Below are 144,179 nucleotides of genomic sequence, written 5' to 3'. Positions count from 1 at the left end.
TCTTGTTGAAGCCTCACCATGAGTGGGAGGTGAGTGGGGGGGCAGCGTGTGGCCCCAATAGGCTTGTAGGGATCCGCCTGCCTCTTGGCTTTCAGAGCCGAGCCAGTCGTGTCCAGCCTATTAGGAACTGAAGAGGGGTGTGTCCCACGACAGGGCTGCTACCACATCAAGGGCTGCAAGAAGGAACCCAAAACAGCTGTCAAACATCCATGAGTATAGCACTACTGAAAAAATATCTGGGATCCAAAGTTGCAGCTGACTGTGGCCTCAGAGCCCTTTAGCCACGAGACTGCTGGACACTTCTGTGGGTCCAGGGCTGACTCAGTATCAAAATCGAGGCAGGCAAAGGAACTGGAGTGACTGGAACCCCCTCAAATGGGGCAGGGGGACTTGGGTGACTTTCATCCAGGCTGCCCAGGACTGTCCCAATTTTAACATTGAAAACCCAACAAACCCAGGAAACCCTTCGGTCTCAGACAAACCGGAGAGCTGGTCACCCTGATTCCTGGCAGATTCCCTGAAAGCCAGTGGCCAGGCCGAAAGACTTCTGAAAGTCTACAAGAATTGGCTTTCGCGATCCTTCTGCTCTAATGTCCACAATGACTGAAACAACTCCTGGAGAAGGGAGGGCACAGGGTCTTGCTAGAAGGCTGACGACCCATTTTCCAGAAACAGAAAACAACAAGAAGCCAGACCCAAGTGTGGCCACTCCCAAGTCCTCTGGGACCCAGCAGGCACCTGCCTCCCTCAGCTTCCACCCTCACCCTTGAAGGGTTAAACTGTCACTGATTGTGATGCTTAGTTTTACATGTCAACTTGACTGGACCACAGGGTGCCCAGATATTTGATTAAATATTATTCTGGGTGTGTCTGTGAGGATGTTTCTAGGTGAGAATTGGTAGACTGAGTAAAGGGGATTGCCCTCTCGAATGTGGGTGGGCTTCATCTAATCAGGTGCAGGCCTAAGTAGCCCTGAAAGGCTGACCCTCCCCTGACTTAGAGAGAGTTCTTGCTGCTTGACAGCCTTCAAACTGAAGCATCAGCTCTTCCTGGGCTTCAAGCCTGCCAGTCTTTGGACAGGAAGTACACCATCGACTCTTCTGGTTCTTAGGCTTTTGGACACGGATGGCAACTAAACCATCAGTTCTCCTGGGCTTGTCAACTCAGCTGCAGATTTTGGGACCTGCTCATCTCCATACTCAAGCAAGCCAATTCTGTATAATCTCTCTCTCTCTCTCTCTTGTTGGTTCGTTTTTGGAAGAACCCCAATATACTGACGAGTTTAGCTCTCTCCCTCCACTAATCGGCTAACAGTTTTCTTCCTTTCTTCCTCCTTCCTTTCTTTCTTTCTCTTTCTTTCTTTCTTTCTTTCTTTCTTTCTTTCTTTCTTTCTTTCTTCTTTCTTTTTTCTTTCTTTCTTTCTTTTTTTTGAGAGACTCCCTCCACTAATCCCCTAACACCTCCCTCCCTTCCTTCCTCCTCCCTCTCTTTCTTTCTCTTTCTCTCTTTCTTTCTTTCTCTTTCTTTCTTTCTTTCTTTCTTTCTTTCTTTCTAAAGATTTTTATTTATTTATTTGAGAGAGAGAAAGAGAGAGAACAAGTGTGGGGAGGGTCTGAGGGAGACAGAGAGAGAAGCAGCCTCACCGCTGAGCAGGGAGCCCAACACAGGGCTCGATTCCAGGACCCTGGGATCATGACCTGAGCTGAAGGCAGACGCTTAACAGACTGAGGCACCCAGGAGCCCCTCAGCTGACAGCTTGCAAGGGAAGATGTTGCTTTGGGGTAGTTTTGAAAGACTCAGGCTGGTGATGTTTTCAACGTCAAAGAAAGGAAGTGGTCAGTTTTGTTAGTGGCTTGTATTGTGCCAATCTAGCGAATTTATGAATGGTGTCACCTGTTTGGGGAACGGGTACTCATAGCACTCCCCGTCCTGTGTGGCATGTCAGAAATACAGGCATTACTGTGTCAGTTTTGTTCTCAGCCACATGTACGTTCTCAGACATGTCAAGACATGTCAAGACATCAAGACATGGAGCTGGTAACATAAACTCTAAGGTCTCGTGTGGTCCTGACATACTGTGATCTCTAGGCACGAACCCCACACATCTACGTAGCATCACTCACCAACTTGCTCTGAAATGGGAAAGAGCACTGTGTTCTGACCCCGTGCCGTCTTTCCTACCCAACTACAGAAATGCTTCTTGGCCTGAACTCTCACTTCAGCTGTGGGCCTGAGGCTTTATTTTTAAAGGACTCCAGAGGCACCTGGGTGGCTCAGATGGTTAAGCGGCTTCCTTTGCTCAGGTCATGATCTCAGGGTCCTGGGATCGAGCCCCGCATCAGGTTCCCTGCTCAGCAGGGAGTCTGCTTCTCCCTCTCCCTCTGCAGTTCTCCCTGTTCCCCCTGCTTGTGCTCTCTCGCTGTCTCTGTCAAATAAATAAATAAAATCTATAAAAATAAAAAAAATAAAAAATGAAAATAAAGGACTCCAGATACCTCCTTGGTGTTGCCCCAGATGCTGGGAGCAAACGTCTTCAGGACACAAAGCTGAGCCCTTAACTCCAGGAAGAGGAGGAAAAGCACAATCTCTGAACTAGTTGAGCTGTTCTGGGGGTTGTTCACCGACTGCGGTCAACTGAGAAGGGAGCTGATCAAATATAAATATGCTCCAGTCTGCGTCCTTTGTTCTCTGTCTTGTAAGAGCCGCTGGAAGAAAAGCCACCAAACCCAACGGTGTTCACCCAAGAGCGCACGCAAGTACCGACACCGACCATTAGGTGTCACTGTTGCACACAACATGTACTGACCCGGGCCCAGACCGTTGACGGCGCTCCAACGTGATCCGCCTTTGGCTTTCTGCATCATCGTGGGTTCCCAAAAGTTGAGCAGCGCCCATCCTGAGGCCAGTAACCAGCCAACCGTTGACGATGATTATAAAATATAGGGAACACTTACCAATACTTTGCACCGTGGCAGGTACAGCTCTTTGTGATGAAAGATGTAAAAGAGCTGGTATTTGGAGCAACTGGAAGGGCAAATAAAATATATTTTTTATGCTGTATTTTTAAATTCATAGTGAACTATGTCCAATGTGCAGGAAAATGACAGAGAATATTATAACAAACACCTGAATTGCTATCTTTGCTTCAGTGTTCCGCTTTGTTTCAAAGAAATGAAACATTGCAGATAGGGTTGTATCCCCATTCCTTGCTCTCCAGGGACAGTCGTTATTTTGAATTTGGTGTGTATCATTCCTGTGCTTATTTGAATGCCATCACTATATTTATATGTATTCATAAACATTATACAGCATCGTTCTATATGTTTTCAAATCTTATGTAAATATTTCCATTTCTATTATATCACCTCGCAAGTTGCTTTTACCACCCCAGCCATTATTTTTCATTTTGGAGGTTTATTCCTGTCCCTGTAGGTATCTCTGATTTATTTATTTGAGCCACTGTATTGTATTCAACCGAATCTCTACGACAATCAATTTATAAAACTATTGGCTGTTTTCAATGTTGTTATCATGCAGATAAGGCTGACATGACAATTGAAAAACAACTTTATTTAGGGATAACCCACATGCCATATAGTTTATCCCCTTTAAAGTATACAATTCAATGATTTTTTAGTAAATTTACAAAGTTGTGCAATCATTCCCACAGTCAAGTTTCAAACATTTCTCTCACTCCATTAAGACCCTGGTGCCCATTTACAGTAAATTTCCAGCCCAGGCTAGGCAACTAAAACCCACTTTCTGTGCAAAGACTATTCTTACACAGGTCTCTGTGCTCGTGGGCTAGAGTCTGTCCCCCTGAGAAGGCAATTGCAAAGGCCATGGGAACACGCATTTCAGTTCTCAGTTTCTGCCTCATTGTGTGCGTGTGGTTGAATCAATTGCAACTCTTTTTTTTTTTAAAGATTTTATTTATTTATTTGACAGGGATAGAGACAGCCAGCGAGAGAGGGAACACAAGCAGGGGGAGTGGGAGAGGAAGAAGCAGGCTCCCAGCGGAGGAGCCTGATGTGGGGCTCGATCCCACAACACCGGGATCATGCCCTGAGCCGAAGGCAGGCGCTTAACCGCTGTGCCACCCAGGCGCCCCCAATTACAACTCTTAACCAGTGGTGCGTGCCCTTCTTCTTTGGCCACACTATTAACATATTTCTTTTGTCCTTTTCTTTAGTTCTGTTCTTTTCCTTGCCAATCTGATGTTAACCATATCACTGTTTAGATTTGCATTTTCCTAATTTCTATCTTTGGTGTTTGTTGGGGTTTTGAGTTTCCTCTTCTGTGAATTGCCTATTCCTATCCTTCACTCATCTTCAAATATATTACCTTTTTCCTATTGATTTGTAGCAGTCTCTTATATATACTGGGTAATAATTTTTTTTCAGTTATATGCTTTGGAAATATCTTCTCCCAGTCTGTGGCTTATTTAAACTCTAGGGACTTCTGTTCAACAGAAGTGGTCTATTTTTACGTAGCCCAATAATCAACAATTTCTTCGTGGATTGTGCTTTTCATGTCTCATAAGAAGTATTTCCCTATCCCGAGGTTACAAAGATGTTCTTCTGTATTTTCTTCTAAAACTTTTAAAGTCTTAAATTTCGCGTTAGGTGTTTAATCTACCCATAAAGGGTTTTCACGTGTGGTGAGAAATTGTTTTCTCCACGTGGACAGGTATTCCTCTATCAGACCCCACCCTGTGTCAAGCTCTTGTTTCTGGTCTCCCTATTCTGTCCATCTGTGTCCGTGCTGACATCTCCATTATCACAGCTTTAGAGTGAGTCTTGGTATTTGAATGTGACCATGCCCTGTGAGGGCAGGAATTGCTGACTGTTTTGTTAATGACTATGTTTCCAGCCCTTCAAGCTAGAGTATACAGTGGGTGCTCAGTATTTGCCCAATGACTACATGAACGGATGAATGATGGGGCAGGTGTCTCCTCTCTTTTTTTGGTCTTTACAGAATGTCTTGCTATACTTGGTCCTTAGTTGTTCTGGATAATGTCAGGGTCAGTTGGCCAAGTTCTCTGAAACACGTCACTGGAAATTTTATTCTAATTTATTTGAGTTTATAGACTAACCCGTGGAGGATTGACATCTTGGTAACACTGAATCTTCCCATCTAGGAACGTGGCATGTCTCTAGATTTATTTAGGTTGTCTTTATTTTCTGTAGTAGTGATTTGTCATTTTCTCTACAAAGGTATGCGTGCATATATTATTCAAATTATTCCTGGGTACCTTGTAGCTTTATTGTTATTACGAATTGGTTCTTTTTTCTTTATTATTGGTGTTATTTATGTTTGTAGGAACAAATCTTGAATTCCCTGAATGTTTTGTCTACATCTGTTACATTTTCCCCTTTAATCTGTTCATGTGCACTTCTAATTTTTTAATGTTGAACCATCTTTGCATGTGGGAAAAGCCAGTTACGTTTCTCCATTAGTGCTGACAATAGAAGTTTCTGTGATGACGGAAATGTTCTGCTCTGTCCAAGAGAGTAGTCATTACACGTATGTGGCTACTGAGCATTTGAAATGTGGCTGCTGTGACTGAGGAATCCAACTTGAAATTTTACTTAGTTTAATGATAAATCTGAATAGCCACACGTGGGTCAGTCCGACTGTGCGTGTGCTGCCGGCTGGGATGGAGCTTTGGCCGTATGTCCCCTGTTTTCACTGGAATGGGCTCGTCATGGAACGTGATGAACGATGCAAGACTATCGTTTTCCCTAGGGAAATATAAAAAAAGCAACTAAAGCTGAACCCAAATCATGATGCAGTGAAAAAGTCACATGATGGCCAGGACAGCCACCACCCCAGACTCTCCCGCCCGGTGCTCCTTCTCAGAAGCAGGGCATAGTGCCCTATCTCACCAGACCCGCACATGCACGCCTCCACGGAACACCCTTAACGTTGATTTTTCTTTGGAAAACAATGTGCATGTGCATTGCATTATTAAAGAAATACATACCCATTATAGAAAGCATAGGAAATACAGGAAAATGACAAGGAACAAAATCAACTGCTTAACGTTTTGGTGTATTTCCTTCTGATATGCTTTCAATATAGAAATTTTTGTTGTGGTTGGTTTGCAGATGTGTAGTTGAGATCATTCTCCAGAGATCATTTAAAATTCTGGGTTTCTTCTCCTTGTAAAATTTTAACATGAGCGTTTCCTCAGCTTATTACAAACTTTGTAAACATCGTCCGTTAGAACTATATAATATCTTTCACAGTGGAGAGACTACAATTTACTTCATTTCCTGAACATTATTTATTTCTTTTTTGCTATTAGACATATGAATATCTTTGGCTTAAAGCGCTTTCACTGTTTCAGAATTTACCCACAGTGGAATTACAAGACGCAAGCAAAGTAATTGACATTTTAAGGACTCTGATGCCTATTGCCAAATTGTTTTCCAAAAGGACATGCAAATTTCCACCCTCCCCAGGAATGCACGAGGGCCTGACTTAATGACCGTNAGAATTCATTAGAAGCGAAACCCCCAACCACCACCAGCAGCACCACACCAGCAACCTGACGGGAGAGCAGCTTAAACTCCTCATCTTCGTTTAACACGTTCGTTTCCTCTTTGGTGAACCGTCTGTTCACACAATTCACTCACTTGGTCAGCAAGGTCTTCGTGCTTTTTGATAGAGAGGGCATTAAATCTGTAGATAGCTTTACGTAGTATAGACATTTTCACAATATTTGTTCTCCCAATCCACGAGCGTGGAATGTTTTCCCCTTTCTTGTGTCATCTTGGATGTCTTTCATCAGTGTTTTATAGTTTCAGAGTACAAGTCTTTGACATTTTTGGTTAAGTTTATTCCTAGGTATTTTTTTATATTTGGCGCAATTGTAATTGGGGTTGTTTTCTTAATTTCTCTTTCTGATGCTTCATTATTAGTGTGTAGAAATGCAACAGATTTCTGTGTATGGATTGTGTATCCTGCGACTTCACTGTACTCATTTGTCAGCTCTAGCGGTTTTTTGGTGGAATCTCTACATATAGTATCATGTCATTTGCAAATAGTGAAAGCTTTACTTCTTCCTTACCAATTTATATGCCTTTTTATTTCTTTTTGTTGTCTGATTGCTATGGCTAAGACTTCCAGTACCATGTTAAAAAAAAGCAGAGAGAGTAGACATCCTTATCTTGTTTCTTGGTATTGACCTTAGGGGAAAGCTCTCAGTTTTTCCTCATTGGGTATGAATTAGCTGGGGTTTTTCATATAAGGCCTTTATCATCTTTAGGTATGTTCCCTCTAAACCAACTTTGTTGGTTTACCTTGTCTGAGAATTGCCTGTTTGTGACCTTTGCCCAGCAAGAGCCTCTTACCCCTCTAATTCATTCTTTACACTTGGCGCCAGAGCAAGCTTCTAGAAAAGGTGGTTCTGAGCAGACATGCGCTCTGTTTAGCACCCCTTGGGCCTCTCTAAGCCCCAAACTCATGACGTGGCCTCAGACCTGCACATCCAGTCAGTACATCCCACTGTGACCTTCATGCCGGCCACACTCCCTTCCTTTCTCTGGACCCCAGACTGCCTGGACTTCTGTCAGTTCTTCAGATATGTCAGGTTTTTCCTGCCACAGGCCCTTTGCATCACTTTTCTCTGCTCGTGCTCCACCTCCCCTCCAAACTCCTGAGATTCTCCAAGCCCACACCGGCATGGAGCTTTAGGGACCCTTCACCGGTCACTGCCCTCCTGGCAGCCTCCCCCTCCCGGATCTTCACACCCCACCCTGCGAATCTGAATCCCAGGAGTCTGCTTGTCTTGTTTAGGGCAGGCAAGGCCCTGGCCCACTGGTGCTAGATCTCTCCCCTCCTCGTTGCCCTCACTAAACAGGTGCCAATCCACCCCATCTCCTCAAGCCCTTGCTGGATACAAGTGGGTCAGAGTTGGGGAGAAAAGATATCATTTCTAAATGCATCACTGCTGTAGGCTGTCAGGAGATGTAAAAATACACCTAATGATGAATATTCGCCCCAAAGCTGTCTGAGGTGCCGGACTACTTACCATCCTCTTTCGGGCTAATGAGGACAACTTTCTCAGAATGTTGTTGGATCTCTTCTAGGCTGGGCTTCACAGCAGCAAGACCACATCACGGTGCTGCGTGCCTGACACTAGCCCAGGACAGCCTGAGAAGGCGCAGCTTTGCGACCTGCTCGACTCCCCCCGCCGGCCTTCCTGAGATATTAGAACATTGTGTGAGTTTAAGGTACGCAGTGTGCCTTTCTCCTCTATAGTGTGAAATGATAGCCGTAGTAGGGCTCGGGGTCACCCCTCCTCCTCACATAGTTACCCTATTTTGTTGTGTGTGGTGAAAACACGGAAGATTTACTGTTTGAGCAACTGCCAAGCGTGCCACACAGTCTCGTAAACTGGAGTCACCATGCTGTGCATCGATCCCAGAGCTTATTTCGTCTCATAGCTGGAAGTTCATGCCCTTTGGCCAGCATCTCCCCAGGTCCCCCACTCCCCTCCCTGGCTCAGTTTCCCCACTTGGCTTTTTTCAATTCCACATGTAAGTGAGACCATTGGGTGTTTGCCTCTGTCTGACTTATCTCGCTTAGACGGGCTCCGTGTTGAATCACCTTGCTCGCCACGGAGCCCCTCCTGCGGGAGCTGTCGAAACCTGGTCCTTGAGAGCCAACAGTGGAGGTGGGAGGGGGCTTTGGCTGTGACAGCCAGAGAAATGCACCCTCAGATCTCTCACTGAGGGAAGCACAGATGACTGACAGCCCCAGCTGCTCCCCTCTGGGTCCACCGCTGTGTCTGTGCCAAGGCCCCTTTTCCGACGAGCTGCTCCCAGCCAGGACGACAGGAGCACTCATTCAGCCCCTTTCCTGAGAGACAGATCTCCTCTGCTCCACAACTTTCCTTGCAAGACTCTGAGCAAATAGTGAGCCCGGCTCAGCCCCCCCTCCTGCCCCTCTCTCCTTCAGGGGGCGAGGTCTGCATTGCCCTCCGGAGGTTCTCCTGTGCTCCCCTGCTTCTTCCTTCATTGTCCTTCCCAGTTCGGCCCCCTCCCCTATTTCTCACACATCTCACCCATCTCAGCGCCTCCTTCTCAGAGGACCTGAAGCAACCCAAGTGTTGCCAGGAGAGGCCCAGGGAGACGGGAGGCGGTTAAGGACTAGATGGCTCCCTCCCCGGAGGGCGAAGAGGTCACCATGCTGAGTGGCATGAGGGAAGACAGTCCCTGGTACATGGTGGCAGCCCAGTGGCTAAAGATCCCACCAGTGGTGACGTGAGAGAAGGTCCCGGTGGTCAACCCGTCCTGCAGATGCGGAGACGGAGACCGAGGTCGGCAGGGGCGCAGCGTCAGCGGGCAACGGCTGCATCACGTCGAGGCCTTGCAGAGAGACCGTGAGGACTAGGGGCTCTTGACGAGCAGACAGAGGCTGGGTGTGAGAGCCAGAGCACCTTTCTACAAAGAGGCCTTTGTCTCCCGCAGACGAAGAACTGACACGGCCGAACCGTGAACGCAGGACCTGACAGTCACAGAAGTTCAGAGATGTTTGAGTACTTGGTCCGGGCAGGTCTGTCCTGCAGCCAAGATCATTGCTCTGGCTGGAGAACCTGGCCCACAGGCATGGGGTGCTGGCTTTGCAGAGGTGGCCAGCTCTCCCCGAGTGGGAGAAGAGCTTTCCCCGTGCTGAAGACCCTGCAGAGGACTCTGTCCTAAGAGCCGCCCTCCACCCTTCTCCCCCTGCAGCCTGAGAACTACGGTTCGATCCCAGCGGAATCCGGTGGTCTACAGGCCACACTTCACCAGGGAGGAAGATGATTGTATCCCAGAGGAGCTGCAAGAATCAGGAGATAGGGAGGCTCCCTGGCATTGGATTTTGAGGGGTTTGATGAAGGGAGCAAGAATTTAAGATTGGACCAGCAGAATTTATTGATTGGGGGGCCTTACTGGACACAGGATTTAATACCCTAGCAAGGCCTCCAGAGGAGGGGGCAAAGTCCTGCGGAGTGGCTGTTAGGAGCCTGGAAGTGTGGGGGCCAACACAGAGTGAAGGGAAAATGCCTGAGTTGCCCCACATGGTAAAGGAAGGAAGAAAGAGACAGAGGGGATTGGTCATGCTGGAAAGTTCCCACCTCCCATCCTATGTGAGACCGGAAGATGCGCCAGAGAAGATGTTCCAGGGAGGGCTCTGGGGAAGGCCATCAGGAATGCACTGGTGACAGGGACCCAGCATGACGAGGAAGGTCGGTGGTGGCTTTCCTCTGTAGACCAGGGTTGGTGGTGAAAGGGATGACCACAGAGCTGGGCTCATTCATATTCATTTTCCACCCCCCTGAAGTAAGAAGGCCAACGACAGCACTTACCCACCACAGGCTGGGAGGTTGCAATGACTACAGTGACCAGCAAGAAGGAAGGGGTGGCCATGGGGACTTGGCCAGCGAGGAATCATGGAGATGCCTGGTAGAGCGCAGTGACCCTAGAGCCTACAGGGTTGCTGTTCAACACCTATAAGAGAAAAAGTCTAGAATGGAAGAGCAGAAAGCTTAGAGAAGTTGTCTCAATAAAGCCATGGCCCCTTCTTCAGTTCCTGGAACAGTCTATTTTCAGATTGTCAACCATTAGCTGAAGAAGTGGCCATGTCCCTAGGAAGAAGAAGGTCCCTCTACAACCAGGACAAATACATACAGTCGTATTCCCCAGTCCTTCCCCACAGGGACCTGTAGCCATTTACTCAGGTGACTGTCTACTGGGAAAGGACAATATCTAGACATTTTGGGAACTATGGACACAGGGTCTGGGTTGACTTTAATACGCATAATCTGAAGTGTCACTGTGACCCTCTGTTAAAGATGTGACTCGCTGAGGTCGGATAATCAGTGAATCCCTGGCTAAAGTCTGGTCCACGGACCTATCCAGGGACCATTTCCCCAGGCCCTGAGTATATAATTGGAATTGATACAGTTGGTGGTTGAAGTCACCACCATATCGGGTCCTTGGCCTGTGGGACTTTCCCCTCTCATCCTCGCCACCTCCAGTCCCTGCCAGGAAAGCAAATAAAACACGATATTGCATCCTGGGGGAAATGGTGGAGATTAGTAAAGCCATTAAAGACGTAGAGTGCGGAGAGGTGGTCCCCACCACAGCTGCATTTACTGAGCAGTCTGGTTCCTGCAGAAACTGGCTGGATCCTGGAGCCTCACTGGAGACGACTGGAGGCTCAACCGAGTACTAGTCCTGATTTCCCCTTGTGCCACATACGATACCTTGCCATATAATACAGGTTAATAAGGTCTCAAGGACACGGTATGCGCTCATTGAGCTGACAAATGCTTTCTTTCCTATTCCAATTAGGAAAGAGGATGCGATACAATTTGTAGTCATGTTGGGTGAAAAATATTTATTTACAGTGTTGCCTCAAGGCTGTGTGAGCTCTCCTGCCTTCTGTCATGATTCAATCTCAAGGCATCTGAGCTGCTTGGAATGTCCCCAGAGCAGCACGCTGATCCGTTACATTGATGACATCATGCTGATCAGAGGGGACAAGCAGGAGGTGACCAGTACGCAGGAGCCTCGGGAAGACACGCTCACCAGAGGTGGTCAATAAGCCCTGTGACGTTACAGGGACTTGCCACTTCAGTGAAGGTTTTCGTACTGGCCAGGGGCACTCTCGGAGGTCTCCTTCAAAACAGAGGACAACCTGCTGTATCCTACATCATCCGTCACAAAGCAAACACAGTGCCTGAGGGGCTTCTTTGGGTTTTGAAGGCAACATGTGCCACACAAAGACTCCCCCCGGTCCGTACACCAGGTGACATGAAAGGCTGTCAGCTTGACTCGGGTTAGGAGCGGGAAAGGGCTTTGTAGCAGGCCTAGGAGGCAATGTAAGCAACCCCACTGCCTGGACCATAGATCTACGAGACCCTGTGGTGTCGAAGGTGTCAGTGGTGGAACGGGATGCAAGGTAGAGCTGACGGCAAGCCCCAGGGGGAGACTCACAACACAGACCGCCCAGAGTTTGGAGCAAGGCTATGCTAGCCACAGCAGAGAATCATACCTCTTATGAGAAATAGCTTCTGGTATGTTACTGGGCCTTGGTTATGGGGTGGCAACTGACCATGCATCTAGAACTGTCATAAGCTGGGTCTGTCAGATCCATCAAATCATAAAATCGAATGGGCCCACCCTCAGTCCACTTTTAGGTGGAAGCAATCTATCCAGGATCAAGGCCAAGCAGGACCAGAGGGCATGTGTCAGCTAATGAGCAGGGAGCCAGGCCCCATGACACCACCAGGAGCCCTTCCCCAGCTAACATTTAGGGCCTTAAATGGGGAGGAGGGTCCTATGTGATCAGCAAAGGAGGAAGAAAAAGCCCAAGCTTGTTTATGAATGGGGTTGGTTTGGTATGTGGGCATGAGCTGAAAAGGCAGGGTGGCCGCCTTACGGTCGCACTCAGGGTGACCTTGGAAGACAGTAGAGATGGAAAATCCTCCAGTGTGTGTGACAGTGGGCAGGGCAGCTGGCCATCCACTTTGACTGGAAGGAGACTCATGCTGATCCCCGGGCAGTAGCCAATGGCCTGGCTGTCTGATCAGGTGCTTGGAAAAAAAAGGACTGGACGATGGGAGAGAAGGTCTGGGATAGAGGCATGTGATGGCTCTATGGGAGGGGGCATGACATAAGATTTTTGCATTGCGCATTATGTCCACTGGAAAGCAACACTATGGAAGAGGCATTGAACGACCAAGGAGACAAAATGACTTAGCCAGCTGACATTGGTCAGATTTTGTTATGGACCCCTTGCAACTGGCATGAGGGGCACACGAATGGGGTGGCTATGGGGGCAATGATGGAGGGTATGCACATGGCCAGCAGAGAAACTGTCACTTACCAAGGCTAATCCAGTTACTGACTGCCTCTTTCTAACCTGTCAGTGCTGGAGGCCAATGTGGAGCCCCTGATGTGGTCTGGTCCTTTTCCTTAAGGACAAACCAACCGCTTGGTAGCAAGTCAACTACGTCTGGCACATTCTGTCATGGAGGGGCCAGCGGTCGTTCTTCATAGCTCTTGGTGTGGGTTTGCCCTTCCTTCCTGCCCACAGAGCTTCAGCCAGCATCACTGCTGGGGGCTTCCTCAATGCCTTACCCATGAGCTCAGATTCCCACACGGCAAACATAAGACAAGGGGATCCTCTTCCCAGAGCGAGGGGTGCAGGAGCGGTGCCGGAGCAGGAGCTCCGCAGGTCGGCCCGTGCTGCCCCATGCGGAAGCAGGTGGCTTGGGAGAGGCCTGCGACCGGCCCCCCGCCAGCCCCGCGGACACACTGGCGAAGCAAGGAGCATTCGGAAGGGACAGGGGCCACCCTTGGGAAGCAGCTCGGGCATTAAGTCAGAAACCTCGACCGCCAGTGTCCCCAGCAAGAGCACCTGGGGCTAGGAAACAAGGGGGCGGGGGACACAAGTGGCTCCACTCGCCACCACCACCCGTGACCCACCGGGAGACGGTGTGCTCCTCTTCCCCCAACATTGGGCCCTTCGGGGTTGCAGGTCCTAGCAGGTCCCACTGAACCGCAAGTACTGTCCTGGCAGGGCACTCTGACCCTGGCCTCCGGCCACCAGCAGGTGAGGGGACACCATCCCGATCAGCGGGGGGAAGAGGGGACCAGGGAGCTCGTGGGTGTGGAGCCCGGATGATCCCCGCGGCCGCCTCCAGGCCCCCTCCCGCCGTCCGCGGGCAGGGCCGCTAGGGAGAGGAGCTGCGGGCCGCGCCTCCGGGGCCACCCTGACGACCTGCTGGACGGCGGGGGAGGGAGGGGACAGCAGGGCCGGGCGCCGACCTCGTGCTCGGGAAGGGCGGGCGGGCGCGCGCGCGAGCGAGGGGACGCGGGGGCGCGCGCGAGCGAGGGGACGGGGAGCGCGGCGCGCAGGGCCGGACGGTGACCGCGGCAGGCGCCCCGGCCCCTCTGCGCCCCGCGCCCCCCGCCGCCGCCCCCGGCTCCTCAGAACCAGCCCACCCGGGCGCGGGGCTCCTCGGACGCTCCTCCAGCGGCGGCGGCGGCCTCCCCGCTGCCCCGCCTGGAACGCGGGCAGGGCCCCTCCCGGCGCCCCCGGCCCCGGCCCTCCCGCAGCGCCCCTACCCCTACCCCTACCCCCGGCCTCCCGCAGCCGCCCCGGCCTCCCCGCGCCTGGGAGGCTGCGGGCTAATGGACGCTCCGGGCTGGGAAATCTCTCCTCTCAAGGGGCTGTCGGTGTATAAAGAAGTTGATGAATGTTGGAACAACAAGCAGACTTTGAACCGAAATCATGCAAATTCAGCACATTGTTCTCGTCTTTTCTTCTGTGCGCCGATCCCTGAAAGAGTCGGGCATGGCCTGGAGCTTGTCATCTGGGAGCCACAGGCATAAAAGTCACCCCGCTGGGCTGTCCAGAGGGCCGTGCGCCGCGGCTGCTCCTGGGCGGGACCGGGCCTCGGCTGGGTCTTTGCCGCAGTGCAGTTCGCGAGGACGGTGGGGAGGGGGCGGCCTCAAGTTTAAGGCCCCAGAACCGCGAACGGAGGTGGTCGGTGGATGCCCCCCCCCGGAAGCCCCCTTAGGATAGTGTTGAGTGGGGCCGCTGTGGGGGGGATGCTGAGGGCTCCCCTGGGGCCCAGGACCCCCGACCGGCCGAACCCGTGGCTTCCTCCGCGTGGCATTCGTGGCCTGTGATCAACATCAGGGGCTTCGGAGCCCACCAGACCGTGTCTGTGCCGTCTTCTGGCAAATTAATCAAAACTTGAATCGTCTGCTCTACTAGATTCTTTTGAACGATGGAACGATCAGCCCTGTAAGAGAATCGTTCTGAAGGGACAACTGAAAACAGCTTAAACTTCTCTCTGTAAAGTTTTTTCCGGATGAGCAATGTTTTCAACTTAAAAATGTTCCCTTGTAATTATGCCTCTGTGTGTATTCGTGCTTTTCTTTTGCTTGACTTCCCTTCTGTTTATTCAGCAGTTAGGAACGGTGCCACATAGGGCTCAGCTGATGAAAGACGCCCTCATGATGTGCTTAGAAAGCAGGAACGCGGAGTCCAAGGAGAGAAACCGCACGTGTGGTTTCCCCAGTGCGGCAGTAGGTGGGGACGAATCCACTTTTTGAGATAAACCCTCCATACTCCCTTCCTTATTAAAGAGAACATTGATTGAAAGACAGCAAGAAAGAAAAAAAACCAAACCTGATGTCAGAGTTAGGAATCCATCCAACTTAAAGAAAAGAAAATCAGATGCGGCTCAGCATACCCCACACGCAAGAGACGAAGAGTGCAGTATTAGAGCCAAACGAACCAGCCTTCAGGGAGCTGTACCGTCAGCGCCGCGGGCTTGCCTCTTTCCTTTTCCCTCCCGCCTCACCAGTATCTCCACTAAAACCAGTTCGGAAGCGATTAAAAGCTGATGTTCTGGGCATTTAGTAACATCCCTTGTCTGATGAGGTCTCTCCTATATCAGCAGAAGCCAGAGAGCATTCAAGTGTGTAGTTTTCAATAAAGGTGATGTTTGCTCACTTACAGAAATTCTTCTGAATCTGAGCATATGCTATTTAAGAGGGACTCTGAAAACAAACTATAACAAGACCACTCTCAAAGCAGTTAGGTACCAAATAGAGAAGGGACATCATGAGGCAGATGGCAGGACAGTCCAGAGCCTTGGGAGGTCCCAAGGGTAACACTGGGTCTTGTTCACTGTTGCATTACCAAAACCCAGTACGTTTGGCACATAAGACTGCATTTTTTGAATGAATAAAAAAGAAATTAAATGTCTAAATCAAGGTTTAACTCGAGAAAGTAGGAACATCTCGTTTGGGATGTGTCAGCATAAAATGCTGCATAGTGAGTGTGAGCAGAGACATTACTTTTACATCTAAGAGAATTACTAGAATTAAACATATATTTTAATGAAGACACACTTAGGACTGGGAAAAGTAAAGGTGGGTCGCTCCCTGGGGATTCTGTTTGTACTGCAGAATTCAAGCTAGCCCAAGTCCAGAGGCCGCGTCTCCAGCGTGTCCATTCCTGATGCAGGTGAGTCTTTACGGCCCATCAGGTGGCGGCTGTAAGAACTAGCGTGGTGCTGATCGTGGAGTGCACACTGCACGGGTCCCTCGGCCTCTTCACCGTGTACAAGTGTGCACCGATGTCACACTGAGCTCCCTAGAAGAACAAGATGACAACACAATGCTCCTAAACACAGATCGACCTCATGCAGGGATCTCAAGTCAATAGTGGTACCGTGTGAGGAGAAAACCCACCAGATAGACTCGTCACCAGATACACAGCGGTGACAGAGACAAACTGGTTTATAGACTAACTAACAGGATGTTGTAAATCAAATACAAGTTAGCAACAGTGTGGATAACGGAAATTCCCCGGTAGCATGATGTCTGGGAGCCTTTAGCTTTAGATATGATAAGGTTTCACCTCATGACTGATAATTACTAAAGGAGCATCTAGTTGGTAATTGGTTCTGTGTTTCTGCTTTTCCACTTCCTTGCCTTTCTCATGGGTGTTTGATCATCAGAATGGGGAAAGGTATGGAAATATTTATCAGACGCTTCCCCTCCTAAAGCTTCTTTTAAAACAAATTTATTATTTTAATTTATATACAATAAAATACACTCAAATTGCATAATTTTTATGTAACAAATGCATCCTTTTATTTTTTTTTAATTTAAATTTTGGTAGTTACAATATAGTGCAATATTAGTTTCCGGAATGGAATTCAGTGATTCATCACTTACATACAACACCCAGTGCTCATCATAACAAGTGCCCTCCTTACTCCCCATCTCCCATCTAGCCCATCCCCCTGCCACCTCCCTCCAGCAACCCTCAGTTTGTTCTCTATCATTGACACTTATGGCTTGTTTCCCTCTCTCCTTTTTTTCTTTTCCCCCTTCCCATATGTTCATCTGTTTCCTTCCTCCCTCCCTCCTTCCTTCCTTCCTCCCTCCCTCGTTCTTCCCTCCCTCCTTCCTCCCTCCCTCTTTCTTTCTTTCTTTCTTTTCTTTCTTTCTTTCTTTCTTTCTTTCTTTCTTTCTTTCTTTCCTTCCTTCCTTCCTTCCTTCCTTCCTTCCTTCTTTCTTTTCTTTTCTTTTCTTTTCTTTTCTTTTCTTTTCTTTTCTTTTCTTTTCTTTCTTCTTTCTTTTTAAACATTTATCCATTTCAGAGAGACGGAGTGCGAGTGGGGGGGAGGTAGACTCCCCGCCGAGTGCGGAGCCCCATGCGTCTAGATCCGAGAAACCCAAGATTATGAGCCAAAATCAAGAGTCAGATGCTTAACTGACTGAGACACCCAGGAACCCCATCTGTTTTCTTTCTTAAATTCCACTTATGAGTGAGATCATATGGTATTTGTCTTTCTCTGACTTATTTCACTTAGCATAATACATTCTAGTTCCATCCATGTCAGTGCAAATGGCAAGATTTCATTCTTTCTGATGGCTGAGTAATATTCCATTGTATATATTATACCACATCTTCTTTATCCATTCATCGGTTGATGGACATTTGGGCTCTCTCCATAGTTGGGCTATTGTTGATAATGCTGCTATAAACATTGGGGTGCATGTGCCCCTTCGAATCAGTATTTTTGTATTTTTTGGATAAACACCTAGTAGTGCAATTGCTGGGTCATAGGGTAGCTCTATTTTTAACTTTTTGAGGAGCCTCCATACTGTTCTCCAGAGTGGCAAAATGCATCCACTTCTAAAAATAAATTTATTTATTTATTTATTGGGAGAACAAGAGTGACTGAGAGCAGGGGATGGGGGGGCAGAGGGAGAGGGAGGGAAATCCTAAGCAGGCTCCACGCCCAGCACAGAGCCCGACCCAGGGTTTGATCTCACGACCCTGAGATCATGATCTGAGCCGAAATCAAGAGTGGGACGCTTAACCGACTGAGCCACCCAAGTGCCCCCAAATGCATCCATTTTTCAATGTTTTGACAAATGCGGACACCCATGGAGGCTTGCCATCATCAAGATGTAGAACTTATGCATCACCCCAAGAAAGTACCCATGTGCCCCTTTTCAGGGACTCCTATCCCACTGTTTCTGCTGGCACTACAGTTTTGCCCATCCTATGTTATAACCATGAAGTCATGCAGAGGTACCCCTGTGTCTGGCTTCTCTCACTCAGCATAAGGCGTTGAGATTCACTGATGTCATTGCACAGTATTTGTTGCTTTTTACTGTTGAGTATCCCCAACAGAAAGGCCATGATCTGTTTACCCTTTCACCTATTCCTGGATAGGTGGGTTGTCTCTGCTTTTTGGCTACTTTGAATATAGCCGCTATCAACATTCACGGACTTACATTTCCAATTCTCTTAGGCCGGTTACCCAAATTATTTCCATGGCTCTTTTTACTTATCTAATAAAGGACACTCTTCATCTTGCGTCAAATGATGACGGTTCGAACGAGCTTTCCCTCCTGTACTCCCCTTTCACCTGCGGATCTCCGTGGAGCCCCTGTGGGATCTGGGCTCTGCCAGGGCTCACTCCGTTTTCTGCACTGTGGGGCATGTTCTCTCCTCTGTCAATTCTCACCCACCCTTTGAGACCCCTCTCAAATGCCTCGCTTTCGTAGATTGTCCAGACTCAACCGTCAGAAGTCATCTCTCACTCCACGGAGCTCCTGCCCTCCGGGTTCAGCCCTTGCCTTCTGTTTTTTAAGTCCTATAAAGTCCTACGGAGTCATCACAGTGAAAAATGCCCAGATATGTAGAGAAGGATTAACTGTGGATGGATTGTTAGCACTGAAAGAGAAATTAAAGTTTCATCTAAAACATCAGAAAAAAATGCTTCTATAAAAACAGTGTAAAGGCAACAGTCAGGAGGTAAAAGCACTGATGGGTGGAAAGCAGACAAGAGTGCAGAGCAGAGGGAGTGACTGGAAAGTACCATCCCGAGGCCAGCAAGGGTCCACGGAATCACTGCGAGCCCGCAGGCATCATGCTGTGCAGGCCACCCCTGGAGGAACCAGCCGATGTGCCCCTAACACATACACGAAAGCACACGACACGCAAGTGCCAGGACACAAGCAGACGAGGCTGAGGCCCGTCCCCTACGTGAGTCAGGACGCCGAAGGCCCCATGTCCCACCGTAATTCATAAAACATGGTTAGAGGCTGCTCGCCGCTCCGTGAACATGTATGAGGACCACGAGGAACGACTATTCTATCTAGAGAAGACGAAGCCAGCATGTCACCAAGTTGCATTTTTGAGGACAGGGAATTTCTCAGTATCCTGCCTGTAGGAAACGGAGCGCGTAGAATCCGTGAGACTCATGACGGTAACAAAATCCTTTTACTTGTGGATGGATGAGTCTGTCAAAATGCTATGAAAATGGAAGCCTTGTGCCCCTCCGAGGGGGTCTCAAGATCTCTGTACTGCGGCAAATGTAGATTCCACAGCACAGGTGCTCAGAGGGAGAACATGACAGTTGGTCTCAAGTTTTCAGCGAGTCCTGTTCATTCTTTATTTCAGTTGCCTTAGAATGTGGGGGCCATTTGTTTCATGTAATGTGAACCCATTGCCTTTAACTGTAGGTCATTAATGGTTATGAACGGTAGGAGTGATTGTGCTCGAGAGAGAAATACAAGGGGCAAGTTTCAGAAACTTTGCTGTATTTTTTTGCCATTTGATGTTAAATATAACTACCCTTTGGATACTTGGCAATGGTCTCGAAGAACACCTATTAGCATTCACTGCAATGACGTGGCACGCCTTGCTTCTCATTCAGTCACTTAGTAGAGCTTGGTTCCTTGGGGTAGTGGCCTTCTAAGATGTGTAGACTGTTCTATGATAAGTATCTGGTTCTTCAGCATATGGGCTTGTGAAATAATTCTATGAAAAGCCAAAAAGGTAGTCATCATTAGGCTCCAAGCCAATCTGTATAAAATGTACGCTTGTTTCATGGCGTGCGTCATACAGGCAGTCTCGGTCCTACACACCCAATTCACAAATACACTCTCTGCTATTATTCCTTTAGTCGGAAGGCTGCCTTCTCACCTTTCTTGGGAATGGGGAGAGGAGAGGGTTATTACACCATTTGCATTTAATTTTCTTTTTTCCTTCTTCTCTTGACCAGTTTTCTCAGGAAAAAATAATCTCCCATGGCTCTCTGCTTCAATTGTGAGATTGAAAAAACAATTGAGAGGTGCCTGGCTGGCTCAGTCAGTGAAGCGTCTGCCTTCGGCTCAGGTCAGGACCTCAGGGTCCTGGGATGGAGCCCCCTGTTGGGCTCCTTGCTTAGTAGGAGGGAGTCTGCTTCTCCCTCTGGTCCTTTCCCTCACTCATGCTCTCTCTAATAAAGTCTTAATTTTTTTTTTGATCTTCATATCTAAGAACAAGAAGCCACTCAAAGATCCGTATCCAAGAAAGGCAAAATTTAAGCTTTGAAGTAAAATTGGATATAGCAGAATCAGGAGCCTCAATTTCAAATGCCAATTCTGTATTTCCCAGAATATCCACAAAGGTCTCTACTTCTCCATACTCTTACAGAACCACACAGAGATAACTGAAACATCCCATTAATTAGTTACATTTACATACCCCAATAGTCTTGTGCCATATCCCAGGATTTCAAATGCAAAGCATTCCTGTGAATTACTGGGCTGGCCTGAGAATCTTCAACTTTTAATATTGGTCCAATGGGAAAATATATACCAAATTCAAAACGATGGCTCTACCCGTCGACTAACTTGGAATTAAATGTTAGAAATGGCCCTCAAGAATCATCATCACCATCGACAATGACTGACTTCTTACTACGCATGAGGTTATTTATTGTGGAGACACAAAGGGCTATGTCTTAATACCTACCCTGTCAGTATATGAACGGACAGGCTCAAAGCAGCAATAAATGCCACGTGGGCACAAAATCTAGCAAGTGCCACAAGTTCGAGAAGGCCTCATAGCCTCGACCTATGACCTGATCCTTGAAGGTTTAAACTTAAGTAGACAGAAGAAATGGGATGGACACAAGTACATTGGTGGGGCTGTGCGGGGTTAACAGAAGTGAACAGGCCAATGTAGTTGGAAGAGTATCCTGTTGGAAAGCAACAAACCACCCTGAAGAGGTAGGCGATAGCATCTTACAATTAAGCCCGGTCAGCAACGGGAACCAATAAAGATCAGGATCAGCAGGAGAGCTCGGGCATGGTGCTCTCTCTAATCCTAGCTGCACCGTGCCAGGTGAGAGTAAGAAACGGGGTGGGGAGGGTTGGGAGAACCGATTAGAGCAGTGTGAAAAGGGCGCTGAGCTACCACGAAATGATGGGTCGGCTCACAGGTGGGAGTGAAAGTCTGTTTTTCCCTTTAAAAATCTCTGGAAAGCATTTCCACAGTGAAAATACTATAGTATTTGTTCACTGCGTTATGAGGATCAATAAACATTTTTCGAATGTAGTTGGGGTCACAGGAAGGATGTATTCCTGCCCTGCGGGGGGGGGGGGGAGGTTAAAAGAAGGGGAGTGGTAAAGAGAGAGGCTAGAATAAAGTGTACCTTGGGCCAATTTTAGGCTTAGAAGAAATATGCAAATGTGGGGCGCCTGGGTGGCACAGCGGTTAAGCGTCTGCCTTTGGCTCAGGGCGTGATCCCGGCGTTATGGGATCGAGCCCATCAGGCTCCTCCGCTGGGAGCCTGCTTCTTCCTCTCCCACTCCCCCTGCTGTGTTCCCTCTCTCGCTGGCTGTCTCTATCTCTGTCAAATAAATAAATAAAATCTTAAAAAAAAAAAAAAAGAAATATGCAAATGCGCAAACATTGGAGTAAGTCCTTTGAAGAAATTAATTTTCCTGGAGAAATAATTTGTCATATACTTCATCATAAGATGTACATTCTTTAGATAGCTGGACATACAACAGAAATATAAACACACCTGATCTGCAGGTCAGCCTTTGGTAATTTTATGATCTTTGCAAGGCAACTAAACTTTTGACATTAAAAGGCAAGAATTTAATCGCAGTGACTGAAATACCAAATTCTGGTCCACTGAGATGTCCCTAGACCAATTCAGAGAAGTAACAGCAGACTTACCGTTTCATTCACTGACACTGTTGAGAAAAATGCATCAAACTCCATTCATTCAAAAGCGTGACCCAGTTTAAGGACAATGGAATTCCTGGTGAGAAGGGGTTGGCTCAGCTAGTTTCACATTCAGTACCCCAGTGAGGCGGGTTGAACATAATTAATATAATTATCTTCATTTAACAAGGCCAAGAAATAAAAGCAAAGAACTAGCCTAGGGTTACAGGGTAAATCTAGGGAGATGCCCGAATTGGACTTCAACTGTCCTGATTCTTAAGATTTGAGTGGTCTATCTAGGGAACAAGGTGCCAGAGTTAAAAATGCAAACCCACTGAGTATAGAATTGGTGAATCACTATATTATACATCTGAAACTAATCGAACACTGTATGTTAACTCCACTGGAATTTAAAAAACTAATTAAATAATGCAAGTGCTTTCATGAACTTTCTAAATGACTAGGCAAGCTGGTGAACAGTTACAATGCAACATGGCAGTTCTATTTTTGAACCCATAATATAGGAAAAAATTTTTAGTTGCAAAGACAATGCATTACCAAGCATTTTTGTATGATTACACTTCCTTAAAAAAAAAAAAAAAAACAACAAAACCACCACCACCAAAACGTACTGGTGGGGTGGGAATCCCACTTTAACAAATATAAAGCTACAAAATTCTGTTTTCTTTGAAAGTCTTTTCTCTCAAGTTGCCTATTTTCAGATGGAAGTAATAAAAATTAAAATGCAGCCCTAAACTGTTTCATCTTCAAATAATATGGATATAATAATTGCAGCTTCTAAAAACTGGAGCCAAAAATATGTTCATTTGTCACAGAGAAGTAGAAGTATTTTGTGATATTATGAGGGAAACTATGCTAATCCCCAGCATGAAGATATTAAGTCTGGAATGGCCCTTGATGCCACTACAGATCTAACAGTATTTTCTAAGGCAATACACGTCGGTTACTCACGGACTGGACATTATTACACCTTACGCCATTCACTTCTTAAACCCATCAGTGCTCACTGGACTGTCCCATCAACATTCAACTGGGATAGAGGTAATTGGTGAAATGTCAGTGAAGTCTGCTATTTATAATGCTTTGATTGCAATGTGTTTGAAGTTGACCGCTAATACAGTTTTGATTTTCTGCACAATTTCAATTCTCCAATATAACGTCAATTAATATTAGGCTGCAGATTGATCTAGACCAGTCATTTAAAAAAGTAAATGGAAATTTTAAAAGAAAAATTTTCATATTTCCCACAAAAATCTGCAATAAACACGCATCTTTGCATGACGTATTAATTATAACAGCACATACTGGCCACTGTTCTGGTAATACCAAAGTTTTCCTGAGAAGTCCAGGTTACATGAACTGCTAATTGCCCGCCTCGCCTTTAAAGAGAATGTCAGCACCCAAAGATAGTGATGAGAAACAGAAGTCCACCGTTCCATCTGAGGTTCTTCGTACCTGTAATTCTATTTTAGTGCAGTAATTCCTGAAGGCGATCTCCAGACCACCGGCCTCATATTCCTTGGCAAACAGTATTTCTGTCCCACTAAGTTTAGAAGACCAGTGGAGGCAGAGCAGGGCTTTCTACAGTTATGACCAAGAGATCGGCGAATGCTACTTTGCCTTTTTCCAGCTCAGAAAAGCCGAGTGATGTTTTTTGAAAACTCTTAATATAAAGGTTCTCTCCAAGAGAAGAACCACTGGGATCCCCAGCACCTAAACATTATGGAATTACATAGATGTTAACTGAATGACTCCTCAGGCCAAACTGACCCAAGATACCCTGTCTTCAATGAGGTAAACTTTAACCCCCTCTCCCCCGAAAAAACTAAAGGAAAAGCAGTAACAATGAAAAAGCAATATTCCTTTTTTTTTTTTTTTTGGGCTCAGTTGAAACGTGGTTGCTCTCTTCCATTAGTTAAAAATCTTGGGGGAACTGAGAAAAATAATCCAAGAAATGCAGCTGAATGCCATGATGTCACGAGAAGACTCTAGAGAATGAGTTTTCTCTGATTTCAATTAGCTATCAAATGTTCTGCTGGCGTATAAATTGTCTTCCATGCCACAAACTTTAAAAACAAGTCACAAAATCCACATTAGAATATAAGTTTTTTAATTTTTATAAATAACTTATCTGTTACACAAAGATAGTTTACCCAGCTAAATCACAAAACCATCAACTCAAGATATCCAAATTACGTTTTATTAATAAAACAAGTAAAAACTGATTTATCAATCTTCACATAGAACTGCAGATGAAGCTGAAAAACAAGGCCTAGTTTTAAAACAAAATGCATCAAATGTAAGGGCTTTGGGTCTACGGTCTAATTAGCTATGATTGTCGTATTTCTTCCCCTATACGAGATGCAGAGCCTGGAGTCAAGGCTTTGACATCCATATAGACCACCTGTAACAATCCTGCTTGTTTCAGAAATATCCATTTGCAGACATTTACAATGGGTGACAGTGAACATTATCTCCTACCTTTTGCTACATTTCAGCACTTCCCTTAGCCCCATTCTAAGCACTGATATATAATTTCATAATTCTGTTTTTTAAATGCATACTGTTATTTCTTTTTCTTGATTTCATTTAGTTATATACATTCCCGATCATCTGAATATTTATTTTCCTTATAAAAATATATCATCAAAATAAAGAGATGCTTGAGGTTGCTTCAGTGTTCAAGTTTGCTTGTTTTTCTTTTTTCCAGCTTTCCTTCAGTTGTCCTAAATATGACTAGCCTAGTTTTATAAATAGACATGATACTGCCACCAAGTCAGGTTTAGAAACGGACTGCCCCAACAGTAAAGCATTTCAACTTCTCCCCAAACCAGGGCTGTCGGTACTGCTGCTGTTGCTGGTTTTGGACACTGTACTTTGCCCATAGTAATCTCTTGTGGAAGTTCTGTGGGACACCAGGCAGATGAAGCAAGCTGAACCGTGTTGCTCTGTCAGTGGGTTTAAAAATACCTTTCGTTTTAAGCTTCCCTGGGGAAGGTCAGTGTGCCGTGCGACCCCCCGCTGATGCCGGCGGGCACGCGGTGACTCAGAGAGACGTGAGCCTTGTCGTACTTCCTGCGAGTCAGCGGGCAGCATCTGCGTGGCTTCACAGAACTCGGCGCTCGGGAGGGCCAAGTACAGAGGAAGGAGAGGAAAGTTATTTTGTGCACAGTTTCATTTCATTAATGCTTTTTTATTTTAAGGCATTGCTTCTCTCAGGTAAGGCTTAAAAAGGGACATGATCGTGCTTAATCACTAAAAGGAAAAAAGAAAATTAGTTAACAAAAGACTATTACACTATACATATAGAAATATAAGAAAATAATAAAGAAAAGAAATCACTTAAAGCAGACTCGAGCGATCTGTACAGTAGGAAAGGCTGTGGGGTACTTCACGGCATGTCTGTACAGACAGCGCCTGCCGCTTTCCTTTCCATCTTTAGACCCCAGATGCTGGCTTCACAGAGTGGAGATGTTTTCAGGGAAGACAAAGACGAGGCCAAGAGTACCACAGATTCATGAAGTTCTTCCCCTATTCATTGGCACCACGCGGCAGCAAACAGTTTTTAAATAGTTAAACCTTGCTCCTTTTCTTCATGTTTGTAGTGTTTCACCGAAAGCTTTAAAAAAAAAAGCCATCGCTCTATTCCTTCCTCCTGTCAAAATTCAGTAGTGACATGAGGGGGGAAAAGGTACTGGGCACACCTAGGCACTACTAGAGTGAGAATTATCCACAATGGGCTACTGGTAACACTGTACATGGTTAGGCAGCGGGCAACCGAGTCTCTCAGCAGCCTCCCTTTCATGTGATGAATTTCAACTGCCCATGACATTAGACTGAGGTATTATTAGCTCTGGGGGCTGACATTTAACATTAGCACAACACCATCTCATCACACCTTCAATCTGACAATATCCTATGTAGCAGTGAAACTTCTCCCCGATGACAGACTAGTTTCTTGAACTTCCGATGTGGTTTTGGAGCTACAGGGCCTTTTGGCTCAGAAATGCCTGGGCATCTCACACTGTTCACAGCGGATTAAGGCTGGATGGTTCAAAAAAGTACAGGCAGTACAATTCCACTGAGCCCCCTCATCATCTTCTGTGTCTTGAGTCTTTGGTGTTTTGATGGTGGACCTTTGATCTGTAAAGAAGCAAAAGAATTGTTTTAGAAGCAAAACACCGCAAAGTCGTAAATTACTGGCAACTTTAAGCACCATCTGGACTGCACAGCACAGAGCAGCTGCTTAACCAAATGAAGCACCGAGCTGATTCTGACATGCTCGGTTCTCACCCGCCTCTAGCAAGCTGGCGCTTCTCTGCTGGGGAACACCAACGCCGGCAGGATGGGGTCACCTCACTATCTCCTTCAGGGGAAAAAGAGCATCATTTTCTCCAACTTACAGCAGGAGAAAAGGGAAATCAATTTATATGGGAACCAACAGCAAAGATTCCCATCATCGCACCTTGGACTGTGAAAAGGTGTCCTGCTACCATACTGACAGTGACTCTATGTCTCATTAAAGTCAGATTTTCGCTCCCTACTGAAGAAGTACTTCTATTTCTGTTTTCTACCAGGAATGGACTTTTTGTTAAATGTTCTCTATTTGCTAAAAATGTAAGCTGTGAACAACACAAATAAAAACAGAAAGACGAGCTAATTTCTAAAATCTTAACTATATATTAACAGTAATTTGGAGAAGCAAATCAGTGTAAAAATTCTACCATACTTTATTCCTCGGTTTATTTTAAAATCATATTTATTACAGAACAGTAGAAACAATACTAGATTGAGGGCTGTGAGAATGGAGTTCTGCTCCTGGCTCTGCTCCTCACTCATGACTTCTCTATTCTGTGATCGTAGATAAACCACACACCCTTCAGGTCTAACCTTTCTAATAAAGTGAAGCCACTGTAGCTTTATGAGGCCAATGTTCTAGAGTGTTTGAAGGGATTAACATTTAAGGAGTTTTTACTTAAACTCCTTAAATTTAAGGAGTAATTACATTCCTCTAAGGTTGTGTCTAAGATGAAACTGCATTTGTGAAACTCTTTTTTTTGAGGGGGGGGAATCCCATTAGAAATGTAGGATAATATTCCTACAAATTAGTTTGGGGAGGTTTAAAGTAAAAGGAGCACACATTGTTGGAGCTCTCCCATCAAGGTTTACAATGTAAAGATTCAAACTATGTTAAAACACTGTATTTAACAAATTTCTAATTTGCAAATTCCACCTATTCCACTGAGTTGGTATCTAAATGATATCTTCTCTGATAATTTAAAAGATAGACTTACTGTATTTAGTAGGCAAAATAGAGGAAGTCAACCTTTTATAACATACCTAAAATAGTTAAGTGATGTTTGGTATTCTGTCCCCCTTTACTTATTTTTTAAAATATGTATATTTTAAAGATTTTATTTGAGAGAGAGAGAGAACACATGTGCACAGGCGAGGGGCGGGGTAGAGGTAGAGAGAGTTGCAGACTCCCTGCTGAGCAGGAAAGACTTGGGGCTCGATCCCAGGACCCAGAGATCAATGACCCGAGCTGAAGGCAGACACTTAACCGACTGAGCCACCCAGCTGTCCTTTAGCGGCATCTTATTTACTGATTAGTCTTAAGGAACACTTTATTGCAAAACTGTCAACTTCAGGCATTGGTCACAATTTTTAGGCATCATGACTCTTTTTGCAACATTCAAGAGCAACTTGACACTGTTATTTATAGAATAATTTTCTTTAAATCGAGTAATTTAAAAATATCTAATTAAGGCTTATCTAAGTAAAAATATTTGAAAAATTGAGGGTCTGATAATACTAGTTAATATTTCTTAAACCACATTAAAATAAATAAAGTTTTGTTTTAACTTTTTACCATAAAAATTTTTACACTTCATACTTGGGAAACATTTTATCGAATGGTTGTTTTAATCTGGGGCTCCATCCTACTTAACAGAATTTTGGTCTTACTTCGGTGTTAGAAAACATTCCCACCTGGCACATTTAAAAAACTGTCCTAAAAACAATGGTTTTTAGGAAGGTGGATTATTTGTATTAACACTTTAATCTATTATTAAATACCAGCACCTTCTTCATTATTTAAGTAATATCTAAGGTATTTAATAGGAGACCTATACATTTTTTTTTAAATGAAAAATCTCCAATGTTTTCTTGTATCTGCACAATCTCATTTGGTACTTAAACTTGCAGAGGGAGGGGGAGAAGCAGGCTCTCTGCTGTGCAGGGAGCCCGATGCAGGGCTTGATCCCATGATCTCTGGGATCATGACCTAAGCCAAAGGCAGAGGCTCAACTGACTGAGCCACCCAGGTGCCCCTAGAAATCTTTTTATTAGAGGTATTTGGAAACCAGAATTTAAAGAGGAAGTTAGACTGCAAAGGATGACTTGTGATTTCCACACTAATTTTAGCTGTTTAAAAAGCAAAACACTGCAGTGTAAAGCAGAACTGCAAAATCAGTTCCAACTAAATAAACCTTTATAAATGAAACTAATAATTTTCTATTTTAGCCTGAAGGTAAAAATGTTTGATTCTATATTTCTCCAAAATAGCAGACAAGCTTCTGTCTTTTGTAAAAAAGCTTTTAATAGATTTTTTCTTTTTTCTCTTTTTTGGGTAATAATTGCCGTATTTCATCATATTTGGCATGTTATAAACTTTTAAAATTGCAGTATAGTTGACATACAATGTTATAGTAGTTTCAGGTGAAGAGCATAGTGATTCAACAACTTTATACATTACACAATGCTCATCATGATGTTACCATCTGTCACCATACAAAGCTACTACCATATTATTGACCATATTCCCTATTCTGTACTTTTCACCCCTGAGACTTATCTATTTTATACCTGGAAGTTTGTACCACTTAATCCCCTTCACCTATTTTGCTCATCTCTCCCCACCCCAGTGATCATTAGTTTGTTCTCTGTATTTATTAGTCTGCCTCTGTTTTGTTGTTGTTGGTTTTTTTCGATTCCACAAATAAGTGAAATGATATGGTATATTATATTTGTCTTATTTCACTAGCTTGAAAAGACACATGCATGCCTATGCTTACTGCAGCATTATTTACAATAACCAAATATGGAAGCAACCTAAGTGTCCACTGATAGATGAATGAATAAAGAAGGTGTGTGTATGTGTGTGTACACAAGGGAATATTATTCAGCCACAAAGAAGGAAATCTTGCCATTCACAACAGCATGGATGAACCTAAACAGTATTATGCCAAGTGAATTACTGGACTGTGTGGGATTTCTAATTTTTGAGGAATTTCCATACTGTTTTCCATAGAAGCTATTATAAATTTAAATTCCCACCAACAGTACACAAGGGTTCCCCTTTTCTCCACATCCTCATCAATACTTGTTATTTCTTGTCCTTCAAGTTTTAAATTTTTAGTTGTCTTTGATACTAGTCACTCCTGACTGGTGTGAGGGGTTATCTCATTGTAGTTTTGACTGGCATTTCCCTCATGATGAGTGATACTGAGCATCTTTTCATGTGTCTGTTGGCTATCCGCATGTCTTTGTTGGAAAAATGTCTATTCAGGTCCTTTGCCCATTTTAAAATTGGATTATTTGGGGTTTTTTTGGGTGGTGAGTTGTATGAATGCTTTATATATTTTAAATATTAATCTCTTATCAGGTATATTGTTTGTGAGTATCTTCTCCCACTCAGTAGTTGCCTGTTCATTTTGTTGATGATTTCCTTGCTGTGCAAAAGCTTTTTCGTTTGATAATGGCTTTTGTTTCGCTTGCCTGAGGAGACATGTCTGGAAAACTGTAGCTAAGGCCAATGTCAAAGAGATTACTGCCTATGTTTTAAGAATTTTATGGTTTCAGGCCTTACATTTAGGTTAATGTAATTAATGGTTAATCCATTTTGAGCTTAGTTTTGTGTATGAGTGGTCCAGTTTCATTCTCCATTGTAAATTCTTGCCTCCTTTGTTGTAGATTAATTGATGATGTACGTGTGGGTTTATTTCTGGGTACTCTATTCTGTTTCATTGGTCTGTGTGTCTATTTTTGTGCCAGTACATTTTTTTTTAAAGATTTTATTTATTTATTTATTTGACAGAGAGAGAGAGAGAGACAGCCAGTGAGAGAGGGAACACAAGCAGGGGGAGTGGGAGAGGAAGAAGCAGGCTCCGAGCGGAGATGCCTGATGTGGGGCTCGATCCCAGAACGCTGGGATCACGCCCTGAGCCGAAGGCAGACGCTTAGCGACTGCGCCACCCAGGCGCCCCCAGTACCATATATTGAAACTGGGATTGTGAGACTTCCAGCTTTGTTCTTTCTCAAGATAGCTTTGGCTATTTGGGGTCTTTGGGTTCCATACAAATTTTCGGCTTATTTATTCTAGTTCTGTGAAAAATACCATTGGTATTTTGGTAGGGACTGCATCGAATCTCAATGTAGATTGCTCTGGTAGTAAAGACATTTAGCAGTATCAATTCTTCCAATTCATGAGCATGGTATATCTTTCCATTTGTTTGTGTTGTCTTCAATTTCCTTCATCAATGTCTTAGTTTTTAGAGTACAGGTATTTGTATTTTAGTTTTCTTTGATGCAACTAAGAGTGGGGTTGTTCTCTTAATTTCTCTTCTGCTACATTGTTGTTAGTGTATAGAAATGTAACAAATTTCTGCATATTAATTTTGTGTCCTACAACTTTACTGAATTCATTTATTAATTCTAATAGTTTTTTTGGTGAAGTCTTCAGTGTTATCTATATATAGTATATCATCTGCAAATAGTGACAGTTTTATTTCTTCCTTATCAATTTGGATACTTTTCTTTTTCTTATATGATTGCTGCAGCTAGGAACTTCTAGTTGAATAAATGTTGAATAAAAATGGCAAAAGTGGGCATCCTTGTCTTGTTCCTGATCTTAGAGGAACAACTTCTAGTTTTTCACAAATGATTATAATGTTAGCTATGGGTCTGCCATATAAGGCCTTTATTTTGTTGAGGTATGTTCCCTCCAAACCCACTTTGTTGAGTTTTTATCATGAAGAGATGTTGAGTTTTGTCAGATGCTTTTTCTACATCACTTTATTAATGTGGTGTATCATGCTGATTGATCTGTACATATTAAACCATCCTTGCATCCCTGGAATAAATCCTACCTGACTGTGGCGAATGATCCTTTTAGTGTATTGTTGAATTGCATTTGCTAATATTTTGTTGAGTGTTTTTTGCATCTATGTTCATCTGGGATACTGGCCTGTAATTTTCTTTTTTTGTAGTGTCTTTGTCTGGTTTTGTTTATCAGGGTAATGCTGGCCTTGTAGAATAAATTTGGAAGTTTTCCTTCCTCTTTTACTTTTTGGAATAGTTTGAGAAGGACAGATACTAACTCTTCCTTAAATGCTTGGCAGAATTCACCTATGAAGCCGTCTGATCCTGGACTTTTGTTTGTTGAGAGTTTTTTGATTCCAGACTCAGTTTTGTTACTAGTAATCAGTCTGTTCACATTTTCTGTTTCTTCCTGATTCAGTCCCAGAATAGTGTTTATTTATAGGAATTTATCCATTTCTTCTAGGTTGTTGAAATCTTGGCATAAAACTTTTCATAGTAATCCTTTATAATCCTTTGTATTTCTGTAGTGTTGGTTGTTACTTCTCCTCTTTCATTTTTTATTTTATTTATTTGAGCCCTCTCTTTTCCCTGATGTGTCTGGTTAAAGGTTTATCAATTTTGCTTATGTTTTTAAAGAACTAGATCTTGGTTTCATTGATCTTTTCTATTTTTCTTAGACTCTATTTTGTTTATTTCCACTCTGATCTTTAATATTTCCTTCCTTTTACTAACTTTGGGCTTTGTTTGTTCTTTTTCTAATTCCTCTAAGTATAGAGTTAGATTATCTGAGATTTTTTTTTTTGTTTCTTGAGGTAGGTCTCTATCACCATAAACTTCTCTCTTAGAGCTGCTTTTGCTGCATTCCAGAGAATTTGAACCTGTGCTTTCATTTTCATTTGTCTCCAAGTATTTTTTTATTTCCTGTGATTTCTTCATTGATGCATTGGTTGTTTAAAATGTTGTTCAGCCTCCACATATTTGTGGTTTTTTCCCAATTGTTCCCTTGTAATTGACTTCTAGTTTTATAGCATTGTGGTTGGAAAGATGCTTGACATGACTTCAGTCTTAAGTTCATTGAGACTTGTTTTGTGGCCTAACATATGTGATCTATCCTGGAGACTGTTCGATGTGTACTTCATGATATGTATTCTGCTGTTTTTGGATGAAATGTTCTCTATCTATCTCTTAAGTCCATGTGTTCTAATGGGTTGTTCATAAGCCACTGTTTCCTTATTTTCTGTCTGGAAGATCTCTCCACTGATATAAGTGCACTGTTAAAGTTCCCTACTATTATTGTATTACTGTCAATTTCTCTCTTTATATCTGTTAATATTTGCTTCATATGTTTAGGTGCTCCTCTGTTGGGTGTATAGATATGTACAATTGTAATATCCTTTTGTTGATCTCTTTACATTGCACAATCCCTTTTTTTGTCTCTTGTTGCAGTCTTTGTTTTAAAGTCTGCTTTGTCTGATGTAAGTACGGCTACCCCAGTTTGTTTGTTTGCTTCTATATGCAAGGAGCATCTTTTTTCCATCCCTTTCCTTTCAGTCAGTATCTTTAGGTCTGAAGTGAGTCTCTTGTAGGGAGCATACAGATGGGCCTTGTTATTTTACCATCCAGTCACCCTATATCTTTTGACTGGAGGATTCAGACCATTTACATTCAAAGTAATTACTGATAGACATACTTATTACCATTTTGTGGTTTTCTGGTTGTTTCTGTAGTTCCTCTACGTTCCTTTCTTCTTTTGTATTATGTTATGTTTGGATTCCTTTCTCTTTATTTTTTGTGTATCTATTACAGGTTTTTGATCGGTGGTTACCATGAAGTTCATATGTAACAACCTAAGTATATAGCAGTCCATATGAAGTTGATGATCCCTATAGCTCAAACACATTCTAAAAGCACTGTTTTTACTTTCTCCTCTATGTTTTATGTATATGTCATATTTTATGTCTTTTTATTTTGTGAGTCCCTTAACTAATTTTTTTTTAGATATAGTTGATTTTACTACTTTTGTCTTTCAACCTTCAAACTAAGTTTTATAAGTAATTGATCAACTATCTTTACCATATGTTTGCTCTCACCCGGGAAATTTTTTCATTTCATTATTTTCTTATTTCTAGTTATGGCCTTTTCTTGTCCCTTTAACTTTTCTTATGAGGCTGGATTAGTGGTGATGAACTCTAACTTTTGTTTGTCTGGGAAACTCTAGCTCTCCAATTCTAAATGATAATTCTGCCGAGCAGTATCCTGGTTATAAGTTTTTTCCTTTCAGCACTTTGAATATATCATGCCACTCCCTTCTGGCTGCAGTTTCTGTTGCAAAATTAGCTGATAGTCTCATGGGGTTTTTCCTTATATATAAATAGTTCCTGTTCTCTTACTGCTTTTAAGATTCTCTATCTTTAATCTTTGACATTTTCATTATGTGTCTTGGTGTAGATCTCTTTGGGCTCATCTTATTTGGGACTGTCTGTGCTTCCTGAACCTGGATGTATGTTTCCTTCCCCAGGTTAGTAAAGTTTTCAACTATAATCTCTTAAAGTAAGTTTTCTGTCCTTTTCTCCCTTTCTCCTCCTTCTGGGACCTCTATAATGTGAATGTTATTATTCCTGATGTTCCAGAGAGGTCCCTTAACCTAGCCTCATTTTTTTTTTTTTAAAGATTTTATTTATTTATTTGACAGAGATAGAGACAGCCAGTGAGAGAGGGAACACAAGCAGGGGGAGTGGGAGAGGAAGAAGCAGGCTCATAGCAGAGGAGCCTGATGTGGGGCTCGATCCCAGAACGCCGGGATCACGCCCTGAGCTGAAGACAGATGCTTAACCGCTGTGCCACCCAGGCGCCCCAAACCTAGCCTCATTTTTTAACATGCTTTTTTCTTTTTGCTGTTCAGCTTGGGTGCTTTCCATCACCCTGGCTCTAGATGGTTGATCCATTCTTCTGCATCCTCTAATCTGCTGCTGAGTCCCTCTAGTGTATTTTTCATTTCATTAATTGTATTCTTCAGCTCTATTTTTATATTTTATATCTCTTTGTTGAAGGTCTCACTGAACTCATCCACTCTCCTCTCAAGTATGATGAGCATCTTTATGACCATTACTTTGAATTCTTTATCAAGCAGATTGTTTATTTCTGTTTCATTTAGTTCCTTTTCTGAATTTTCGTTTGTTTGTTTGGAGCACATTCCAGTCTCATTTTGACTTCCTGCGTTTGTTTCTATGACTTAGGGAACAGAGCTACCTCTCCCAATCATGAAGGAAAGGCTCCGTGTAGGAATGTCCCTATACAGACTGCATGTGCCTGGCAGCTTTGGCTGGCTGGCAGTAGCTGTGGTGGGTACAGGCTGAGGGGCACTGGTGTGCACTGCACCGTGGGCCACCTTGGTGGCATGGCTGGAGCTCAGGTGGGCACAGGTGGAGGGGGCTATTTTGGAAGGATGGCTGGAGCTGATGGGGGAAGAGGTGCAAGTATTGCTGAGAGGGAAGGCTGGCTAGAGTGGCTAGACTCTGCTCCCATTTATGCTATCAAGGAGGTGGAAGAGGGTAAACTTAGTGCTTGCTTGCACTTCTGACCCCAGAGAGAGTCCCAGCAGTTCTCCCACCACTTGGCAGATGCTCTAGGGTTGGTATATGGGTTTTCTTCACTTTATTCTAGGTGCCCTTTATTTTTATTTATTTGAGGGAGAGCGAGCACATGAAGGGGAGGGGGGAGAGGGAGAGCAAGAAGACGACTCCTCATTGAGCAGGGAGCCTGAGCAGGGCTCGATCCCAGGACCGCAGGACCATGACTAAACTGAAGGCATATGCTTAACCGACTGAGCCACCCAGGCATCCCTCTAAATCACAGCTTTTTTGGGGGGCCAGGGTGGGCAAATCTGTGCATGGGTCCCTCAGTGCCCTCTCTCCCCTCTGCAGTTCACAGTGTAGGGGGTGGGGTTCCCATGGTTACAGTGTCTCCATCTTTCCTTCCAATCTCTATGTGGTCCTTCTATCCTTTGCTGTGCAGAAGCTGTTCAATCAGCTCAGTTCTTCAGGAGGAACTGCTCTATATGTAGGTGTAGATATGGTACGTCCACAAGAAGAGGTGGGTTTAGGGTCTTCCTATGACAACATCTTGGACCCCTCCCCTTAACATATTATACATTTAAGGAAACGCTTCCATCTGTGCTTTCTACTATTCTACCTTTCCTTACTTTTTATCTCCATGAAAAATTTCAAACATATATAGAAACAGGATAGTAAAATAAACCCTCATGTTCTTATCCTGCTTCAAATTGTCAAGACCAGTCTTATTAATCTATTTCCCATCTATCCTCCATCTACATACTCCCTCTTGCACTCAATGCATAAGTACTGGTTGATGTTGAAGCAAAACAGGAATCTTTTTATAAAAAAAATTCTAGTTTTTGAGAGAGTGAAAAGATTATATTAAAGCAACTCGTTCAGAGTCTGGGAATACCCACTTTGCTTATTTTAAGGAGCTAGGCTATGCCACTGTTTTCTTTATTCCTTTATTCAGTTAACATCTAAACGGCATCTTGTATTTTAACCACTGCTTACTGTGACAAATGCCCTAATCTCACTTTTGCTCTTCTATAATAATAGTTCATTGCATTCCAGCTAACTATGTTTAGAAACATTTAAATTAAAAAACAAAACAAAACAAAACACGAAGATACAGCTAGTTCTAATCAAATTATATTTAAACAAAAATGAGGGAGTGGAGAGAACAGGATACCTAGTGAGACTATGAAAAGTCTTTGTTACAAACCAAAGAGCTAATAACGTACCTATTCTTTCTTGTTCTCATTTCTCTCTATATTTTAAGTCCTAGAGTAAAAAAATCCACACACATATTTTGACATACCCTTGTTTCGTGTGCACACAAATCTGATTATCAATGATGTAAAATGACAGTAGGTAATAGTTTTCAAAAATCATTCGTCTGAAATTCAGAGTATTGTGATTATACAGAATTATGCATAAATTAAACAGAATACTCATGAAAAATAAACTTCCCTAAGCTGTCTTTCTCATCAGTTATCAAAAATTTTAAAGAGAACAAATTTTTGCACCTGATTATCTTTTCCCCCAGACTTGCTATTTTAGGAGTATATATGAATCCTAAGGACATGCATATATTACTTTTAAGGAATGAAGTACATTACACTTTTGCATCCTCCCCCGTCCCCAGCATGTAAGTGAAAAGAAGCAACTATCTTCCTAATGAATTCATCCACGAATGCCACAGTCTGAAGCACTTCTAAAGTGGAAGGTTGCTAAAAACAAATTTTCTAAAATCTTGCTTTTCAGAATGTAATGGTTTTCACATTAATGAATACACTAACCTTTGGGTTTTGGTGGCACAGGACCTACAAATCCAATATTGTCATAAAAGTTATGAATAGCGCTGGGATTAAAATGTGGTCCTGAAATATATAAAAAGTAAATATATCAATGTTTATAGCTCAAAAATATTTAATTTTATTTTTTAAAAAGCAAATATTTTCTTTCTAAAAAAGATCACAGTATAAATAGAAGAAATGCTTTTCATTTATTTTGCACCTCTAATCTCAAATTACATGTAAGGATGTCAAAACAGCTGAGGTAGGTATAATACAGTACTCACAACAGAAGCCTAAGTGGTAAATGGGGGGACAGGTCAAATTAAACTATAGTAAGACAGTAACAGAATTAGAACTACACCACTGTTCTATGTGACAAGTTAAAATAACTTAAAATTGAACAATTTAAAATATAATTTCAAATGATCGAACAAACAGCTTGGCCCCAAGTAAGTATTAAAAACCTTGCACTAATTTAATGTAACGGTTCAGAGGACAAAAAGAACAAGCTCAAGAACTATAGCTGCTAGACCAGCACTAACTTCCTTTTTCCCTCTTTAAAGTTAAACTATGGCATCTTCAGTGAATGTTTCAAGATACACGACTTATTAAGGTTTTTAAAAGAAAATACATTATCATCTTTCAGTTTGATGGATTTTCAGCACACCCTTAAGAGAGTAATTAAGGATTTCTTTTTTGTTGGCTTCCTTCTCTTATCCTGTCTTTTCCATTTCATTTATTTCTATTATTTCCCTAACTTCAGAATTAGGTTTAAGTTATACAATTTCCTTTTAGTTGTCTATGGAACTGAATTAAATTGTCAAGATTTTTTGCTATAATAACAAAGTATTGCTTATCACTAATAGCTCAAGTTTTCATAATAAGCTTTCACTGTTCTAAAAAATGTATAAGCCATGTTTTTATTCTCTTCTCTGTTTTATCAATTAAGATAGTGCCATTAGGGTGGGGATGCCTTTTTAATTAGGTTCTTAAAGCATGATTCTTGAAAAGTAAAAGGAAAAAAGGAAAACAGGAAAAAGACATGAGTACCTATATTTTAACCTTAGTATTGTAAAAAATATGATATTATACATTCTACTAATATATAACAGTAATACTTTTGACAATACAGCCAGACATACTAATCACTGTCTTCCCTTAACATGAGACAAAAGCAGCTTTGAATAATACAAATTTTATCAAATTATTCATATACCAAATACATAATTTCTTCTGGAAGGGGGGGCAGAGAGAAAAACCCAATAGTTTTTTAGTACTATCTGGCTCCAAAGTCAAATCTGAGACAATAAGATTATAACTGATAACTTTGTTTTCAGTCACAGGAAAAGAGTTGATAAATTAATACAATGAGTGTCAGTTGAATATGCACTGAACTTTACCTCGGGCTTGAAAAAGATCAATTTCTTTGGTTAAGCAGTCAATGTCAATCTGGAGTTGTCTATTACAACTTCTCAACTGCTGCATTTCTTCGAGCTGAAAAATAATTCCGTGTGAGAAGGATCTATGGTGGATTCTCTCGTCATTAGTTAACAAAGAGTGGAGTTTGGCAGGGGAGGGTAAGGGCAAAGAAACAAGAGCATTTCTAGAAAACTAGATCAACCTTTTACACTTATAACAGATTGCCTATTCTCAAGTTCAAGCACAGAGGTCATAAGAGTTATATAAAGACTTACTGAAGGTATTTGGGATATGGAATTTGATCTTTTCAGGCGCCTTCTAGTTAGATTATTTTCCATTTCATTGACCTCAGATTTTAGTTTATCCAGCTTTTTCTTTTGAATCTCAAGTTCTCTTTGAAGTCGTTCCATTCTGGCCTTCTGGTGTACCAACAGAGCTGCAACACATATTCGTAAACATGAGGACCCACCCACTTTAGTCAATTAACCTTTAAGTAGCCTTGGGAAAACAAAGCAAGTGAATATTTCTGTGACAAACAAGAGTATGCCAAGATACCTTAAAACAAATTATTCTGAGTTTAAATGTTTAAAATTTCAAAATTTTTAACTTGAAAATTATTTTAATTATTTAAGAAGAAAAATGTTGCTACTTTTTAAAAATATTTTTTAGAAAGTGTTTGGATAAACCCACTTTATGGCTAAGGACAGTATTTTTAGTAGCCTATTACCTCTCTAAAGGCTCCAGTCTAGTCAACTAATCTACTAACTACTATTTAATTCACATCTGACCCTCTGAAAGGATAACACCTTCTAAGAAGCCTCCTGTGTTTGGACTTTGCATAAGGTATTCTAATATGAACACTTTATAGACATTTTAAAAGGGAATATGGGTTAAGCTAAATCCATTTTCTTGTATGCAACAAATAAAACAGAATGATTTTAATCCATACGAATGTTAACATTAAATTGTTAATTTTTTTTTTAAAGAGAGAGAGTGCAACCATGTGAGCAGGGGTGGGAAGGGGAGGGGGGCAGAGGGAGAGGGAGAATCTTAAATAGGCTCCACGTTCAGTGCAGAGCCCGATATGGGGCTCAATCTCAAGACCTCAAGATCATGACCCTAGTCAAAACCAACAGTTAGACACTTAACAAACTGAGCTACCCAGGTACTCTAAAATGTGAAACATTAGTATTAAATTGTTCAAATCACAAAGTAAAAATGATACCACTTAAAGAAATCACTTATATTTGTGGAGATATTTTCCCAAGATTTTTTTTGTTTGCATTTGTGTTTTTGTTTTTTTAGAGAAGGAGATAGAGAGAGAGCGCATAGGGCAGGGAGGGGCAAAGGGAGAGGGAGAGAGAGAATCTTAAGCAGGCTCCATGCTCAGCACAGTGCATGACATGGGGCTCGATCTCACAACCCTGAGGATCATGATCCGAGCCAAAATCGAGAGTTGGATGCTTAACCCAGGTGCCCTTATTTTCCTAAGATTTTTAAAGAAAGAAATTATGCAGTTAATCCTGTAGCATGAATGATAAACTGCTTGGGAAACCTTATTAAGCCATAACAATCAGCATATGTTCTTGTGATTAATCCTTGGACAATGTAGGCCTCTTTTTTAGGATACTGGACTGGGAGTGAAGATACCTGTATCTACTTCTATAAAACGTCAGCTCAGGATGATTCTACCATGAGAAAACAGGCAGATTTAGAAAAGTACAATTAACCTTTAAAAATGAAAACTAGCTATTAAAATGAAAAACTCAAGTAGATTAAACAGTTAATGCTGAACAGTCATCTTCAACTAATCTGAAATTTCTATGAATCTAAAAAATAAGAAAAAGGCTCTGGCATATTAAGGTATATTTGGGCCATTCACTCTAGCAGTATATTCTAGAACCAGAACTAGGGTATGGAGTGGGGGAGGCCGTTAAGCTCAAGTACTTCAAATAGTTGATAATTTTTCCCAACAAAATCTGACACTGTTATAATCTGTAGATGCTTCCCTCTGTAATTCTTTCTTATTTATTGGAAGAAATAAAAACGAGGGCATAATGTTTCAAGTTTTAAAAACTATGGCTGATTCTTTTTGATAAACACTAAAACCCTGTTAAACTTTCTCCCATTTTAATATATATTCTGTCACTGCAGGGAGGTGTTTTTGGAGATAAACATGTTCCTGGTTGAAAACTTGCTGTGTCTTTGTTACTTTCCTATCAAGTTTTTTTTTTTTTTTTAAGATTTTATTTATTTATTTTGACAGAGAGAGCACCAGCAAGAGAGGGAACACAAGCAGGGGGAGTGGGAGAGGAAGAAGCAGGCTCCCAGCAGAGCAGGGAGCCCGATGCGGGACTCGATCCCAGGACCCTGGGATCAGGCCCTGAGCCGAAGGCAGACGCTTAACGACTGAACTACCCAGGCGCCCCCCTATCAAGCCTGTTTTGTCAGGCTTCTATCAATTTGACTTATTTATCTGAACTGCAGTTTTATCCATTTCCAAAATATACGAATTCTACATTAGGGTTTGTTCATTCTCCTAAAAGAAGATGAGGATGTGGGCTGTTATTTTTTGAGTGGGACAAAAAGAGAAGAAAAGCTGGCAGCAGGACTGCAGTAAGAATGAAGGACAAGGCAGAGGAAGATGTGGAATAATATACTTTCCTTCATTTCTAAACTCCAACCATCTTGCCAACAATGTGTCTCAAGTGGCATTACTTAGAAATTTGTTCAAATTTGTGATTATTTTATTTAAAAGTATCATTTCTTAAAATTAATACTCAAGATGTTCTCCCTAATGACTAAATCCTTCAATATTCTCTAAAAACCAAACAATGGTTTATATTTATGCTGAAATGATAAAACATGATATACATTTGTGGTACTATTTATTGTGAAGCAGGGATGAGAACAGATTTCCTGAGAAACTGAAACCCAACTTATATCACATATGAGTGATCAAAATTTATACTGTAAGAGCAGAGAGAGAACCTCAGGGTGAGAAATTATTATGACAATTATCCCCAGGCTAGTGATTTCCTTGGAGGCCCTGGCAGAAGCAAATGCAACCCACTTCCACTACCAGGGAGCTATTACTATGGGATCCATATGGAAAAACCCTCAATGAAGAGAAGCTCTCAACAGAAAACCATGACCAAACAAGAAAGTGATCTACCATGAGAATCAATGGTCCAGAAAGAGCCCCCAAACTTAAACTAAAAGGCAGCTTACAGAATAGGAAAATATATTTGCAAATGATGTATCTGATAAAGGGTTAGTGTCCAAAATCTACAAATAACTTATAAAACTCAACACCCAAAAAACAAATAATCCATCCAGTAAAGAAATGGGTTGAAGACATGAACAGACATTTTTCCAAAGAAGACATCCAGATGGCTAACGGACACATGAAAAGATGCTCAACATCACTCATCATCAGGGAAATACAAATCAAAACCACAAGGAGATACCACCCCACACCTGTCAAAATGGCTAAAATTAACACAGGAAACAACAGAAGTTGGGGAAGATGCAAAGAAAGGGGAACCCTCTTACACTGTTGGTGAGAATGCAAACTGGTGCAGTCACTCTGGAAAACAGTATGGAATTTCGTCAAAAAGGTTAAAAATAGAACTACCCTACAATCCAGCAAATTGCACTATTAGGTATTTACCCAAAGGATACAAATACAAATTCAAAGGGGGTACATGCAGCCTGATGTTTAAAGCAGCGTTATCAACAATAGCCAAACCACGGAAAGAGCCCAAGTGTCCACCGACTAACGAATGGATGAAGAAGCCGTAGATATAGCATTTAGTGTATGCATATATATGTATGTACACACACAGTGGGATACTATTCAGCCATCAAAAAGAATGAAATCTTGCCTTCTGCAATGATGTGGATGGAGCTAGAGTGGATATGCTAAGCAAAATAAGTCAGTCAGAGAAAGACAAATACCACATTTCACTTATATGCGGGAATTTAGGAAACCAAACAGATGAACATATGAGAGAGAGAGAAGAGGGTAGCAAAAAAAAGAGAGAGAAAGAGGGTAGCAAACCATAACAGACTCTTAACTACACAGAACAAACAGGGTTGATGGAGGGAAGAAGGTGGGGGATGGGCTAAGTGGGCGATGGGCATTAAGGAGGGCACTTGTGATGAGCACTGGGTGTTGTATGTAAGTGATGAATCACTAAATTCTATTCCTGAAACCAATATTACACTATGTGTTAAACTAATAGAATTTAAATAAAAATTTGGAAAGAAAAAAAAAAAAGGAAAAGTACCATAACAACTTCTAGAAATGAAATACAGTCAGTGAAATGAAAAAGTCAAATAGATTAAACAGCAGATTAGATATAGTCAAAGACAGTTAGTGACCTGGAAGATAAATCTAAGATCATTACCCAGAACACACAGAGATAAAGCCACAGCAAACATGAAACGGGTTAAGATATCTCACATAAATCTAAAAAGGAGTTCCAGAAGGAGACAACAGAAAGAATGGAGGAGAGGCAAAATTCGAAGAGATGCTTGCTGAAAATTTTCCAAAACTTAAAGAAAAGAAATAACAGAATCCAGAAGATAATGGCATAATTTGATCATCTAACTAGATTATCAGAACATGGATGAATAGCTACATTTTTAGATAAAGTTTGGGGGAATTTACCAACCACAGATTGCTGCTGAAAGAACTACTAATGATGTTTTTTGATAAGATGGAAATTAATACAAAAGGAAAGAACAGATGAATAAATCCAAATAAAGTTCTAACTCTAAAACAAAGGAGAAAGACCATGGCAGTGGGTGGGGTGGCATAAATTGCTTAGAAAAAAGAAAAACTAAAACATTAGAAAGTAACAAGAAACTGGAAATATGAAGACCAGAGAAGCATTCTAAGGTCTTAAAGTATTTAGGAAGAATACTCTCCAATGTTGCTAAACCAACTATACATGTTAGGGGCGCCTGGCTGGCTTAGTCAGTAGAGCACGTGACTCTTGCTGTTGGGTGTGGAGTCTACTTAAACACACACACACACACACACACACACACACGTTAAATATTCTGGGATCACTATTAGAGAAAGCTAAATAGAATGCAGTTTCTAAGTTAAAAGAAAGACCAAACAAAAGGAGATATAATAAAGATCTGATTAAACTTAGATGGCAGGAAAGGAAGAAAAAAGGAAAGAAATAGAAAATAAATTATGACAAGAATAATTCCAAATATATCAGTAATCACAACTGCAATTTAATTAAATGTATTTGTTTAGATATAAGAGATCTGCATGTTAGATTTTTAAAATTTAGCTACATGCTGTTCATAAGAAACACATTTAAAACAATTCACTCACACATTCTTTTAATATATTGACAGTCTACTTATGAAATCAACGAACAGGCAAAAATCCCTGCCCTTGTGGGGCTTACATTATAGAGGTAGGAGAGATGCTCTGTGTGTGTGTGTGTGTGTGTGTGTGTGTGTGTGTGTGCAAGAACAAGGCTCTAAACAAGTGGTCAACAAACTATGGACCACTGGACAAAAACAGCCCACTGCCTGTTCTGTGAAAAAAGTGTTACTGGAGTACAGCCAAGCTCACTTGTTTACTTATTGTCTGTGGCTGTTTTTGTGTTACAACAGCAGAATTGGATAGCTGTGACAGAAACTGCATGGCTTGCAAACTCATACGTAGTTTATTTACTATTTGGCCCTTTATCAGATCATGTGGAGACTTGATCATATTAGGAAGTTTGAGTAAAAGGGGGCCCCATCACAGAAAGGTCAGGAGTAAAAGGACTAAAGTAAAATAAATATTCTATGCTTTGGGTACCACTCTAAGAGGCACAAAGTAAGAGCAGCCACTTGCTGGGGATATTCAAAGTGTGTGGTACACTAAACGCAACATCAAAACCTGAACCCAGCTCCGTTCCTAACTAAACTGACCCAGCCCTTTAAAAACCCACAGAAAAGAGAGGTGTTCCCATTTCTGGGTGTAAATACTACTTATCCCAGTCTCTTCTGTTTTGTTTTTTTTTACACACAATATTTGGCATTCAACAAGAAACTATGAGACATACAGAAAGGCAAGAGAAAAATTCAACTTATCACCAAGAGATAAGGCAATCAACAGAACCATACTAAAAGATGACCCAGATGCTAGAACTACCTGACAGGGAATTTAAAACTAACTGATTAATATGTTAAAGGATCTAGTTAAAAAGTGGACAACAGGCAGGAACAAAGAGATAATTTGAGAAATGGAAATCATAAAAAAAAAGTCAAATGCTAGAAATTAAATATGGCATCAGGGATAACGAATTCCTTCAACAGACTTACTAGCACACTGGATACAGAAGAATCAGTGAACTTGAAAGACAGATATTACCCAAACATGAAGAAAAAAGTGAAAAAAAGAACAAAGCATCCAAGAGATGCAGGAAATATCAGTCTAATACACATGTAATCAGTGAAAAACAAGTCAGAAGAAATATTTGAAGAGATAATGGGCAAATACCCTCCAAAATTAAGGAAAGACAACAAATCACAGATCAAAAAGGCCGGAGATCTCCAAGTAGTATTAAAACAAATCAGACACATCATAGTCAAACTACTGAAAACCAAAGACAGAGAAAATCTTGAAGGCTGCTAGGTAAGTTTTTTTTTTTTTTTTTTTTTTTTTAAAAGATCTGTTTATTTATTTTAGAAAGACAGAGAGTGCGTGCCCAACAGTGGGGCGGGGAGGGACAGAGGGAGAGAGAATCCTTAAGCAGACTCCCTGCTGAGCGCAGAGCCTGACAGGGAGCTTGATCCCAGGACCCTGAGATCATGATCTGTGCCGAAATCAAAAGCCAACCGCCCAAACAACTGAGCAACCAGGTGCCCCCACTAGAGAAGTTTTGAAAGTGACATACCAGGCGACTGTAACACTGAAATAAAGCAAGTGTAGTAATACTCATTTCAGAAAAAAAAAATTGATTTCAGGGCAAAATATGTTATGAGATAAAGAGGCTTCTTTACTTAATGATAAAAGGGTGAGGGGGAAGCTAGCATTCAACTTTAACGGTTTCAAAAAACACAGAAGAACATTCAAATTTATTTTTGAACCAACACATCTCAGAACATACATTGCAGGACAGGGGCTGAACACTCTCCTAGTCACAGAGAGCTCCACTAGTAATCCCCAATATGATATTTTTAATGTTTCTATCAAAATAGGAAAGTAAACCACAGAGGTGAGAGCTACACAGAAGACCAGTATTAGTAGGAGACATCCTTTAACAACAACAGGCAGAAATGTGATTCAAAAAGATTTAGGAGAAATGAAGGAGCCAGAGCTGCTGAAGGTTGTGGGGATATTTTGAAGTTAAAGAGTAAATTCTTCAGAATGTTTCTGAGATAGGAAAAATATTACATCCCTGGCAATTCACAAGGAGAGGAGTTTTTACAACGGCTAAAGACATGGCTTGCCTCTGGGAAAAATGGCAAGATATATCCTATGATTAGACTGAAGCCCTGAAGTAAAATACTATGAATCCATTGCCTCAGAATTTATGAGAGATTTCTTTCCAGTGAAAACAAAATCTTAGAGCAGAGTTATAATGACTATGTTACTTGGAAATGACAAATATAGTTTAGAGACTATTCAGGATCTTTTAAGTATGATTGTTAATTATAAACAAAATAAAAAGTGTTCTGAAGATAGTAGCAAAGAGATATGACCCTCTATTTCATAGCAATTCTTTCTTCTAAGTGCCTGGATTTCTATGTGTCTAGTTCACTTTCACTTGTGGCTTGGGATTTTTAGATAGAAATCTGAGAAAGATGAACAACAAAGAAAAGAGGGCGGGGCCAAGGTGAATCACTATGAAAATTCAGCTAAAGCCAATGAACTCTTTTTCTCTAGTTGTGGTCTGTCTACCAATTTTAACCTTTACTATATAAACCATTATACAATACATATCCATTAAGAACCATTATTAGACTCATAATGAAGAAAAGTAATTATAGTCTTTTTATAAAGACAGTTTTGCTCTGAATCAGGCTCCACCTAATGGAGTTAGCTTTCACAGTCCTTCATTCTTACATAAGAACCAAGAGCCATGTATCACCATACATTTCAGGAACATCTGACACGTAAAAGATCTAGAAAAAGAGAAAGACTAAACCCAGATTAAATAGAGATAATTCAGGAGACAGACAAAAACTTAGATCCTAATTAGCATAATTAAGAGATCTGAGATATTCATACACCCATAAAACAATCTGCTGTGAGAAAGGAATTAGAGAATTAGTTCTTAGAAATTAAAAACATCATTGCTGAAATGAAATTTCTTTTTTTTTTTTTTTTAAGATTTTATTTATTTATTCGACAGAGATAGAGACAGCCAGCGAGAGAGGGAACACAAGCAGGGGGAGTGGGAGAGGAAGAAGCAGGCTCATAGTGGAGGAGCCTGATGTGGGACTCGATCCCATAACGCCGGGATCACGCCCTGAGCCGAAGGCAGACGCTTAACCGCTGTGCCACCCAGGCGCCCCTGAAATGAAATTTCATACATGGGTTGGGATAAAAATTAAGGAAGTATACTCAATTACAGAATAGGAAAGATAGGAAGTAGAGTACTTGAGGATATAACGATGAGAAATAGAAGGCTAGTCTAGGATGTCAAATAGCTGAATAAGACAAGTTTTAGAAAAGAGACAATGGAGAAACTGGGAATCAGGAGGGGATTTCCAGAACTGAAGGGAGACACTAGCCTTTCAACTGAAGGAGTTCACTGAATGTGGAACAAGGATAATTTAAAGAAAAACCTAAATCTAGATACATAATTGTGTCTGTATACAGAAGATCCATATAGACATATATGTGTATATACACATATATAACAGGTATTATAAAATATATATATATATACATATAAATGTATGCATACAAGTGTGTATACCTTGATAAAAATAACATCCAGTCATATATGAGTAGTTAAACTATAATAAGGCATCGGTAAAGACTGTGCTTTAGTTTTATTTGTGATATTTGCATTGTAACAGTATTTCATTCAGCCAAAAACACATTAATTAAATTTTTACAGTACTGGAATCCAAGATTTTCTGGATTGGATGTGGAGCCCAATGCAGGGCTTAAACTTACAACCCTGAGATGAAGACCTGGGCTGAAGAGTCAGATGCTTAACCAACTGAACAACCCAGGCACCCCCAAGATAATTTTAATAGTAAAGGAGCTTAAGTTAATTTCTATACTACCTGTTCAAAGGGCATTAAATAAATTAATACCGTGAGTAAAGTGTGAAGGAAGGAAACAAAGTTGAACTATTTCAAGAGCTTATATATTATTACTTTGTATTTATAAATCAGTATCCCACTAACAGAGAAACTTTTTTTTGTTAGATGAATTCATTGCATTTCACACTCGAAAAAATTCAGCATTTTAGATTTTTCATTATTAAGTACATCTCTCAACTAAACCTCAAACTCCTTGAGAGTAAACACTGAATTCAGTTTTGTAACACGGGTGTCTAGTATTAAACCTTGACAATGGTAGGCACTTGATAAATATCTATTAAACATAAAATAATGACAACAATTTGACTTCTAATGAATGATAGAGTAAAATACTAATTTTTGGTCCAAGAAATAGAAATATTGATAAAACAGAAATGTGAAATTTATTTTAGAGTCTCTTTGAATGCTTAGTTTTAGTATTTATCACTTAGCACAACTGAATACATTTTGAAATATGGCAAGACTTCTCGGTTGCTCACAATGCAGAAAGATGGCTTTTTTTAATATGCTACTTTTACCAAGGAAATAAAATAGCTGATGTATTTAACATCTCGATCACACACTGACTTTGTTTTCTAAACCTACCTATCTACTTTACCTTTGAAATACACAAGAAGGGAGAGGGAGGATGAATAACGAAGAAAAAAAATTCAGTACCTTTTAAACTCTCTTTCAGTCAAAATTACATTTTAATAGATAAAGGTAATTTAAGCATGCAACTCCCTCTTGTGGTTGTTAAAATAACTATTAGTTAATTCAAATACTAGGGCCCTTAAACCACTCCTCTGGGCATTTTTTTTTAAGCAGCAGTTTTAGAAATCTTAGTCTTTACCCAGCTTTTGTCAACTTCCAGTGAATGACGGAAACAACTTCTTACTCAACTTTATTTGTAATTAGAAAAACACACTTCAAGTTTCAGATGGTGTTAGCTTTACTAATTTTAGGTATTTTACAGTGTAAATAACATCTAATTTCTCCAAAAGTTAAAAAAAAAAAGGGAGGATGCAGTGTGCATATTAAAAGAATACCTTTGCCACTGGAAAATGTAACAGGTATTTATGGATACAAAGATCTTGGGCTTATTAATGAGAGAGAGAGAAATTTGCCATCCGAAACATAATAGATACTTATTTCTAATGTCTTTTATACTTTTGTCTGTCATGACAATTTTATAAGCCTAAGTCAGGTACATGCCTAAGTCACTGTACCTAACGAGGTACAATGTCAGCGTCTAAAATAAATCAAGACTTTTCTGGACTGTAACTGTTGACAGCAGGGGTATTTGTTGTATATGCCAATGTGTAATTATTGTCACCTATTTAGTAATGGACTCACAAAGGATTCAGAGATGGTAATTACTCATTAAAATAAACATCCTGATGTTCTCTTCTATTTTGCCATCTTTCAGCAGAGTTTGAAATCAGGTCTTTCAATAGTGCTGCAACTGGGTCTGTAATCTGGGCAACAGAAATAATAGAACTATGAGGAATGATGCTTAACTCCTGTAATTATTTTTAAGAAACTTAAATGACTTATACATTCATATTAATAATAGATGAGTATAAGGCTTCCGCTAGATAAACACTTTGTTGGCCTTTATTTGTATATAAGTAAGATTCTTTTTTTTTTTTTTTAAAGATTTTATTTATTTATTCGACAGACATAGAGACAGGCAGCGAGAGAGGGAACACAAACAGGGCGAGTGGGAGAGGAAGAAGCAGGCTCATAGCAGAAGAGCCTGATGTGGGGCTCGATCCCATACGCCGGGATCACACCCTGAGCCAAAGGCAGACGCTTAACTGCTGTGCCACCCAGGCGCCCCTATAAGTAAGATTCTAAATGCAATCTTACAGCATTAAAATACAGGTACTGTCTAAAATTTTTGTTTTAGAGAAAAAGAAAACCAGGCCCTAGAGATACCAAAAGAGCCTCCAAGAAATACAACTAAATGAACCATAAAGGAACTGGGGACGTTTATAGCTTAGGCTTATCCTTTTAAAGGGGACTATGGCAGTTATTTTCAAGTTTTTGAAGGGCTGCCATAGGAAAGAGAAATGAGGCCAGTTCGATATGGTTGCAAAGAATATCACTATAATTTAAGAGAAGTGCAAGATTTCTGATCTTTTGAAATCCTGGAATGTTGTGAAGGGCCAGTTTCTAAATAAGACATAAAACCTAGAAACCAGAAAGAAAAAAAGGTTGATAAGTTTGGGGGTGCCTGGGTGGCACAGCGGTTAAGCGTCTGCCTTCGGCTCAGGGCGTGATCCCGGCGTATGGGATCGAGCCCCACATCAGGCTCTTCTGCTATGAGCCTGCTTCTTCCTCTCCCACTCCCCCTGCTTGTGTTCCCTCTCTCGCTGGCTGTCTCTATCCCTGTCGAATAAATAAATAAAAAATCTTAAAAAAAAAAAAAGGTTGATAAGTTTGAATATATGAAAGTAAAAAAAAATTATAAAACCAAAAAATTTATTGATCAAGTTAAAAGTAATAATGTATTAGAAAAAAACAGACTAGGTACCCCATAAAAACAGGCAAGTTCACAAAATACAAACAGCTTAAAAATTAATACATGAAAAGATGCTCAACCTCACTCATATTAAAGATGCAAATTTTTAAAAACCAAAACAATACATTTTTGCCTACCAGACTGACAAAGATGTATTTTTTTCCAATCACTTACATAGTGATGGGTAGGGGAGGGAAGAAGGAAAAGAACATTGTTATAAACATCACCAAAAGTGTTCCTTATTTTACAAATATGAGAGCTTAAACTGGAAGTTAGAGTCTCAAAACTGGCAACATGTTCTGTGGTAGTCATCAGAGTGTCCCTCACCAAATATTTCTGGCTCTTTGCCTTTTAGGTATGTATGGTAGAATTATGCCTCCCCATTCTCTAGCAATCAGATGTGGTTAGGTGTGGCTCTGTAACTTGCTTTACTACAGAGTAACAACATGTCAGGGTAGAAGCTTAAGGAATCAGTACTGATTTGCTGTATTTCTTTTGTCTTGCCTGAACAAACATGGAGGCATGGAAAGGAGCTTCCCTCAACCTGGGTCCTTAAGTGAGGATGATAGAGAACAGAGCCCACCAGCTAATCTATAGTGGCAAGTGAGCGAGAGATAAACTTAGGTTGTTAAAGACAGTTTGTTACTGAAACATAACCAAGCCTAAATGATATATCTATCAAAATTAAAAATACACATATCCTTTGACACAGCAGTTCCACTCCTGGTAATCTCTTCTGCCAACATACTTGGACATGGGCATAAATAAGTATGTACAGGATTTTTATTGCAGCAGTTTGTAAAACCAAGACCTTAAGGTCTATCTATAAAGAAAGGACTGGTTATGGATTATGGTACAAAATACTATGTAGCCATTTTTTAAGAAAAGAGATCTGCACTTGCTGACATGAAATACTCTCAAAGAGACAGAGACCAAAAAAATGATAAAGACAACTTTTCACTACACACCCTTTTGTTCTGATTGCATTTTTTAAAATCAAGTATATGTAGAAAACTATTTTAGTGCAATTTGTATCAGAATCCCAGCTGACTTCTCTGTAGAAATTGACAAGTTGATTCTAAAATTTATATGGAACACGACAAATAGCCAAAATAATCTTGAAAAAGAACAATGTAGAATTTATACGTCTCAATTTCAAAACTTACTGCAAAGTAACAATAATCAAGAGAGTGTAGTACTGGCATAAAGGTAGACATATACATCAATGAAAAATAATTAAGAGTCCAGAAATAAACTCATGGGTTTATGGTCAACTGGTTTTCTATGAGGATGCCAAGACCATTCAATGAGGAAAGAAAAGTCTTTTCAACAGATGGTGCTGGGATAGCTGGATAAGCTGCATGTAAAAGAATGAAGTTAGGCCCTTACCTCATTCTATTATGCGGAAATTAATTCAAAATACATCAAAGACCAAAATAAGAGCACTAAAACTATAAAACTCTTAGGAGAAAACACAGGAGTAATTCTCATGACTTCTGATTTAGCAACTGATTCTTAGATATGACACCAAAAACATGAGCAATGAAAGGAGAAACAGCAAAATAAATAAGTTGGACTACAGCTAAATTAAAAACTTTTCTGCCTCATAATGCACTATCAAGAAAACAGAAAGACAGGGGTGCCTGGCTGGCTCAGTCGGTAGAGCATGCAACTCTTGATTATGGGGGTCCTAAGTTCAAGCCCCATGTTGGGCGTAGAGCTTACTTAAAAAAAGAGAAAAAAATTCACAAAATGGGAAAAAATAGTTACAAATCATATTAAGAGGCTTACATTTAGAATATACAGAGATCCATACAACTCAATAACAAAAAGACAAATTACCCAATTTAAAAGGGGCACAGGATACAAACAGACATTTCTCCAAAGAAAATACACAAATGGACAATAAACACATGTGCTAATCCTCAATGTCATTAGCCACCAGAGAAATGCAAATCAAAACTACAATGAGATACTACTTTATAGTGAGTAGGATGGCAAGATTCAAAGTCAAACAATGGCAAATATTGTTGATGTAGAGAAATCAAAATCCTCATATACAGCTGGTGGAATCGGCCAAATGGTGCAGTCACTTTGGAAAACAGTCTGCCAGTTCCTCAATGGTTAAACACAGAATTACCATGTGAATCAGGAATTCCACTCCCAGTATATGTTCAAGAGAAATAAAAACAAATGTCCACAAAAAAGTGTACATGAATGTTTACAGTAGTATTCATAACAGCCAAAGATGGAAACAACCACATGTCCATCAACTGATGAATGAACAAAAACGTAGTATGTATCTATATAATAGCACATTATTTGGCTATAAAAAGGAATGAAGTACCAACACATGCTACAACACGGATTAACTTCTGAAACATTATGCCAGCTGAAAAAAGCCAGTCACAGAAGACTATGTATTATGTAATTCCATTTATATGAGGCGTCTAGAAGATGTAAATCTAGAGACAGAAAAGTAGATGAGTGGCTGCTTAGGGCTAAGGCTGGGGGTAATGGGATAGGCAGGTGAGGAGTTTCTTTCTGAGGTGATAAAAATGTTTACTATTGGTGGTGTTTATGGTGGCACATAAGTGACTATACCAAAAATCACTGATCTGTACTCTGTAAATAAGTGAATTTCACAGGATTAACTCTATTTTAATAAAGCTATTAAAATAATGACTGAAGTTTTTAACCGACTGAGCCACTGAGGTGCCCCATGACTGAACTTTTTAAAAAAGAATGACACAGATTTGTATATGCTGAAATGCAATGATCTTAAGATGTTAAGCAGAAACGGTGTAGTCTCTCTCCACAATGTTTGTTATATATGCCATAGGGTATGTATAGATTATAAAATCCTGCGTATGTGTATTTACATATACCCATATACGGATAGTGTATCCCCACTACAGAGGGGTGTGTGCATGTGATTATGAAGACAAGGAGGATAAAGTGGCTAATGGAGGTTACCTCTGAGAGTTAAGTGGTGGGAGGGCTGGTGGGAAGATACAGGCAGGGGCTGAAAGGAGACACATTTTTATTTCATCTTCCTTTTTGGGGGGTTTGAAATGTATCATATGTGTATGTTGCATAATACTTTTCAAAGAGACCAGTTTAAATAGGAAATAACTTGCTAGGAGACAGCGTGTGGAGTATGCTGCCATAGGAGGCAGCTCGTTTCTCTTCAGGTGCGCAAGCATGTACAGAATGGATTTACACTTACTAGAGACCTTGTAGGACTGAGTGTTGGCTGGGCAAATGGACTGGATAACCTTGGTAGAATTTGAGATGACTTTAAAAGTCTCTTCCAACCCTGAGATTTATTTCAAATTAAAAAAGGTGGTTAGTCTTGAGATTGGGAAGAACCTATGAAAATTCTGCAGGTTTGATGTCAATTAAGCTTAATTTTCATTAATGATTTAACATAATCTCAAGGTGAACAAAGTAGGTCAACATTCTAAAACATGGCATTTCTAATCAGATGTATAAAATAAAGGCAAAATGCACATTTAAAAATCTGAACTGAAGTTATATCTCCTCTTGAAAAGAATATTTAGCACTCTCATTTTTTGTCAAGATTAAGCATTTTTATTAAATCTTGTTGAATAGATAGGTGTAGTGATTTGGAGGAAAGCACTGGTTAAAAAAAAATGACGAGGAATGAGAAATACAGAGGCCAAGATGCTAATTTTCATGTCGTATTTTTCTAATTTGTTTTTCTATTTTAGGTTCAAAGTTAAGGCTACTGCTTAATAATATGATAGAACCAAAAATATAACTGGAAAAAAGTACTGAGGTATCATTAAAAATGTTTATGACCTTTATGTATGTAATTTTTAGTACTGCACAGATGGATTTCTGGAAATAACAAAGAAGAAATCATTTTTGGCTTCAGTGGTAGTTTGGTAAGAGCCTTTGGCATCGAAAGCAGGCCCTTTCCCTTCCCTGCCATGAAAACTGGTTTGAATTGGTGAAGCATTTGCTCTCCATATCCATAGAAGTTGCCAATGTTACTAAAAGCATACTTCTATGAACAGGTGAGGAACACCAGAAAGTCTCAGAATACAGTGAATGATCAGGTATTTACTGGTACTTTCAGAAGTTAGGTAGAGTCAGGTAGTGACTCAAGGGGGGGAATGTAGCTATTTGGCTACATAGTAACCTTACTACTGCTGAGCAATTTTCACTTCAATATTTGTTCTTCTCAGCAGGTAAAATAAGAGTCTTCTTCTCATCCACAGACAATGAAATGGAATTTCTCTCTAACCTGAATTTGTCTTTTCCATCGGGCATGCATTTGTGTCTCTGCTTCCTATGGTAGTTTAAGGACTCAAGTGTAATTTATTTCCTTTTGCAGTGATGGTGCGAGGCTTGGTGGCGAAATGAACGGGATTATAGTAGAAGTTTGTTAATTTACCCCTTTTTCTTCTGCTCATTCTAAGAGGGCATATCCAACAATGTATCTTTTATAAACGTAAATTCTCATTTGTGAAATGTTTTATTGTAGATTTTAAATGTCAGATGAAACACAAATGAAAAATACTGCATTTTGTTTACCAAATTTGTTTATGTACGTTCTCTCCTCAATTTGAGAAAACTATTTTCCTATGACTCTAGGACCTGGCTCAGCTTCTTTTCCTACTTGGAAACTGTACGTTCCAGCAGCTTTAGAAAGATCAATTGCACTGCAGGAGGCAGAGAATTTCTTTTCTCTTTATCACCCACCCCACACAAACCAGAGCTGAGAAGAGATGCGTGCTTAAAGGTCGGTATTCTGTGGGTCGCCGCATGAAGTACGGTAGTGAGTGCTGTATAAAGCTCACGGCACCACACATGTAAGGTAACATCATCAAAGAAGCATTTTCAGAAAAGAACAATCCTTTGAGCTTAATGGAACCAAGTCAAAGAAACACTAGATCAAGACTTTGTCACTGGATATGCATAAATCTGGGTAACAGCAGTCCCATACTAAACAGAAGAAAACGAGATGAAAGGCTGCAGAGCAGAGAGCTAATACAAGGACGCACGGCCACACGGATGTTATGAAATTCCACATGTATGTAGATATGTTTAAAGAAAGTGAGTGTGGGTGTTTAAACTGTCTGAAGGCTGTTAGTGAAGAGAAGTAATGTGAGTGGCAGATTCTGAGGAACCTTGCTATTTGCTGTTTGGGTAGGCTTTGAGCTCTCAAACCAGAGCCTTCACTCATCAGCAATTTTTTTTTTTTTAACCTTTAGGTGCCTTTAGAAGGTGCTCCCTATACCACTCCAGGGCATTACTTTATTTTTCAAGTTGTTTATCTAATTGTATCTGTATGTTGTGATTTCCTTCCCTATAGCTGCCTGTTTTTAACTTTTTATTGAGTGATCTTTTAGCTTCACACTTCTTAAACTGGGGCACATGTGGCCCCCACAATGATGTACTAGGGGTTATGTGAAGCTACAAGACAAACTTGAAGCATCTTTCCAGAGGTTTATTTTGAAAATGTGGAAAGTGTTATAGTGCTGTGGTTAAGAGTGTGGGCTCTGTTGGCAACTTCCTCAGTTAGAATCTTGACTCTGCTATTTGTCCTTTGGCAAGGTACTTAACTTACCCAGTCTGTTCCTAAGTTATTGATTGACTGATTGATGGGGGGGGGGGAGAGCTTGAGCGCGTGCAGGGGGGGCATCAGAGGGAGAAGAGAATCCTAAGTGGGCTCCACACTGAGCGTGGGCCTCGATGTCATGACCCTGAGATCATGACCTGAGCTGAAATCAAGAGTTGGATGCTTAACTGACTGAGCCATCCAGGTGGCCCCTGTTCCTAAGTATTTTAATCTGAAAACAGGAATAATACTAGTGTCTACTTTATAGTTGGTTGTGAGAAATAAATGGCATTCAGAAAATTGCCTAGCACATACTAAGTTTTCAGCAGGTATTATTATGTGTCTTAATATTATTCATTTCCCCCCTCTCTAAGCAAATATAAGTAAGGATGGAGATAGGACATGCTGGGTGGAGATTAAGACAGGAAGACCAGAGATGATCGCATGGAAAAGGTGAAGGTGACATTTGAGTAAAGATCTGAAGGGAGTTAACTGTGGATTCTGGGAGAAGAGTTTCAGACAGAGAAAACAGCAAGTACGAAGAGCCTAAGGCATGCCTTCCATGTTTAAGGAATGCCAACAGGGCTAGAACAGAGTGAGTGAAGCGGTAAGCAGACGGAAAAGAGATGAGGGATGGGCAGTGGGTCATGCAAGGCTTCACAGCTTTTACTCTGAATGAAAGAGCCATCATATGCAGAGGAGTGATACAATCCGACTTATGTTTTTTAACAGTGTCTCTCTGGCTGCTGAGTTGAAAGAAGACCATGAGGAAGCAAGAACGAAAGTGGGTAGGCTACTGCAATAACTCACCTGAGAGATGATAGTAGCTCAGACCAGAATGGTGACCACAGGGTGGTAAGAAGAGAGAGAACTCTTGATACACCTTGAAGGTTAGAGTTGACAGACTTTATTGTCAAATTAGATGTGAAATATGAAAGAAGGAAGGAATCAAGGGTGTTTCTGTAGTATCTGGCCTAAGCACTAAAAGAATTAAGTTGCCATTAACTGAGACGGGAGGACTGGTCATAATAAGAGTAAGCTGGGGGAATGTCAGAAGGTATTTCAGATACAGAAAATTTGAGAAGCCCAGTAAACATTCAAATGGAGATGTTAAATAACTAGTTAAATAAACTGGCTTGAAATCTGGGGAATAAGTCCAGGTTAAAGTTACAAATTTGGGAATCATTAGCACATAATATTTATTTATTTTTATTATTTTTAAAAGATTTTATTTATTTATTGAGAAAACAAGCGTACGTGCCTAAGAGTGGGGGGGGGAGGCAGAGGGAGAGGGAGAGACTCTCTAGGCAGACTGAGCTGAGCATGAAGCCTGATGTGGGGTCTGATCCCACGACCCTGTGATCATGACCTGAGCAGAAATCAAGAGTGGGACGCTTAACTGAGCCATCCAGGCGTTCCAGCATTAGCACATAATATTTAGAGTCATGAGGCTGAATGAGATCAACTAGGGAATGGTACAGACAGAAAAGAGCAAAGGCCTAAGGATTAAACTTTGAGGTTTTGATCTCATTTCTTTGGGAAGTGGAAGGATAAAGAGGTAAGAGATGAGGGAGGGAGAACCAGCTAAGAATAAAAAGAGAGGTGGAGATTCTAGAGTAGTATCATAGAAGTCAAATGAACAAAATGCTTCACAGTGAAGAGGGTGCTTGACTGGTAAATGCTGCTGATACATACATCAGGGAAGATGAGGGCTGAAAGGAGACCAGGGGTTTTATAACAATGCTGTCATTCATGACCTTGACAAGAGCAGTTCTGGGTGACTCTAGTGGGTAAAATCCTGAATGGAATAGATTCAAAAGAGAATGAGAGAAACTGGAAATAGCAACTTTAGGCAACACTTTATATTCACACTCCAGTTAAATGTGAATATGTCTATTGCAATTGAAAATTCCCTTTACAAATTATCTTCACAATATTTACTCTCCATTTAAGAAACAGCAACTTTCTAAATCTGCTATTTTGATGGAAGGAGAGAAGGAGAAGAGGACTGTGGGAGAAGAATAAGAATTAAATGTCAGTGAAATAAATATTGGTATATTAAAATTCACGTACCGCCCGAAACTAAATAAAAATGGTTCCAGTTTTAGCACAATTTCTAGTGCAATTGGAATCACCATGGACTTTCAAAACACACACACACACACACACACCTAGACTTCACCATTCAGAGATTCTAACTGAGTAAGTTTGGGATGAGCCCTTGGGCATCCTTATTTGAAAGCTCCATAGGTGTTTATGAAATCTGAAAGCATCACAGCCCAGCTTGAGTTGAGAATCACAAGAATATAGTAGTTTAAAACATAAAATAAACCCAAACAATCAGGCTCCTCTGAGAAACTCAGCAGTAAAATCACTATTTTTAGAAATTTTTAAAAGACAAGTGGCACGAGTGGTCAGATGGGGCTGCATGTTGCAAGGGGGTGATAACCTAGTATTTCCCATCTACAATACTTGGAACAATTCACTGCGGATACAAAGATGACTACATGATATGTTGTTGCTTTAAAGGACTCCTAGCTGATCTACAAACCTGCGTCAATATTCAAGAAAACAAACACTTAACCTCCACTTTCTTATCTCAAGGAGTTTAATGGTTTCCTACTGAAGATCAAGTAACTTAAGGGACCAAATAAAATATATATGACAGAAATTATCTCTACTTGAATTAACGCAGATATAATTTAGTATTAAACCAGTATCAACTAGTCTATTTCAGAAAAGGATAATCAACTGAGATAGATCAACTAACGTTTTTATCCACAATTCAAATAAAAAGAAAGGCTGCGTTACTTAACGTTTAAGGGAGGCTGAAAGAAACAAATATTAAAAACAGAATTCAAAATCTCTCTTAGAGGTTAAGGAACTTGTAAGAAGTTAGATTTTGATATAAAATAAGACTAACAATATTATATTAGAAAAATGAAAATACTTGAAGAATAGAGAAATCGCCTGGTCAAAGAAGGCAGATTTACCGATTATATGAGGCCACTAATCTCTTACTAAGATGTGTTTTTATGAATTTTTATTTGCAGAAATTTTAAGGGGCAAGTCAACGTCACCACAGAGAAGAGAATTAACTGAAAAGAAAGTGCTAAAACATTAAGAAAGAAAGCAAACCAGGGTGGATTATGCTGCAGATGTAATAACCTTATCCTTCAAACTCTAAGTTCTATGACAGTAAAAATGAAGTTCACAATTTGTATGAATACTCTCAGAGGTTTTAAAAGTAGTATGATTTGACACTTAAAAAAGATGAAATAATAATGCTGATAGCCATTTCTACAGTGCCGTCAAACGTATACCAATAAGCCCGGCCTGGAAAGTGAGCCCACCTTCAGGATTATTACCTTGAGTGTAGGCAGCATCATCAGATCCCATACTCAACTTCCGTGCTTCACTTATTCTATCCACATGTGCTAAAGCAGGGTCCGTGAGGTGCTGAATATTCTCTGTTTCTACATAATGATCAGGATGGTTCAGAAGATTTGTAAGTTCAAAGGTAGGGGACACCACCCCCGGTGAAACTGCAGGGGGTTTATTAGGAGAAACTGTAATTTTGAAAGTGTATTTTGTATTGGGCTGCGTGACCACGACTCGAGGAGAAGTTGCAGAGTTATTGCCTATTGCTCGACTTTTGGGAGGGTGGTGATGGATAAAGGCAGGACCCATGCTCACTTGCCCAGACATATTCCTGGAGGCAGCAGCTGCTCCCGAGTTTGTGGATATGAAGAGGGTGGGCTGATTCCGCATGATCTGTTCATCTCCTGGGGCAGCATTCGCTGAAATATAGACCTTGGGCTGACTACGGGACATCACTTCATCGGTATTTGGGGGACTGGCAGCTATGTAAACAGTGGGCTGATTTCTATTTAAGGTCTGGCTGTTGACTGAAGAGGAACTGCCGGAGGTTCGAGGTCCAGAAGAACGCAATTTTGAAGAGCTGTTTCTTTGTGGGGGTTCAAGTTTGATTTCAATCTGGTTTTTTCGAGGTCCTGTTGAAATATTCTGAATGTTATATTGGCTATGGGCAGAAGACTGTGAGCTACCAGATGAATGAATTGTTGGTGGCTGTGGAGTAGTAGGTGAACTGATGGGCATGTAGACATGAGAGGTCTGGTGGCCTTGCTGGTTTGGCTGCTGGGCTGAGGTATGTGACATAGGATTAGATGCAGGATAAGTAGTCCAGGGACCCGGTTGTGAAGGTTGATAGACTTGCTGAGGGTTCATAGGATTAAACTGAGATACCCAGCCAGAGTGCTGTTGCGTCTGTCGAGCTGTACCACTAGGAGTTGTAATGTAAGGCCTAATATAGATAGAATTTCCCTGTGGACTGTTAAGTACAGGTGGAGGTACACCATGTATGTGCAAAGATGTAGGAGTATTACGACCAGTCTGGATGTTTGGGGCTAAAGTTACCATAATGGGATTAAATCTGGGAGTTTGTTGAGAAAGGTTAGATGTTCCTTTGCTGCCTAACTGAAACCCAAGATGCGGTGCTGAATTTGAAGCACCAGATGTACTAGACATTCCAAACACATTAAAACCTTGAGGAACTTGAGCTGGTGCTGTCTGTGGCTCCTGCTGAAAGAGTTCGTTACTGGACTGACCACCTTGAAGTTGTCCATCACTAATGCTGTGCGTTAGAGTCCTGCTTCCATTCATTCTATTTCCTTCTCTTCCATGGTGGTAAACATTCTGTGACTGCAAGTCCAAGTTGAGAGAAGTCATGTGATTTCGTAGGCCAGAAATTCCAGAGTCATCCGAGAAATTCAAGTCTCCTTCACCATAAAGATACCTTGTACTCTCTTGAGAGAGAACGGCACAGCAGGCATCCAGGTTATTATTATTCTATAAAACAAAATAAAAATAGCTTGATGTTAACAAGCAGAAGGTAATGCTTACAATCTCATCACTACTAAAATATTACGTGATTAACAACTGGTTAGTTAATATGAGTCTAACAGACATATTTGAACCTTTTAATTTGAGAAGAACTGTTTTTTGTGCTAGTGCTTGAATTACAAATCCTCACTACTAACATAATGGAAAAGCTCTCTAACTAGCTAATAGGCGACAGCAAACCAAGTCACTGTTCTGTTTTAGGAGCTATTTTACAGTAAAATGGATTTATGCAAATACAGTAAAATTATAACCTAATTAAAAACATCATTTGAATGCTGAACGAAACATAACCATTCAAGTATTATATTCATTAGGCATATAATACTATATAATTGTTTTGCACATTCAAGTGCTATATGAATTGTTTTAAACTAATGACCTATTAAAAAATTATGTATGTAGGGAGTGCCTGGGTGGCTCAGTCAGTTAAGCATCGGACTCTTGATTTTGGCTCAGGTCATAATCCCAGGATCGTGAGATCGGGTCCTCAGCCGGGCTACATGCTCAGCACAGCGTCTGCTTAGGATTTTCTTTCCCTCTCCTTCTGTCCCTTCCCCCTGCACGTGAATGCTCTCTCTAAATAAATAAACTCTTAAAAAAATTATATATGTAGTATTTAAAAAGTCCTAAAATAACACAACAAAGTCATCTCAATTCCTTATATGCTTCCTCTTGTGTAAGAAAATCTCCCACACATATGTATGAAATAAACTCAAAGTAGCACTTAGAACAACTGAGCTTGTATCTCTGCCCTTACACAGCACCATACAAATCTACTCTACAGAAATTAAAACTAAAACAAAAAAGCAACCAGATCATTTCTAAAGAATCCTCAAGAGATGGACAATCACTACTCATAAATCATCCATGAAAATATTTACTGAACACCTAAAATATGCACAGAGGAACTGCCGGAGGTTTGAGGTCCAGAAGAACGCAATTTTGAAGAGCTGTTTCTTTGTGGGGGTTCAAGTTTGATTTCAATCTGGTTTTTTCGAGGTCCTGAGACTGTGGAAGACTCAATGACATATAGAACCAAAATTTTCCCTAGAAGAGTTCTGTAACTCAATTAGAGAGACGAACCATGGATTAATGAAAAGCTAACATTACTAAAACATGACTATCTGCCAAATAATAAGTGGTTTTTAAGTTGAACAGAGAGTATTGTAGACTACTGTACAAAGAACTGTGTTAAGGGAGGCATCGTCTGGTGGGCTTTGTATACAGCAGTACATGCAGGACCTGGATAGGGAAAAAGGATTCCTGGTGAAGGGAATGGCATGAGTAAAGACAGACATTAGTGTGATAATAAGTAAAAGCATATTCTAATTAGGTCAACTGGAACAGACTTAGTTGGGAGTTAAAAGGTTTTTATTGGAGATTTTGTGGAAAAAATATTAAGAAAAGCAGATTGGGATTAAATACAGGCATACCTTGTTTTATTGCACTTTGCAGATACTGTGTTTTTTACAAATTTAAAGTTTGTGGCAACCCTGCCTTGAGTGAATTTATTGGCACCATTCTTCCAACAGCAATTGCTCACTTCATGTCTCTGTGCCACATTTTGGTAACTGTTAGAATATTTCAAACCTTTTCATCACTATTATATTTGTTAGGGCAATCCATGATCCAGTGATTTTTTTTTTTAAAGGTTTATTTGTTTATATTAGAGAGAGAGAGAGAGAGAGCATGCAGGAGTGTGCAAGTGGGGGGAGAGCCAGAGGGAGAGAGAGAATCTTAAGCAGTCAGGCTCAATCCCACGACTCTGAGATCATGACCTGAGTTGAAACCCAAGAGTTGGACGCTTAATTGACTGAGCCATCTAGGTGTCCAATCCAGTGATCTTCTGATGTTACTACTCTTAATTGTTTTGTGGTGCTATGAACCGTACCCATGTAAGATGGAGAACTTCACTGCTAAATGTTGTGTGTGTTCTGACCATTCCACTGACTGTTTCCCCATCTCTTCCCCCCCCTTGGACTTCCCTATTCTCTGTGACACAACAATACTGAAATTACCCTAATTAATAATAATAATAACCCTACAATGGCTTCTAAGTGTTCAAGTGAAAGGAAGAGCTGCACATATCTCAACTTTCAATCAAAAGCTAGAACTGATTAAATGTAGTGAGGCATGTCAAAATCCAAGACAGGCCAGAAGCTAGGTCTCTTGTGCCAAAAAGGCAAGTTATAAATGCAAAGGATTTTAAGTTCTTTTTTTTTTTTTTAAAGATTTTATTTATTTATTTGACAGAGAGAGAGATAGCCAGCGAGAGAGGGAACACAAGCAGGGGGAGTGGAAGAGGAAGAAGCAGGCTCCCAGCGGAGGAGCCTGATGCGGGCCTCGATTCCAGAGTGCTGGGATCACACCCTGAGCTGAGGGGAGACGCTTAACGACTGAGCCACCCAGGCGCCCCAGGATTTTAAGTTCTTGAAGGAAATTAAAAGTGCTACTCCAGTGAACACATGAATGATAAGCAAGCAAAACTGTCTTATCACTCATATGAGAAACTTTTTGTGGTCTGGATAGAAGATCAAACCAGTTTCGCCATTCCCTTGAGCAAAGCCTAATCCAGAGTGAGGCCCTAACCTCTCTTCAATACTGTGAAGGCTGAGGGAGATACGGAAGCAGCAGAAGAGAAGTCTAAAGCTAGTAGAGGTTGGTTTATGAGGTTTAAGGAGAGAAGGCTTCTCTACAACATCAAGTGCAAGGTGAAGCAGCAAGTGCTGATACAGAAACTGCAGCAAGTTCTCCAGAAGATTCAGCTAAGGTAATTAATGAAGGTGGCTACACTAAACAACAAATTTTCAATGTAGATGAATCAGCCTTATACTGGAAGAAGATTCCATCTAGGACTTTCGTAGCTATAGAGGAGAAGTCAATGCCTGGCTTCAAAGGACAGGCTCACTCTCTTGTTAGAGGCTAATGCAGCTGGTGACTTTAAGTTGAAGCCAATGCTCATTTATTATTCCAAAAATTGTAGGGCCCTTAACAATTATGCTAAATCTACTGCTTTTGCTCTATAAAAGGAACAACAAAGGCTGGATGACAGCACATTTGTTTCCAACATGATTCACCGAATATTTTAAGCCCATTGTTGAGACCTACTGCTCAGCAAAAAAGATTCCTTTCAAAATATTACTGCTTACTGACAATGCACCTGGTCACCCAAGGAGCTCTGATGGAGATGTACAATGAGATTTATCTTGTTTTCATGCCTGCTAACACAATATCCGTTCTACAGGCCATGGATCAAGGGGTCATTTAGACCTTCAAGTCTTATTATTTAAGAAATATATTTTGTAAGGTTATAGCTGCCACAGACAGTGATTCCTCTGATAGATCCAGGTAAAGTAAACTGAAAACCTTGAGAACATTTGATTCATGGGAAGAGGTCAAAAAAGCAACATTAACAGAAGTGAGGAAGAAGCTGATTCCAACATTCATGGATGACTATGAGGGGTTCAAGACTTCAGTGGAGGAAGTAACTGCAGATCGTGGTGGAAAGAGCAAGAGAATTAGAAGTGAAGATATGACTGAGTTGTGTAATCCCATGATAAAACTTTAACAAGGAGGAGTTACTTCTCATGAACAAACAAAAAAAAGTAGTCTTGGGGCGCCTGGGTGGCTCATTCGTTAAGCATCTGCCTTTGTTTGGCTCAGGGTGTGATCCTGGTATTCTGGGACCGAGCCCCACATCGGGCTCTTCTGCTGGGAGCCTGCTTCTTCCTCTCCCACTCCCTCTGCTTGTGTTCCCCCTCTAGCTGGCTGTCTCTCTCTCTGTCAAATAAATAAATAAAATCTTAAAAAAAGAAAAAAGTAGTCTTTCTGAGATGGAATCTACTGCTGAACATGCTGGGAAGACCGTTGAAATGACAATAAAGGATTTAGAATATTACATAAACTTAGTTGGGAAAGCAGTGGAGGATTTGACTGATTCTCATTTAGAAAGAAGTTCTCCTGTGGGTAAAATGCCATCAAACAGCATTGCATGCTATAGAGAAATCGTTTGTGAAAGAATCAATTGATGTAGCAAACTTCATTGTTGTCTTATTTTAAGAAAATGCCACAGCCGCCCCAGCCTTCGGCAACCATCATTCTGATCAGTCAGCAGCCATCAACAACATGGAGGCAAGACCCTCCACCAGCAAAAAGATTGCTACTCACTGAAAGCTCAGATGATGGTTAGCATCTTTAGCTCTCAAAAATCCCTTCAATCCTTTATAAAATTTGATTATTTAATATGTTCTAGTCCCCATTATGCCAGTAACTCACATGCCCTTAGGTTACTTACCCTCTACAGACATCACTTTCTTATCAGCAAGACACTGATAAGTAGTATACTTACAGGGATTTTATAGAGCCACAACAGGATAAAAGAAAATTGTATTTATTAAATTTATTTTAAAAATTTAAAACATATTTAAAAATAAAGAGTGACTATAATAAACTCACCCATATTCATCATCCAGCTTTAATAATATATGGCAAATCTTTTTTCTTCTAATGGATGTGCCCCAGCTTCTCCCCCCACCAAGCTAGATCAAGTTTCTGACATTATTTCATTTTTATCTGTAAATACTTCAGTATGTATCTTTTAAAAAAAGGGACCTATAAAAACATAACCACAATGACAATATCATACCTTAAAATATTCAATACCTAATATCTAGTGTTGAAATCCCAATTGTGTCATCAATGTCCTTTCAGTCTGAATGAGGATCTAAGGGAGGTCCACATATTTAATTTGGCTGATATGCCTCTTAAATTTCTAATAATAATTAATCCTCCCCTCTTCTAAAAACTTTCTAGTCATTTGTTTGCTGAAAAACTTGATCACTTGTGCAGTAGAATTTCCCATCTCGACTGGATGGGTGCACTCTGTGGTGTCAATATCCACTACATTTCATTGTGAACAAGTAGTTGTAACTCTGTGTGTAAGCAGGTTCATGTATGAATTTTTGGCAAGCCTCTTTATAGGGTCTGTTTCTTACTGCATCATACAAGGAGACACAATAATGTCTGTCTTTTTGTGATCTTAAAGCTGACTGGCAGATTCTGATGTTACCAGCCGGATCCAGCTGATGATTTCTAGCAGTTAACTGATGATCACTGCTTAGAATCTTTTATTTCATTAGGGGTTCCAAAATGTGATATCCCAATTATAAAGATTCCTTTTTTGTGTATTAGCTGCAGTTCTTCCTTCTTTGCACAGAAGAAACAGGATAAATAAATTCTCTCTCTACTGGTTTTTAGAAGAATGAATTGGTGTCCTTAGCAACCTCTAAAGGTTACTAAGATTTATTTTCAGTATCATCATAAGCTCTAGTATCTTTAACATTTTGATGTGTATCAATTGATTGTGGTCATTATATGCTATCTTTAGGCTAGTGGGAATGATTTCAAGTTAGCTCATGTGTACATATGACATGAACCTAGTAGTCTTACTAGCTTCTTTGTTTTCTGATAAGAAGTCAAAATCATCTTGTACACTTCCTTCCTTAGACCTGGAATCACCTATTTCTCAAAGACACCCCAGTTACTTTCAGTGAGACTCCCGTTAAGCGTAACAAAAGGCGTGGGATGAGTTTCTAAAAGGTTGAAAATCATTGCTTTTTTTGTATATATGCAAATCTGCATTCATTCTCTTCAAAGCTACAAAAGGTCTAACTTATTATTTCCAGTTCCTTTTTCATTTTTCCCCCAAGCTTCTTGCACAGACACGGAGATTACAGATAGTATCAAAATATCTCCTATGATCATCCTTCTCTGATTCACTCACTCCTTCAACCAATTTACTGAGCTTCCATCAGGCGAGTGGAAAGGAATACAACTGCTGCTAAGGATATCATGGTCTCGTAGAGGATGTTAATGTGTTCACAAATAAATATTATACAGAATGACAGGTGTTTTAATAAGAATATGGGTAAGGACTATGGGTGGAGATCATCTGAAAAGGTTTCAACTAAGGACGTGGTACTTAAATACTAAGTCTTACAAATACTGAATGAACACCAACTAATGCATTGCTTTGAAGAGAAATAGCAAATTTTAAACTTATAGATTCAATCGTCATCTTAAGAGAATTGAAAAAATCAGTTAAAAAAAGGAAAATATCAGAGTGTCAATTATGCAATATTTTTACACTAAGATTTAATTATCAAATATAAATACAATTTAAAGGTATGAGTTATACCTGCTGATATTACTGCCATCTTAGAGAATCCACAGCATAAGGAAATGATATGAGTAGTTCCAAACACAGGAATGTGAGCAGTAAATAAAGTCAAGAAAAGAACAGAGGATAAATACTTCCGTTCTTAAGAAGCAAGATATTTAAGAGCAAATATACAAAGTGGCAGCATAGCATGATCCTTTGATGACTGATTTCTTATATTTTCTTCACCATGTTTTTTTCTTTTCTTCTTTCTTTTTTAAAAAATTTTTATTATTATCATGTTTTTTTCATCTAGAAAAGTTCTGGACCAGTATTTTATAGGGAGGTTCTCCCCAGAGAAAGGACAGAAGCCTACCCAATTGAGAAAGGGATAGCAGCTCCCAAAAGAAAAGGCTGTCACCAAATAAGAGATGTTTAGAAGTACATTTAGAGGTAGTTAAATTGACTTTTACTTTAAAAACATCTCCCCAAAATTGGGAAGATGTACACCCTAGCTGCATTCCCAGAGGAGCCTTCCCCATTCCTTTCTTTAACATTTCTTGTTATATCAGCTAAAACCCACATTACTTGGAGGCCCAGAATGATTATCAACTCAATTTAAAAGAATGTGGTTTTACAGGTAATTTGCAAGCAAAACAGATCTCATTTTAGTTATCACTAGATGCTGGGAAGTATGCCTTAGGGAGGTTTGTCTTTGTAAAACCAGATAAACATGGTGAAAGTGTTATTACCGGGTGCCCAAAAGAAATTCAAAATCATTTATTTTCTTTCTTGGTAAAATTGAACACATGCTTACTTATTACATTAAAAAAAAAGAGGTAATTCATTTATACAGATTAAAACAATAGAGAAAGATATGTTGAGATGTCTCACTTCTACCTCCATCTCCATCTGGCCTGTTCCCTCTTGCTCACTATGGGTGACTATCTTTAATTAATTGTTTTGAATCCTTCTTGGTATTTCTTTATGCAAACAAGGGCAAATATACATGTTTATATTTATTCCCCTATCCCCATTTACTTTTATTTTTAAAAGATTTTATTTGAAAGAGAGAGAGAGCCCATGTGCGCCTGGGCACACGAGGTGGGGGGGGAGAGGGAGAGGGAGAAGCAGACGCCTCACTGAGCAAAGAGCCCCTTGTGGGGCTTGATCGCAGGACCCTGAGATGAGGACCTGAGCCGAAGGCAAACCCTTAATTGACTGAGCCACCCAGGCACACCCCCATCCTCCTTTATACATACTACACTGCGTTTTGTTTTAATTCAATATACCCTGAAAACCATACTGTGGCACCCTTTATTTTGTGAAAATATTTTAAATGATTCTACAAAATGCTTCCAGTTAAGGTTCTTCAAAATCTCTACATTTTATTGAAGAATGTATATTATTTTTCTATTTTTCAATGCCTCACTGAACTCGTTCAGTATAATGTTATTTTATTGCAAAGTCTATTTGAAAAGTTAGAAAGAGGTACCTAGGTTCTAGGGGGAAACCCCCTGTCCCCGCACTCTCTCTGCTCCTCCCCATACTTTAACTTCTGACTCCACTCTTATTACTTTTTTTTTTAACTTTTCATTTTTCTTTTACATACTATATCGACTAATGTGGACTACTGATTCATTCACCAAATATTTATTATAGGTCTTCTACTATTATTACTGTTGTTAGTAATGGCTGCTAACATTTATTGAGCACTTATTATGAATCGGGTATCCTACCAGTTGTTTTATGGGCATCATCACGTTTAATTCACTGTGAAGTTTTTTATTCCCACTATGCAGATGAGGTATATGAGGGTCAGAGAGGTTAATTAAATTACTGCTAGTAACTGTTAAACCTGAACTTAAGTCTGTTTAACAGGAAAACATAAGCTATTTATTTATTATTTATTTTTAAAATTTGTTTTTACTTATTTCTCCCCAATTTAACTAAGGTATGACTGACAAATAAAGACTGTATATATTTAGGCTGTACAATGTGATTTTTAAAAGGTAAATATAATGCTATGACTTAATATACGTACACACTGTGAAATGATCACTATGATCAAGTTAATCAACGCATCCACCACTTTACAGTCTTCCTCCACCCCGATGTGTTTTTTCAGTGGTGGTGAGAACACTTAAGATCCACTTTTTGCGAATTTCAAGGACACGATACAGTACTATTAACTCAAAACATATGCTCTTAAACACTATACTATAGAAAAAGCCAGGCGTGTTCAGAGAATTCCAATCAGTTGAGGACGTCTGCAGCACAGGGTGTGAAGAGGAAGGATTAGGCAAGAGACCAGGCTGCAGAAGGAGGCAGGATTCCAGATCACAGACCTAGTGTGCCCTAGTCACGGTATACAAACTTTATTCTGAAGGGTATGGAAACCAATCATGAGGTTTTTAAGCAGGTAAATACATGACAAAATCTGCATTTAGAAAGACACTTTGGCAGAAGTGAGGTGGATAGACTGCAGAAACAAAACTGGATTAGACTAAAGGCAGGTAATTCAACGTACAAATAAAAGGTGATAAGGGTATGAACAAAATGTAGTCACTTGGTATCAAGTACAGATGTTGAGCCTTAAAAAATTTCATTCAATTTCAAACCTTAAAAATAATTTGTTGAGTAAATATATCTGAGCCAAAATTATTTTTATAACTCTATTTTTAACAAGCTGAAAGATAGTTTTTGATGGAAAGATTTCTAGTTAATCAAATGAGAAGGGACAACTATCACTAAATATTTAGAATTATGGATTTCTAAAATTGCACATACAAGAAAAATGTAAGAATTAGCCGGTTAGTGATATAAACTGGAAAACCTACAGATTCAATTAAAAAATACAAAAACAAACTTTTTTCTTTAGAATTGGCACCTGAGGCATTGTTGAAGTCAAATTCCCTTGTTTTACAGACAAGCAAACTAGAGTATGAAGAAGGCATATTACTTGCTAAATTGGCTTGGGGTGCTCATCTGGGATTAAAACCCATGCTTCCTGACTCCTTATTTAATGATTTTCTCACTTTCATATGAAGATGTGGAATTTAAAAACATTCTGGCAAAACAGGCAGGGGCAAAGTGAAGCAAGCTCACAGTAAGTCTGGACCACGTACCAACACTTTCCATTGGGCTCCCGTTTAGTCCTCACACTTACTTTACAAGGTAGGTATTATCTGTATGCCAGAGAGCCGAAATACCTTGTTAAAGGCCACCTGACAATCAGACACCAAAGTTCATTTCTTTTCATCATAGCACACTGATGCCAACAAGAAGATAAAAGTTTTCTTCCAATGTGAAAAAAAAACCAGCACCCAGGTTTGTATGAATGAGTTCAGAAACCGATGCACACTGACCTGTAACATGCACCTGGATACAACAACTTCAGGTACTTCAGGGAATTTTTGTCGCAGGTCATGTAAAACCTGAAAATCAATTTGGTGGCTTCCTTGGGCCATTCGTATATTGCCTGATCAGGATTATTTGTACAGTAGGCAATTCTAGGCCTTAGTGGAAATAGTACTCATCTCTTCTGTCCAAGCATTTTCTGTGAAAGAAAGAAAAAAAAATTTAATGACAACTGATTATGAATATTGTTGTGGATTTAAAATTTCAATACATAGGGTACGTGCTTTAGTATCTAATATTTAATATAAGTTACCAAAATACTATTTAGTCCTATAATGCTTTCCATGTAGTTATACTGTCTTTTCACTTTATAACTCTTGCTGGCAAACTTTTAGACTAATTCCTATCTATTTGTATGCTTTATGATGGTTATTCCAAAAGGCTTTTAAGAAATTGTCAAGGGTGTCTTCCCTCATTCTTTTAAAAGGTGAAAATGAATAACTTTACTGACATTCTTCTTAACAATCTGAGGACAGCCTGAGGTGTGTAATCTTATTTACTCTACTTAACATCTTTAAAGTTTGGATCCTGATAAAGTCTGGTTCTACAAATGACTTTGCATGCTTTGTCTAAAAATGATCTATAACCCAACAGATTTGATATCTTAATTTTCAGATACACTTAATCCTTAAATGTGCAATGAATTCATCCTCAGGGGATGAGGAGCATTTTACTCCCTGTTTTTAATAAAATTAGTATTTAAAAAATACTAATGCTTGAGCCTCAACCCCGAAGGTCCTGATTTAACTGGCTGGGGAGTAGCCTGGGCATATGGATTTTTAAAACTTCCCCAAGTAATTCTCATGTGTGGCCAAAATTGAGACCTACCTACCTTGTTTTTATTCTTAATGCAAACCATGTTTAATCTTGAAAGCCTCTTTGGGATATAAATAGTATATTATAGTAACCTAAATAATATATTAAAATATTTACATATCATGCTATTTTCTTAATCATTTCAGTTTATGATAAATTTAACAATAAGGCAATCTCTTTAAAAACAGATTTCTTATCTCTAGTCTTTCTCTTTAGTACAGCTTTTCAGCTTTTTATTATTATTTAATTAAATTCCTTAATTGTTTTGTCTATGTGATTTCTCATAGGTAAAAGTTACAATGGGTTATAGGAGAAAAGAGAAGTACTGAAAATTAATAAATGCTACTTAAAGAGAACTTAAGGCATGATAACAGTACTGCTCAACTTGAGAAAGCCACCCTTGACTTCACTTCAGATATCAGCTCCTTTCTCTGCCCCTTCCCTCTTCTGGGCTAAACTACTTGAAAGGGTTGTTTAATCTCTTTTAAACCTACCCCAATCAGGCTTTCACAGTTTTTCTCCACTGAAACTATACTTATCAAAGCTTTTGGAGAACTTCAGGTTGTCAGACCTAACGAGTTCTCAGTCCTCGTCCAACGATAGTTTAGGACTCAGTGTACCAATCCCTTTTTTAAACAACTGCTTCCCTTGGCTTCTGAGATCTATACTTTTTTGGTGTTTCTCCCACCCACTGGCAGCTCCTTCTCAGTTTTGTCAGATCTTCATCCTTTCCTGGACATCTAAATGTTGGCAGACAATGGAGTTCAGATCTAGGGTTTCTTTTCAACTACACCTACATTCCTCTGCAGGGTAATGTCATCCGAACACACTGCTTTACACAGAGGCTTTGCAAATTTATTTCTGCACGGCCAAGGGAGCTCTCTCCCTCGAGTTCCACATTCATACAGCCAGTTACCTGCCTGACATCTTCTGGACATCTAAAACTCACTTCAAACTTAGTATGTCCAAAATTAAACTCTTAATCCCCCTCATAGAAACCAATCCTTCCGCAGTCTTTTTCATCCCAGTAAATGGTGCCATCATTTATCCAGTTGACCCTTCTTTCACATCCCATATCTAATCCAGCATCGAGTCTCGTTGGCTGTATCTGTAAACAATATTCTGAATCGGACCACTTTCCCCCACCTGTTACTGCTCTTGTCCGGGCCATCGCTGTAACTCACCTAGACTGCAGCTGCTCTTCACTGGTTTCCTCCCCGCCTTCACTTTCTGCTCCACCCCTGCCACTCCCTCTCTGGAGCAAAGTGACCTCTGTGAAAAGTAAATCAGGGCAAAATCCCCTGCTCAAAATCCTACAACACAAGGCCCCTGGCTAACTCCCACCCCTCACTTTTACCACTCTCCTGGTTCCTTCAGTACTGGTTAGTTCTCAGAAAAGCCACTCTTTCCTCCCTTGGGGTTTTTGCACTTGCTGCTCCTTCTGCCTGGAACATTTTACCCTCAGACACTTGCATGGCCCCCTCTCTTACTTAAGATCTCTGATCAAATGTCACTTCTTCAGAAACAGCTTCCTTGACCCATATCTCCCCAAAATAATGCCACAACTGTCTCCCTCCATCACATCCTCATACCCTGCATTTGTCAATACCTGATATGTATTTATTTATTATTGATCTATCTGTTCCCAAAACATTAACTCCACAGGATCAAGAACTTTGAAGTTCACTGCTACATCCCTAAGACCTAGGTCAAAGATGCAACATTTGTTGGATGAAAAGGTTTTACTATATGGTTTCTTCGTATTATTTTGCTTCTAAAACACATTTGAAATGATCTAGATTTGGAAATTTTTAAACAATTTGAGGGAGAGGCAAATAAATAAATTTTCAGTCTGAATTAGACCACATTTATTAGAGAAGGATGAATCATGACTATAAATTTCGACTGACTCCATTATTAAAACATAAATTTCCAAGATTGTTTGAAGAACTCTTATCAAACCTGCCTTCTTATAAAGACCATCAAGAGCACAAACAAGAAAACTGTTCAAATGTATAACTATTTTAGGGATTCCACTTCCTGTAATGGCTGAGTAGCTCCTACTAGATCAACTCTCTCATAAACAACAATAAACACTAGACAAAGTATAAAAACAACTACTTGAGGGCAGAAAGCATAAACAGCAATAGAGGGATGATGGGGAGGAGAAGGGAGTCAGTACTTAGAAGGTAACAGCATCGGGTGATTTTCCCTTTTTTAAATGGCACTTAGCCAGAGAGCAGTCCCCAGCTGGTTTGGGCAGCTGAAACCTAGACAGGAAACCTACAGCCCTACTTGCTTAATGAACCAAAGGATAGACTTTGGCATAACCACAACAGCTGAAAACCTAGTAAGTAAGTCACAGAAAGAGAGGAGCACCAAATCCTATGTATAAATTCTGCACACATCTCTGATCCCCAAACTACACATATGTGAGATTCCAAGCAGCTCAGCCAAAGCTAAAATAACTGAGATTTCAGAGTCTGTAGTTGGGAGTTCAGCTAAGTGAACTGCCTACTAACTCAAGCAAGCAAGCAAGCAAGGAAACCAACCAAACATCAATACTCACTACTGGATGAACACAATAGAATCCAGAGTCTCTACATGTCATTTTCATAAGAAACACATTAAGGACAGGAAAAACTGACCCATACTCGAGAGAGAAGGCAACCAAGGGAGACCAAGCCCAAGATGACCCACATGCTAGAATTATTAGCACATTAGGATTCTAAAGTAGTTACTTCAACTATGCTTAAAGATGTGAGGGCAAATATGCTTGGATCTCAGTTAAAAAAAGAAACAAAAAACGGAAAAAACAAACTATATTTTAAAAAAGAGAGAACCAAACACAAGTCAAAAAAATTAAAAATAAAATGTCTGAAACAAGAAATTCACTGGATGGACTTAACTACATATTGGATATGACAGAATAGTCAATGAACTTGAAGACAAAGCAACAGAAATTGTCCCAACTTGAAGGATGGAGAAAAAAAAATGACTGGGGGTGGAGTGGGTAAGGGGAGGAGGTGAGGGGAGGAAGAGAATCTCAGGGACCTGTGGGAAAATATGACAAAGTCTAAGGCACATGCAATTGGAGATCCAGGAGGACAGGGGAGAGACAATGGGGTAGAAAAGAACTATTTGAAGAAATACTGACTAAAAATTTCCCCAAGTTAGTAAAAGATTATGAATTTACAGATCAGGAAGACCTTCATCACCTCCCCAGACACCCTGGTGGCTGCTTTTGGTTGGGGGTCATCCCACACATAAGGCAGAAGATGGTGGCTGCAAAGACAACAAAAAAGTTGCTGGAGTCAGTCAACTCCAGGCTCCAGATCAACTCGAGGCTCTAACTCCTCATGAAAAGTGGAAAGGCCTTGCTGGGGCAGGAGCAGACTCTAAAGATGATCAGACAAGGCAAAGCAAAACCTGTCACCCTCTGCAACAACTGCCCGCCAGCCTTGAGGAAAGCTGAAACAGTATTATGCCACGCGGGCCAAAAATGGTGTCCGTCATTACCGTGGCAATTCTACTGGATTGGGCATAGCCTGTGGAAAATTTTGCAGAGTATGCACTGCCTATCACTGAATCAGTTGATTCTGATATCACCAGAAGCATGTTAGAACACACTGGTGAAAAGTAAATCATGCAAAATGTTTAATAAAACCGGCCAGAGCTTGTTTGAAACACCACCACCACCACAAAAACAAACAAAAACAAGATCCTACGCAAGAGTATCAAAGCCTAAGCAGGTTAGACTCAAACCTTAAACAGGAAAAGCCCAGGAAAACCACACATAGGCATAACTGTCCAACTGCTGAAAATTAAAGAAAATGTTGAAAGCAGCAAACGAAATGACAGAGGGGAACAACAATGTCAATGATGTCGACTTGTCATCAGAAACTGTGGTGGCCAGGAGACAGTCAAATGACATAACGGAGGTGCTGAAAGAAAAACCATCAACCCACATTCTATATCTGGCAAGAGTAAACTTTAAGGACAAGGCAAGATAATGTTTTTAATGTAGCCTTTGTGGTGAGTAAATAAATTTTACGACTAAATTCATTATTGAAACAAACAGCAGGTGTATTTAATTTCAGAAGGAAAACCATGCAATATAACTTAATCTGGAAAATTATTTCTAATAATAAATGGAAACATATTTTCTATGGTTAAGATGCAACATGGCTATTTTGAGAAAATAAAGAAATCATATTTTCTAGAAATGTTTCTAGCATCATGTGCAAAGTTTTGGCACCTAAACTGTCACCACCTCAAATGATCTATGAAGATTAATTTCTTAATTAATTAAGGATTCTAAATAGTAGCAGAATATACACAATACTACAGAATCTAACAGTAAATATACTGGAAAGCCTTGCAAAATGTGTCTTATTCTTTCCTTTCTTAAAGAATATGTAAACAATTTATTTCTGAGCCCTCAATAATTATCATGACAGTGCAGAGTACCAAGTGTGGGAACATGGCTCACTGACACCTCAAGCTATGATGGTTAGCAAGTCTTCACATTCACCATCATTTGTCATGGTGATTTTTTCCAGGACTAGAACAGTATGTAACACACCTGTTTAACTGTACCCACGAGAAGAGACCATGGTCCCCAATTAAAAAAACAACAAAGAGAAAAGCAACAGGACTTACAGGTCTGATCAAAATTGGGGCATTTATGAGGCAACTAGATACGAAGAGTATTTAAAACCGGACGATCACCCTCTAATCATCCACAACCCATACATTTAAGGAGTGCCTAGAATGCAGCAGACACTGTGCTGAAGATACAAGTAGTGGTCTGTGCCCTTGCTCTCCAGGTCACAGAAATTCCCAGATTAGAGGCACACTGACACAAGTTTATAATTCAGATAGCTGTTCGAACTTGTGCACTATTTTACCTTCTGTCTGCCTCCTGCTGCCAGTTTAGTCTAGCTTGTTGCTACCGTATTTGTTTCGTCTCTTTCTTATTCAGAAAGAGATCTGAAGGGAGCACGGTACATGAGGAAAAATTGTAGAGCAGAGAGCAAGAAAAATGTGGGGCCCAAGTCATGATGTGCCTTAGAGGCCATTAAAATTTGGAAGTTTTATCATCAGAGTAATGGGAAGCCACTGAAGATTTAAGCTCAGAAGCAGGGAAGGAGACCTGATCAAGAAATCATGTAGATATGAAGAATGGCTACAGTATGGAGAAAAGGGCAAAATATAGGAGAAGCCCTGTTAGAAACCCACTGCTGGAGGCCTGCCAGGAAATGCTACTAGCTTGTCCCTGCAGAAACAGCGGTGGAGGCTGAGAAGGAAAAACTGAAGGGATATTTAGGAAGTCAAAATTAATAGAACTTGTTGATGTATTAAATATTGGGGTGAAGTTGGTGTTAAGATAGCTTTCTGATCTGTGAATGATAGAACAGGACCAAGAAAACAAAGGGGTAGATTACAGGTTTGGTTTTGAACACAGTGAGTCTCGGGCACCTTAAAACATCCAAACAGATATGTCACAGAAGGAGTACAGACTGATGGGTCTAGAGCTCAGAGAGCAGGTCTGGGCTACAGGTAAACATTTGACGGGCATCTCTGGTGACAGGCATCTACGGTAGATAATCCTACCATATAATTTAAGAACACTTGAAGAAAAATGTTCTTGGTTATATTATATAAAACATTATACAGTCATTATTAATTTTTCCCAAAGACCAACATTCCTTTCAGCCCAAACAACTAAACAGTATATACAAAAAAATGATTTAAAAAAATCTTAATAATTATTTGTCCAGGAAATATTTTAACATGACATATCCTATAATGAAAAATTTAAATAAAATTGTAAAGACAAAAACATGTACAGTTTAAAAGCCAAAGAGTACTACAAAATTTATCAGGGACACCAGCAACTTCCCTACCTCATGCCCTCCTACTCTTATTCTATTCTATTGAGTAACCACGGTCAACCCTGGGCTGTTTCTCCACATTCCTACACAAGGTGATTAGAGGGTTATTTCTTGATCCAGTTTTACACATTATCTATGGATTTCATACTGTGGAAAATGAAGACTTAGCTTTGTAATTCAGTTCCCATATATACACACACACACCGTCCTTCTCCACGCTGACGCTCATCTGCCCAAATACTTATTTCACAATTTTTGCTTAAATCCGTATTTAGTGTTTATATTACTTTTTTTGGGTAAATACTGTTAGCCTAGCCAGTTGGTCTACTATGGGGGATGAGCTCTATCTCCAAGGTGGTTTCCCATACTAGCATTTGGGGAAGAAAAATGTGAGTGGTCTTAATGAAAAAACTGTAGAATATTAACCATATGTGACCAAAAGCTAGTTTCCCATCAAATACAATAAACAAAGCTTTTGCAATTCTCACCCCATGGGAAATGAGGAAAAGGGGGTGAAATGGGGTGAGGTGGGGTGAAGGCGAGACACTACTATTTTACTGAAGTTATAGATTTAGATATGTTACTTTCTAGCAAGCAAACTGCCTTGATAAGTAAACAAAACCACTAAAACAATGACTATGGAGGTACGTAAAGTATATCAAAGATTCAAGTTGACTGCTCCTGACCAGGAGGTACCATACAAAGTAAACGATGGCACAAACCTTTAAAATGAAAGAAACAAATGATGAGATCTAACTTTTAAAATAAAAGGAGATGGGGCGCCTGGGTGGCACAGCGGTTAAGCGTCTGCCTTCGGCTCAGGGCGTGATCCCGGCGATCTGGGATCGAGCCCCACATCAGGCTCTTCTGCTATGAGCCTGCTTCTTCCTCTCCCACTCCCCCTGCTTGTGTTCCCTCTCTCTTGCTGGCTGTCTCTATCTCTGTCGAATAAATAAATAAAATCTTAAAAATAAATAAATAAATAAATAAAAATAAAAAATAAAAGGAGCAACTGGTAATGTAACTTGTATGATTTAAGCTTGACTATCAAAGTACTGGCTTTTACTATTAAAGTCTTATCAAAAAAAGAAATCAGTGAATAAATTAAACGTCACTCTGAGATAGGCTTAAAATTTTCCCAAAGAGTAGAATTTCAAGAAACAGTATTCTACACTTTAGCTATTTGTTTCTAAAATTTTCTGGCAAAAGAGCATGTTAATGGGTAAAAGCAGTGGTAACGCTGCTAAATATTTCAATCTCAATTCTGTATTAGTGGGCACGGTCTCATTTAATGAGATAAATAAAAGAATGTATATAAAGGGCACAGTATTTGACACATAGTGGTGGCTGCTTAAGTATAAATTCCAGGATGCTAATAATTTGTGCTCCCTTATTTATGAAATTGAATCTGCCACTTACTTGCAGTATCTTCTTGGGCAAATCATTTAACTTCTCTGTGCCTCAGTCTCATCTATAAAATGGTGATGATGGGAGTAGCTATTTCATATTATTAAGAGGTTAAATAGATAATACATGTAAAATAATTAAAAAGAGCACAGAGTAAGCGCACAAATAAATAAAGTAGCCTGTGTAAGTGCTACTCACTACTACTACCATTTCTTCTTTGTAAAATGGAGAAAACAGCTCAAGGAATTTCAAGGATTAGTGATAACACAGTAAAAGTAAATTGCATTGCACCTGCCTGGCCTGTAGCAAAAAATACACACTGGTAGTAATTATTATTTATTCTACATACCATGAATTCCCATGAAGTAAAAGGAACAAAACCTTAGCAAAAAACAGGGCTGCATGCTACCCTGGCTGTAGGATATTGAGAAAGTTGACTGAACCTTTGAAGCCTTCCCCTTCCATGTATATGGACAAGGAACTCGTGTAACTAGGAAACTCAGGTGAAGCTCCCTGAAAAGGCAAACAGTACTAGGCTGTACACGAGTGCCAGAGAAGTGGTTATAAACTGTGCTGTATGTGTTAAAGGGCTCTCTGGGCTGAGGGAGAGAGTGGGAAGCTCTAGAATCATGGGTACTTAACAAGCTTAAGAATAGAAAAAAGAATGAAATCTTGCCATTTCCAACAACATGGACGGATCTAGAAGGTATAATACAAAGTGAGATAAGTCAGAGAAGGACTTATGATTTCACTCCTATGAGTAAAATTAAGAATGAGTAAATTTACTCCTATGAGTAAATTAAGATACAGAAGAACAAAGAAAAAAGGAGAGAAACCAAAAAACAGACTCTTAACGAGAGAGAACAAACTGGTAATTACCAGAGGGGCAGTGGGTAGGGGGAGGGGTGAGATAGGTGAAGGGGATTAAGAGTACACTTACTGCGAGGAGCACTGAGTAACGTACAGAACTGCTGAATCACTATATTGTACACCTGAAACCAATGCAACTGTACGTTAACTGAAATTAACATTTTTTAAAAAAGGTTAAAGTATGAGGCAAGACAACCAAATAGAAGGCAGATTCTGGAGATAGTGAATCAGTCATCTGTCTGGCTAAAAGAAAGGAGGGACAGAAGGGAAGAAGGGGATTATGAAGCAGGAGTATGGGGTGGGGAGTAGTTACAGTAGAAGATGAGAAAGGCTTTTATTACAGAAGCCCTTCCCTGAGGTACAATAACAATGAAGTTTTAATATATATATTATGTAAAACTATATACATATTTTATCTTTGCCCCATTCTTACATGACTGAGTTTTATTGGAACAATGTAATTACTCTAACAAAGAAAAATATAGTTCAAGTTGAATATCAAAAAGAAATAGAATGAAATATATACAACTATAATTCACTTCTCAATTGCATTAGGATTCTCCTTTAGCTTATGGACTAGAAGGTAAGGAGGTCTTCCCATTATATATACCATCCCAAAATTTAATTCTGGTTAATAACCTCAAGAGATGATAATTTTTTCTGTAAACAATGGAATCTTGAGTGGGACAGGATCCCAGGAAATTATCTTGTAAAAGTATATAATTTTAAAAGGTTAGAAAAAAGCCTGTTGCCCAGTAGATTCCTATGTTATTAGACTTCTCTTTCATCTACCTAATTTTATTTCTTAAAACCAACCCTTGATGACAAACAAAATTCTTCACGCAAGTCCTGTTAGTCCCAAAGTGGAAAGACTATCTTGTTCACTGCTGTTTCCTAAATACTTAAAAAGTGTACACCAAATATTAGACACTCAGTAAATATTTGCTGCAATAAATCTCCAAGCATCAGAAAATGCCTAGATTTTGAAGACTACTATAAAAAGTGGCATCTATCTATCAAAACAAGTGTTTCCCTTACCCTCAGCGTAAGTCAGTGCTACTAAAGCACTTGTTTTGAAACTGTATATTTGTTCTAATGCAATTGATATAACAGGGAACAATTTGAGCATTAAGTGAATTTTGCTGTGATTTTGCCAGCAAGAAACACTAGCTGAACACACAAAACCACACTCAGCTGAAACAAGCGTGTGTGAATACACAAAATGTAAGTATGAACACACCTCAAACATCCGCCACCCAGTTCACCATATCTGCACACGGTCCCACCTATCCACATCTTGTGTTACAACTTTCCTTCTGATTTCAGAAAACCCTTCTTTGACCTCTTCACAATAACAAGCTACCACATCTATGCTCATTTCCATAAGCAAACTTTAGAACTTTTCCAAAGTACAATATTTGTTTGTATATTGTGTATGAGTATGTATTTCTTAATCATTTAACATGTGTAAAACTATACTGTCATTTTTTAAGGTTCCTATATTTTTTTAATGTTCTCTGATAAAGTTTTTGAGTGTTGCATCCCAAATTCCGCTTTTTTCATAACCCCTGTGGCTTTTTTTTTTTCATGATTTGCATAGATGGTGATTTTTAGAAACACATGTTAAAATTTTAACACAACTGTCTGTACTGCAAAGCCCCTCTGATCTCAACAACTGTGAATACTAACTTCCCCAGGATGCCTACTGAGAAGGCAGAATGTTTCAACTTATCTCTTTGTTGTCAAAATGATGTTAATAGTTTTCTCATAACTAATTGTAATTTGTGTGTCTTCTGTGGATTGGCTGACATTATCAGACTGTGTAGTGAGGTATTCTTAAAAAGTATCTTCATCAGAGAAAGCAGCACTGTTTTGCAGTAAGAACAGCTCAATGATGCTATAATTTTTAAAATTAAAGTAAAGCAAATTTTGAAACCTTTTAGCCTCAATACGATTTCAAAAATAAACCTTAAAAAAAAAGAAATATATTCCCTGCCTAATTGCATTCACTATTTTAAATACCTTTTACTTTACTGATACCCTATCTAGCATCTCATCAAATGCTAGTTAGGTAACAGTTGATGCACTTCACATCTGATTAACCTCAAAAGAATTTGCAAATGTCACTAATTGAACATGAAAAATTTCAAAAAAATTTTAATAGCAAATTATTAGAATTCCATTTCTTGGAACATGATGTTACAACTTTACTAAGGCAAAGCAAACCCCACCCCCACCAAATCTACAAAATCAAGTTATTTTCCTAAGAGTTAAAATGCGGTAACTATAGCTATGTAATTAAAAATCTAAAATTCAAATACTATCACCATTTAAGCCTAAAAACAAGATAATTATAATCCATCTTTAGCATAAATTTAGCATGAAACAGTTGTAATACTGAATCACTTTACATAGCCAGTTATTTACAAAAATAAAGTAACAGAAACATACCAAATCAGTCATCTAAATGCTACTACTTTAAATTAGCTATCATGTTCAGCTTTCGTGTTATTTAAAAGCTTGAAAGGAGAAAAGGATTATGTTAGCAGAAAATCGATTCCTCAACTTTATAACCCTGCAATAATTTACTTTGTAAAGGAAAAAATAAACATCAAAGGCTGAAGTACGTAATGATCCATACTACCTCCTCCTAAAAAGAAAACTTCCAATTTTTTCATTTAATACATTGCCTCAAGTCCATGAATGTTGACCAATTCTTATGGTTAAAAGGCTTACCAGTTATAAGTTCTTCTAAAGGAATGTGCAAGTCAGCCACACTTGGCAATTTATGTATTGTGGTTTTGTGGTGAGCGCTACCATTTTCTAAGGATCAAGAAAAGCGCAATAAATCTAAGACAGAATGGTTATAATTCATCAAAACATATTATATAACTAACTACCTTGGGTGTACTTTCCAATTCATATCTCATTATTTTTTTTCCCCAATACATTAGGGCTTTAAGATGGGAAACACAGTTATTTTTTAGTGCCCCCTTTTTACTATTTTTGGATAATCCATCCTGTGCATAAATATCTTTAAAAGAAAACACGATATAAATAAATGACAGTAAGCTCCTGTTATGGGTAAGAGGGAAAAAGAGAGGATAAAAGAAAATGAAAGCACTAGGAAGGACCAGTTAGCACCTTATATCAACCATAAACATTTGTAATGAACCAATGAACTCAATGGCATGTGAAGATTATAATAATCTGGTTAAAATGTTAATCTAAGATGGCACCTTAGTATGAAGATTCAGAGAAAGTTATGAGAAGTTCCATCAACTGATCCCCATGCAGTTCCAAACACTTACTTGGCCCCATGTTTTTTTGGTACATCTCAACTTTCCCATCTTCCTTCTAATGTCATGGCCTTCAACTGACTTTTCCCCAGAGTGGACTTCTGGCCAGGCACTACGTGTGTGTGTGTGTGTGTGTGTGTGTGTGTGTGTGTGTGTTAGTTATAGCATTGGGTGTGTGTTGCTGATTATGTTCATGAATTACACATAGTATAAATAGATAGATATTAGTGCTCTCTTAATAACAAAATGTTTTAATAATTAACAAAAAGTTAAACTGGCAGTTTAAAAATTATACACATACACTTGATTGGTAATACAACTCTGGTGAATGGAGACTGCTAAGCCTGCTAGTAGAGAAAATATATAAAAATGTATTTGTAAAGAACAATGTTTAAATGAAATATTTCATTACTATAACAGTACTCAGAATCTCAAAAAGAAATTAGAGAATTCAAAATGGGCAAAGGTGAAATTGGTGAAAAAGTATCAAATTGAATCAAGTCTCTAAAATACAACACAATGCAATAATTTAGTGTGTGCCCGTCTTTCACGTATTACACTGTGAAACTATTGTATACAGTTTGCTATTAGTCTTTTTATAGTTCTGGTGAATGAATTTTTTATTAGATGGTCAAGAATAATCTCAGGGGGCGCCTGGGTAGCTCAGTTGGTTAAGTGCCTGCATTTGGCTCAGGTCATGATCCCAGGGTCTCCGGGATCGAGCCCTGCGTCGGGCTCCCTGCTCAGTGAGGCGTCTGCTTCTCCCTCTCCCTCTGCCCCTCCCCCCTGCTCATGCTCGCTCTCTCTCAAATAAATTAATTAAAAAAAAAAAAAAGAACACATGCTAATTATTTTGGAGAGGGGGCTAGGTAAAGGGACACATGGATGGAAGACCATCCATCATTATTTGTATTCTGATACACGGGTAAGAGAGTAAGAGTAGCATAATTTGAAAGTAACTGTACTTAGCCAACTGTATACACCTCCAAATAACTTAAAGCCTATGTTATCTATGCTGAAACTGTTACTGTTATAGTTAACAGCTGCAACAATTATCACTTTTCCAGATGCTTGACAGATGAGATCTATAGTTACATTTTGATTTAAACCTTATGTATGGGCTTTATGTTTAGGTGCATGACTATCTCTATGCTCAGTCCTGTTAAAACAAAAAAGCCAGGCGCCCCCCCCCCTTTTTTTTTCAACCAAAGGCTAACTCAATGTGAACTAATGCTCAGCTCTCAAACTGAATAAGAAGTATTCATTCACCAATGGGATAGTTTAATTGTTTAAAAGAAAAAGGTAGGAGGTAGTAGAAAAAGAGGTTTATTGTTACTTTCTTAAAAATCCCTCAATAAACACAATACTCTTATAGAAAGTTATCACACATAAAGGTGACAAGAACACTTTTCTCTGAGTTTACAGTATAATCACTATGGTTCAGCATTACTGGTTCACCATGACTATGGGCCAGGTCCTGTGTTAAATGCCTAGCGCGTATTATTTCAGTTACTTCTCACATTCCTGTAATAAGGATTAAATGAGAAATTGCAGGTAAAACTCTTCACACCTAGTGTCTGGTACATACAACAATAAATGTCGTCCTTAATTAGGTATTACTAATGCCTAATCTCTGACTTCATCAAGTCAACCCTTACCCTACTGCAGTCAGCTTTTCAAAAAACTCACCTACTTAAGTGCGCCAATGCTAAGAAATCTTCAATAGATTTCCATTACCTACTACTGAATCAAGTCCCAACTCTTTCACCTGACATTTGAAAGCATGCATGACATAGATCCATTTTCTATCATATCCTGTACACTGTTTTCTAGGCACACTAGACTGCTCACAATTTCTAGAACATGTTATATATTTTCATTTCCATAACTCAGACATATTCCTGCCATTCTCTCAAAAGAATTCTATCTATTCTTCAAGGCTTGGTAGAAATGTTGTCTTCCCCACAAAGCTGACTCTTTCTGGTACTCTCCTGTACACGGTATGCACCCCTATTACAGTACTTTTTTGGTATTACTTGTGTGTAAGGTCACTGAAAGCAAGGTTTATTCATTTCCACATCCCTATGGTGCCTAGTTTTTTATACAAAAATTGCATTCAGGAATGTAGAAAAACTTCACCATCACTAATAGCCCCAGTGATAACTTATTAGACTTGAAATTCAAATGCAACTCTCTCTTGAATTTCCCCTCCAATTTCCCTGACAGCGGTAATGACCCTATAGTATCTCTGGCAGTAGCTCCCTTTCCAGTCCTAATTCAACACTCCATGAGATACAATCCTTTCAATACCAAACAAATCGTGTGGGACATAATTGGTGACCCAATGCTGAACACACTGGTTGACATTAAATTCATTATACATTAATGACGGAGGAGAGAATTTTCAAAGCACAAGTTAGGATATTAGAATCGTCTTTCAAAATCACAGTTGGGATATAAAATTCCTCTGTTCAGTTCCTCTGAATTGAACTTTAAAAACAAAAGATATGGGGAGATGCCTGGGTGACTCAGTTGGTTATGCGTCCAACTTTTGGTTTCAGCTAGGTCACGATCATGGGTCATGGGATTGAGCCCCATGTCAGGCTCCAGGCTTGGTGGGGAGTCTGCTTGGAGATTCTCTCTCTCTGAAACCTCCCCCCACATAAATCTTTAGAAAAGATTAAAAAAAAAAAAAAAAAAAAAGATATATATGGCTATCTGCCCATTTAGTAAATAAAGTCACCTTTTATGGATTAATCCTGTTTCTAAATCTATACAAATAGGTAAAAGCAATAAAAGTCCTTAAAAGCTAACTGACATCTGCGCTCTAACCATCCATAAGTAGTTGTTATTCCGTTAAAATGTAAGGCAACAGGAAACCTCAGTTTTTGGTTATGTTGTTATATTCCAGGACAATTCCAACTACGATGTCTTTCTTACTTGATTTATTTCGAACAATCAAGTAAAAATATAGCAAATATTAGTTATATACTTACATTAAAAGTTCTTCAAGTAAAAAGTACTATATAATACATTATCTGGTTCTATTCAGAAATCCTATGATTTCCAATTACTGAAGAATGTATTAACTCTATGTGAAGACATTCATAGTGTAGAATAGTTAAGAAAACTAGGATCATTTATTTAATTCCCTGTACTACTTATACTACATGTGAACATCTTAAAGGAAGACAGTTTTGTTGTCATTAATGTTTACTTTTCAATGAAGACTAGAGTATTTTTTGTACATTTACAGGGCCTAACTCAATAGCATTTCAAACTTATTTTTCTGAAATCGTTTTTGCATTAGTTTGCTACTACTAGCAAACAAGTTAAATTAGAAATATTCAGCAAAAGGTATGTTAAAGTCAAGAGTAGCTGCATGTTACCTAGATGTTAGGATTGTTACTATACTTGAAAGCAAGAGGACCACAGATGTTGAAAGTAAAGTTTTGGTTATTACAAATGTCATGGTAAGGCAGTTACGCAGGCTAAGCTTGACTGGTGCCATGGACTTTAGCATACCTGGAAATAGAAAAATTCAAATTGTAGCTGTTCTTGGTTGGCCCATTGCCATTTTTGTAGCTTACAAATTTTTAATTAAGTAACTGCAGTGAGCTCATCTCTACTGGATACTTCTTTTCCAGGGCAGGTCCAGGAACTGGGTCTGGAGCCTTGAAAGCAGAAGAGAAACTAGAGTAAACTAGAGGTAGGCAGAAGAAATGTGACCAGATAACATTATGAGATCTAACAGCAGTGAGGTAGTCCCCAGTGTGTCTCACATAAAATATTCTGAGGTGGAAAAAGGATCTCTTAAGTTACAAGTTATCAGAAGATGCTATTTACATTAGTTAAGTCATTGTCTTACTTTCACCCAGTTCTACTCTAGACTCCCAGTTCCAGCTACTCAAACAGTGGCCTACATGAAATCTGTAATGGCTTTTTGCAACAGACTGTCCAATATGGGACCACAGAGTATAGCAGAAAGAGAAAACAAATCCACTTTCACTGGTAAAATTAAAATTGTAAAGTCCTCATTTTCAGGTCATTTTGCTCTTCTCTCACTATCTTATTTCCAATCATCTTCTAACTGCTCTCCTAATTTCCTACAATCAATTCTCAGAGGTTTCTTAAGAAATGCATCCAAGCAATGAACTGAAATTCAGGTTCCAATTTTTAAAAATACTTGGTAATTCTTAAAGTGGGAGGCAAAGAACAGCTCATAAGATGTGGTTCGTAACCACACTGGAAATTTTTTTTTCCATTACCAAAATAGATTCAATTTTTTTTTTTTATAAATTTGTTCGGTCCATATTAAAAAAAAACAAAACCCTGTAACTACAAAGGTTACAGAAATGGTAGGATATTAAAAATGGTAGACTGTTGTACGAGGGCCTGGAAACGATCTCCTTATGCTTGGTGAATTGGCACTCGTAGGAGTTTCTCTAAGAAACAAATGTCATAGCAGTCAAAATAAATTGAATGCTCTGCTACTGTCAAATGATGGCAGACTGTGAAAACTGTAACAGGACCAAAAAAAAAAAAAAAAATGAAGAGGAGGATTCAAGAACTTAACTCCCTGCATTTCTTGTGACTAGCAACACAACAACGAGAAACAGAATCAAAGTAGTTTTTAAGAAAAAATGCTAATTTCCCATCTTTTGTGATGGCGCGTTGTCGGTGAAAAAATTCTGGGAAAGATGGATCCAGGTTCAAATGTGGTTTCAGGATGGCCTTGGACTAAAACTCTGAACAAGTTTTTTTTTTCTATTAAGTGGGATACCACACCATACCTTACTGGACTGTCAAGAGAATTAGCTAAAATATAGAGGTACCTAACAACCTGGCACACAGTGGGTATTCAATACATTTTTCTGCATTACAACAGAATGAAACACATTTTTTAATTTTAAACATATGGGTAAACTTAAGTTTTCACTTTTATATATGCTAAAGAAACAGCTATGTAACAAGCTTTATGTTTAAATAACTCAACCACATCAGATCCAAAGAGATATAACTGATTCATCAACATTGATTTCAGAACAGCTACAAAGGAAATGTGTGAGAGAGCTCAAGTCAAGAGCTGATGATGAATAAAAATAAAACAATTTTTTAGGATATAAACAGTATCAGTGGTAAACAAGGAGACATGTAACTCTCCCTACTAAGTAAAGTAGAAAATACCTTTATCCACACACTCTTGTTAAAAAGTTACAGATCTGGAATACGCTGTACTTTAAAAAACAAAACTATTTCCATGCACGATAAAACTTGGTCTTTAAGTCAGGAAATGCTTTAAGGGCGAAGAAAAGCCTTACATTTGGGCAATAATTTTCCTCTTACTGATAGAACTGTGGGTTCCATACAAAATTATTATTTACCAAATATGGCTCAAAGATCAGATTACACCTTCCCTAGCATTACCAAGTAATAAGGCAAGTATCAAAGTAACAAGGATTTAAAAAAAGATTTCCTTAAATCACTCTATTCACTGCTACAGCTTTATTTCAAAACCGTTTTTAAAAGTTAACATGGAGGGGTGGCTGGGTGGCTCAGTCAGTTAAGCATCTGTCTTTGGCTCAGGTCATGATCTCTGGGTCCTGGGATCAAGCCCCACATCGGGCTCCCTGCTCAGTGGGAAGCCTGCTTCTCTCTCTCCCTCTGCCCCTCCACCCTGCTCTTTCTCTCTTTCAAATAAATAAAGTCTTTTTTTAAAAAAAAGTTAACATGGAAAGTGTCTCATTCAAAACACACTGCAATTTACTTAGAGATGATTAGATTAAATTCAGCCTGTGTATTCCCTAGAAGGCAAAAAAAAAAAAAAAAAAAAGTACTTAAGAATGAGGATTTCCATTCATTAATCCATACAGATGGACTTTCAGTTTAAAGACAATCAAGAAAAATACTTTAAACAATTAATTTTTGTTTTTATTTCATAACTATCATAATGAAATCTCATTACTCACAGTAATCTGTAAGTAGATTCTTTTTGTCTTTTCCAGATACACAATGTCATTTATAAATAAATTTGCCTCCTCCCTTTCAATAATTATTTTGTTTTTTAGTCTAATTACATTGGACAGTATTCCAAAGACAATGTTACAGAATAGTTAATGCTGGCCAAACCTTTCTTGATTTATGACTTTTAAAAAGGAATTCAGTATTTCATCATTTCTAATAACAAAATGCAGACTTCTGGTCTGAGATATGTAAAATCTTAGATCTATTCATTTATCCCTGTTTCATGAAGGATTATTAGAGATAAATGTTGATTTCCCTCCTTTTTGTTATCCCTCAAGATAGTCACAACCCCCTCTTACCTAGTACCATATGAATGCATTTATCATTACATTTCTAAATTTCTATATTTAAATATTGAATTCTACTCCATTACAATATTATTCTGTTAATATAATGGTAGTTTCCATTTAATAGTTTTATTAAGCATTTTTTGCACCAACTTTTGTGAGACTGGTGTGTAATCTTTTACGCTCATATTTTATTATCATGTCATGCTGTCTTTGTGAAAAGAACTGGGAAGCTTACCTTTTCTTCTCTATGCTCTGAAATAGTTATCTAGGGCTTGAGGTTTTAAGAATTCAATGGTAAAACCTCCTGGGTCTGGTGCTTTTTGCAGGAAATAGTCTCTTACTAGTAAGACCAGCACTTCCATCTACGGCTCGAGATGCTATCCTCTTTCGTTCACATCTTGAGGAAACCAGTCACATTTCTTTTCAATCTCTCCCTTCAACCTATGAACATGTTTAAGTTGTAACCATCTCAAACATACATCCATGTATATACTCATACCACAAAGTATTTCCTTACCAGTTAAGTCTTGTCCAGCAGGTATTTATTCATATGAAAATAGCTATTCAAGGCACTGCGGAAAGAGAATGAGCTGTGGTTCCTGCCCTCTGCCTCCTCCTCAAGTGAGAAACACAAACATACAAAAAACTGCAAGAGCAATGTAAGGAATGACTATGCTATGCTAGGCCATCTGTCTCTTACCATTCATGCCTTGCCAAACTTCTCTATCGTGTAGTTATACTATGGCTTCAACTTTGTTTTAATCTGCCTCCAAGCTTCCTCCCTTGAGAACAGCTTTATTCAGATAATCAAATACAATAACCTTTTCAGGATCCTCATCCACCATTTTGCAGTAACATCACTTCATAGAATATTTTAAGTTTTATTGGGTACTTTCTAATTCATCCTATCATTTGATCTTCATGAAAAACTACCCTGAGAAGGCTAGGTAGTTATTACTGTCATTTTGCAAGGTTCAGAAAATTAATATACTAATTATCAAAAACTTCAATCCATGGCAGATTGAGGGCCAGAAATGTATTTGTGGCTTTCTAACTCCTGGTCCAGAGTTCCCTCCTCTATGTTGTATTAACTTGATTGATTACTAACTTGAATGATTACTGATCATTCTTTTCTTGAAAATTTTTCTGGTCAACAGTGTACACATTCTTCTAGTTTCCTAGGATTGTTATTTCTATGCTTAACGTTTGTCAAAAGGATGCAGGTGCAGTGGGACACTCATCCTCGCTCGTCTTCCTCAGACACTTATCTGCACTTACAGCGTAAGTGCAGGAGAATCTCCTTTAAGTTGTAGTTCAATCTTTCTCTTCTACTTGATGAAACCTAAACATTCAGAATTGTAGAGATTGACGCTGAAAGGAGCCTTATGTATATCTAGTCCAATATCCTTACTTAATAAAAACATGAAGTTCGAATTATATAAGTCAGTAGCAGAATCTGAATAAAGGTTTAAGACAAAATTTGCCTTTTAAAACTATGAATCAGAAAGTAAACACATACATTTGTATACAATAGATATAAAGTAATTAAACTAATTTTAAGAGTAATTATTGAAAAAACTTATTTCATTTTTGTTAGACTTCTATGTCCCTATTTCTAAGAAATTTTACTTATATAACAATATTAATAGGGGCGCCTGGGTGGCGCACTCGTTAGGCGTCTGCCTTCGGCTCAGGGCGTGATCCCAGCGTTCTAGGATCGAGCCCCACATCAGGCTCCTCCGCTAGGAGCCTGCTTCTTCCTCTCCCACTCTCCCTGCTTGTGTTCCCTCTCTCGCTGGTTGTCTCTCTCTCTGTCAAATAAATAAATAAAATCTTAAAAACAATAATGATATGAGTCCATTTATTAGATTTAAAAAAAACCCCACAGAATGGCAATAGTTAAAACCTACTTAATTCTATATATTCATGAATTATCTATATTCCAGATTTTTAAAGTGAACTGGGATCAAAATCGTACCTCTACCTGCGCTAATGCTTCCCACCTAGTTGCTGTCATGACCCAGTCTACAAGGAAGAAAGATACCACCAGGCTACCTATGTAAAGCACTTAGAACACTGCCGGGCATGTGGAAAGCATTCAAATAAAACATGCCCACTACCACTGCAACAGTTACTACTATTACATATATTCACATCATTATAAATATGGCCATATCAATGAGTCAACCACATGGAAAAGAATGCTGTTGGGGTACAAGTATCTCACTCTACTTCTTTCGGTCTATTTTCCAGGTTTTGTTTTGGTGAGCAGGGCCACAACCCTTAACTATCTAGGAGCACCTCTTCAACCACTCTCAACCTTGAAGTACCTTCAGGTCTCAACATCATAGTCATGGGTTCTGAAAATTAAGAGCTCATTTTAAAAGGACATTTTATATTCCACTTGTAAACTTTTAAGCTCATTCTACCACTATGGAATACTTGAAAAATAAAAGGGAAGTTTAAACTTAAACTCCTTACCACAACAGCTTCCCTCCTCAACTTCCCATTTTTATCAGAAACAGTAATTTTTTCAGCCTGAAAATTGAAGTAACCTAAACTCTTCTCTTGCCTTTCTATACCCTTTTTTCTTTCAAATCTTATCAATTTCATAATCAACATTCCTCAAAACACAACGTCCTAAGACTCTCCTCCCTGGATGTCATAGTCAATACAGTCTACAATCACTTCCACAGTTCTGAAATCTAACAAGTTCTTAAAAGATTTTTTTCATGAAACTTCATGTCAAAACTCATCTGGACAGGGTGCCTGGCGTTGGAGGAACATGCAACTTTTGATTTCGGCGTTGTAAGTTTAAGCCCCATGTTGGGTGTAGAGATTACTTAAAAATAAAATCTTAAAAAAACCCAAAACCTCATCTGGTAGTGGCAAAAAACCTGCTTTGAACTCACTGGAGGGTACTTATAGGCTTTAGTTAGCCTACTGTGACTATTTCTAGATTTTGCTACAGAAATATCAGTGTTTAATTACAATGCCTCGGACCTTGCTGGGGGTGTTACATAATATACAATATAAACACCATGTTTCCTTTCTAAAATTCAAAAGATTTTGAATTCCAAAACACAGTTGGCCTTGGGTTACAGATAAAGTATTGTGAACCAGTACGGTATTATTCCAGGAATCCTAATCTAGGCACTCTATTCTTAACTTTGTTATTTTCCCTTACACCACTCCATGCATTTCAGCCTCCATGTTTACCACCAAGCTCTTTAATACCTCTTGGAATCACCAATTCTACTCCACCCCTACCGCTACCACACTACCCCAATCATCCCACATCTAAATGACCAGATCTATAGCTTACCTCCCTGCCACCAAAGTCTTCCTACTTGACCTATCAAGTATAGTACAGCAGATTAAAAATGCTCCTATATAACCACTTCGATAAAGATTTATTAAGTTGCATAAGAACTTAATAAACTGGAACAGATACATGAAGAGTATAAGGATAACGAGTGTGGGATTATAGACAAGTTTTTGTTACCTTGTAAACTTTATCTATAGCTGTGAAATAAAGAACTCCCTCTTTTTTTTAAACTTAATGAAATTAAAAAAATTTTCTAAGTTAACTTGTATTTATCCTGTAATTAAAACAAATAAAAAATTTATTAGGCTCCTCCTCTACTTATCATTTCAACTAAAACTCTTTGGCATGGTTTTCAAGGCCTTTTCCCATTTGGTTTCACTAGATCTGGTGTCATTAACCCCTTTGGCAGTCTGAAGAAGGCTACAGATACCCTCTCAGAATATTTTTAAATGCATTAAATACAGTATGTAGGATTACAAAGAAAGTCAATTTTACTAAAAACATAATTATTTTTTAAAAATGAGTGGTTTTAAATGCATAAATGATTACAAAGAAAACCAATTATACTGAAAGTTACCAAGTTTCTTTTAAAACCTGTATTTGTGGTATGTTAATATATACGCTTCTTTATTAATATATACCCAACAAAATAAAATCTAGCAGAAGTCTAAAAACCATAATTTTGAAGTAGTACTTTGAATAAATTCTATTCAGAAATATCAGCAGTTATATAGTAATTTGAAAATATCTGTGCTTTACTATTAGTAATAAAATCACAGGCACTGCTAATACTACTGTGCTTTACTGCCTAAAATCCTAATACAGACCTTCCTTGAGTTATGATGGGGTTCCATCCCAACCCACTGCAGCTTGAAACCATAAGTCAAAAAAGCATCAAATCCACTTAACCTGCAGAACATCACAGGTTAGCTTAGCCTACCTTGAATGTGCTCAGTAAGGGCAAAATCACAAGGCCTATTTTATAATAAAATGTTGAATATCTCGTGTAATTTATTGGATAGTGTACTGAATGTGAAAAAGAATGGCTGTTTGGGAGCAGAATGGTTTTGTAAGCTGATATTGGTTGTTCACCCTCATGATTTTGTGGCTGACTGGGCGCCGTGGGTCGCTGCTGCTGCCCAGCGTACAAAAGAGTCCGGCACTGCGTACTGCTAGCCAAGGAAAAGATCTAAATTCAAAATTTGAAGTATTATTTCTATTGAATGCATATCTCATTTGCACCATCAGAAAGCTGAAAAATTATCAGTTGAACCATTGTAAATAGGGACTGTCAGTAGAAGGAAATGCTAAATTTCAGTTACAGGTTCCTGTTAGTGAAAACAAAGATGTGGGGTCTTTTTCTCCCGTAAAGGCAGGGATTCCTCTAAATTCTGTCCTCAGACCCCTTCAGTTTCATGGAGCTAGAGTAAAACTCAGTACTAAGTCCACCTACTTTCATTTCCCACTTGTCCTCACACCTATCGGAATCCAGTCAGGCTTGTCTGAACATGTTTAACCCAGCTTTCTCTCCTGATTAGGCTATTGCCCTGGCTTAGAATGTCATTTCTCCGTCTTGATGCTTATCAAAATCTTTAACTACTTTCCAAAACCAATTCAAGCTTCATCTCCTTGAATTATTTTGCTACTGCTACAGCTCACATGGATCTCTCTATTCCTAGAACTCCCACTGTACCTGTGGGTCAATGCTTCACGATCCAACATTTAATTTGTCTCTTACAGTTTCACTTCTGTGTCTCTTCATCTAGGTTATAAGATCCCTGGGGACATAGGCTATATCCCTGTAAATAAGACACTGCTTACACATAATAAAGGCATATGGAATGTATTCAGTAAGGAAACTATTCTCAATAAATTGAGTATTAGAAGGTCATTTGTTTGACAACTTTAAGTACACAAGAAAATACATCAAGAAGGCCAAAAATGCCACTAAGCAGCTAAAGGACAACATAAATTAAGTTTAATAGTTCACTTCAATCAAAACCTAGATACTCCTATTATATTAAAAACTCAGAAGCTAGGTGGTAATGAAGTCCAAGTAATAAATCAGGAAAGGAGTGCTAAAGTAGACATAAAACAATGATTTGTTTCAAAAATATTTGTTAAGCACCTACTACATGCCAGGCACTATTCCAGATTCCACGGATTCAGTGGTAAAAAAATATTTCACACAGGAATTTACTTTTAGACCTTGGACTAGAACCTAGGGCTTCTGACTCTCATTCTGAAGCTTTGAAACAAAAAGCTATTTCTATCTTTCAGAACAGGTTAAGTGTGGAGCAAGGGGAATGTTTCCTATTTCAGAAGGCAGTAAATCATATAAAACATTATAAAGAAACATAGTTGGAGCTATTAAATCTATACACACACACATATAAGTAAAACCTATGTAGTGTATATATAATATAAAAATCTCTATACATAAAATCTATAAAAAACCGTTTGGGGGTAAGTTTCAATTATGTTATGTAGCATATTTATTACCTAATGAAACCAGATGAATGAGGTGTTACTCTACTCACTGATTAATGTTTTAATCACAAACACTTCATAAAGTTTTGTTTTTCTTCAAAGATCTCTATCAAGTTGACTCATTTATTTCAAAAAATATAAAAACTTATGTACCAATATCCCAGAGGTTGGGTGGGTGTGGGGTGAGGTGGTAGTAGTGATGGTGGTAAATATCGTTCTAAGTAATCTTTTTCATTGGATGAGATGAGAATAATGGGAATGCGAGTAGCAAACAAGGAACTGCGTTCCACACATTACAATTTCTACTGTTAATTATAACCAAAAAGAAATTACTTTTCCTAAAGGGAAGTTCTTAGACCAATAATAATGGAATGCAGAGTGAGTGAGGGGGAAGGCAAGCAAGGGCCTGGTGCGGAGGGACTGGAACAAGTAAAATTAACAGCCTGACAATGCCATGCTAGGAACCCAAAGTCTAAAACTGTCTAAACTTATCTAAACTGTCTAAAACTTATCTCACTGTCTTCCACCCAATAATGTACCTCTATGTCAATTATTAATTACAGAGCATGATTCTGAAGCTGGCAATTTCAGGGTCTTCAATTGTTTTCCTCTCTATATACAATCAATAGCAAAGTTCCACTGATTACTTCCACAAATATTTCTTGCATTCATGCCCCTTTCTATATCCACAATGTCCTTGTTCACGTATCTGATACCTGGACAATCACAGTAACACAACAGTCTCTTATCTGATGGCTTATTCTACTCTTAAACCTTGCTAAGCTGTACTTCATAGTGGTAACAAACTTTCTAGATCTTAAAACATAGCTGGATCACTGACATTCCTCCCCAAGAGAGGTTAACAGGTTTTGTAGAATTATACAGTACTGAGTTTCAGTAGAAGGTGGTGACACTGACCTAGGGAATTATGAAAAGGTGCTAAGCAGGAAAAGAGACTTGAAGACCAAGAATTTACAACAAAAGAGTCAGAAGAGTTAGATAAAATTTAGGAAAGGGTGGGGTCAAGAAATTCACATGAAAATAAGCATAACAATAAGGATTATAGAGTTTTAAGTTTATTATTTTGATAGTAATTTTACGGCTAATTTATGAACTAAAGATTTTCTATAAACAGCTAACATTTATTAAGCATTTATTATTGCATCAACAATATCAGAGAAAGCTTCTTCCTATAAACTTAATTTGTTATGGACTAACATGACATATACATGTATTTACAGATACATACACACACACATATATATACACATACATGTAAAACACACTATGGATCTGGAAATAAAATACATGGCTACAAAAATAAATGTTCTCAGGGTACTTGAATCTGCATGGAACAATAAAGCCTCATGGTATTTTTGTCTTGTAAAGGTCAAAGAAATAAAGGTATATGAAAATGCTTTTGAAAGTATAATTATTACTGAAGAGAAAGTTGGCCTATAAATCTACCATCTACCTAGAAATGGGGAGAAGGACTAGGTAAGAGACAGATTTTTAAAATGTGTGCAGGGAATTTCCCATGAGACATGCTACTACGGACTAAACTCTAAGCTTAGCCTACTATTTGCAACGTGTGCCCCACTCAATACAAGAAGTCTGAGCCAAAGTTGAGATGATTTTGCATAAATCCATTACCACGAGGAAAAAAAGAACAGATAACAATAGGCAAAACGTGTGCCTCACTAACTTTGGTTAGTATTGTTGCTATGTGCGTTCTGTAGGAGTATAATGTTCCTTTGAAAGCATCAACTCAATGTACTCAGAAGAGACATATGACCATAAATAACCCAGACTCTGGAATCTCAAAAACTCATTTACTTTCAAAAGCAAGCAAGGTTACTAGCTTTAAACTTTAGCAGTGTGTGTGTCTTCACTCATTCATTCACAAATACTTACAGAGAGCTTAAGTGCCAAGGCATTGTACTAATGCTGTAAACACTTATACTTAGTGGGAGAAACTGAAAAGTAAACAGAATATTATAACACAATATGGTAAGTCCTATGATAGAGGAACTATAAGTGCTAGAAATATATAAACTATTGATAAAAAAATATTATGAGTTAATTAGTTACAACAGAAAAGACTGTGGCATTTAAAAAATATTTTCTGAAATAACCTTTCTATGAAATAAACCTATCTGAATGGAACTCAGAAGATCTTTTTACCAATTCTGTAAATTGAGGCTCACCCTCTCCCTTTACCAGTTTATTTTTGGGTCTAACTCAGAAATTGAAGTCTCTTTCTTGCTAGCTATTTTGCATCCTTGTTTTTAATTTTTTTGATCTGTCTCTCTGCCTGTCCTGTTTTTACCACAGAAAGCCTATAAGGCATTTACATAATAGTGTCAAACCTTTCCACAAAACACAAAGAAATATTTCTTTTATAAAGGTTCAGGACAACCCTCTGAAAATAAGTAAGACACATGTGTCTATACTACTATTATAGTCCCCTTTCTATCAAATAAGCACGGTTAAATACATTATTACAGGAAATATATATCCCTCAATCACATAATTTCTGGTGCACTTAATGTCAGATACACAACAGCAGGCTGATAAATAGAACCAATCCAAGTTGAAACTTGGTAAAAGTTCTTCACGTGGTAGGAAAATATGGCACTTTGTAAATAAACCTTAGATAATAGTACAGTAAAAAGAAAAAGGTTACAGGTACAGTTTTTAGTAAATATCACCATAAATTTCTCATACATGAACTTGATTGATAGCTCTCAAATTTCTATTTCTAGCCTGGATCTCTTGCTGGAATTCTATTTTGTATACCTAATCACCTACTTGATATTTACAAGTCTAATAGGCCTTTCAAAGTTAACATGTGCAAAAACAAACTCTTGATTGCCCAGCCCAAACCTGCTACATCACTGTCTTCTCCAGTTCAGTAAACAGCGACTCTATAGTTCCAACTGCTTGGGCCAAAAACCTTAGGAGTCATCCCTGACTTCTCTTTTATGCCTCAGATCCAATTCATCAGCAATTCCTGCCCACGCAAGGTTTGAAACATATCCAAAATCTGACCTCTTCTCACCCTTTCCTGTTACTACCCTGGTCCAAGCCACTATCATCTTTCATTCGGACTACTGTAATAATTTCCAATATGGTTTCCCTGCTTAAAACTTTGCCCCACTCCCATAGTTTATTCCACATAGCAGCCTCAGTGAATCTTTAAAAAGAAAAGTTACAATCAGTTTAACAGTTTAATGAAGAAAAATATGATCCTATTGACTGTAGAAAGAGCACTTGATAAAATTCAATACCCAGTCATGATAAAAATTCTTGAAACAGAAAGGGAACTTTCTCAACCTGATAAACAGCATCTACAAAAAACTTACAGCTTAACACATACTTAATGGTGAAAGACTGGATGCATTCGGGCACAAGACAAACTTGTCTGATTTCACCACTCCTATTAAACACAGTACTGGAAGTACTAGCCAGAGCAGTAAGACAAGAAAAGCAAATAAAAGGCACACAGGCTGGAAAGAAGAAATAAAACTGTCTCTATTCATAGACACATTAGAAAACCCACGGAATCTACAAAAAAACCTTCTAAAATTGTTTAGTTTACCAAGGTCGACAGAAACCAGGGCAACTAACAGAAACCTATAATACTGTTACAAACTAGCAATGAACAACTAGAAACCAAAATTAAAAACACAGTATCATTTATAAATGCTCCAAAAAATGTACATAGGCATAAGTCTAACAAAACATGTATAAGGTTTGTGTGTTGGAAACTGCACAATGCTGATGAAAGAAATCAAAGACCACCTAGAGGTAAGGAGAGATATACTGTGTTCACAGATTGAAAGACTCAACAAAGTAAAGATGCAAATTTTCTTCAAACTGATCTATAGATTTAATGGAGTTCCTACCAAAATCCCAGGATTTTTGTAAAATTTTATAAATTTTACATGGAAAGGAACTGGAATAGTTTTAAAAAATCTGAAAAAAGGCAAATTAAACTGGAGGAATTTTACCACCTGATTTTAAGACTTACTACATATAGTGACAGTAATCAAGATAGTTACTAATGGAGGGATAGACACAAAGATCAATGGAATGGAACAGAGAATACAGAAATAAACCCTTACAAATACAACCATCTGATTTTTGACACAGGTACAAAAGCAATTCAATGGAGGAAAGATATAATTTTTCAACAAATGGTGCTGGAACAACGAGGGCATCCATAGACGAAAATGGACCTGAATCTAAACTTCGATTCTTAGGGGCACCTGGGTAGCTCAGTCGGTTAAGTGTCTGCCTTTGGCTCAGGTCATGATCCTGGGGTCCTGGTATCAAGTCCCGCATCGGGCTCCCGGCTCAGCAAACAGTCTGCTTCTCCCTCTGCCTTTCCCCTGCTTGTGTGCGTACTCTCTCAAATAAATAAAATCTTTTTTTTAAATATATAAAATCTTTTTAAAAAACCACATCTTAAATAAAAATTGAGTCAAAATGGTCATAGATCTATATATCCAAAATGTAACAGTTTCAGAAAACTTACAGAAGAAAATTTGGGATCTAAGGTTAAGCAATGAGTTCTTAGACTTGACAACAAAGGCACAATCCACAAAAGGAAAAATGGATAAGTACAACCTCATCAAGATTCTAGTTCTGTATCTTGACTGTGCTGGTTACACAAATCTTACACATGATAAAAAGATATACAGCCATACATATACAATGTGAACAAATAAACATGTTCTAAAAAATGAGGGGGGGGAAGGCAAATAGATCATGTCTTAAAACCCTTCAGGGCTTCCTTTCACATCCTGAATAAAATCTAAATTCTTTACTACAATCTAAAGATACTGCATGAAATACATACATGGATCTCATCTACCCTTTCCCTCTCTCTTAGCACCAACTACAGTGGCCTTCCTGCTCTCGGAACATGGCAAGCATGCCCCCATCTAAAGGCCTCTGCACTTGCTATTGCCTCTATTTGGAAAGCTTTTTCCCTTTATCAATTCATCAGGTACCTACTCAAATGTCATCTAATCAGAAGTCTTCCCAGTCTTTCCCCAACAAAGTGATATCTTCCTTCTCTTTTCTCTCTATAGGAACCTTGAAACGAACAAAAAGAACTCATATATTCCTCACCTGTTATTGCCCAGGTATGTTCTTACACTGGTAAATGGCAGGTATTACACTATGCGCTCAGGTACTCAAGCCAGGGCATGTGTGACCATTACCTTGTTTTATTTCACACTCAGTATTCTCAAGTTCATTACCTACTCTTCTCTTTAATCATTGCCTTAATTCATTACTCCGGTTCCTTATCCAAATACATGGTTATAAGGCCTGCCTCTCCTGTCCAAGCCTGGCTCTTTTCCTAATATTCTGTACACTACAGCCAGAAGTAACTTTAGAATGTTAATTTAAGCACTTGCCTTCCACCATTTATAGACGGAAGGCAAATCTACCTTACAGAGCATACAGGTATTTTCATGCTGTCTTCTAATTCTTCACCTCATTTCCTACTAACCCCTCACTACTGCCTATGCATGGTGAAACTACTCAGTTACTGGAGGTGTGTCGACCTTCCTCCCTCTATCCTTCACACATGTTGTTTTCTCTGACAGAAAATGGCCTCTCTTCTCCCAGCTCGTACTCCTTGTTTGACATACACTCAAATTAAACATCACCCTTCCTATGAAGATTTCACTCTCGTAACCCTTCATCCCTCAGAGTCAGACACTCCTCCTACAAATTCCTTAAGGGTTTTATGTTTAACACTATCACTGCATTTGTTACAGAATAGCGTACTAGTTTGTACACATGTCTGTTGAAGGCAAGACCTATATCTTATTCACCTTTCCATCTCTGTCACCTAGCAAAGTACCTAGCACACAGCAGAAACTCAAAACTACTGGATAAGTGAATCAGGTTAACTAATAAAGAATGCAGACACGAGGCACAGTGGAAGAATGAGTCAGGCAAGATTCCCTGGGTTAGCCAATTATTTTGCACAGGTGTGTCATTAAAGGCATCTGACACAAATTCTGCAGAGTTTCTTTTTATTCTTTTGATCACGTGACAGCCTATAAAAGTTGAAGTACTAATCCTATAGCTTGGTTTGGCTAAGATCACCAGTTCAATCTTCCCATGAACAGTTCAAGCTACCTTCCCCAAGGAAGAGTACTTCTTGTTCCACTTGCAGACATACAGGAATGGCTCTGAACAGTAATCCTGTAAATTCATGCCATTGTTCATGAGGGGAAAATCACCTGAAGAGAATGAGGATGTCTCACTCAGGCTGACCAATTACCTTACCTACAAAAACCCTGGGGGGAAAAAACTCACAAAAAAAGAAAGAAGAAAAGAAGAAGAGAAAGAAAGAAGAAATAGGCAAGCTGGCAAGCTCAACGATACATGTCAATACATTTTCCTATGTAAAAAAGCAGAATCGTCCATGTGGAAATGGAAGTTTATTTTTCCATTTCCTAAGAAAATCATCATAAAGTGGCAAACAGTGCTTAGTTAAGTACCGTTCAGGTAAATGCTAGTTACAAGGTAAACAGCAAGTTGCTCTTAAAGCAAATACACAGTATCTGCATTTCCACCAACTTTTGACAATATCTTAGATATCTCCTAAGTACTTGTTTTCTCTTCATTTCTAGCAACTGTGTAACTGTGATGCCTACACACAACTGCTTCAGTTGCAAAGAGTAAATCTCCGTGTTTATCAGGTCACTATCTGCAACGATACAATCTGTGCGCAGTGGATTAAAATGCAACATACACTTGAGCTCTGAATTCTTTTCAAAAACAAGTGTTTTTGCCTTGTCTTCTCTAGAACTATTTTTTAGGGATGACTTAGCACCAATAAAAGCCTATGATCAGGAAATGCTAGTACGAAAGACAGGACAGCCCACAGAAAGTCAAGAATATGGAAGCAAGTATCTATCTTTACCTTATCTTTATACCATAGATTTGAATGTAATTAATCCTTAAAGGTAGACCTCAATTTAAATTCTTATGCAAATGATTATTGATTTGCTACATATAAGATGAACTCTGTTGCAAAGGGCAAAAAAGCAAAATTAATTTGCTGACCTAATTATTACTGGTATTAAGTGACCCATCTGAAAGGTTCTGAAAATATGTTGTTTTTAAAATAATGGTATTTGAGGAAAACAAAAATGGTCTTTGAGGAAAACAAAAATTCTATAAATAATCCTACACACTACATACTGACTTTGCTAAAACTATTTAGCATAGAAAGAATACTGAAAAGACCAACATATACTTCATAATCCTCTCTGCAATAATGTTATTTATCTAATGAATAATGGCTAGATATCCATTATTCTTTGAGCTTCTGGGTTTATTTTACAGACTGCACAAAAACTGCACGTGTGTAAAACATATTTATTACCTCTAGGGTTAGAGATTTCATATACACACTACAAAATGTTCTAAACATACTTTTTCTTTATTCATTCATTCATTCCTTCATATTGTTTAACAGTAACCACAGCAGCTGAATTTATATTTTAGTAATAAGTTATTTGTATTACTTACAATTCCAGGAAAAGTTCTGAAGTTTACTGGGTGATCAATAAACAAATGGTATTTATTAATATGTAAAATATTATTTATGCAGATAGCACCTCATACTAATTAGTAGAGCAAAATATTCTACAACAATCACATTAGGACACACAATAGATTAAGATAAAAAAACTTTTAGGAAATAAACAAAGCAAAAAATCACAGTTAATCCAATAATAAATAAACATCGGGAAACTTAGCACTATATTCCTTTTGATTGTGAAATACAGACATAGAAGAGTATTATCAAAATAACTAAAAAAATATTAACTAGGAACTTAAAACAGAAAAGATACAAAGATCATTTTATATAAAGTAGCACAAGTTTTATGGTATCTTATTTAACCTCATATTTAAGGTGTTTTCAAATATGATTCATGCCAATTTTCTAATTAGAAAGAACTTAATTATGAGCATGGACTACTTTCGAATCGAAAATGTAGGCTTTTTCACAGGAAAAGGTAAGGAAAATACAAAGAAGTCACACGTTTCTTTTGTGATTAAAAAATAATGATGATGCTTTGTTTGTTTCATCTTTGGTCTAAAGAGTAACAGTAAATTAAACAGTAGAGAAATTATTTCTTTTTCATTCTATTTGTTGAGCAAAAATAAAGTAAGTACCCCGAAGGAAAAAACAAAGCAAAACTCCAAATGTAAAATTACTTCTAATTACTTAAGCTCTATGTCTAATGTAACTACAACAAGAATTTGCCTTTTTCTATTTGAAAGATTAATACTTTAAAAAATTAAACTTGACTAACTAAATAGAAGGTGCTCAATATGAAGCTAACATGAGAAAGTTACACTAAAGAAAAGCTGCCTTGAAAAGCACAGGGTATCATAGGATATATTTTGCATTCTGTTTACTGATCCCTACTAGGTCCTATGTCAGTACAGTACTACGTAACATCAGAAATACAAATAATATAGTTAAAACTACCATTTAAGATAGGTATTAGTACACATTATTTTTCAAAAGAAAAGTCCTAGGCTCAAAGAGTTTGAGCAATTAATCTAAGGCCATACTTAAGCCAGCAATACAACCCGGGAGTTGAACTGGGGCTCATCTGACTTTAAAGCTCAGGTCTTTTCTTATTAAACCTCACTGAACCTTACCACGGTAAAATTAAGATATTTAGTTAAAGGGGTAGATATTGACAAGTTAAGAGACCAAATCAAAATCAAAAGTATTATTTTCTTCAGTTGCTGACATAATTAAAACTAAGTAAACTCCCCTCATCTCCTATCTCTCTAGTTCATAGAATTACTATTTTTGTTGATTTGTCTGACTACGCAAAACTTGCCTGGTGTGAGAACCACATTCTGCAAGATCAAGTTGCTGATTTCAAGTTTTTGTTTGTATTGGCAAGTATTTTCTCTCATTGATAAGGAATGGAAAAATCATTCCACTGAATTGCCATTGGCTCTATACTGATGAACAAGCAGTATCTGTGGCCTGCCCAGCTGGCAAAATGACAAAAAGCAAACCTGTGATGTGCTCAGGTTTGCTAACATCCAAAAGGTTAACATTAAGATAGGCCAAAAGAAAATTTTCCTTAACATAAATGTTAAGAGTGCTAAAACTCTAATAGTATTATCTATTAATTCAGACAGAAGTATGGTTAATAAACCAGGGAATAAGTAGAATTTAGTAATCGGAAGGACTCTTTCACACACTTTTTTGGGGGAGGGGCAATAATTTGCTGTCATTCTCCCACAACCTGTCTTCTGCACCAGGCAAACAGGCAAGTGAAAGGGTCAGAATTACCCCCCAGAAATGTTCAAGACTTTGCTGGTAACACTAATCTCTGTACTATATCTAGTAATGCGGCATTGCTTTGACTTACTGTTTTGGTAAGATTGGGTGGGGGTACCGGTTGTAGGGATCACACACTTTGATGGTTAAATCTTTTGAATAATTTATTAGTAACAACCAGCATTCCTATATTTCCACCAAAATCTTTGTTAAATTCTATATTACTCTTGCTTCTCTCCTGTCTCTTTCTCTGCAGAAGACCTTCCCAACCTCTATTATTTGACTTCTGTGACTTATACTAGGACTGTTTTTGTTTTTAAGTGAAACAAGAATGCCATTTTCTTTAACGATACAATTAAAATACTACAAATTCTTACAATGCCCTCATCTATGTTCTACCGGTGTGTGGATAAATCAGACTTTCTTCCTGAAGCCACTCAAACTGACACTCTGTAGGAATATTCCTTTTTAGTGGTAGGTTGTTAGAGTTCAAAACAAGCAAACAAAAAACCACAAGAATATCAAAATATTCAATTGTATGTATTTCTATCTCATTTCTACAACAGTATCATAACACATCAAATTTGAATATAAAGCAATTTGCTCCTATATACCTTTGAAGGACATTTTTTAAAAAGCCAAGAAATATTTTGTATAAATGACTAAATGTCTTAGGACTAGAGGAAATCTTAGGTTTTTTAAGAAAGCTAAAATTACTATTCATTAGGCAGAGGATAACTTGCCACAAACAGGAAAAAGCTGGCTGATGCTAAGATTTAAACATATGAAAAATGGTTACTGTTAAAGTAGGGTGGGGTGGGATGGTTTTCTGTGAAAAAAACAAAAAACAAAAACACCAATATGCCCCACATCATAAGAATGTAACAACGTGACTGAGCCATTTAATTCATAAGGCCAGTATAAATCTATAGTTTCATTGAAAGTGCCTTAAAGAGAAAGATAAACTTGCCTTTTAACAGTTAAGGGCATATAATCATGCGTGAATTATTTTTTCTATTTTTCTTATAATGACTGCTATTCACTTTTTCACTTGAATGTCAACAACTTCATAGGAATAGGTTAATAAATCCCAATCTGGCTGCAAATAACTGATTTATTCCTTCCAATTTCTATGGTATTTTTCAAATTTTTGGGTAGATTAAAAAAAAATGGCGTTCAGAAGACCTTGCCTGACACCTCAGTCTGTGCTTAGAGATTCAAAGACTTAAGCCCAGTAGTCACTTTTCAAACTCAGAAGTGGCTTACCACCAAAATGAGCTGTGATACGCAGAAAAACTAAACCATTCAACATTTAACATACAATATTTCTTGAGCTCTTAAGCAGAGACCAACCACTGAAGATAGGGTGAAGTCAATACTGAAATGAAAATAAGCCATGGTCTGTCCTTGAGAAGCTCAGTTAGTGATCTTCCAGAATAAAAAAGAAAAATACTTCAGTTTGATTGGCTATTCCGCTCTACCCTCAAAAAAACTCATTAACAATTTGCACTCTTTTATCTTTGTAAAAGTCTTCCTTAATACTTTGTGAATTCTTTGGATTACCTCCTACACACAATAAAGAAGTAATAAATAATGAAAAGAACAAACATTTATTGAATGCTTACAATATGCCAGGCTGTACTAAATGTTTCCAACTATTTGTATAAATTGGAATCTTAACACACTATTTGTGTGTACCTGTCAAAATGCTCAGATTCAGCTCGTCAACCTTAATAAACTATGTCACAATGTTCTGTCAGCAGAAAAACACTAAGTTTACACCTGGTATCACATTGACTAGGCAACTGTACCAATGTCCCAGACAGTACTAGTGACTATAAGTTACAGGTGCATTTTAATTAACCTTATGTATCAGACAAGAATGCTTTAGTTGTTCAAATGAAATATATACTAAACAATGCCCCACAGTGTTATGAGAGCTTCTTGGAAGGGTCATCAACTTTGTTTGACAGAACTTTCTGATAAGTAGTAAACAAAAATGTTACAACTTACCCTTATATATATCAGATAATTGACACAAAATATAATTTATAATCACATCAACCTTGCTGATATTACACTCCTTCTAGAGAGAAGAAAACAAGTTCAGAGAGGCTACAAAATTGTAATCCTCTCTGATTCACAAAGCTAGTCAGTGGCAAAACCAGGATAGCAAACTCTAGATTTTCTGTTGAGCCACAAAGCAGTTTTCCGAAGTACTAACAATTGGAAATTGCTATCAGTGGAAACTATAACTTTCAAGTACAAACATAATTGTGTTCGCAAGTTATAAAATACATTCTTAAAGAAAAAACTTATTTAAGTTTTTGTTTTTGAAATCAAGGATAGTATTGACCATACAGTTCTGAAAACAGCAAATAACCAATGTCCATTCTCCAACCCACTTTTCTGTTTTTTCTCCACAGTACTTTTTCATCCTAGACATACTACATTTTACTCATTTGTTTTTCACTACTAAAATGTAAACTACATAAGGACAGAAAATTTGTCTATGTCAGTTCACTGCTGCCATCTCCAACATCACAAAGGTCCTTGGCACATAGTAAGTGCTTAATAAGTATTCGTGAAGTGAATGAAAGCTTGGCACCCAGTAGGCATTTAGTAAATATTAGCGTCTTTCTTTCCTTTACTATAAAAGAAATACTAAAAAGTTATTAAGTTATTAAAGGTCAAAAAAAATTCATCGCTCCCTTGATAACCCCAAATTTTGAACTGGAACAGAAGATTAGAAATGCAATAATTTATTAAAATTTTATGTTAAAAATATTAAGAAGCAAATCAAAAAGACATCCAGCAATTTATCAAGCATTAAGGGGGGGGGTGTCTACATAAACTATATTTTGAAAAAATTCACTTTTAAGTGCCTAAACTTTAATCGATTTTCATAGGTATGTTTTGTTGATATTAAGATCTATAATTTTAGTTTGTGGAAATTCTGATTTGGATCTCCTAAAATATCAACTTGTCAGCTGACACTTTTTACTGTGTTTTAACAGTAGCTCATTCCTTTTCCAAGGATTAAGAAATTAGAAAACTAAGCATATTCTGTAAAGTGACTCAATAAAAATCAGAGTGAAAAGTCTAAATGAAATGCTTAACTTTAATGCTAGAAGGTCAGTAGTATTACTTGGTACTAAACATTGTGTTTTGAGGGATGGAATATTTAGAAAACAAAAAGAAAGCCATTCTTAATCTATTGACTCTATCAAGATCACAGTCAGGTTTAGTGGTCAACAAAAGAGAATGCTGACAGTACAATACTAGCTATCCCTAAGAGTACTTCCTCAGGTTTTTTAGCTTTCCGATTAAGCAAGTGTCCTCGATTTTATACGGCCTGAATCATAAGAAATGAAATGTTAAACTACTGTGTTTTTGAAATATGAACCAGAGATAAATAATATGAATGTACATGCATTTAAATTTCACATAATTTCAATGTCTCCAAATCCTTACCACTTTGATACAGTTTTATTTCATATTTCATAAAGATTTTATTTATTTGTCAGAGAAAAAGGAAGAGCACAAGCTGGGGAAGCAGTAGACAGAGGGAGAAGCAAGGCTCCTCGCTGAGCAAGGAGCCCGATACAGGATTCGATCCCAGAACCCTGGGATCACAACCTGAGCCAAAGGCAGATGCTTAACCAACTGAGCCACTCAGGCATCCCTTGATACAGAAGGTTTTAAATAAGATGACATACATATGGTCAGAGTTTATCAAAAGATTCAGAGCAAATATCCTTAGTACAGTTCAGCATGATCATTTTCCTATGCTTGGCAGCCACCGCTACCCACCTCTATAAATTTCTAGCTACCTAAAACTGTTCATCTAATAATCCCTTATCTTCTCATTACTATTTTGCCCCAATCTTCACGTTTGCTTCTGTAATTACCTCATAATCCTTCTATTACAGACAGTCCCAATCTCAGATGGATCGAATAAAGATGACATAAGTGAAACAAAGGAAAAGTGCTACTATGTTCTCTGGGTCATGGGAGCCTGGCCAGGTAGAGATATAATGGAATTGAAGCGTTTCTGAATTACAGTTTAACTTACAAACTTTACATATTGGAAGGATTATCTGATACCTTTTTCTAAACATCTATAAAAGACAAAAATTCCCTCTTAAAGTATTTTGATGATTGTTAAAGAAATAAACTTTTAGTCTTAATCAGTTTATGTATCTTAAGAAATGTTTAGAAAATTCAGACATCCCTCAAAGAATTTTTGGCATGAAATGTATAGTTTCATGTAAATGGTCTACATTAGACCTATTTTTCAAAATGCAGTGTGTTCACAGATATGTGTACATTTCACCCTGAACAGTATTTTGAGAAAAGAATTTTCCTTACAGAGAAAATGATAAGAAATAGAATAAAATTTTATTTTTATCACGTTAAGACAATTACCCATGTTACTAATACTAACTACTAATACTAACGAAGGAATACTCATTAACATAATTGGGGATCTGGGTAGTGTCTACCTAACTCTGCAGAGTTTAAAAACCTCATTTCATTAGTTGTAATAATTGTATGCAAGTCTTTAAACAATCTTTAGTTGAAGGCAAGTACTTCTTTCCACTAAAAGGGGACCAAATATAGATGTTATTTCAATCAAACAGGATTGATTTAAATCAAAATATATTTTTCAGGAAACTGGTATCAGATGAGACTCCCATTATTTACCCACTTCTTAATGAGGTATAATAGCACAGGCTTTACTACTATTTGACAGTTCACTAAAAAGGGGTGAATAATTGCAGTTCATCAGTGTCCTATGAGAATACTTTTAAACTCAGAAAGTTATTCCACGTACCCAAGAGAAAAAATGAAATAGTGGATGAATTACTCATCTAATTAACACATTCAACTTTCAGTTGATCCTTTAAAGATTTAAATCATAAGATCCTATATTAGAAACTGATTAGATTAAAGGGAGAAAAAAAAAAAACCCAACAGAAGTTCTGAATCACTGGAATTTTTGTTCTATTTCCTGTTAACACACTGATGGTACCATCACTCAATATATTTGTTCCATACACATTTTTAAATGTTTCAGGATCCCTTTTAAACTAACTTGGCCCTAATTTAATTTGTAGCTCATTTATCTGACAATTCCTTCCATTGTTTCTAATTTAAGGGCTCAGCCAAAACATACAATAAGATGAAAAGCATGTCTTCCTTTATTAGAAAATGCAATGGTTTCAAACTGAAGTTTCAAACTGCAGGGTTTATGAAAACCAATCATGATTTCACTGTCACCAAAAAAGGGTGCCAATACTCTGCTACTGTAGGAAGAAAAGTGTGGCAACCAGTTAATAGTGTAAAAACTGAAAGCAAAAATTCTATTCCATGCCCACCAAAATTCCCAGCCAAATCTGATATTGCATAATGAGCAACATTCTCTTCTGAGCTAAAGCACAAATCAGTTCCTTTTATAAAAAGTGAATCAACCTGACCCTAAAATTTGACACTTTACAAACTTACCTAAAACAGACAAAATGGATGCAAAATTATACTGCCTCACTGTTGTCTCAAACACGACCTTAGTGTTCAAGAACTTTCCAGTGAATAAAAACTCTTGAAAACAGCCTCGCACTGGGGACCTGAATTTCATGAACTACTGAGAAATCCCTGGGAAGCTGCAAATTCCCTCCACTCTCCTGGAAACCCCTCTTATCAGAAACATTTGAAGAATTTCTCCACAACAATTAAGCGGACTTGAAGAATGGAAACCTAACATCTCAAATATACTATATATGGAATGAAACGTGGCCAAACACATAAATACAAACTCACACGGTCTCTGAAACTTTGGTATACAACTCTGCCCGAGCAACCCGACAGCATCAGCAACAGAAAGATACACCTGTCACCTGTTCAGCTATATCCAGACCCTTTCAGCCTCCCTGCTACAACCACAATCTTAGGGTTGGAGGTCGATCGGACACAACACTAGAATTATCCGGGGAAATCGAGGGGGCCACATATTCACAGCAGGGCTTGCTCCCCATTTCAAGTAGGTTGCAGAAAACCAACACTGCAAAGGGAACGAAGTTCTCCCCCCGTCGCCACACAACTCTTTCAGTCTCTCCCCCCAACACCCTCGCTAAATCATCTTTATCCGGACCACGGCTCCCCAAAAAGGAGTTTTCCTTTCCCCCACCCCCATCTCACACATGCCTGAGGGGCGGGCCGGGGGCACCGGTGCAGGCAGGGGCCCTCCCCACCCCCGGCACCCTCCCCTACCCGGGGCTCTCCCCGGCTCCCGACTCCAATGAATGCCCCCCTCCCCCTACACACATACTCCCCGGAGCCCAGGCCCGGCCCGAGGCTCCCCACCCCCACCCGGTCGGGAGGACTTGGGGGGCCTCCCACTCTGCCTCGCCACTGGGTGAGGAAGGAGGCAGAGGGAGGAAGAGTGAGAGGAAGAAGCGGACGCCCCGCAAGGGCCCTGCCAGTCAGCAGAGCCCCTTCCAGACGAAGGGGGGGTGCGGGGAGCTGAGGGCAGAGCCGGGACTGGGGATCCCGCCGAGGCCCGGCAGTGCTGTCCGTTTACCCTTCGCCGCCGCCGCCGCCGCTTCCCCCTCCTCCTCCTCGGCCGCCGCCGCCGCCTCTCCCACTAAGGCAGCCGTCTCCACCGCCGCCGCTGCCGCCTCCACCACCACGGCTGCCGCCAGCGCCGCCGCCGCCTCCGATTCCACCCGGCAGGGGGGACACCTCAGCCCTCCCTCCCTCCCCGCTCAGCCCCTCCGATCGGCCGCCGCCGCCAACTCCCTCCGGCCGCTGCTGCCGCGGCTCGTGGCTGAGGGGGAGGGGAGGAGAGGGGGTCGGGCTGGGTCGCCCCGCCGGCGGCTGCTGCAGATCAAAAACGCTGGCTGGGTGGCGTCGCCGCTCCCCGCTCCTCGGCTCCGGCTCGCTCGGCCTCCCTACCTCCCTCTGCCCCCACCCCCCTCGCGCTAGCCTGCCCTCCCCCCACCCCCCCAAGCTCTCGCTCGCTCTCGCCGCGGCTCCGCCAGCCCAGTGCAAATCAAAATACTGTCACACAATATGGCGGCGCAGCCGCCGGCAAACACCGCGAGATCTGCGGCCGCTGCTGAGGCGGCGGCTGTGACGAGGCCTCCCCCAACCGGCCGGCGGCGGCGGCAGCGGCGGCGCGGGGATGCTTTTTCTCCGCCCTGCACCCCTCCCCCGACACTCGCAGACTCCACTCCCGCGTAGCGAAGGCCGGAGGGAGAACCCTGCTCCGCGATGCGAACTGGCGCTGGTCGCTGCCGGGGCAGTGCAAGAGGGGCCGCCGGCGCAAAGAGCTCGGGGAGGGCCCGGGATCCTACGTTTTTAAATCCCGACCTCCCGTAGTTTGGAGGGCTCTGTGTGTGCGTGTGTGTGCGCGGAGAAAGTGCAAGTTCCTCCACCCCAAGGGGGCCGGTAGCAGTTTGCGCTGAAAGGCGAAAGGAGCTGCAGCTCCGTCTGCACGGCCCGTCCGGAAGCGGGCGGCGGGACCTGCCCCGGGTTGGCTGCGCCCGCGGGGTGGGGGCCTCGTGCTCGAGGCTGGGGGTGGCCCCGGCGCAACTACGGCTCCGCGCCTCCCGCGGGCCCGGGCCGCCGGGGGCAGCAGGTGGGCCCGCGGCGGAGGCGGCGTCCGGCTGCTGTCGGGCCGGGACACACCCCCTTGGAGCCCGGCGGCGCAGAGGCCGCTGGCGGACGGGGGTGACTGGGACCGGAGCCCCGAGTCTCAAGAGTGTGCGGGAGAAGCCCTGGAAGCTTCGGCACTCCCACCGTCGAGACTTGAAAAAAGTCGGACTTTGAGTTTTCTAGAGTGCTTGAAAAAAAACAACAGCAGCAGCTAAATGCTGCAAGGGTTTTGTTGTTTCGATTTTATTTTAATTGCACGTTCCTAGAAGTCCTAGAAGCAGAGCCAAAGACACTTTAACTTTGGGGCGCGAAGGGGAGACTTGTTTCTATCTTCTTAAAGAAATATTTGTTTAGTTTCTCCTAGGGGGGAAAAAAACGTGTTTAATACTCAGACATTTCTCACAATGTAAAATATTCATTTAAAGATTCTAGTGCTTTCATGGTGTCCAAAACACTACGGCGTTTTTCTGTCCCTGTCCAAAATGTCCATATCCCTGCCAGTTTCTTCCTTGAAACGATTCTTACTTATTCCTCAGAAAAATCCTGAAGGACCATTTTTATTTTTGTTTCCAGAATGAGCGCTATAGCTATAGTGAATTTTTTAAAAAATATCTTTTAAGAAGTACAGGTTTCTATACAGTTAAGGGACTTTTCCCAGTTCCTTTTTCCTCACTCATCATTTAAAAATACCTGTGATCTTGGAATAAAGAACCAACTCAAAACCTTTACCATTTCAAAAGCCAAACGTACTTGTTAATTACAATATCAGAATTTATTTTCTCTCCTGTTGATATCATTAAGAGACGTAGAAATAAATTAGGATTCAAAAAATGGAAATGCTATAGTTTTAATTTATTCACTGGTGGGTAATAAAAAATCACCAAACCTTAATACTTTTAGTAGTCCATTCTGATGAATTACTTCCATACTTAATGTTAAAGTAATTGAATAAATGAGTTTAGAGAAATTGGATCTATTACTAAGTAAATTTCACTGGTCTTTGAAACCACTAAAAAGCACAAAGCCAATGATGTTTTGAAATGGTGGAATGGTGTATTTAGTACAAAAATATTTTTAGAAACGTATTTAATGAAATAAATGTGTATAAATGTGTATTTTAATAGAAACAATGCTTTATAAACTTATGAGTATGATAGGTGCACACATACATTGAAGAGCTTTAACCTGGATCTAATTATGAGGAGAATCAGACAAACCCGAAAAGAGGAAAGTTTTATAAAATACTAACAGGCCTGTATTCTTAAAACACTGTCAGTGTCACAAAAGACAAAACAAAGATGCAGATTAAATGAAATTAAAGAATCCTGACAATTCAATGCAAAATGTGACCCTGAACTGGATCCTTTACTGGAGCAGAAAATTGCTATAAAGGACATTATTGGGATAATTGATGCAATTGGAATATATACTGCCAAGTAGATGAAACTACTGTACCAATGTTAAATTTCCTAAATATATGTCTGAGAATATCCTTATTCATAAGAAAATACGCTGAAATATTAAAGTGTAAGTGAACATTATGTATGGGATTTTCTCCCAAATGGTTTAGAAAAAATAAATTATGTACACACACACAAACACACACACGCACACATACACATCTCTCATATCTCCCATACACATATACAGGCAGACAGTGATTGGTGAAATTTAAAAATTGGTGAATCTAGGTTATTATTATTATTATTATTTTTTTAAGATTTTATTTATTTATTCGACAGAGATAGAGACAGCCAGCGAGAGAGGGAACACAAGCAGGGAGAGTGGGAGAGGAAGAAGCAGGCTCATTTCGGAGGAGCCTGATGTGGGGCTCGATCCCATAACGCCGGGATCACGCCCTGAGCCGAAGGCAGACGCTTAACCGCTGTGCCACCCAGGCGCCCCTAGGTTATTATTTTTATTAAAGAATCAATTTTATTTCTATTGAGGTTGGAATATGATGAAAAAGGGGTTCCCTTATAAAATAAGGAATTTAAAATGAGCCATTGGGAAGGACTTTTAAAAAGTGAGGATTTGAAAATACAAGAACAGATCGACTTCTGGAAGAATAATTCAGAGGATAAAAGAAAAGATAATTTCCTTTTTTGGAGTCTATAACAGAATTATAACTCATTTTTCAAAGATGGTTTAACTGCTCTCATGCTTGAAGGTGGTGGTGTGTATTTTGTGTTGTGTGGTAAAAAAACCAAACCATATAACATAAAAGTTACCATCTTAACCATTTTTAAGTGTGCAGTATAGACTATGTATATATATGTATATATAGTAAATATATAGTGTTAAGTATATTCACATTATTGTACAACAGAGTTGTAAAACTTCTTCATCTTGCAACATTGAAACTATACTCAACTAAATATTAATTCCCTCTCCCCTCCCCCAGTCCTTGGCAACTACAGGATTATTTTTAAATTCGAAGAAATGTTTAAATATTTTAAAAACCTGGTGAATATGGAAATTTCTGTGCTGTTTTTGCAATTTCTCACTAAGTTTGAAGTTTTTGCAAAATTCAAAGTTTTAAAAAACAAAGAGCTTTAAACTGTAGAGTTCTGCTGGACTAAGAGAGCAAAGTTGTAAGGTAGACAGGTCAATAGAAATAGATCCTTTTAGGATGGGCTAGCCTTGTGTCTCAGTAACAGGTGAGAGTTTTGTCCTTTCTGCTTACCCTTCTCCCCTATTTAATCTACTTGAATTTGGAACAAAATAGTTGGGAACCCTTACTTCTATACTGTATTTGGTAAATGTGATTTCCAAATTTAATGATCAAATAAATATTCAGTGTCTATTGGCCACAAGGCTCTGTGGAGAAAATAAGAATAAAACGTACTGTGTCTTGCCAGTGCTCTTTGTAGTGATTACAGAGATAAAAGAGATATAATCCCTGTGCTACATTCAGGAGCCTTTTAGTCTAGGACTATGTTGTCTGATACTACCTACTTGTAGCTATTTATATTCAAATTAATTGAAACAAAATAAAAAATTCAGGCCATCAGTTGCACTAACCACATTTCAAGTGCTTATTAATCATCATCACAGAAAATTCCATGGAAGAGCACTGGTAGCACTGGAAGAGATTCTGTTATACAAATAATACCAATTCAAAGTAGACAGTAATAAAGACCATAGAAGTTTAGGGGAAGGAGAGATCACTTTGGAGAGTGTGGAAGTAGGGAAGGGATAGCTTCAAGAAGAAAGTTACATATGGACAGGAGTAAGTGGAACAAGAGTATTCCAGGGAAAGAAAACATGAAAAAAGCAGGAAAAGGAGAGGTATATTTGAGGGATAGCACTTAATTCTGTGTATCTGTAACATGAGGTGTGTAAGGCATAAAACCACCAATGCTGAGCAGCTGAGTCTAAACTATTCTCTTGGCAATAGGAAGTTACTAAAGGTCTTTGGACAAAACCAAAGACATGATCAACTAGTTCATTAGGAAGGATAATCTAGCAGTAGGTGTATGAAATAGATTAGGTTTGAAGGCATAAAGATCACATAGCACTGCAATAGCCCAAAAGAGATAATGAAGAATTGATATAAAGTAGTCTATCAGTAAGGATGTTCTCACCCGCATGTAACAAATCTCAATTTAAAATGGATTAAGCAATAAGGAAATTTAGATCTCATAAATTTGGATATTGTAAACTAGAGTAGACTTCAGGTTTAAAAGATCCAGAAGCTTAACAATATCATCAAAGACCAAGTTCTTTCCATCTCTGCTCTAATGTCTTGAGTGTAGGCATCATTGTTTGGCTAATGGCAAGATGGTAATGGTGGTCCCAATGATCACATCTTGAAGTCATAATGTCCAGAGGAAGAAGAGAGGTCTTCTTAAGAAAGGGAAAATGTTTCCCAGAACCACTTCCCCACCGTTACCCCATCTCCTAGGCCATAATTGAATCTCATGCCCATTCATGAAACAGTTACTGGTTTATATGATGAAACAAGTATTGAGGAGTCAAAGACAGAGAGAGATGAGAGTCAAAGATGACTCAGGGTTTAAGCCTAAATGACTATGGTACATATGAAGAGGAAAAGTCGTGGAAGGAAAGATGATGATCTCCGTGATAGTCCTTCTAATTTGAGACATCAAAGAGGTATCTTGATGGGGATATTCAGCATCTGAAAACATGAGACTGGAGTTCAGAAAGAAGATCAAAGTTGGGGATATACACAGGATGTCATCTGCAGAGAGAAAATAAATGAAGCCATGAGATTTTAAAGGAGAGGAAGAGTAGAGAAGATCTACAACACAACCCTGGAGGATGAGGTAGAAACAGGAAAAGCAGGAGAAGTAGGCAAAGTTGGGCTATATGTAGTCGGAAATTAAGGAGAATGAATGGAGTTTCAAAAAGGCCAACAGTGTTTAGTGCTATGAAAAGATTCAGGATCATGTAGACTTAGAGGCATTGGGCTGCTGACTAGAAGGTCATTCTAGACCTTTAAGAGAGTTTTTTATAGTAATGTAGGAGCAGGTAGATTTCGGGAGTTAAGGAATGAGCAGATATGTAGGTAGAAGCATGAAATAGGCTATTCTTCCCAAAGGTTTGGTAGTCATGAAACGGAAAGTTACATCTATGAGGATGTTTATAGCATATTAACTTACACGACTAAAAATTGGAAGGAACAAAAATTTCTGAATATACTGTTATTTGAAGAATTAGGATTTGTGTAATCAATTGTGTGTGATGTAGTTATTTAAAGTAATTATTAAGATTATGGGGCAGTATGGACAAATTTTTATAATATTAAGTGAAGGAAGAAGATAGAAAACTTTTAAAAAACACATGTAGATTGCAACACCAAAAATTACACATGCATGTGTATATAAAGATACTATGAAATAATCATAACTGTCCTGGAGTGGTTGAACAATGAGTTTTCCAAATTTTGTGTAATGTTATAACAACTTTATAAATAAAAATGTATATGTGTATATTTAAAAATATTAGATGGCAAAGACAGAGTACAGTAACTGGGGGAAATGTTAGGTTGAAAACATTTGTTTTGTTTGTTTGTTTTGCTTTGGCAGGAAATAAGAGACATTTCTCTGTGTTTATCTGCTGAGGGGAACGGTTCAAAGGACAGTGAAAGACTGAAGGTGCAAGAATGAGGTGATGATGTTCGAGTGTGCAAGAGAATGCTAGGGGATTAACACTGAAGGCACAAAAGGAGAGTTTGAACTTTTTAGGAGAAGGGATATTTTCTGAGACAAAAGTAAATAAGAAAGGAAGAAAATTTCACCCGATGTATGAGTGTGCGTGCATGTGCATGCAAATTGAAAGTTGATTCTAATATTTATATGGAAATGTAAGGGCCTAGAAAAACCAAGATAAATTTCAAAGAAGAACAAAGTTGAAAGAATTATACTACCAAATTTAAAGACTTATTAAAAGACTCAGTAATTAAGACAGTGTGGGATTGGCACCAGGATACAGGAATATACCAAAGGAACATAATAGAGAATCCAGAAATAGAACTTGATTTATGACAAAGGCACTGCTGCAATTCAGTGAGGAAAGGATAATATTTTCAACAAATGGTGCTGGAGCAATTGGCTACTCGTATGGAAAAAAAAGATACTTGATTCCTACCTCACACCATATATAAAAATTAATTCAAGATGGATCATAGACCTAAATGGGAAATTAAAAACAAAAAAGCTTCTATTAATCAAAGGACACTATCACGAGAGTGGTAAGGAAGAGAGAATATGTTTCAGTACATATATTGACAATAGATTCACATTCAGAATATGTAAAAAAAAAAGAATTCTGTAATAAGAAAAACCAAACAATGCAATTTTTTAAATGAGGAAAAACTCTTGAAGAAGTATACTACAAAGATGACTTCTAATGGCCTTTTGCCTCAGGACTAGACCTGAAAACAGGAGTTAGAACGGCTAATTTTATCTTTATCTCTCCCTGTCACCATATACCATAGGCTCTTCAATAGAAATATGTTTTATTCAGAAAGGTTTCTGTCAGCATGATTAGCAATTGTTTACAATCTGTGATGACATCACCTATCTTTCACCTGGGCATGGGTGGTCAGTATTTTTAAGGCTCTTTTTTACCTTTAACAAAACCAGTGTTTAAAAAGTCTGTTACTTTCTCAACCAAATAATAATGACAGTTTCCATGTTTGAGACTAGATTGTGATGCCAAATCTTATCACAAATTATTGGTACCATCTTATACAGAATATGACACCTTGATACATTGCTTGATGTGCAAAAGGGTAGGAACTCAAGGCACACTAAACGTATCAATTCTAAGCCAATATTTATTATACAGTGCTTTACAATTCACAGTTTTTTTTCACATACATGACCTTCTTTGTTCTTCACAGCTTCTTTTGTTATACACATTATTACTACCACCACCAATTCACACCTAAAGATCTTAAGGTAAGAGGTTAAATGACTAAAACAATACTAAATACTAAAACAATTAGTAAGTGAACAGTAAGGCTTTCAACAGATTCTCTGACCACATATCCCAGAAATTTTTTTCATCATACCATCATATAAGGCATATTCTCTTTGCTTAAACAGTTTATAGCGGTGATAATAATAGGGTGAGTAGTTTCAGAGAAACAGAGTTACTCTGGGAGTTCAGAAGAGTTGGAGATCACAGGAAAGGTTTCTTGGAGATGGTGTTTCAGATGAACCTTGAGGAAATGATGGGTTTGCAGAAGAAAAAAAATGGAGAGCATTCCGGGTGCATGTGGATGGCAGAAGAAAAAACATAGAAAATCATAGAGAATATTTTGGGAATATTAGGTAGTTTGGTTTTGCTGAACTGTAGGAGAAAAGTAGGATAGTGGTAGGGGACAAACTTAGGAGGCAGTGGCATAGCATTAAAATTTTATGAACAATGGAATATAATTGGGTCTGCGCTTCATCTAGCCTCTCAGGTGCAGAAGGAAGAGAGGGAGATGGGGAGACAAGAAAGCCAACTATTTCTGGGCCAAGGGATAGAGAGCCTGAACAAACCTGTGGTGATGAAAAGGAAGGATCAGAAGCAAGAGAAATGGCAATAGTAGGTTTTTAAAAATCACTTTAGGCAAATGAGATAAAGTAGGGGGTGAAGGGGATCAAAGTTATCAAAGAAAGTGATGTGATTCTGAGCCTGAATAATGGGGAATTGTTATCCTATTAACAGAAACAGAGAAGTAAGGGGGAGAAATTGCTCTTGCAGGAATGGTGAATTAGATTTTTAATGTGTTGAACAATGATTTTAGTTGTCCTGGGGACCCCCTCAAGCCTTCTCCGCCATTCAAATGCATAAGGACGAGAAGCTCAACTTACAGAGACTATAATGACCAATGAATGTATGGAAATATATTACCTCATACATAAATACATAAATGCAAGATAAAAAAAACAAAACAAAGGAGATATTTTTTCCCAGCCTATCAGATAAAGATTGAAAAGACCAACTATTCAGAAATAAATGTAAGAAATATATAGGATTTGTAAGAAAAAAATTAAAAACTACTGAAGGACACAAAAGAAAGTCAGAAAAAACCAAATAAAATATTCTTGAGGGGGAAGACAATGTTTTATAGATGAAAATTGTCCCTAAGCTTATAAATTTAACTCAATCACAATCAAAAGTTGACAAAGTGATTTTATTTTATTTTTTGTTTCTTTGTTATTTTTAGTAATCTCTACACCCAACGTGGGGCTCAAACTCATGACCCCCGAGATCAGGAGTCACATGTTCTTCGGACGGAGCCAGTCAGGCGCCCTGACACACTAATTTTAAAAGCATTTGGATATTTTATTAAGTGAATGAAATAAGCAGGATGCAGAATAGTGTATATATCATGCTACAATCTGTGTAAAGGAAAAGGAAAATCACACACACGCACCGGAGAGGAAAATGAGGGCAGCTGAGGTAAAGGGAGAGAGTAAGAAATCTCCTTTTGTCCCTCATCCTCCTTCTGATTTAGAAAATGTGAGGGGCGCTTGGGTGGCACAGCGGTTAAGCGTCTGCCTTCGGCTCAGGGCGTGATCCCGGCGTTCTGGGATCGAGCCCCACATCGAGCCCCACATCGGGTTCCTCCGCTGGGAGCCTGCTTCTTCCTCTCTCACTCCCCCTGCTTGTGTTCCCTCTCTCGCTGGCTGTCTCTATCTCTGTCGAATAAATAAATAAAATCTTAAAAAAAAAAAAAAGAAAATGTGAAAGCATTGCTTATTAAAATTAATGAGATCAACTGAGAAGAATCACTAGAATAGTTTTTAAAAGGATGAGTAATTAGGTGGGGGGGCAGACTGGGGCATAAGCTACTGGACGAAAGACTTGTTCCAAGGATTAAATGAACGAGCACATGTAAAGTGCTTGCAACAGTTCTTGACAGATTGTAGTGTGTATATAAATGTTTGTTGTTATTTTTATGATCTTCATATGGGAAATATATAACTTAAATATTCATCTATCATAAGGAATATATGGATAGATTTTTACTACATGAAGCTTGAAGACTTTTGGATAGAAAAAAACATTTTTAAGAAAATATGAAGAGAAACACAAACTGGGAGAATTTACTTACAACATATATGATAGGCAGGGTCTGCCCTGCGTCAGGCATCACTCTAAAAGTCTGGCTGTGTGGTACTGAAAAAGACTGTCCTGGCCCTCACAGAGTTTAGAGTCTCTATAGACTAATGGTACTATCCCTAACATACAAACGGTTATTAAAAATCATAAGGTTAAAACCCCACAGGCCAGCAGGAAATGGACAAAGGTCATAAACAGATTATTTTTAGAAGTATTGCTAATGGTCAATAAATACAAGAAAATAAATTCATTCTCAATAGTCAATTTCACTCAAAAGCAATGAGGTTTATTTATTTTTCTGTTGATTAATGCTAAAGTTTTAAAAAAGAGAAACCCTAGCCTCGGCACAGTGGAGACAGAGGCATTCTTATATCCTAGGAGTGGGAGTCGAGTTGGTATAAAGCTGTTTAACAACACGTATTGGAATTTTAAATATGCAAACTGTTTGACCTAGCAATTCTGCTCCTAGGAAGAAATAATTGGACATATATTTGAAGGTGTATGTTCAAGGATGTTTACTTCAGCCTTCCTTATGATGGTAAAAAAAATAGAAAACAACCCAAGTACATGTTGATAAGTAATGAGCTAAATTCTGGCGCTTTGATACAACAGAATATAAGGCAATGATTAAAAAGGGTAATGTAGATTTATACACATTGAAATGAAAAGATGCCACAATATTATACACAGTTAAAAAGGTAGATAGATTGCATGCCAGATGATGAAAAATCCTCTGGTCACATTTAAAACTGTGGCTGTGTGTGCCTGAATGGGGGAAAGATAGACTTCAAAATATAACACTGGGTGGTGACATTAGACATAATCTTCATTTTATTCTTTAAGCTTTTTTTGGGGTGGTATTTTTCTGAGTTTTTAACAGTGAATATGTTACTTATATACATACAAATAAAATAAAACTCTTCAATAAAAACAAACAAATTAAACTATGTTTCTTAACTATTCTCCTTCAAAAGTCCTTCAGGAATAATCTTTAAAGCCATGACAAGTGAAATTTTTATTACTGGGACTCTCAGGGTTTACACACTCATATTTTTTCCTGTCCTAAGTCAGTAGGGAAATCTTTGGTAAATAATAAAATATTTCAAGAATTTGGAACGAAATGACAATCACAGAGTACTGACCTCATTCCACGATGGTGAAAAAGAAGAAAAAGGAGGCTTGACAGGGCAGCAGACAAAAAGTCTAAGGAGCATTGGCCTTACATTTGCAGTAGGTTCTTTGGCTGTGCTGGGGGTGTAGTGGAATGGGAGAGAGGTGGGGAGTTTGCCTCTTCCTTGGTTTGCCTTCCTGCCTTCATCTTGTCCAACGTGTGTAAATTTCCACGTAAATCAGGCTTTGGGGTGCCACAGAACTCCTCCCCTTGCCCCTGCCACTCTTCTCCTGTCCTTGCTGAATTAGTACCTGGACAGTAAGTCCTCTCCGCTCTGCAGCCACTATTGCACTAATGTGGGGGAAAATCCTTAATTCAACCCCCTCTTTTGTGAGACTCAGGGCCCTAATGCTTATCGTATTTGCAACAGAATCGCTCTGTGACTCACAATGCTTTTCATCAATGAACAGAAAAGAACTGTGTTTCAGCCTCAGAGCTTGGGGCAGGAGGAGGGGACTGCCTCTGGGGACTGTGGGGTTATTGTAAAGAATCAGTGATTTCATATAGATCCCAAGTATGGTCTGTAAAGGAAACAGACAAAAAAGTATAATTGCTGTTGTGTAGAGGGCCACCTTTTAAGACACTTCGACTAAAAAGGAGTTCTTATTCTCAAAAAGTTTACAAATGACAAAATTCAGAGAATAAACTTTGTACGGTCTCTCAAGGCTTCGTATCTCTGTGTATGCGGAGTGTGGGCATTCCCTCTCTGCTTCTTTGCCCTGGGGAGCCCAGCAGAACCGCAATGCCAAGCACGCAGTAAGTTTTCAGTAAGACAATTTTGTCCAGATTTTATAGACCTATAGAAGAGTACCCCTCTTCTTTCCCTTCCTCTTACCTTCTCATGGAGCAAAATTCCTATATAAATTCAAAAAAAAAAAAAAAAAGAAAGAAAGAAAACTAACTTTTGACAGTTCGGGGGGGGGGGGGATGGTGGTGGTGAATTAGGAGAGACACTAGATGGATTCTCGGCGTGTTCCTAGACCTAATGATTGGTTTACTTGCTAGAAAAAATCACGACATTTTCTAAGCATTTTTTCCAAAATAAACGTTGAAATGCTTGCTATTATAAAATGGAAAACCTTATGAATGCCGAAGAACTTTATAATAATAAGTCTATGTATCTGAATTGCAGGAAAAAATGACACGTTAAGGAAATACTTGTAGCCTCCAGTTTCAGCTACTAGAGCAGTTCTTTAAATAAAATCTAAAAGAATGTTACCTCAGATTTATGAATAACCGCTTTGTCTATGTTACACTCAAAGTCAGCATTTCACTGAAGAATTTTGTGTTCTATTGTTTTTTCTTTGCACTACTTTCCTTTCCACGCGATCGTGTCAAAATTCTTAGCTTCTAACAGCTCATCTATTAACAGCAAAGAACAGGCAGGATGTTGGAGATAAGGAAGTGATTGGGAGGTACTTTTAATACATTTATTGGTTTCGGGGTCTCAACAGTTTTGTGAGATTTGGATAGAACCCTTAGAAAAAGGAAATGCATTCAAGGTGACAAGCGATGCAGTGTGTGAATTGCAAACTTGTGGTGAGCGGAAGGGACAGGGCTCAGCTAGCGGAACTTGACATTCGATGGTGTTAGTAACACATGCTCCTGCCCCAGCTCCACCCCGGTGATACTAATCACCAACATTTCAGAACTATATCTGAACAGGAAGAAAGATGCTCTGTTCACGACAAAATAATTGTCAACATTTTCAAGGGGTGTTTCCAAATCTGGAAAGACTGCTGTACTAAGCCACTTTTATTTTTTTATTTTTATTTTTATTTTTTAAAGATTTTATTAATTTATTTGGCAGAGAGAGAGACAGCCAGCGAGAGAGGGAACACAAGCAGGGGGAGTGGGAGAGGAAGAAGCAGGCTCCCAGCGGAGGAGCCTGATGTGGGGCTCGATCCCAGAATGCCAGGATCATGCCCTGAGCCGAAGGCAGACGCTTAACTGCTATGCCACCCAGGCGCCCCTAAGCCACTTTTAAACAAATGAGTCTAGTTCTTTGGGTGAAATGATGAGAAATCTGGTGAGCTCCCGATCACGGTAAAGCTGTGCTGTTTTCCATAGAGAAACCAGGTGCGTGTTATTAATTTGTAAAGTCAACTGCTTCCGTGAACTGAAGGTAGAACATCGGGACCCAGGCTTTTGCTGTTGTGTCTACCATCCCCCCCATCTTTACTTACAAAATGTGACCTGTTTTATAACATCTGTGCCAGGACACACCCAACATTTGAAGTTCCAAGAAGAGAGTTGATCCAACTGAAACAGATACTTGAAGATTGGATGCCCAGACTTCTGTTACTGAAGGAATAGGGGAAACCAGCAAGAAACTAGGCTGTCTGGTAAAACCCACTGTGCCCATCGGTACAAATGGAGATGTGATCACTTTTTTATAAAAACCAAAAGGGTCTTTAGAATTAATGAGATCTTGGGGCATCTGGGTAGCTCAGTGGGTGAAGTGTCTGACTCTTGATCTCAGCTCAGGTCTTGATCTGAAGGTCATGAGTTCAAGCCCCATGTTTCGCTCCACCCTGGGCGTGGAGCCTACTTAAAAAATTAAATTAAATTAAATATTAAATTAAATTAAATTAATGAGATCTTCTTTAAGCTGAGAGAAGAATTTGAAGAAACCGTACAAGCTGGCCAGAACACCAGGAGTACAGTAACCTTAGATAATGACTCCTTGATTTAGGTGCAGGCCTGGGCTGGGAAGGCGACCCCCATAAGGAGAAAGTTGGTGGATGGGAAAATGGGGGTGGAGAGTACCATGAACAATGTTACCCGCACCAGCTCATATGAGAGAGTATAAAAAACTCGAGCTCAAACTTTGAAGCACTCCTGAACCGTGATCTAAATGGTTGAGGCTATTTTAATAAAATTCCAAAGTAAAAGAAAAAAAAAGCTACCTATTCCTTCAGGGTCTAGATGAAATGCCACCTCTACACCAACCGCCCTGGGTCCTCCAGACAGGTGTCCTTTTTTCACCTTCCTCCCGCTTGCTTTGTGCCTTTCTCAGGGCACTCCCCAAGGTCCACTCATCTCCATTCAGGTTCCTGCTTCCCTCACCTGACTGATCTTGACCCTGGTACCTGCCACGGACCCCCGCACAGCGCTCCCACAGAGCAGGCAGAGCCAATGTTTCTGTGAAGAAATGAACAAATGGATAGATTCTTTAACCAATCTGGTCAAGTGTAAAATTAGGTATAAATGACTCTGTCACACATTCAACTAAATTAGTAACATGTAAAAGTTTACTTTTTTATATTACACAGTAATACCTACTTATTATAGAAATTTAAGAAAATACAGACAAGCCAAAAATTACCTATATATATATACTCTTTCTAGTCCAAGAGAGCCACTCATCCTACTTTTTTCTATTTGTAAATACACCTAGATGTATGTGTATCTATGTAATGTATACACATGTGCACACACATACACACATATGCACACATGTTTTTCTCCAGCCAAAATATAATAATGTGTTATGTTGCTTTGTAGCCTGTGTTATTTCAGGTTCTGCTAAAAGTAGACACCAAGATAGGATTTTTTTTTAAAGATTTTATTTATTTATTTATTTGAGAGAGAGCGAGCAAGCACAAGTTGGTGGAGGGGCAGAGGGAGAAGCAGACTCCCCTCTGAGCGGGAAGCCCAATGTGGGGCTCGATCCCGGGACCCCGATATCTTGACCTGAGCTGAAGGCTGATGCTTAACTGACTGAGTCACCCAGGCACCCCAGACACCAAGAGAGGATTAAATACACATGAATTTCATTGGAAAACACCTGTGAGAGAAAATGGGGAGGGAGCTGGCAGGAGCTGGGCAAGGCAACAGAACATGATCTGAGTCTGACCCCAGTGAAGGAGAGAGGGACAGGAGGTTGGGTGGTGGCCTTCTGCACTGCCATGTAGCCTAAGGAAAGTTCAGCAAGTGTGTGTGTGTGGGGGTCCTTAAATAAAAATTGCCCATCGACGTAGTCCCATGTTGCTCAGGAGGGGGCCTGTCTTAGTCATCCTGTCAGGTTGTCATTGGCTGGGAGCAGACATGGGGAGAGTGGCCTTGGCACAAATGTTGTGATATTTCAGAGCACAGCAGGCAAGACCCTTCATCAATTATACTTCCTGAAGCTGAAAGTTTGCTGTCAGAATTGTCACCCTTTATTATGAACATGTTTCCAAACCACAAAATATTCATCTAGAGTGTTTTAATAAATACTTCTATTTCACAAGTAATACCTGGCCATTTTGGAAAACTGGAAAATAAGCTGATTTTTAATAAAATCAAAAGGATAAAATAAAAAGAACATAAAATTTACTAAATAATTCTAAACCTAGAATTAGCCACTATTAACATTTTGATATATGCCTTTTGGGATTAAAAAATGCGTGTTCATGTTTATGTGTATACATATAATATATGCTTATATATTTGTGTGCATAATGTATACACACACACATAAAATATGCACATATACATACGCTCATGTTTTCCAGCATTTGTGAGAATGATGGTATCTGCTCCCGAGCCTGTCTTGGGCAGATATTTGTGTGGCTGTGTGAAATAGGACAGGCTGCAGGTTCAGAGAAACTGATTGAGGGGTTAGCAACATCCCCAACTTTAAGACATGATATGTGCCGAAATGATTTCCTTCTTGGGTTTGAAAATAAGTTTCCTTTTATACCTCTTAGTCAAAACTGTTTTACAAATGGCACTTAGAGTTTGGTATTAAATTATATATGAATACAATGGGAAAATATGCCTTAATCCTTGAAAGTTTCTTTCCATTTTCCCCAATAGTGGCTCAGTGACTACCTCATGTAATAGCTTTATAAAAGCGATTTATTTTGAAATTGTGAAAATAAGATTTTGAAGAATGTTAACATGTTCAGTATAGTGTTTGCTGACAAGTACCCCTTGAATACGTAACACTGTTTTTAGTCACAACGTACGTGACTGAAGATGGAATATTATATGGAAACATTCAAATAAAGACACTGTTCTTATGACACAGAACAACTTTCAGGTGATAAAGCAAATAAATAAAAGGAGATTTTAAAATGTGGACTGGCATTCATTGAGTTAGGGTTCTTGTAAGAACATGGGTTCTTATTTCTCCTGACCATGTTTTCTTGATGAATATTTAAGGGTAACCTGCAGAAATGACCATTTCATCCTCTTGTTAACTTCCTGCTGGCCTTCATTGTAAGAAATTTCAAAAGTTGAAAACATAATCTATATAGAGCAGCCTTCAACAACCTCAATGTATAAATAAGATTACAATTAGCTTAATACTCTAAATTATAATGGTCCTGAGAACCTGTAACTTCATTAGCAGCCTTCCCCCACTGCCCAACCCCCACCCCCAGATTATTGGAGTTTCCCTGTTACTGTCCACTGGAGGAGAGAGAACTCAAATGCCCTTTGGTGCTAGACTGGAACTGTTGGCTTCTTGCCATGCCTTCTGGTTTTGGTTGTCTCAAGTGCCAGAGATTTTTCCCCTGGTGTCTTTGGTGATTTTCTATGGTTGCTGACCACCCTGTCAAAACCCCCGCTGTCCCACAGAGATGTGACTCTGGCCAACCCCACTGTGGACCTTTGCCAATTAACCCTGCTCTTGATGAGTTCGGGGGTGAGGGGAGGGTGGCCTCTTGTCCTCGCTCAGTCTCTCCCTGGTTATCTCATAACAAATTCCCCAAGCATGGGTTCGTTTTTGCCAAGGTGCATCCAATGTACTTGGGTGACTAAGTCAGGATCTTTCCTTTTCATGCCGCAGTATGCAAAGTCTGGAATATTCCACCCCAATGACTTAGGCTTTGAAGCTAAGGATCCTGGGTCTTGATTCCTCCAAGCCTCTTTCAGCCTTCCACCCATTTCTCCCTGTCATTGTCTCCTTAATTCCCTGCTAGAGCCCCTGGTCTGACATTGGGTCTGACTTTTAACCAAGGTGAATTGTGTGTAGGGGGGTGGAGTGGGATGGGGAGAAGTGGGGTAGATGTAGTAGTGGGGGAGACATGGTTTCAGACCTGAGACTGGCAAACAGTTCTGTTGCATAACATGAAACTATTCTCAAGGACTAACATTCAGTCAGGAAGAGGTTGAAGAAAAGAGAATGATCCTAAAAAGAGTCACTTTCAGTCCTGTATTGAATTTTAGAATAATCCACAGAACTGCAGGATTTTATAACTGGAAGGGATTTTAAAAACCATTTCATACAACTTCCTCATTTTACCTGTGCGGAAACTAAGCAATTTGTTCAAGGTCAGAGTAATTGGTAGAACCAGTTCTGCAATCAAGATTATCTGACTCCAGGCAATCTCGTGTCCGTGATTCAGCCAACATGACTTACTGATCAAAGCCATTCTGTCTTATTTTTCCTAACATGTGAGGGAAACAGGACATTTAAGTTCTCTCAAATCAAACGTATATATAAGGGCTTAAAAATACAATCAGAGTAATTATTAGCACATAGACATTTTAGAATGGATTCCTCTTCCTTGGTTCACTCACAAATTACCAAGATTACAGGATCAATCCTCAGTTTATTGTCTTCCTAGTTCTATACAAGATACTATTCCTATAATGTGAACAATTAGAGACCAAAATTTTTCAACAGAAAAAAAAATCCCCCTGTCTTCATCCAGAAGCTTCATCTTTATCTAGCAAAGACATTATCTAGTTATCCAGCTTCATTTTTATCTAGCAAAAACCTGGGTATAGAAGAAATAATTTTCCCTTAATTTGCACGGCATCATCAGGCTTATAAACTTCCTTTCTAATGTGAATTATAATGGCAGCTGACAATAGACACTATGGTAACTACTATAGTCTCTTGACCAGAATTAAATATTTCAAACCAATGCTATATTCATAGATGAGAATTTCCACTAAAATCAGACACAGTCTTAACATAGTTTCTTCTTTCCATTGTAATACTTTTTATTTTCTGTTTTGTATGAAATACATAAAAATGTTTAGCTTGCTGTCCAGTCGAGTAAAAAAAAAAATAAATCCCTATATTCATTTAGCATGAAAAAAGATTCTTTAAACAAATCCGTAAGGAAAAGTTATGATTGATAATAATAATGGAGCTAAACATATTTTTTTAAATTCAAAAACAACATAAGTAGAAGGAATGTATTTAGCCAGTTATGGAATTAATCCTTCTAGCTGAGATTATCTTCAAAATTCTCAAACAGATTCTGTCAGGTGGGAGAATATAATATCATTGCATGGGATTTGCTTCTGAAATGAGAAAAATTAGTGCTTTCTTATGTGTTTGTGTGTGTTCTAGACTTTGTAAAATGTCTTCCACATCTGGATTCTTACCTAGAATAACCTTGAAGAGTAAATACCATAATCTCCAGTTGATAAATAAGAAAAATTAAGTTTAAAGAACTTAAATGACTGTTTCAAGGTTGTACATGTAATAAGTAGTAGAATCTTGATTTAAAATGATGTCTTCTGATTTTAAAACTACATGTCTTATCCCTAAAGAAAATCCATTTCCAAGGAATAACATGCATATTCTCAAAGATATCTGGAACAGTAACTCCTTTAGCATAAAATATTAGAGTAGCTCTGGACATAATCCCCTGAAACCCCCTAAAATTGTTTAATTTTGTCTTTTAACTAAATTGTGATTTAGTACCAATGGTTTCTTTCGGTGTCTTAAGTTGGTGGCCCTCAAAAATATGTAGCCCTATTTTTAGGCAAAACAAAGTAAATTGATAATCATATTGTGAAAGACAAAATAATTATTTTTGGAATTTCCATAGTGCAATGTATTGCCACAAAAAGCCACATATTTTTAACTAAATAGGGAATACATAGTATAGTAAGAAAAAATATTAAGCAGAAATATCATGAATTTCATGAACATCATTAATTATTTAAAAGTGTATTCCTTCATTAAAAAATATCTTGGTTTGAAAATTATGTCAGTTGTACATGCTCATTGAAAAAAATTGAAACAATACAGCAGAATATTTACATTCTTATCTCCACTCCAAATCGTTATTTGGATGTCTGTATCTGGTCAGATCTTTTCCTAGTCATTCATTTTTAAAATAAAAAGGACCAGACATGACAACCAAATACAATGCATGATCCTTGATTGGATTCTGGCTAAGAGAAAAGGATAGCAAATCTATTAAAAAAGCTATAAAGGATATTATTGGGATGATTAGGAATTTAAAATCGATTCTATATTTATAATGGTATTACATCATTATTAACCTTCTTCAGAGTGATAATTGTATTGCAAAGGGAAGAAAGTCCTTGCTTTTAGGAGACACGTGATGAAGTGTTAGGTGTGAACTGTCAAGATGTCTACAGTCAACCTCCCAGCTGAAAACAACTAAAAGGGCATACAATAATTAGAAAATCTACTTGAAACATTGATGAGATGACAGGACAGTAAGAAACGGCCAGGTCAAACATGGAAGAACAATGAAGAGAAAGCAAGAAAGAAGTCAATTTTGCCTGTGGTCATTTTGTGATCCTGGAAAATTAGAACAGACTCATTTTATCAGACTTGTGGACCTGAAAGACAAATGTCAAAGTCCAGAGCTTGCTCAAGATGGGGAGCCAGAACAGTGATGGTCCCCACAATAAGCTGAGATCTCAAACTTGGAGCAAACCCCAAGTGAGATGACCAGCTCTGTTGACATCTTCTGGTCAGCTTGAATTCCTTTTGATCTTTAGAAATGTTGAACCTTGGGTCTTGGGTTGGTAGCAAGCACAAATCCTGGAGAAAAGTGCCTTCACTTTAAGCCTCAAATTATTTCTATAAATACAAATGCAGTGCATGGTCAAAGATAACCAGGCACAGAGAAAACTGAGAAGAATAATCATGGCAGATTTGAAACTATCAAACACAATTACCAGAAGTAGATGAATTACATAAGTGAAAATTTTAAACTTAGTGGATGGTTTTAACACTAGATCAAAAGCAGCTAAAGATAGAATTGGTAAACTATATAATAGGTCAGAAATTATCCTGAGACCAACATGGAGAAATAGGAAGAAAGAGAACTAGAAACACAGAGGATCCTGAGAGAAGATCTAACTTGTATTTAATTGGAGTTCCAGAAGGAGAGGAGAAAGACAATAGGAAAGAGTAATATTTAAAGAAATAATGGTTGAGAATTTCCTGGAGCTGATGAAAGATACAATCCACAGATTATAGATTCCTTAGCCAGGTAAACAAAACCAAACCAAACCTTCACTTAAATTCATTACAGTGAAATAGCAGAAAACCAGTGACATAAACAAAGTCTTAAAGGCAAGCACAGGGAAAAAAAAAAAAAAGACAGATTATTTTCAAAGGAGAAATAGTTGGGCTAACTAAAGTCTTAGATGGCTTGACTGGCATTTAGGAAAGACAAAAATCAGATCTTTCATAAGAGTTCTTGAATCTATTCTAAAAGTCCACCATAACGCTCACTCATGATGAAAATTTTATTCAGCATTGCACTGGAGGTTTTGGCAGCACAATAAAGTGAGAAGTAGCAATAAAAGTATAATGACCACAAAGGAAGAAACTAAACTGAAATTTAGATAATATGATTATGTACTTTTCTGTATCTGTGTTACAGTTCAATCTAAAAAGGTTAAAAGTATCATATACAGTATTTGAATAGCACTTTATGATTTTCAATGCTGTCTTACATTAATGGTCATGTTTGATCATACTAATTCTGTGAGGAAGCTAAGGTTCAGAGAGGTCAGGTCACCAAGCTGGTTGGTCATAGAACCTGCATGAGAACTCAGGCCTACCAACTCTTTAAGAGCCTTTCTAGTTTGTAGGCATTTTTACTATAGTATACATTTTATTAACAATTGTCTATAAAGCAATCCACTTATTCCCACGAACCTGAGATCATGACCTGAGCCAAAACCAAGAGTCAGACGCCTAACTGACTGAGCCACCCATGTGCCCCTACAGTAGAAAACTTTTATGATGACTTTTTGTATTATCAGATGATAAATGAAGTCATATTGTCTGTGAAGTGATCTGATAGCATTTTAAAAATATCATAAATTTTTCTTTAAGAGAACATGTTAAGCTTATATTTAGAGGATGATAATTTGGAAGAGTTGACATGAATATTAATTTATTAACTATCTGAAAAGGTATTGGGGCTGTGCCATATATGCCCTTCTCAAGTGAGGCTGAATGTACCTGGAACATCTGGTCTTTCATTCATTAAATTCAACATTCCAGTGGAAAATGCTATTGGAATGTGCAAAGATTCAGACAACAAGCCAGGACAGCTGCATCTGAGACAGTTTTATTTTGAAACCAGAAAACCCATGCAAATAAACAACAGCAACACACATAAGAAGTGAATTAATGACAGCTTACTGGAGATGACTCAAAAAGAAAAATATCCAATTGCATTTTCCAGACTTCTTCTAGGATTAAAAGAGGTGGGTTAACTCATCATCCCGAATGAGATGGTAGATTTATATAAAACAAATTCACACTACATTACATATGAGGAAATGTTTCAGAACACTTTATAGTCAATGATTTTTTCTAAATAAAACAATTCCATTTACTTTTCACCACAAATTTCTCCTCCCCTTCCCCCATCCTCTCTGTCTCCAATTCTAAATTAAGAGAAAGAAGGACAATTCAGAAGTTTTCTAATGCTGGATTGTCATTAGTAAGCTCCCAAAAGGAGGCCCCGCGGTCAGGAAGCCTAGCCTGAGAAGGCAATTTCTGGAGTTCGTGTGGTTGTTTTCATTGGGAAGCACAACTCGGTTGGAAACTCCCAACCTGCCAACTTTTCAATCAGGGAAACTAATAAAGATATGTGCCTGGAAAAATTAATTTATTCATCTGCTCAAAAAATTATAATTTAATTCTCATATATTGAGTAACAATGAAAACTTTTGTAATTAGCTCGAGTTATATGATATTTTTACTAAAGAAAAACAAAGAAATTTAATTAAGGCTAAGAATGTTAAGGAAATAGGTCATATGATTAGCTCTGAAATAACTTTAACTTTTGAATAAGCTCATTGTTGCTTAATTAAGGTATATTGATTTGTAGAAACTTCAGAGGTGTTCTTGTTCCAAATCAGAAATATGCTGGATTTCTTACTATGTAACTTTTGTGCTTCTTAATTTACCTGTTGGAACACTGTCAATAACAGAGTTTAGTGTTCTTTTAAAAATAAATTTAATAATTTGTTCTTCCTCTATTTAAAAGGAGCCTATTTGGTTTATTTTATGCTTTTTCTTAAAGTAAGCAAAAATTCTAGAAATGCTACTGGGCGTAGTCTCATTGTTTAAACTTGCTACTTCATAGCCAAACCCTTAATAACTTTAATTGCATCAATCACTCGTTCTAAAATTTTGTTCTTTATCTTCACTTGTCCAGTACTCATGGACTCCTGATGAAGAAAGTTTTCTGATGCCAGTGTTGACAGATTTTAATCTGTGGTACAAGGTACTAGAAAATGAGCTTCGTTTGTCCATGCAGTCAAAAATTTACTAAAACCCTCGCTCTTTACAGGACATTGTTGTAATCAGAAGCTCCATACTTCTGTCTAGTGAATCAATCTGTTTGCCACCTCTACTCTTTTTTTTTAAAGACTTTATTTATTTATTTGAGAGAGAGAGAGTGCACGGTGCCAATGAGCCAGGGGGAGGGGCAAAAGGGGAAGCAGACTCCCCACTGAGCAGGGAGCCCGATGTGGGGCTTGATCCTAGGATTCTGGGATCATGACCAGAGCCCAAGGCAGATGCTTAACTGACTGAGCCACCAGGTGCCCCCCATCTCTACTCTTAAATTCTGAAAAATCCAGTTGCCAGTCACTTCCTCCAGGAAGGCTGCTGAGATTATCCATTTATGTTCTGAATTTACCTTCTGAATTTATGTAATTTTAAGGAACATTCATTGGTATGTTGTCTTATAACTTGTTTTCTGATGATTTAGCTCTTATATCTCTCTTCATAGTTAGACTGTAGACTCTTGATGACAGACATTGCCTTCTACTGCTCATATGATCAGCAATGTTGCTGAGAGTAGCACTCATTCACCTAGAAGACTCGAATAATATTCCTAATGATGACATCAAGTCACACTAAAATTTTGAAGTGGTCTTTGAAATGATCAAAGAAAGTTTAAACTGAGCTTCACAGTGCACTCTGATTTTTTGAAATTTGAGAGTGTCTGAATGATGAATGTATGCAGTCACTTTCAGTGCACAGAGCACACTATCTCCAATCATTCTGAATAAATGCAAGTTTACTATGTGGTGTTCTGCATACAGCAGAAACTTAGGGATTGTGCTTGATTTTAACAAATGGAATGGAACCCCCAAAAGAGGAACATCCTTTAAATTTGGTTCTCATTATTTTAGATTTTGTGAGAAATTGTTAAACAAGGCCCAGGCTGAAGCTATGGAAATGGGGTTTACCTACTAAATTATTTGCATAAAGAAGGTTTATTTAGCACCTACTGTGTACTATACTCTTCTAGGATCTTGGAATATATAAGAAAGCAAAACACACAAGTATTCCTGCCCATATGGAGTTCACATTCTAGTGGAGAGGAGGTATGTAAGTATATTAAAATACAGGTTTTAGAACCTTTCCCCCATTTCTTACCTTATGAAAGGAAAGATTCTTTGTTCCTTTCAGACTTCATATGGTTAATAGGAATAATAAGTGGAAATGCAGAAAAAGTTAAGAAAAGTAGGTGGAAGGGTACATGTGTGGCTCAATCATTTAAGCATTTACCTTCAGCTCAGGTCATGATCCCAGAGTCCTAGGATCGAGCCCCATGTCGGGCTCCCTGCTCAACGGGAGCCTGCTTCTCACTCTCCCTCTGCTCCTCCCCTGTTTGTGCTCTCTCTCTCTTGCTCACTCTCTCTCTTAAATAAATAAATAAGTAAGTAAGTAAATAAATAAATAAATAAATAAATAAACAAACACACACAATTACAGATGTGTGGGTGATAACCCACATTTACTGAGAGCCTATCTTGCACCTTCTTGAAGAGCTCAATGAGCATTGTACCATTTAATTTCACAACTATCCCAGGAGAATGTAGACTCTTAAAAACAAGACTTGTGGAGGTAAAATAACCTGTCCAAATCAGAGATAGAAGAGTCAGAGACAAGTCAAACTAGACTTGTCTGATTCCAAAGGTCATGCTCTTTATCTCTGTGTGACAGTGTCTCTGAGCAGTGCCCCAGATTCCAGAACAGTGCCTTCCTCCTCCTGTTAATGACTTCCCACTCAAATTGTGATCTTGGATGCTCCTGGCTCCGTGGGGGCAGTGGGTGTTGGGAAGTGGCTATCTCAATGGGGTAGCAGCTGTAATTCAGCAACTTCTTTCAGGATTGTTTGTGTCTAAAAAGAGAATGCTTGGAGAGGCAGCTTTTTAGATGTTAACAATTTGGGGGAGCCTCTCTAGCAGTATAGCAGCTGTTGGGGAGAAAAAATTATCTTCTGCTCTTTAAGGTTCTTTTGGATGGTCTAGGAATTAAATTGACATGAGACAGATTAACAGAAGAAAATAAAGTTTAATTACATACATATGGGGAATCCACATAAATATGATAGATTCCAAAGACAATCAGGCAAAATGAGGCATATATATCATTCTGGACCAAGGAGAATGGGATAAGGGTTTAGGGCTTCAAAGGGAAGGAAGGTAATTCACAGAAAGAGTAGAAAGAGCAAACGTTTGGTAAACAAGTCTTTCCAGGGGGGTGCCTGGGTAGCGCAGTCGTTAAGCGTCTGCCTTCGGCTCAGGGCGTGATCCTGGTGTTCCAGGATTGAGTCCCCATCGGGCTCCTCCGCTAGGAGCCTGCTTCTTCCTCTCCCTCTCCCCTGCTGTGTTCCCTCTCTCGCTGGCTGTCTCTCTGTCACATAAAGAAAATAAAAAAAAAAATCTTAAAAAAAAAAACAAACCCAAGTCTTTCCAGGGAGGAATTTTAACAGACTTTGCTAAGTTCCTCCTTGTCTACCACTACTAGTTCATATCATAATGTAGTTATCTATGGTGATAACTCTCTTCCAGGAGTAGGTCCTCTATCTAAATTCTTTAGGGAGAATTAGGGAGAAAGTCAAAATTTCTTCTTGAGCCTTCTGTTTCTTAAAAACAGTCAGCTGAGACACATTTTAGAGTGGCAAATTTTGCTTCCCCATATAGCTAATGGATAAGGTATTTTGGAGTAGGTTAAAGGGAATTTTCCAAATCAAGCTCTTCAGCCAACTATCTACCCTGACCATGAGTAAGGACAGATGTATATAGGCTTTGGGGTGTGTGTGTATGTGTGCATGTGTGTGTAAAGGGATCATTCTGTGGCAGATGCGGATTAATCTAGAATGAAAATTGGACCTAATTTTTTGTTCAGTAGTTCCCCTTCTTAGTCCTAGTGAGAACTAGTCCCAGAACTAACTTAAAAAATACTTGTTGAGCATATACGATCTACTATGTACACAGTGATAGGCATTGGGATATAAAAGTTGAATGCAAAAAACAGTCTAGTGGGGGAACTAGAGATAGAACATTATAAAACATTGTTGGTGGAAGAGTGATGGATTTGTTCCCCAAGAATTGTGGAACAGAATTATGGAAAAGAGTCACCCAACCCAGCTTGGGGGAAGTCAGAAGGGTTCCTGCTGGTGAAAGTAACCTGTTGCTTATTCTTAAAGAGTAGATACAAGTCAGAGTGGGGGATGTGGCTAGAGGCACCCAGGCTGGGTTTGTGGGGAGATAAAGCATTTTGGTATTGTTTCAGGATGAAGCTAGTGGGGATTCAGCAAGGGGTAAAAAGACTTCCCGGGAGAGGTATGAATTTCTTAAACACTGTTTAGGAGCATTGCCCTTCTGCTGTAGACCATAGGAGGCTATTAAAAGCTCTAAGATGAGAAATGACATAGGTCAATTTGCATTTTAGGTGTATGAACTGGCAAATGAGGGTTAAGTTTGAGGAAACCAAATGAGAGGGAGAGAAGTTGCAGTTAATCGTCGGTAGATCCTAGTGGCCACACACCTACAAGGTTGTCATTATTTGTGTTCTGAAATCTGGAATGATTTGCCCCATTAATTTTAAGGATTTTTGTTATACTTTAAACATGTTTTTAAAAATCAAAGATACACACAGTTATTAGCCAGCCCCCTGCTGTCCCTTATTCAACTCTAGTCCTCTTGTGCAAAATCCACCACTTGTCTTCTAGTTATTTCTTCTTGTGGTTACTTCTATACCACGAAATGATGTTCTTCTGCCCCTACATTGTGATTTATTATCTCCAGATATGATCAGTAAACTCGGCATGTTACACAATGATATGACATGCTGTCTCCCCTCCTCCTAGTTCACATTATACTTGTATCACGTTTTTAGTTCCTCTGTTGGTTACCGATCTATTTACATAAGTCATGACCTGAAATCCATGGCTTCTACTACCTATACCCACTTAGCATCAACCAAGTGGAGCGCACAGAGCCCAGTGGGAGAGGATAGGGGAGCTGGTAAAACAACCCAGCCAGGGGGCCTCCCACAATACAGCCCCTCAAAACTGTTCATTGGAGAAATGTTTAATTTATCAACATGTTTAATTTATTTAGAACTGGATCACTCTTCCCATGTGGCCACTTGTCAGACTTGTGTTTATTAAGGTAGAAAATAAAATCTTCACATAACTTTTTTTTTTTCTCTTTTGCCTCTCCACCCCAAGTTCCCCTAAGCTATCCCAGTCAGTTGTAACTTACTATGAACCAGCAGTCAAGAATGCTTTTTCTGTGATGTATTATGGTCTTATGTGGGTGGGAAGAGATTTTTTTAATGCAGGCAATAATTTTTTTTTTGTCTGTGCATGGCAAATTTGCTTCCTCTAAGAGCAGTGGCAACCAGAGCTCCTTCAGTGTGTGACTAATTCACGTGACTCAGACATAGTCTTGGGCTTTGTTGTGGAAAGAGAGTCAATTCCTGCTGAATTTGTATCTGTTTTGATTGTTGTCCTAAAATTTGATCTGAAAATGCAGTGAGTAACATTTTAAATCACACATTTAGTAAGGACAATTTTTTGTGCCCCATTTCTCTAATTTCTAACTTAATTCATTGCAGTCAGAGAATAGATCTGTATGACTTGAGCCCTTTAAATTTTTTTGAGATTTGCTTCATGGCTCAGATTATAATCTAATTTAGTAGATGTACCATATGCACCTCAAAAGAATGTCTTTTTGTTGTCGTTAGAGGGACTGTGCTATAAATGTCAATTAGGCCAAGTTAGTGGATAGTTTTGTTTGAGTGCTCTGTATTCTTATTGATTTTCTATTTGTTGTATCACTTATTGAGGGGGTTATTGGATTCTTCAAATATAACTATGAGTTTGTCTATTTCTCCTCATTTTTTGTTTCATCTATTTTGAAGCTTTGTTATAAGCTATGTAAACATCTAGGATGTTCTCTTGATGAAGTGACACATTTATCATTATGAAATGACTTTTTAAAAAGTCTCTGGTAAAATTCTTTAGCAGTGGAATCCCTTAATTAAGTCACTTATTCCATAAGACCTTTGGATGACTGAAGGCAAGACTACTCACCCATAGCAATTCAAGTGCACTGCTCTTTATGCCAGATAGAAGATGGTTGGTTTGGGGTCCTGGGTGCAAGATTCTACCACACTTTTATGGGTTTAGACTGAAGTCGTTCTTATATTTTGAACAATAGTAATGGCCAATGGAAACACTACACCTTTAAGACATGAAACTAGTTTGTTAAAGGAGATATAACTTCGTGAGGTTCAAGCATAAAATTTTATTTTCTCCAATCACTACTTTTGATTCCCTTCTGGCCATTCTTCTTGTTCTACTAGGCAGCAGATTTTTCAGAGCTCTGGTACTGGTCTACTTACTTTCTAGTCACTTCCAATTTGTTGAACTTTGTCCACTGTCAATTCTAATCACAGGTCTCATTCAAAATCTTCCCTCTCCCCCATCACAGGTTCAGACTTCCGGATTATAAGACCTTCAGCAAGGAACCTATGTGGTTTGCCTTTCTGTTCCCTTTCCTCACTTCATTTTGAGGGATTAGGGACAAAGGGGGAGGGTGGGGGCACAACTACCATTTCCTCATGCTGATTGTTGTTGCCTCTTTTGCTAAGACGGGTGGACCGTGGGTGCTGTCTTTGTGCGAGGTGCTCATAGACTGATTCTCTCATGGAATATATAAATCAGTTTTTGGGAGACCACATGAAGCTTCCCCACCACAAAGTTCCCTTTTTGAAGGTCTGGCCCTGACCTCCCTCAATACCTGCCCCTGGCAGTCTGCCCTTGCTGGTGGAGCTTACCCAAGGGGCAGACAGATCTTCAGAGTGTGGCTCTGCAGGGCAGATTCCTCTCAGCGCCTTCTGCTAGAGCCACTCACCCACAGGAAACTCAAGGGTCCATTCCATGCCAAGAGAAGACACTCATGCTGTTCACCGCCTCCTCTTCTCTTATACCTACCATTCCCCTCCATTTTCCTTCACCTGCTCAGCAAGGCCGAGAGAAAATCATCAATTTCACCCCCTTAAGAAGCCATTCTTGACTTTTTAATGTACCTCTAATCCAGACTTTTTGGACCTTGGCACTATTGACATTTTGGGTTGGATAATTCTTTGTTGTGGGGGCCTGTCCTGTGTATTATAGGATATTTAAGAGCATTGCTGGCCTGTATTCACTAGATGACAGTTGTGACAATCAAAAATGTCTCCAGATATTGTCATATGACTCCTGGTGACAGGGGGACCAACTTGCCTGGAGCTAGGGCTGAAAGTCCCATGTCCTGGTATAATACACAGAATACTGTCCCCCTAAAGCAGTCCACATGCAAATCCCCCAAACCTGCGAATGGATTACCTTCCATGGCAAAAGGGTCTTTGCAGATGTGACTAGTTAAGTATCTTGAAATGGGAAGATTACCCTGGGTGATTTGGATGAGGCCATGGTAATTGCAAGCGTCCTTGTGAGAGGGTGACAGGAATTCCAGAGTCAGAGATGTGACAACAAGAGCTGAGATCAGAGTGATGCAGTTGCTGGCTTTGAAGATGGAAGGGGCCGGGAGCCAAGTAACGCAGTCAGCAGCTAGTAGCCGGGAAAGGCAAGAGATAGATTCTCCCAGAGAGCCTCCTGGGAGAGGGAACACAGTCCTGTCAACCCCTTGACTTTATTCCAGGGAGACTTCCGACCTCCAGAACTGTAAGATGATAAGTTTGCGTCATTGAAGCCACCACGTTTATGCTTACTTGTTATAGTAGCGATAGGAAACTAAAACGCCTGGAAACTCCTCTGTCCCAACCCCAGCCAGGATTGTTGGTCATCCTATATGGGGGACAAAATTACCCCCCGATGAGACACACTGCTCTAAGTTTTAGGAGTGCTTTTTCTTGAGCTTTCCTCACTTAGCTTTGAGAAGAGATGTCTCCTTTTCCTTTCTCATAGGATGAGGAAGGAATCGTCTCTTACCGCAGAATATTACATTCCCCATAGGGGAGTTGCTCAACAACTTCCTCTTACCTCTCTACTAACTCAGTCTTTGGGAGCTAGGGGTGGGGCTGGAGGTGTGTGGTGTTGGTATTGTGGGAGTATCTGACAAAATTGATGCTTGGCTTTCTGTCCCCAGCTTTTGTCAATTCTTTTGCTAATTCCAAGGCAAAAGAAAAATCCCATTCAACTTTCTATTAGCCTCAAAAGTTGCTTTGGGCAAAGCCTTTTATAGCTTATAAAAAGCAATTTCTGCTTTCTTGTTGTCTATGAGTATGAGTAAGGAGATCTGATTTCAGGTACGGCATCTCCATTTCCTACCCCTGGTCGGCTACTTCCTTGTCTCCCAATGTACACAGTTCCATAGTAACATAGTTTTAAAGAAAGCACTTGACTGCTTGGCTAGTAAGTATACTTTCAAGCCTTCCTAGCAGCTATCTGGGGATAAGGACTAAGATTGGCCAAAAGGTTGTTAGTAACTTCTGGGTCATGTCCTAAAAAGGAAGTAGCTTGCCCTCTACTTCCTCTTTTCCCTAGGGTAGGAATGCAGATAAAATGATGGTGAATTAGCTTCAACCAAACAGATGAGGACAATATGCCAGAAGACACTGGAGCCACAAGACAGAAAGAACCTGGGTCCCTGGATGACCCCATGGAGTAGAGCTACCCACCTATCCTTAATTAAGGAAATTATGTATGTACAAGCTTTTCAACAAAATTATTCACATTCTTGCCCATTTCTGTGTTCTACACAGTAGGGATTCCCAAACACTGTCATACCGATGATGCTCCTGACAATATTTTCAACTGTCCAAGTCTAAATGAAAAAATAAGAATAATGTAGTGGTTAAGAGAATGAAAAGAAAAGCACATACTGGGAGTTGTTATTTGCAGATATCTGATAAAGGACTGTTTCCATAATATAGAAAGAACTCTTAAGAATCAATAATAGGAAAACCAAATAGGCCAATTAAAAAATGGGCAAAAGAATTAAACTGACATTTCATTAAACAAGATATACGGATGGCAAATAAGCACATAAAAAGAGGTTTAACATCATTAATCATTAGGAAAATGCAAATCAAAAGCTGCAAATACCATCAAACACTAGAATAGTTAAGCAAAAATCAACATTGTCAAGCATAGGCTAAGATAAGAGCATTGAAGCTCTTGCCTATTGCTGGTGTGAATCAAAATGGGATGGCCACTTTGGGAAACAGTTTGGCAGTTTCTTGTAAAGTTAAATACACACTTACTATATGACCTAGCAGTTCCTCTCTTAGGTATTTACCCAAGTGAAATGAAAACCTATTTTCACACAAAAATCTGTATTTGAATATTTATAGTGGCTTTATTCATTATCACCCCAAACTGGAATCAAACCAGTGTGTTAGGGCTGGAGAAGCTTCAGTTTATATTTGAAGTTCTTAATTCTTTTGGGGGGGGAGGGGCAGAGGGAGAGGGACTGAGAATCTTTTTTTTTTTTTAAGATTTTATTTATTTATTCGACAGAAATAGAGACAGCCAGCGAGAAAGGGAACATAAGCAGGGCGAGTGGGAGAGGAAGAAGCAGGCTCCTAGCGGAAGAGCCTGATGTGGGGCTCGATCCCAGATCGCCGGGATCATGCCTTGGGCCGAAGGCAGACGCTTAACCTCTGTGCCACCCAGGCGCCCCAGGGACTGAGAATCTTAAGCAGGCTCCTGATGCGCAGGGCTTGATCCAAACTAGAAACAAATCAAATGTCTCTCAACTGGGTAACAGGTAAACAGAATGTGATATATTCATGTACTGGAATACTACTCCGCAGTAGAAGGAGTGAACTACTGATACATGGAACAACGTGGCTAAATCTCAAATACGTTATACTAAATGAAAGAAGTCAGACTCAATAGTCTACTTACTGCATGATTTTACGCGTATGATAATCTTGCAAAGGCCAAAGTGCAATGACAGAAAACTGATCAGTGGTTGCCAGGGGCTGGCGGTGGTGATGGGGTGAATTGCAAAGGAGCACAAAGGAATTTTTTAGGGTAATGCAACTATTCTATTTAACTGTTTTATCATGGTGGGGTTATAGAACTCTATCCATTTACCAAAACTTGAGGAACTGTACACTAAAAAGGGTGAAATTTACTATATGTAAACTATAATTTAATGAAAAATGGAAAAAAGAATAATGCAGTGAATTTTTAGTCAACCTAGTTAAAGCTGCTATTATATTATGCATGCATTAAAATTTGTAGCACTGTGTTGATGATAGTACAGTATGACATTTCTTTTTTTTTTATTCGGAGGAAAAAAAAGTTGGCAACTTTATCCTGGAATCCCAGAGTTTTGGTGGACATCTTCCTGGTGGATGTCATCTCAGCCTAGGATTCACTGCCTTAGGAGTCCAAACTCTATAGATGGAATCAGGGATCATTGGTGCAATAAAATAAAACCACTCAAATCATATCAAGAAAGGCGTTTGCTAGGGAGATATAGAGGACTCTTGTGGAACCGAAATGCAGGAGCTCTTCCTGGTGTGTGGAAACAAGAAAGCCTTGGGCAGCTTTCCCCCTTCCCCACCCTTCATTTTCTCTCTTATTGGTTACAAGTTCTCTCCTCTGCTGCTCTCTCCATCATACCCCTCTGTCCTGGATGCACTCTGGGTTCTTCTGCTTGTTCACGGCCCAATATGGCAGCTACCCCAAGTTCTAAGTGGTCCCTGACTCAGTCCATGTTCACTAGAGACAGAACCTGACCAGCTCAGCTAATCATGGGTTAACTCTTCAGTTCAGGCAGCTGTGGCCAGAGAGAGTTGGGTTATGAAGAGCTGAGATGCTGGGGCTGTGGACATGCATCAGATTATTAAAGAAGGGGTGTGGGAGGCAATGACTGGTGCCTTTACTACAAATGGTTGTGTTCATAGCCTGCTCTTAGTAAATGCTTGGCAAATGAGTAAAGTAAACCAAGGAATGTTTCCAATCTTCCTTCTATGTGTCAATGAAAACAGATCCTGATTTGTGAGACTTCGGCCCACTGAAACTCTAGTGTTTACAATATACTCAAAGGATATACCATTTTTCATAGCACAGAGACTAATGAAAGCGGCTTTTATTTAGGTGTTATGCCTCTGGCTCAATTCTTGACCTATCTTAAACGAAAGTAATGTGTTAAAGTAATGTGTTATGTCTTCATAGATCTAGTGAACGCTAATGAATCAAACTTTTCAATGTCCCCAAGTATCCTTCCTTATTTATTGCAGTAGGAACTTAAGGTTCAGAGAGGTTAAAGGAACTGCAAAGGCTACACAGCAAGGGACTCTCTGCGCTTTGATAAGGACTTGGAAGTTTCTAGCTCCCAGTCTCATGCTCCGTCTACTAGGTCACTCTCTGAAAAAAATTTTGACATTAAAAAGATTGACTCATTCTGTAACCATGAGAATTGGAAACAACTACTGTACTGTGCTTTTTTTTTTTTTAAGTTTTTATTACACAAGCAATACATGTTCATTATAAAGAAATTAGAAATTGTGGAAAGCCAGGCAGAAGAAATTGCAGACAGATATATTTTATTTTAAATGCAAAATGGAAGATTCTTTTTTTTTTAAATCACTGTGGCAGGTCAGCCTCTCAACATTCAGAAAGGCACCAGCAACTTCTTTTGTCAGAGTTGAGGAAGTGAACATTTTCCTCCTCTTCCCACGTTACAGCCTCCCTGTTGGCCCTGCAGAGAGGGAGAATCACTCCTTTGCTAGTGGCTGCCAGCATGCTTCCGGTTTAAGAGTTTTCCAAAGTCTTCACAGAGATAAAGCAAAACCACGGCTGAAGTCCAGAGAGGCCTGGAGCAAGCGCCATGAAAAATGTACTCTATGTTTGGAAAAAAAGAAAAAAAAAAGCCAGCTCAATTGAACACATATATTCAGGATTCAGTGGGCCATATGCTAGGGAATAATAATTACCCTGTGCCAGATACTTGCTATAACAATACGACGTGGAAGGACAAATTTGTTTTATTTATGAGGACTCTGAGGATTTTGAGAGGTTATGTAACTTGCCTAAGGAACCACGGCTAGTGAATTATATGAACAGAATTTGAACCCAGACAGGCAGACTCCAGAGCCTGCTACCTTAACCAGTACTATCTGAAAAGACAAAATTCTTGGATTCATTAAACAAGAATTTGGGGTGTGGGAGCAGGAACTTAAAAACCACAAAAAGTACAAGGAGAGATTAAGAATCATTCATATTTCTACTACTCAGAATTAATCATGTACCGTGTTTGTTTTTTTAGGATTTTTTTTTTTTAAATCACATGCTTACAATAAAATAACTCAAATAATGCAGAGGTGTACTAAGTAGAAAGTAAAAAAGTATTGCCCAAAGCTCCTGCCACGTTAGATAAACATCTCTGCAGATATCTTTTTATCTACCTATTCAGATCGGGGCAGGCACATTATTTTGTGCCTCTAAACTCATTTTTTTATAATAATATTTTTTTATTATATTATGTTAGTCACCATACAGTACATCCCTGGTTTTTGATGTAAAGTTCGATGATTCATTAGTTGCATATAACACCCAGTGCACCATGCAATACGTGCCCTCCTCACTACGCATCACCAGCCTGTCCCATTCCCCCACCCCCTCCCCTCTGAAGGCCTCAGTTTGTTTCT

At 39.0% G+C, this 144,179-nt stretch overlaps 1 protein-coding gene and 1 pseudogene across 3 annotated transcripts; one reads left to right on the top strand and one right to left on the bottom strand.

Annotated features, from left to right (window-relative positions):
* Positions 1 to 24,251: 24,251 nt before the first annotated feature.
* TAB2 (TGF-beta activated kinase 1 (MAP3K7) binding protein 2) lies at positions 24,252 to 85,991 on the bottom strand. 3 transcript variants are annotated; one of them, XR_005834410.1, is made up of 8 exons: positions 85,653 to 85,991; positions 69,787 to 69,977; positions 58,707 to 60,207; positions 38,215 to 38,375; positions 37,921 to 38,014; positions 36,524 to 36,604; positions 25,408 to 26,208; positions 24,252 to 25,320 (listed from the first exon to the last, which is right to left on the bottom strand). XR_005834410.1 is itself a non-coding variant. In XM_008695012.2 (7 exons), exons 2-7 carry the CDS (start codon positions 69,886 to 69,888, stop codon positions 26,066 to 26,068), a joined length of 2,082 nt encoding a protein of 693 aa, XP_008693234.2. In that variant the 5' UTR covers positions 69,889 to 69,977; positions 85,653 to 85,991; the 3' UTR covers positions 24,252 to 26,065. The 3 variants fall into 3 exon arrangements, 2 of the variants coding, with proteins under 2 accessions (XP_008693234.2, XP_040483877.1); XM_008695012.2 differs by having other exon boundaries at positions 24,252 to 26,208; XM_040627943.1 differs by lacking the exon at positions 85,653 to 85,991 and adding an exon at positions 81,565 to 82,239 and having other exon boundaries at positions 24,252 to 26,208.
* On the top strand, positions 73,668 to 74,869 carry LOC103666925 (annotated as a pseudogene).
* Positions 85,992 to 144,179: the final 58,188 nt, after the last annotated feature.

This window comes from Ursus maritimus, unplaced genomic scaffold, assembly GCF_017311325.1.
Source record: "Ursus maritimus isolate PB19 unplaced genomic scaffold, ASM1731132v1 scaffold_13, whole genome shotgun sequence".
Lineage (NCBI taxonomy): Eukaryota > Metazoa > Chordata > Mammalia > Carnivora > Ursidae > Ursus > Ursus maritimus.
Note: the sequence above shows the minus strand (reverse complement) of the source record. Positions and strands in the feature narration are given on the sequence as shown.

Coding starts and splice junctions, on each gene's coding strand:
- TAB2 (XM_008695012.2), bottom strand. CDS start 69,888: ATGGCCCAAGGAAGCCACCAAATTGATTTTCAGGTTTTACATGACCTG. Junction 38,376..58,706: donor TGATGCTGCCTACACTCAAG/GTAATAATCCTG, acceptor TATGTGTTGCAG/CTCTGTTGGTACACCAGAAG. Junction 36,605..37,920: donor TGATCTTTTTCAAGCCCGAG/GTAAAGTTCAGT, acceptor TATATATTTCAG/GACCACATTTTAATCCCAGC.